Source organism: Nicotiana sylvestris, chromosome 2 (genome assembly GCF_000393655.2).
Source record: "Nicotiana sylvestris chromosome 2, ASM39365v2, whole genome shotgun sequence".
Taxonomy (NCBI): Eukaryota; Viridiplantae; Streptophyta; class Magnoliopsida; order Solanales; family Solanaceae; genus Nicotiana; species Nicotiana sylvestris.
Genome location: NC_091058.1, coordinates 51,824,882 through 51,969,060, shown reverse-complemented (window position 1 = coordinate 51,969,060; position 144,179 = coordinate 51,824,882).

The window sequence follows — 144,179 nt, the reverse complement described above, 5'->3', positions numbered from 1 at the left end:
ATTTATTAAAAGGCCCATTTGATAGTGACTACAATTTTCTATTGATCAAATGTCCCCAAAGGAAAAAAAAACTTAATTACATGAAAACTGAATAAAATTCAGTAGTCCAACCTCAACAATGAGCTGGACCGCTGATGGGCTTCAGAAACGGCCCAAAAATTCGGTCAGGCAGGAGAAAGGGAAGCCTAGGTAACAAATAACAGCACCTGGGATCGAATCCCCTAGGATGCACAAACTCATGAAGGTAGTCCGTGTGACAGCCTGAGATGGCTTATCGCTGAACCCAGCAAGGCCTTGATTTAGTTCAACCAAACGCCCCCTGAAATTACCTCTAAATTATTTTAAGTGTTCAATAATTATAGCAAAGGGGAAACAATACGCATCTACTCGAATTAGAAGGATATTAGTCAATTGAATTCCAGTTTTATGTACAGACTAATTTATCCACTGATATTCCGGTGAGTTCTTAGACAACATTAAGGTGAAAACCAAGCGGTAAACACGATCTCAACAGCATAAAGCAGACTAACTACTTCTGAATTAATTCACGCCAACATTACTATCAACCTATCATGTAATCAACTAACACTAGTGTTCACTTCATGAATCCGAAACATAATAGTTTATATAGTCCATTTAGCACAAAAGCAAGCAAAACCTAAACAATATCCATGAATTAAACACTGAATGTGTAGATATGGAAATTAGCTAAATCAGAACTCAATTCTGCAAGTAAATTCATTCTTTACATAATTCATTTCTGCACACTTTAGCTCACAGTCATCAGGGGTACAATTGTGTACCTGGATAAGGGAAAATATGAGAAGGAAAGAAGTCAGCTACTTTGAACAGCAACAACAACAGAACTCAACAATATATCATCACAGAACAAGCCAGGAACTGCTTTTGAGAAATCAAAAATATAAGCAGACTCAATAGATCAGTCCAACACACACTTGAAATGCACTTCTAGCCCTCACAGCTGAGCCTAGATGCTCTCAAATGCTGCTGGACCCAAATCTCCACTGAAGTCCAAACTAATAGGCCCCAAACTCACTTGAATCAGTCGTTAGTCACTCCCAAACACTTTTTAGGAATACAACCTCGAGCTGGAATGAAGAATGCCCAAGGAAGGACTGAGAATCACTAACCCTAGTGATGAACTAGTAAAACTGTTTTTGATTTTTCCATCTTTCGATGTTTCTTCTTAAGTATTGTAATTGAAATGCTAGCTGAAATTGAAAGCAAGGAGGAAAGCTTTTGGTGGGGATTTTTTGGGCTGAAAATTTTATATCCCCTTCCTCAAGGCACTTGATGCCCTTTTATAGGTGATACAAGAGGGTTCATCAGATTTTGGGTTTTATTTTTAGTCCCTCCCCTATTTTCAGTTTAGTCCTCTTATTTCTAACTTGTTATTCAAGTAAGCACCTCTATTGTGCTGAAATGTGCACTAAAATCCTATTCTAGAAGGCCCTAGGGTATTCTTCTACCCATGCAATACCTATACTGCCCTTTCATTACTTTGAAATTACTATTCCTATCAGAATTGCCCTTTTCCATGCCCAAACTACCCCTGAAAGCTTCTCAAAGTTACTGATTCTACCCACATTCTCAACAGCTATAACCAATCCCCTAAATTAATCCAAAACTAACTAGGACTGATTAATTAGAACTCAGAAATTAACTAATCGAACTAACCAATCCCAATTGTTCAATCACACCAACTCAATCAAACTAGGAAAACCAGAGACCAGGATCAATCAAAGCAAAGCTTATGCTACCGATCAACATTAAATGAAATTAAACTAACTCTTAACCAATAAGCTCACAATCGACCATTCAAACATCAAATTCAGAACTAAAAGAAATTGACAGAACTATACTAATACACAAAAATAAATTGTAAAATTAACAGAACACTTAATGAAATCAAGACTATAACTAAAACTTCAACCATGCAAGTAAAAAAAAACAGGAAAACTCACTGAAGCACGAGAAACTCCGTCCAGTCACTGACGTCCGAATCCTTTCAGATTTTTGACATGCAACATCCCTAACCATGTGTTCTTATAAGAGAACACATGGTTAAGGATATTACGGTTCGAAATCATAAAGATTTTGGTTTAGGGTTTTGGCCAGAAATTCTTAGATCTGAAATTCGAGCCGCTTCACAGAGATTTGAAGGAAAATAATCATGGATTTGGGTTGAGGGAAGTCTGGGGATTGTGTGGTGTGATTTTGGGCTGGTTTGGATAACCCTGCGATATGGCCGGTAACTTCAACCGGAGATTCGACGAGCTCCGGCAACATTCGAGGGAAACCAATAACAGGAATGGAAGGAGGGATTCATGGGGGATCTATGGTGTTAATTTGGGGGCGATTAGCATCGGCGCCGCCACCGGCGACCTAGGGGTTTCAGGGCGGCGCAGCTAGGGTTTGTGGGAGGTGAGGAAGACGATGGGGAATGGGGTGGGGGGATACCTTCGGACACTTATATACCAAACATCCTAGTTAGATCCGGACCGTTGGATTGATGAGATCCGACGGTCGTGAATGAAGGTTGAGGAAACGACGTCATTTGGACTTGTTAGGAACCGGACCGGGTTGGGGAATTTGGGCTGGACTGTATAGCTGTTTGGACCAACGGATTAAGTGCAAAAGTGGCCCAAATTTGGCCTTTAATAACCACTCCCTTTATATTCTTTTTAATAATAATTTTTCCATTTTTCATTTTGCAATCTTGTATTTTTTGTATTTATTTTTCTAATTTTTACAAAGATGCAAAATTAAACTAAAACCAATTAATGCCTAAAATTAACTTAATAACTATTTGCGACCGTTTCACAATTAAAATAATAAAAATGCTAAAGTGAACTATTTTTGTCATTTTCTTCATATCCTATTCTAAAACAAATTAATCCCTAATTAATACTAAAGTATGAAATTAAATCCTAAATGCATATTTATATTTTTGTATTTTATGTAAATTAACATGCGCAAATAAAATGCGATAATTATCAAAAAATGACACCAAAATGCACGAAAATTGTAAAAATAAAGAAAAATTATTTTGTTGGAATTCTTTGGGAATTATTCATATATAGGGCAAAAATCCGTGCTCACAGCTGCCCCTCTTTGCTCGGAAACACGAAAGGTTTTCGGGCAAAGATAAGTGAGAAAATACGAGCGATTTTTGCCCGTTCAAGTATTCCGTTGTGAAGCATTTTTGAAAAGTTTGACCGCATCCTACTTCAGAGGTTGCCTACATATCCTGGGCTAAACAGAAATTAGGTCAGTGTAGTTCGGGAATGACCGGTAGCTGGTACTACCGGGAGCTGTGATTTCACTGCGATTGCTGTTGCTACTGCTTGCTGACTTCCCTTATTACACCGTGTAAAAATAAAAGAAGTTAGACTGAGCTATGAACTATGAATTACAAAAGTCCTATCTAGATTCTTCAAACTTGCTCTTGTACTTCCTTGTTGTCTTGTGTTGCCTTGTTGCCTTATTGTCTTGTGTTTTCTCGCTAAAATTCCCTGTTGCTATTTCAACTGGTTAACTGAGATGTTATTACCTCTCTCCAAACTGCTGAACTTGAGTAATCTTGAACTCTAATGTATTCCTCTGTTATCCAGGCGGGCTCCTGACTGCTGAACTTTAAAATTTGAAACTACTCCTCTATTATCTAGGCGGGCTCCTGACTTCGACTGCTTAAAATATTTAACACCTCCATTCTCCAGGCGGGCTCCTGACTGCTGAACTTAAAATTGAAACTACTCCTCTATTATCCAGGCGGGCTCCTGACTTTGACTGCTTAAAATATTTGACACCCCCATTCTCCAGGCGGGCTCCTAACTCCTAATATTAAATTGTATGTCTCTGTTCTCCAGGCGGACTCCTGACTTCTAAAATTTAAACTGTATGTCTCCGTTCTTCAGGCAGACTCCTGACATCAAACTTGAAAAGTATGTCTCTGTTCTCCAGGCGGACTCCTGACTTCAAACTTGAAAAGTATGTCTCTGTTCTCCAGGCGGACTCCTGACAACTTGCATTTATCCTAAACATGCGAACTTTGCAACCAACTTATATTCCTCTATGCTATTCATGATTATCTTGTATTTTAACCATGCCACACTTGCGATTAAACTTGATTAATACCTGCTCTTCCCTCATGGCGAATTCCTCCTGACAAATAATTTTTCTGCCCCTGTTTCAATCACCGAAAATTTCGTTAGTTAACAAAAATGGTGGTTAGTTGATGGCATTCTTGCTGCATAGTCCTTCCATTGCCTTGCTTTGTATTGCCTGACATCCTCTGAACTGCCTGACTTTCCAACCGACTTCCACATTCCCCAATTTCTGACCACCTGAATGCTTTTATACCTATACTGTTGTCTCATATTTCTGGCCCTTTTGCCTAAACCTTCACATTTCCCATAACATTTCCCAAATATTCTGCCGATGCAACTTCCGGCGACTTCCCCTATTCCATTTTACATCATGTTGTTTTTGACATGCTCTGACCACGTTGTGCTTTACAATTCCGGAAGTTGGTAGTGAGCCTTGAAATCCCCCCTGCTTGCTTTGAACAAAACTGGCACTGAAACATCTCAGCTAGATAAAACCCTCAAAAGAAAATGAAATGCAATGTTTTTACGGGTTAAGGATAAGAAGAATCCAAAACCGGATGACTACTAAAACGAAGTAAAGAAAAGAAACTTATCTGACCAGAACAGCTAGCACCAATGGTCATGACATGCATTTCGTATTAATCGGCCCAACCAATCCGACTAAACAACTCTCAGTTGCCATACCTCATTGCCCAGAAATTCCATCAATTGTTTGAATAACCCAGACCTCAACCTTGTTTTCCTGTGGTTCCACAAAACGGTTTCCATCAGCAGACCTTTCTCAGTTTGCCATTTCTCAACTCACTTTCGCCCTGAGGTGCCCGTGAAGGTTTTCACCACTAAGACTCTCTCATTTTATTTTTCCTCAGCTCCCGTCGCCTTACGGTGATCGTGAGGGTTTTCACCCATAAGACTCTCTCATTTTTATCTTTTGTTCTTCTTTCTTGAACCAGAGTGTTGCCATTGCCACGAATTACCGCTACCTGCTCGACTTGGCATTTATCAAAAATTGATCAGAATGTCTTTCTTTGGACCGTAATGTATGATTTTGGATTGGGTTAGAAAGAAAGGTATGAAAGGCTCAAAACAATTCAACTGGGTTCAAATTACAACTTTCGGAATCCAACTTTCACAACAATCACAATTTCTGCCCCAGTTTTTGCTTGGGGATTTTTGGATTTCTATTTTGGTATGACTGAACCTCGGAGTAAGGCTGCCTACGTACCCTTTCGGGATCAAGTCAAATGTAGTTCACTGTATCATAATTAGCTTTTGTTGTTGTGTTTTTCTTTCTTTCCTTTTCTTTCTTTTTCCTTTCTTCTCTTTCTCTTTTCCTTCGCTTTCATTTTCCCTTTCTCTTCTTTTCTTCTTCTTTCTTTTTCTTTTCTTTTCTTTCTTTTTCTTTTCCTTTGTTTTTCTTTTCTTTCTTTTTCTTTGTCTTTTATTTCTTTTTCTTTTCCTTTGTTTTTCTCTTCTTTCTTTTATGTTCGGCACCTGTGTTCCCTGATAGTGCCATTGATTCCGAAAGAGGGGTATGAAAAATAAGTAAGGCTCAAAGGGGATGACAAGGGATAAGAGTGTTTGGATAGCAGGACAAAATGCCTTCATCATTTCAATATTTAAGACATGCCAAATACAAACAGATCCATTCAGAAATAAAGAAATCATACATAATATCTCTTGACCGCATCAGAATTGATGGCCATTTCTATACATTTCCCTTTTACATCTATCAAATACAATGCTCCATTAGACAATACTCTGGTTACTACAAATGGTCCCTGCAAGTTTGGGGCAAAATTTTCCTTTTGCTTCAGCCCAATGAGGCAAAATCCGCCTCAGTACTAACTGTCCGACTTCGAATTTCCTTGGACGCACTTTCTTGTTGTATGCTCTTGCCATTCTTCGTTGGTACAGTTGGCCATGACACACTGATGCCAATCTTTTCTCGTCAATCAAACTCAACTGCTCAAGACGGCTTTTTACCCATTCATCATCACCGATCTCAGCCTCTACAACGATTCGCAGAGACGGAATTTCCACCTCTGCGGGTATTACTGCCTCGGTGCCATACACCAATGAATAAGGAGTCGCCCCCACCGAGGTACGAACGGTGGTGCGATATCCTAACAATGCAAAAGGTAATTTCTCATGCCACTGTCTAGATCCTTCAACCATCTTCCGGAGTATTTTCTTTATATTCTTATTGGCTGCTTCAACCGCACCATTTGCCTTGGGACGGTATGGAGTAGAATGCCTATGGGTAATCTTAAACTGCTCACATGTCTCCTTCATCAAATGACTATTAAGATTAGCCCCATTATCTGTGATGATTACCTTTGGAATCCCAAACCGACAGATGATATTTGAATGCACGAAGTCGACTACAGCTTTCTTAGTCACAGACTTGAACGTCTTAGCTTCCACCCATTTGGTAAAATAGTCTATAGCTACCAGAATAAACCTGTGCCCATTTGACACTGCTGGATCAATTGGCCCAATAACATCCATGCCCCACGCAACAAAAGGCCATGGCGCGGACATCGTATGTAGTTTTGATGGTGGAGAATGAATCAAATCTCCATGCACTTGGCACTGATGACATTTACGCACAAAACTGATACAATCCCACTCCATAGTGAGCCAATAATAACTTGCTCGGAGAATCTTCTTTGCTAGAACGTACCCACTCATATGCTGTCCACAAACTCCAGAATGTACCTCAGTCATGATAGATGTAGCCTGTCTCGCGTCAATGCATCTTAACAACCCGAGATCCGGAGTTCATTTGTACAACACTCCTCCACTAAAGAAAAACCCGCTTGCCAATCACCGAATCGTTCTTTTCTGATCACCGGTGGCCTGTATCGGATATACTCCCACCCTAATGTACTCTTTGGTATCATGGAACCACGGCTCGCCGTCAATTTCCTCTTCTATCATATTACAGTAAGCATGCTGATCATGAACCTGAATCTGCAATAGATCAACATAAGCCCTATCTGGATGGTGCAACATCGACGCCAAAGTAGCCAAAGCGTCGACAACCTCATTATGAATCCTTGGAATGTGCTTGAATTCTATGGCCTGAAACCGTTGACAAAGCTCATGCAGACACTGCCGATACGGTATAAGCTTCAAATCCCGTGTTTCCCATTCTCCTTGAATCTGGTGTACCAGTAGGTCCGAGTCACCCATGACCAAGACTTCCCGTATACCCATATCCATAGCTAATTTCAATCCCAATATACACGCCTCATATTCTGCCATGTTGTTCGTACAGTAGAAATGAAGCCGAGCTGTAACAGGGTAATGCTGACCTGTTTTAGAAATAAGTACCGCTCCTATTCCCACGCCTTTCATATTTGCAGCCCCATCAAAGAAAAGTTTCCATCCCGGCTTCTCAGCTTGTTCCAATTCATCAATGTGCATCACCTCTTCATCAGGGAAATAAGTTTTCAAAGGTTCATAATCTTCATCGACGGGGTTCTCAGCCAAATGATCGGCTAGTGCCTGTGCTTTCATTGCAGTCCGTGTCACATAGATAATGTCGAACTCTGTAAGCAAGATCTGCCACTTTGCAAGCCTCCCTGTGGGCATGGGTTTCTGAAAAATATACTTCAACGGGTCCAAGCGAGATATAAGGTAAGTAGTGTAAGATGACAAATAATGTTTCAACTTCTGTGCCACCCAAGTTAGGGCGCAACATGTCCTTTCCATATGAGTATACTTAACCTCGTAAGATGTGAAATTCTTGATGAGATAGTAGATAGCCTGCTCCTTCTGCCCGTAACATCGTGCTGCCCCAGTACACACCCGAATGAATTATCTAAAACCATCAGATATAGAATTAAGGGCCTCCCTGGTTCTGGCGGGACCAACACGAGTGGGTTCGACAAATACCCCTTTATCTTATCAAAAGCCTCCTGACATTCATCAGTCCATTTGACCGTAGCGTCTTTTTCAACAATTTGAAAATTGGCTCACAAGTTGTCGTGAGCTGAGCAATGAACCTGCTGATATAGTTCAATCTTCCCAACAAACTCATCACCTTGGTTTTGTTTCTTGGAGGTGGCAGTTCCTGAATAGCTTTGATCTTCGACGGGTCTAATTCAATACCCCGCCGCCGACTGACTATAAACCCCAGCAACTTCCCAGATGGCACCCCGAAAGCACATTTTGCAGGATTGAGCTTAAGATTGTACCTGCGAAGCCTTTGAAAGAACTTTCTTAAATCTCTGACATGATCGGATTGCTGTCTAGATTTCACGATCACATCATCCACATATACCTCGATTTATTTGTGTATCATATCATTGAATATGGTTGTCATGGCCCTCATATAAGTTGCCCCGGCATTTTTCAAACCAAACGGCATGACCCGATAACAATATGTTCCCCACGACGTGATGAATGCCGTCTTTTCTGCATCTTCCTCGTCCATTAGAATCTGATGATAACCCGCGTAACAATCCACAAAAGAGACAATATCATGTTTGGCACAATTGTCAATTATGTTGGGTAGTGGGAAATTGTCTTTTGGACTTGCCTTGTTAAGATCTCGATAATCGACACACACCCTGGTCTTGACATCTTTCTCCGGCACAGGCACAACATTAGCTAACCAAGTGGGGTATCGTGTAACCTGAATTACCTTTGCCTCAAACTGCTTGGTAATCTCTTCTTTGATCTTCACACTTATGTCCGTTTTGAACTTTCTCAACTTCTGCTTGACAGGGAGGAGTGCCGGATCAGTGGGTAATTTATGAACCACCAAATCAGTGCTTAGACCTGGCATATCATCATATGACCATGCAAAAACATCTTTGTACTCATGCAATACTTTAATTATCTCCTCCTTGAGTTGTGGCTCCAGATGAACACTTACTTTAGTTTCCCGCACATTGTCTTGGTCCCCTAGATTAACTGCTTCTGTGTCATTTAGGTTAGGTTTGGGTTTTTCTTCAAAATGACTTAATTCTTTACTAATTTCCTCATAAGCTTCATCGTTGTTACAATCCACCCCATCATCACACTCGATTTCTTGTATTATTACTTCCGAGCTAGATTGGCTTTTAAAACTGGGCCGAAGATTCCTCATGCATGTCATATCATTGATATCAGCATAAAAAGAACTGTACAAAAGAAAAGAAAAATGGAAACAAAATTAGGAACAAAGAAAATTGCATTTTATTGAATGTAAAGATAACAAGGTTTTAACTCATCCAAACGGACGGAACATAGCAACTGGATTACAAGCCCTGGAATAATCCAGGTGACAAAAGGAAAACAAAACCCACTACCACGACTCCCTCCGAATTGGAAGAGGAGTAGCTTCCCAATTGTTGATGTTAGCATGTGGTCCGATGTACTGTATATCTGCTCCGCTTGACCCTTCCCTGGCCTCAACCATGTTCACTTCAGCAAATACTCTCTCGAACACCTTATCCAAGTTCCCCTCTGCCCCAATCAGTGAACCTGACAACTTTGCCAATGACTGTTTCTTGATACCCGGCCTGACGAAGGACCTGGACAGGCGTGGAATTGGTTTGGGAAGAACCCAAGCTTTTTTTTTTCAATTTATGGGCCCTTCTAACATCTGACGCTGTTGGTTTGAACCCCAATCCGAAGGTGTCCAGATTTTTGGGCAAAGAAACAGGTTGAATAATGCCCTGAAGTTTAGCCCCCAGACCTTTCCCCGGCACGAACCCGTTACTCAGCATTTCTGATACTACCATGACTGTCGCAGCTGCCATCCTGGGACATGGAATACTTTTACCCTCGGGCACTCTGCTCACCAGGACCGTGTCGAAGACCTGATAAACCCATGGTCCCTTATCATCTTCGGTTTCTATAAAGGGCACAATGGCATCACTCATGGCGCATGTGGGATCTTCTCCATATAACACAATTTCTTGTCTGTCCCACTCGAATTTGACCATTTGGTGCAGTGTGGAAGGCACTGCTTTGGCCGCGTGGATCCATGGTCGACCCAACAAAAGATTGTAGGACACTGCAGCATCCAACACCTGAAATTCCATAGTGAACTCGACTGGGCCAATAGTCAATTCGAGTACAATATCCCCTACTGTGTTTGTTCCCCCTCCGTCGAACCCTCGAACACAAATGCTATTTTTGCGGATTCTATCATCATCAATCTTCAACTTGTTCAATGTGGACAACGTGCAAATATTAGCACTCGACCCATTATCGATCAGTGCCCGAGTAACCATTGAACTTTCACACTTGACCGTCAAATAGAGAGCTTTATTGTGTTATGTGCCTTCCACATGCAATTCATCATCAGAAAATGCTATCCTGTTTACCTCGAAGATCTTGTTGGCAACTGTCTCCAGATGGTTCACTGAAATTTTCGGGCACATGAGCCTCATTCAATATCTTCATCAAAGCTCCGCAATGCTCGTTAGAATGAATCAATAACGACAACAACGAGATTTGGGCCGGTGTTTTTCTCAGTTGTTCAACAATGGAATAATCTTGCACTTTCATCTTTTTCAGAAACTCTTCTGCCTCTTCTTCCGTCACAGCTTTTTTGACTAGCACTGGACTGTCTTTAGCGCACTTAGCCTTTCTCAACTCTTCGGGGGAAAAACAACGTCCCGACCGAGTTAGTCCTTGTGCTTCACAACTCTCTTCCTCAATTTCCTTTCCTTTGTATGTCACCACTACCTTGTCATATTTCCACGGTACGACTTTGCTATCAACCACGGGTAACTGGACTACTGGTTTTATGACAACTGGTTCTACGTAGGCCCCTTTCATAACAACCACGGGTGCAGATGATGACCCTGGTACTACTAACTTGACTGGCTCTGGCTTTTTTGCAGCAACAAATGGTCCTTTTCCCATTACCAACACTGGCTTATCTTTTGTTGCTTTTAACTGAACCACTGGCCTTGCGCTCACTGTCTTTTCTTTGACCTGGGCTTCCGTAGAACAGATCACCATAACCACCTGCGAGGGTTTTTTAGGCTCTGTCCCCTTATGTATCAGTTCGATCATATTGGCTTCATAATGCGCTAGTAACGGATTTTGATTGATGTATGGGGCCTCTGGAGCCTGTACTTCAATACGGCGATTATCAATGAGCTCTTGTATCGCGTTTTTCAACTTCCAACATTTTTCAGTATCATGCCCCGGCATCCCTGAGCAATACTCGCATCTAACAGAATGGTCCAGGTTTCTAGGAAGGGGGTTTGGTGTTTTGGACTCAATTGGGGTCAACATTCCCAACTGTTTCAATCTATGGAAGAGAGCAGTGTAAGATTCTCCTAGCGGAGTAAATGTTTTTCTGTTTGGGGCCTTCTCACTTCTAAAAGCTTGGTTTGGGCGAAAACTGGTTCCCGGTCTGTTTTCCCTGAGAGGTGGATAGGTGTTTTGTGGGGGTGGATGTGTGTTTTGGGGATTTGGTGCACACCATTGCGAGTGCACCGGAGGCTGAGTGTAGGTCTGGGCGTGGTGGATAGAAAAGTGTGGTTCTGGTGGTGGATAGTAGTGTTTCGGTGGGCCGTATGGGGTATATTGGTAATTTGGGTGGTGGGGTCTGGGTTGGTTGCAGTAGAGTGGAGGGTTGTTGGGCCTGGACCAAGCACTAGCTTCAACCGTAGCAACTTCTTCATTCTTCTTCTTTCCAAGCACACCACCAGTACCACTTTTGATGGCCTGGGTGGTTGCTTTCAACGCCAAGTAGCTCAAGATCTTGTTAGATTTCAATCCTTCTTCAATCATGGCTCCCATCTTTACCACTTCACTAAACGACTTTCCGACAGATGTCACTAGATGACCAAAATAGGTAGGTTCCAATGTTTGCAAGAAGTAATCTACCATCTCACTCTCCCTCATCGGAGGATCAACTCTTGCTGCTTGTTCCCTCCAGCGGAAACCAAACTCTCTAAAACTTTCCCCAGGCTTCTTTTCCAGTTTCAACAATGACAGACGGTTGGGGACTATCTCAAGGTTATATTGAAAATGGCCAATGAATGCCTGTGCCAAGTCATCCCATGTATACCATCGGCCGGGGTCCTGTCTCGTGTACCATTCTAGTGCGGATCCGCTTAGGCTTTGACCGAAATATGCTATCAACAATTCATCCTTCCTCCCAACACCTTTCATTTTGCTACAAAAGCCACACAGATGGGCTACTGGGTCACCGTGACCCTCATACAAGTCAAACTTCGGCATTTTAAACCCCACAGGCAACTGAACATCAGGGAAAGGGCACAAATCCTTATATGCGACGCTGACTTGGTTACCTAAACCATACATGTTCCTGAAGGATTGCTCTAGGCTTTTGACTTTACGGATCACTTCCTCCTGTTCGGTATTCTTAACCGGTTTCTCAACCTTTCCCGGGATTTCAAAATAGGGAGAATAGGTATATGGCTTAGGAGCTTTGAAAGTGGGTTCGGGAGGGTAATATTGGGTGTCGTGAGCTTGGAGTAGCAGCTCACTGGACGATCTATGTAATGGGGCTGGGGGAGGTGCCACAAAGACTGGAACCATGGGTGGGGGAGGGTTCTGTTTGGGGGGTGGAGATGGGGGAGCGTATGAAGTGGTACCATAACCCTGGGCATGATAGGGGAAGGCTGAAGATGCGTGGGGAGTGGTGGGCCCCTGAGCTTGAGCCAGGGGTGGGATGTAAGATGGATTAGCGGGATATAGTGGTGCCGGATGTCCCTGAGACCATGCCCGATGCATTTCAACCATTTGTGCTTTTAATTTCCTCATCTCTTCTTTCATAGCACCCACATCTGTTACCTCAACTTCATTTGAAGGGTCTACGATGCTGATTTCCGAATCCTGCCCTGTCATTTTTACTTGATCTTTGGACCGGGTGTTGTACGGGTGAGTTTCCAGAATTGCCAATCAACTAACCACCTGCCTGAACTCACATATTTAGACAACCACTTTGTTAGCGATTAAGTTTTAACAGATTTAACAACCGCCCGTTGGCATGAATGCACTTGTACAGTTAATCATTTCTAGTATGCGTTTGCTCGATTGCATGCGTCATCCCGACACTTTGTTCCTTGTTTCTTTTTACCCTTCTTTCAAATTTCGTCACCTCATCCCTCTCTTGTGCTCTTCTCTTTCTTTTATTTCTTTCTCTTTTGTGTTCCCGCTCATTTCTCTTTTTGTTTTTCTGCTCTTTTCTTTCTTTCTCTCTTTCTTTGGTTTTTCTTTTCCCTTCTTTTTTCCTTATGATTACGGTCAAATCCTATGGAGATTGCCTACGTATCGTGACCCCGCACGAATCAGACCAAGCGTAGTTCATGAAAATAAATGCAAAAACAAAGGGCGGAAATAAGAATTTTTTTTGAAATTTTCAATTTTCATTACTAAAACAAACTATTACAAACTCAACACTTTTCGGAATGAAACTAATAGACGCAAATTAAAAGCAAATACAGACTCTAAGACTGCAGACGTACTTGACCTGGAAAGATAACAGACATACGAAAGACTGACTCAAAATGGTAGAAAATTACAGACACGGACTATGCATACTCTAGTGCTTCAAACTTAGGTATCCGCAGGGCGTTGTTCGGCCTCGCCGCGGGCCTAGGATCCAAATCTCTTTCAAGATGCTCTAATTCATTCATGGTTCGCTTCACATAGATCATTACTTTTGAGACAAAAGTAGTATAGGTCATGTCTTTACAAACCCGGCATCTCCTAAAAATGGCATGAGCAATGGCTCTAATCCTGTCTTTTGTTTGCTTCTTTTCTATAAGCAAACGTCTTATCTGATCGCTGCACGTCTTTAAAGCTCGAGAGTCCTGCAGGTGTTGATCTTGCAACTGCTGCACTTCTACCTCTATTTGGGCCAACAAGTCGTAACAGTGTCCACTTTTAATTTCAAAATCTCTAGCCTGCCTAACCGCTTTACCCTCAAGGGCAACCACTTTTCTCTTTAAATTGGCAACAATTTTCTCATGGTCCATTTTCAACTGATTCAAGTACTGGCGACGCTCCTCTGTTCTCGTAGCCCACTGCGCTTTAAGCTCTGCCATGACATTCTCATATTTTTCTAATTCATCCCGCCATTCCCTGACTTCGTTTTCCAATCTTTTTATCAATTGCTCATCAGATCGGCTCCTCGGCTGCTTATCGACGGTTATCTTCAATTGCCGGATTTGGGCCCTAAGTGCTTCATTTTCTCGAGCCAGTCTATTCTTTTCACCTTGATCCGCGACAACCTATACACTGTTCTCGAATTTCAGACTCTCAACTTGCTGCTTCAATTTACCAATCTCAACTCGATAGCCTTCTTCCTTTGCTAACCAGTCCCACTGCTCTTGGGATGACTTGGCGAAATCTTCGAGATGAGGTCGTTTAGACGGTCTCTCACATGCCACGTCACCTCTGAACCAATCATGATAACCTGGGGCAACTTCCCCTTTGACCCTATCAGACACACAAGTGTTCGCCATCAAATGTTGACACTCACTCCAGATTTGGCGAACCTCTTCCTCGGGGAACCGACCGTCAGGACTAATTTCGACCACTTGGGTACTCAGATCTTCATCTCTCGGTACTACTTGATACCTCCCGAGTTGCCTCAGAACCCGATATGGTGCATAGGGCTGGATGCTTTTAAGTCCCATCAACAAAAAATGCGGCCGGGCTGCTGGCATATATATGACTTCTTCGACAGGCAACCAGCCAAGCACCCACTGTATCTGGCTGGCAGTGAGGTTTCGAAATAATGATATCCAGGCTGTGACTCCTTCAGGTAGACTAGCCCCTTTGATTCTTGTGTAAAATTCACCTATACAAGTTTTCTCAACCGAACCATAACTCAATAGCTGAGAGCGAGGGCACAAATGCTCAGTCATCCACATTTGTAACAGCAAGTTACATCCCTCAAAAAATTTGCCCCCAGCTTTGCACGCAGTGAGAGCTCGGAAGATGTCAGCCATGATCATAGGTGCTAAAGTGCTTTTCCCCATGGTCTGCAAGGTACTGACGACCCCCGCTACTTTCAAATCAATATTACCATCTTTCCTTGGGAATATTATGAGGCCCAAAAAGGCCATCATAAAAGCCACCCGTCTGTGTTCCTCCCATTTTTGTCGGTTACTTCTACTGTATAGCTTAAAGTCTGGATTATTGAACCCGCCCACGTGGCCATATCTATCATATATGAAGCGGAAACTGCAGAAACCCTTTACAAAATCTGGATGATGAACTGTTGGGGGTATTTTCAAGGAATCCAAGAACCGGTGTATGGTAATGGCCCTAGGAGCAATTAAGTATTTGAACCTCAACGGAGCTTGATCACTTCCGATGTACCCCGCTATCTCTTCCAATGTCGGGGTGAGCTCAAAGTCTGAGAAATGGAATACATTATGTGCCGAATCCCAATAGGCGACCAATGCCCTAATAATATCCCCCCGAGGCTGAATGTTTAATAAATCCGGAAGGTCTTTCAAATATTTTTTCACTTCGTCTTGCCCCTCTTTGCCTAAGTCATTCCACCATAATTGCAGCTCAAAAGGGATTTTGGTCATTATTGAAAAGGGCTTATTTATCATTGTGCTCATCCTGCACATTTATTAAAGCGTTTAAGCAAAAAGAAAAACTTTTATTCGACTCAGAAAAAAACTATCTATATTACCTATATATTTTCAAATGAAGAACTCGATTCTCAAACGTGGCCTTTCAGCACTTTGGGAACAAAGATTTTAAGGCTGCGGAAGTCAACCGGTCACACATCAAAAAATTGACCCGGTATTGCAACATGGCCTTTCAACGCCTCGGGGACGAAAACTTAAGGCTGTGAGGGTCGAAGAAAATGCAAACATGACCAAAGGTGGCTATCTATACAAGGTTAGCCTTTCGGCGTTCCGTTTGGGAACATTTGACTATTTTTGACAAAACAGCATCACCCAATTTGTTATAACGAAAGATAAGAATTCTGACATGTTTTGGCTATTTTTGCAAAGGAAAGGTTGGACCCGATGAGGGTTGCCTACGTATCCCACATCTTGTGAGAATCAAACCGGCGTAGTTCGGGCAAATTAACCGAACCATTTTTTTTGAAGACAAGACTCTTTTCTTTTTCCTTTTCCATGGCACGACAAACTATTTTTCCTCTTCTGTTTTGAAAACAAGACAAAATAACGACTCTTTTTTTGTCTTTTTCATTTTCGACAAATAATGAAACAACTTATATTTTTCAAACTAAAACAAAGACCCTTTTTATCCTTTTCCTTTTCAATAACCAACTTTCCAAAAATAAAAGACTCTTTTCCTATTTTTATTTGCTTTTTTTAAGTAAAACAAAATAAAAATTTTTTCCTTTTTTTTTATTTTCTCAAAATTTTGGCAGAGTTTCGCCAGTAATTGGTCATTGAAAAATAATCAATTAACTCCCTAACTGATATTTCTTTTTTTCCTCTTTTCTTTTTTTTTTCAATTTTCCAACATTCCCGAGATTCAGAAACCGGTCAACATGCAGGTTCGAAACAAGTATATGTACAGAGCAAGTAGGATGCATCAGGATGGTCTTTTCATTTCCGGTTGCTAGTCCTAGACGGACCCAACCCCTATGTTGAGTCCCCTAAGTCAAATGCAATATGATGCAAATAAGCATTCCTACTAGGGATCCGGCATGAGGTCACGATATTCTATGTTCAAAACCTGATTCGGTGTTCTAGACTGTGTACCCGAGCGGACAATTCGAGTCGAGGAGGGGGCAACTTACCGGAACCAAAAGGCCATCCGACTTCGTAACTTGTCCGGCCTCTTTCTTATTTCAAGATATGACACTAACAGAATAGGGAGTCTCAACCAGTAAGCACAACCCCGGAGGTGAAGAGAGAAGGGTGTCGGCACAGTTTATATACAGTTCGGATAATATCAAACATGTAGGAAAATCAGATACAATTAAATACAGCAATTTATCTAAGCTCGAATTCTGAACCCTGAACCAGAGATTCTGGGTTCGTTCCCCAGCAGAGTCGCCAGAGCTGTCACACCTCCTTTTTAATCTACAACCGCAAGGGCGTAAAGGAGTTTTTCCATTTAAAGGACAATCAGAACGAGATTCAATTATTAATTATTTAGAGTCGCCACTTGGGAGATTAATGGTGTCCCAAGTCACCGGTTGAATCCCGAACCGAGGAAATTTATGACTCTGTTACAGTCCGCAAACCAGAAATCCGAGTAAGGAATTCTGTTAACCCGAGAGAAGGTGTTAGGCATTCCCGGGTTCCGTGGTTCTAGCACGGTCGCTCAACTGTTGTATTTGATTTTATTTGATTTCAGAACATGTTTTTGCTTATGTTTTTTTTTAATTTCAAACAGCTTTTATTATTATTATTATAAGAATTGCAACGTCGTGAAAACGGGTCTCGAACCACGTCACAATCAATGCACCCGTGGTCGTTGACACATTTCGACTCCGTTGAGATTTGGATTTGGGTCGCATCAATGCGCACCCGAGTTTAAGAAAGTAGATTATTAAATAGCACGCCTAAAGCAACTACGCGTTTTTAAATTTGCGAGGGCCATGGAAATTCAACCAAATGGCACGCTTCGAATTCTAAGGAGTCACATGTTAATTAAATGAAGGCCATGTATTCGAGATTTTGTTTGGCGAGATTCGTCTCAACATTTATTAAAAGGCCCATTTGAGAGTGACTACAATTTTCTATTGATCAAATGTCCCCAAAGGAAAAAAAACTTAATTACATGAAAACTGAATAAAATTCAGTAGTCCAACCTCAACAATGAGCTGGACCGCTGATGGGCTTCAGAAATGGCCCAAAAATTCGGTCAGGCAGGAGAAAGGGAAGCCCAGGTGACAGATAACAGCACCTGGGATCGAATCCCCTAGGATGCCCAAACTCATGAAGGCAGTTCGTGTGACAGCCTGAGATGGCTTATCGCTGAACCCAGCGAGGCCTTGATTTAGTTCAACCAAACGCCCCCTGAAATTACCTCTAAATTATTTTAAGTGTTCAATAATTATAGCAAAGGGGAAACAATACGCATCTACTCGAATTAGAAGGATATTAGTCAATTGAATTCCAGTTTTATGCACAGACTAATTTATCCACTGATATTCCGATGAGTTCTTAGACATCATTAAGGTGAAAACCAAGCTGTAAACATGATCTCAACAGCATAAAGCAGACTAACTACTTCTGGGTTAATTCACGCCAACATTACTATCAACCTATCATGTAATCAACTAACACTAGTGTTCACTTCATAGTAATCACATGAATCCGAAACATAACAGTTTATATAGTCCATTTAGCACAAAAAGCAAGCAAAACTTAAACAATATCCATGAATTATACACTGAATACGTAGATCTGGAAATTAGCTAAATCAGAACTCAATTCTGCAAGTAAATTCATTCTTCACATAATTCATTTCTGCACACTTTAGCTCACAGTCATCAGGGGTACAATTGTGTACCTGGATAAGGGAAAATATGAGAAGGAAAGAAGTCAGCTACTTTGAACAGCAACAACAACAAAACTCAACAATATATCATCACAGAACAGGCCAGGAACTGCTTTTGAGAAATCAGAAATATAAGCAGACTCAACAGATCAGTCCAACACACACTTGAAATGCACTTCTAGCCCTCACAGCTGAGCCTAGATGCTCTCAAATCCTGCTGGACCCAAATTTCCACTGAAGTCCAAACTAATAGGCCCCAAACTCACTTGAATCAGTCGTTAGTCACTCCCAAACACTTTTTAGGAATAGAACCTCGAGTTGGAATGAAGAATGCCCAAGGAAGGACTGAGAATCACTAACCCTAGTGATGAACTAGTAAAACTGTTTTTGATTTTTCCATCTTTCGATGTTTCTTCTTAAGTATTGGAATTGAAATGCTAGCTGAAATTGAAAGCAAGGAGGAAAGCTTTTGGTGGGGATTTTTTGGGCTGAAAATTTTATATCCCCTTCCTCAAGGCACTTGATGCCCTTTTATAGGTAATACAAGAGGGTTAATCAGATTTTGGGTTTTCTTTTTAGTCCCTCCCCTATTTTCAGTTTAGTCCTCTTATTTCTAACTTGTTACTCAAGTATGCACCTCTATTGTGCTGAAATGTGCACTAAAATCCTATTCTAGAAGGCCCTAGGGTATTCTTCTACCCATGCAATACCTATACTGCCCTTTCATTACTTTGAAATTACTATTCCTATCAGAATTGCCCTTTTCCATGCCCAAACTACCCCTGAAAGCTTCTCAAAGTTACCGATTCTACCTACATTCTCAACAGCTATAACCAATCCCCTAAATTAATCCAAAACTAACTAGGACTGATTAATTAGAACTCAGAAATTAACTAATCGAACTAACCAATCCCAATTGTTCAATCACACCAACTCAATCAAACTAGGAAAACCAGAGACCAGGATCAATCAAAGCAAAGCTTAAGCTACCGATCAATATTAAATGAAATTAAACTAACTCTTAACCAATAAGCTCACAATCGACCATTCAAACATCAAATTCAGAACTAAAAGAAATTGACAGAACTATACTAATACACAAAAATAAATCATAAAATTAACAAAACACTTAATGAAATCAAGACTATAACTAAAACTTCAACCATGCAAGTAAAAAGAAACAGGAAAACTCACTGAAGCACGAGAAACTCCGGCCAGTCACTGACGTCCGAATCCTTTCAGATTTTTGACACGCAACATCCCTAACCATGTGTTCTTACAAGAGAACACATGGTTAAGGATATTACGGTTCGAAATCATAAAGATTTTGGTTTAGGGTTTTGGCCAGAAATTCTTAGATCTGAAATTCGAGCCGCTTCACAGAGATTTGAAGGAAAATAATCATGGATTTGGGTTGAGGGAAGTCCGGGGATTGTGTGGTGTGATTTTGGGCTGGTTTGGATAAACCTGCGATCTGGCCGGAAACTTCAACCGGAGATTCGGCGAGCTCCGGCAACATTCGAGGGAAACCAATAACAGGAATGGAAGGAGGGATTCATGGGGGATCTATGGTGTTAATTTGGGGGCGATTAGCATCGGCGCCGCCAACGGCGACCTAGGGGTTTCAGGGCGGCGCAACTAGGGTTTGTGGGAGGTGAGGAAGACGATGGGGAATGGGGTGGGGGGATACCTTCGGACACTTATATACCAAACATCCTAGTTAGATCCGGACCGTTGGATTGATGAGATCCGACGGTCGTGAATGAAGGCTGAGGAAACGACGTCGTTTGGACTTGTTAGGAACCGGACCGGGTTGGGGAATTTGGGCTGGACTGTATAGCTGTTTGGACCAACAGATTAAGTGCAAAAGTGGCCCAAATTTGGCCTTTAATAACCACTCCCTTTATATTCTTTTTAATAATAATTTTTCCATTTTTCATTTTGCAATCTTGTATTTTTTGTATTTATTTTTCTAATTTTTACAAAGATGCAAAATTAAACTAAAACCAATTAATGCCTAAAATTAACTTAATAACTATTTGCGACCGTTTCACAATTAAAATAATAAAAATGCTAAAGTGAACTATTTTTGTCATTTTCTTCATATCCTATTCTAAAACAAATTAATCCCTAATTAATACTAAAGTATGAAATTAAATCCTAAATGCATATTTATATTTTTGTATTTTATGTAAATTAACATGCGCAAATAAAATGCGACAATTAAGAAAGTTTGATTCCAAGAGTTGTACTATTTTACCCCTAAAAATTATTTTTGAACTTTTGATACCCCCTTCTCCTTTCAGCCATACACAAAAATCCCTATTGATGTCCAAAAAAGACCTCCCGATCAGTATCTGAGAAGTGCTAAGTCAATGCAAATGGAAGTCGGGAATAACACTCTGATCCCCAGCAAAGAAGAAGATCATAAGCTGGAAATGAATTGATAGCCGAAAGAATCCCCAACAGAGAGAGTCATATCGGCAGCACTCCAATCCCCAGCTGAAAAATAAAATAAAATGAGAGAGTCTTATCGGTGAAAACCTTCACAGGCACCATAAGGCGACGAAAGATGAGAGAAATAAAACGAGAGAGTCTTATCGGTAAAAACCTTCACAGGCACCATAAGGCGACGGGAGCTGAGAGAAAGGAGAGAGTCTTATCTGTGAAAACCCCTCGAAGGGCACTATGAGGCAACAAGAGGAGATCGGCAGAAAGAATCCGCATATGGCAAAAGTTAGGCGTCGGGTTATTCCCGGCAAATGAGGCCATCAGGAAGATTGATTGATACAAATAGACCGGGTCGATTAATCCGTAATGCACGACATGATCGTTGGGACCAGTCATACCGTCCAAATAAGTTCTTTCCTTTTCTTCTCCCCCAGCATTTGTTCAGAAAGATTTTTCTCTTTTTCTATCTTTTCATTTCTTTGTCTAAAAGGACTTTTTCCAGAAATTTGTTTTGAGAAGGATTTTTCAGAGTTTACTACCAGTGGCCAAAATGGTACAAAGCAAAATGCGAAGGGGACAGGCCAAAGACAAGGCAATAAGACAAAAGGCGTTTGTTGCAAGACCAAATGACAAACTGGCCTAGAAAGTTAAGGGGAACATGGGGAAAAGCTGGAAAGCAACAGTTGAGGAACTTATGGACCATATTCCAAGAGGATCCTCAACAGAACTTCGATAGATCACTAACCAAGTTCCAAGGTGGTCAAACAACATAGAAAGGGAGAAGGAGAAAGAGAGGATTGATCCGCAGCAAAATAACCCCAACAGTCCTATCCTCAATAACGTTATCCCCTGATGATAACATTTTATCCCCTGCAGTACTGAGAGAAAATAAACTTTTAAGGGAGTAGTTTTGGAGTTGAAGAAGACTCCCCCAGCATGTTTTGAAACAAAAGAGCGGGGAAGGGATAAATGGAAAAACCATCCCTAGCAAAAATATCTTCCCCATCAAGCAACTTTATCCCCAACCAGTTTTGGGAGCGCAGAGAAAGGGAGAGGGAAAGAAAAAAAATCCCCCAGCAGGAGTGACACGATCACTCACCATGTTAAAACTAACAAGATTTTCTTTGATTTCTACAGGAAAATAAAGGTTGATGATGGCAGAAAGACACGCCACAAAGAAGGTCACCAAAACTGGGGCAGAAAATTTTTCTGCCGTTGTCAAATTTTCTCGGAGGAACAAGGAAACAAATTCAAATACTTTTTCATGTCTTAGATAAATAGGCGCCCACCTGTATAACGAGAGGAATATTTTCATGCTTTAGATAGATAGGCGCCCACCTGTATAACGAGAGGAATATTTTCATGCTTTAGATAGATAGGCGCCCACCTGTATAACGAGAGGAATATTTTCATGTCTTAGATAAATAGGCGCCCACCTGTATAAGGAGAGGAATATTTTCATGTCTTAGATAAATATGCGCCCACCTGTATAATGAGAGGAATAATTTTCATGTCTTAGATAAATAGGTGCCCACCTGTATAACGAGAGGAATATTTTCATGTCTTAGATAAATATGCGCCCACCTGTATAACGAGAGGAATACTTTTATGTTTTTAGATAGGCACCCACCTGTATAACGAGAGGAATACTTTTATGTTTTTAGATAGGCGCCCACCTGTATAACTAGAGGAATACTTTTCATGCTTTAGATAGATAGGCGCCCACCTGTATAACTAGAGGAATACTTTCATGTTTTAGATAGATAGGCACCCACCTGTATAATGAGAGGAATATTTTTATGTTTTAGATAAATAGGCACCCACCTGTATAACGAGAGGAATACTTTTCTTGTTTTTAAATAGGCGCCCACCTGTATCACAAGCGGAATATTTTTTAGTCCTTACATTTCAGGTCTTGAAACCAGCAACTCACCGGAAAGCGGAAGGTTGCAACAAGAGGTCCCAGCGCAAATTCAAGCGCATGAGTCAAAATGAAGAGAAGACGCATCTTGAAAGAAGAGGCATGTGAACATTAAATTATGCCCAGCATAACAAATCTGATGAAGAAAGCCGTATCCCCCAGAAGAACCACCGAAAAGCTTAATGAAGGAAGCCATACCCCTGGCGGACCGAACCAGACAGTGAGAGCTGGTATTCCAAGAAGCAAAAGGCCGGTGTCATCCCCGTCAGTTCTCGAAAGAAAGAAGCACTGGAATAGACACAAGCCGACAAGAAAGCAAGGCATCAAGAACGAATGGAAGATAGATGAGATCTTGTAATCCGTAGTCTAGCCTAGCTTCTTGATTTTTCTTTTAAGCACGGTGTAACAAGGAGATCGGTAAGCAGTAATAACAGCATGCAACAGCAGTAACATTGCAGTCCCATGGTAGTCCCAGCTACCAAAACTTCTCGAACTACATTAACCTGATTCCCTTCTAGCCAGGGATATGTAGGAAACCTTTGAAGCAAGGGTTCGGTTAAACCTTTTTCAAAAAAAAAAAAATGCTTCACACGGAGTACTCGGATGGGCAAAAATCGCTCGCTTTATCTTTGCACGAAAACCCTTCGTGTCTTCGGGCAAAGAGGGGCAGCTGTAAGCACGTGATTTTTGCCCTATATGAGAATTACTCCCAAAAAATTCAAAAATAAAATGATTTTTCTTTGTGTGCAATTTTGAGAATTTTCGTGGCATTTTTAGGATAATTATTTGTATCTGTCCATGCATGTTTATTTGTTAAATTAATAAAAATACAAAAATATGTCATATTTGCATTTAGAATTTAATTCTACAATTAGTAGTAATTAATTTTGTTTTACAAGAATGAAAATTACAAAAAATATGCATCGTTTGCATTTTTAGCATTCAATGTCAAATTGTGAAATTTTGTTTTAATTGGTGTTTAATTATGTATGATAAATGTTGCTAGGAGTTAGTTAGTATTTGTGATAAGTTAATTTAATTTATAACTTAATTTAGAATTTTAATTTTTTAGGAAGATTAAAAGAAGAGAGGAAGTAGGAGAAATGGAAAATTCGGATTGGACCCAAATAAATCAGGCCCAAAATCGATACATGGACCCGGTCCAAATCAACCTGGTCTCACAGGCGGTGAAACGACGCCGTATTGGTGTCCCCATTCCGAACCATTGATTGATTCAAATGAACGACCCAGATCAGACCACTCACTTACCCCAAACGACGTCGTATAGGGTTGTCTGATCTCAATCGTTAACCTAATCCCATCCAACGGCCTCAAAACCACCCCCAGATGCCCGACCCATTTGGCCCCGGACCAACCCGACCTCCTTTTAAGTGGAACGACACCGTTTTACACTAGCCAAGGGATCTTGGCCATCGATCACATTCTATCCAACGACCAGGATTGATTCTTCTAAACCGTATATAAGCCTCACCCCTTTACCCACGCCCCCAAACCAAACCCCCCCTCACCTACTGTGCACCATCGTCCCAGAGACGAACCAAACATCCCGTTCCAAACCCTAGCCACCACCCTGCACTCTCACCGTAAACCCAACAACCACGACGCCGGTGACCACCAAAATAACACCCCTGATGCACCCAACCACCCTGAACACGAATCCGTTAGCGTCTTGCCTTGAATCATTCCCCACCGTCTTGAATCTTCGTTGGAAGGTTCGAGCAAAACCCTGATCTACACCAACCCACCCCAGATTCACACCGGTCACTACCCTGGCCTCACTCGTGACCAAACCAAGTTTGGTTTGGTCCGAATCTACCCAGAAACCCTCAAGCCCCAAATCAGACTGTATAAACCCTAGAATACAAAAGCTTTGGGAATCCAACCAGTTTAAACGGAGGGTTGGGTTCTAATAGACCTTAATCGAGGTGTTCTCGGTTGAGAACACCTCGTTTAAAGTCCGTTCGACCTCAAATGGTCAAATCCAGTCAAAGCCTGGGTCGTTTGTTGTTGAGCTTCCAAAGTAAGTTTTCTTTTTCCTTTCTGTCCTTGTTTGAATGCGGTTTGTGTTTGTTAGCATGTTTAGTTAGTTTGTTGATTTTACTGATATTTTCTGTCAATTTTCTCCATCCTCGTAAGACCTTTTTATTTGGTCGACTATTCTTCTGTCTATTGTTAAATACGTATGGTGAGATACATACTCGATTTGATTAATATCGTTGAGTGTTTCATTTATGTTGTTCCCCTGTTTTGTGCAAAGCTGCTTGAAGTCATTTGGTGCCCTGTTCGTTTTATTTGTTTATCGACTGATTGTTCTGTGTTATAGCTAGTATAGTCGATTGGATAAATGTCGTCGATTAATTTTATAGGTTTGAATATTCTGATAGCCTCACATGATTGATCAAACCATTGTAGTTTAGCTGATTGTTTGAAATTATCTGTGAATGGTTTGTAGCTGCAGTGCAATTAGAGAAATAGCTAGAACTCAGTCTAGGGCAGTTGTTGAGTTTGAACTTCCATAAGTTCAAATTTCAGTTTGCTGAAGCTTAGGGTAAAACAGTAATACACAGGGGTTAAAAGGGTAGTTTGGGGATTGAAAAATTCACAAATTGGTTAGTTTAAAAGAGCTGACAGTAGGGTACTGAAATATGATTAAATTAATACAATAGTGGGGAACAAAACTTGATAGCATGGGATAATTGAATATTGTAGTCTCCCCATACTTTCTGGGTACAAAAACACATGAGAGGGCTGTCAGGAGGATGGGCATTTTGATTAGTTTAAGGGGGTATGGGCAGAGTGGGAAGGCAGCCTGGGGGCTTGCCATTTCTGGCCTATAAACAGACTCATTTAGAACAATAAAAGAGGACGAATTTTGAGAGGAGGAGGATTTGAAGATTAAGATTTGAGAGTAAGAAAAAGCAAAAATAGTGCTGGCTTTTAAATCTTGAAAGTCAGAGTATATTGAGTGTGAGACAGGCTTGATTTTTGAATCGAAAATGTCCAGAGTTAGAGATCTGTTGTTCTAGGCTGCTTTTCTTATAGTTATTTTCAGTAGTTTGAGAGATAGAAACTGAAAAGAGAGGTCTTTGCTTTGCTGTTGAATACAGTATTGTTACAGCTTCACTGGTCTGTTCATCATTTGATATTGCTGGTTGTTTTTCCAAACTGGTTTTGCTGGTCTGCACTTGGGTGACCTGTTGCTGTTTCATTGAGCGTCCTAGGTTTCTGTTTGGTTTTAAAAATCTGTCACTGGGTTTTTGTGGCTGTGTTGCTGTGTTGTTGCATACTGCTCTGTGATCATCACCCTCTTCCTCTTTTATTTCAATACCAGGTACACACATGAACTCACTGATGATGTAACTCCGAGATTAAGCATGAAACGAAATATTTGGGCAGTTGTTCGCTGAATGAGGAGTCTGTTGTTATTCCATTATAAATGATAGTTGTAATATGTTTTGAGATGATTAACACTCGATGAAATTTGAAGCTGTGGAATGTACTTAATAAGGACTGTATGGGATCAGTAATCTCACCTTATTTGATTATAGATTTGGTAGTTAAACACTGAATTCAGTAGCATAGACTTTCAGGTTAACTGTACACTCTAAATAGTCCAGTATGCTGTAATTTGGTAGTGAATAATGCTAGTTTCCAATCATTAATTGTTAGTGTTAGTTTAAATGAGTGTTGTTAAGCATGAATTTGTTTCCAGTAATCGTAAAGAAAAAAAAACAAGTTTAAAAGAGGTCTGTGTCTCGTTGATTCAATTCCGTAGTCCAGCTGGGGTGAAGTATAAATGTGTTTGAGTGTTAATCTAGTAGTAGTGATTTGAATAATACCTTATTTTGAATTGTGCCTTCTGTTGGCTTGCATGAATTGGTTATTCTGTTGTGAACTATTTGGGCCCATAATATCCAAACGACTGCCCATATACGCGTTCATGTTTCGGATTTTGCAAATCATATTCGGAACCCAACTATAACTAACTTGTAAGCACGTAAATAAAGTTGGACCATTTTTCTTTTTGCATTATTAGAGACAAACTTAATAGAAAACATAGCCACTATAGGACGACCTTTTAAAATAAAATGAGGCGCCCCTCGCCAAATAAATCACACATCGCTGGGGCCCTCAATAAATACATAACCATTGACTAGACTTTGAATTTGTCCGTTTAGTGAATTTTTCACGGCCTTTTTCTAAAAGAACAATACGTAGTTTCTTTAGGACGCGACTTAATTAATCTCACCTTCTTAAATACGGGTGTGCATTTATGTGACCCAAATCCATATCTCAACGGAGTCAAAATGTGTCTCTAATCACGGGTACATTTAGTGTGACGTGGCTCGAGATGCGTTTCCACAACATTGCAAATTCCCCAAAATAATAATAATAATAATAACAATAAATAACGAATGAGACGAGCCTCGACAAACAAGAATACCCAAAGTGCGGGGCCCTCAACGGATAGTTATTTCGAGTACTTAGATTTTGGGATGGGCCATTTAGCAAATTTCACGGCCCTACCCAAAATAATGATATGCTCATCGCTTTAGGCGCGTATTTAATAATGTTATCTTCTTAAACTCGAGTGCACATTTATGTGACCCAAATTCAAATCTCAACAGAGTTGAAATGTGCCAACAACCACGGGTGCATTGATGTGACGTGGTTCGAGATGTGTTTCCACGATGTTGCAATTCTTAATAAAAATAATAGTAATGATAAAGCGGTTAAAATTTAAAATTCGCACATAGGCTCAACATGCATTAAATAAGATAATCAAGCCAAATATGACAGTTGAGCGACCGTGCTAGAACCACAGAACTCGGGAATGGCTAACACCTTCTCCCAGGTTAACAGAATTCCTTATCCTGATTTCTGGTTCGCGGACTGTTAAACAGAGTCATTCTTTTCCTCGATTCGGAATTAAATCGATGACTTGGGACACCCTAAATCTCCCAAGTGGCGACTCTGAAATAAATAAACAAATCCCGTTTCAATTGTCCTTTAATTGGAAAAACTCCTTCACCCCTTCCGGAGACGGAAAAAGGAGGTGTAACAATAATGACCCGACCGGTTGTTTTGAGCTCTAGTGTGTTGTTCAACAGTTTGAGGCCATGAGCAGCTTCACTTCAGGTATTATGACTTGTGCACGTGGTCAGAATTGAATTTTGGGAAGTTCAGAGTCTATTTGGAAAGATAATTCTCATTTCGGAAGCTTTAAGTTGATAGAAGTGACTAAGATTGGATTTTTGAGTAAACGGTCTCAGAATCAGGATTTGAAGGTTCTTCAAACTTCAACATTCGATACCGAAACCTATCAAATCACATCCGATTGACCTCAAATTTTGCACACAAGTCATAATTGGTGTTGCGGACCTACTCTAACTTTTGGAATCAGAATCCGACCCCGATATCAAAAAAATCATTTCCGGTCAAACTTCTCAAATACTTTCAAATTTTCAACTTTAGCCAAATGACTCCAAAGTGACCCACGGACCTCTGAATTCACTTCCGATCGTTCTCCCAACAACAGAATCACCATACGGAGCTATTCTCAGACTCGAAATCCCAAACGGACATTGATAACACTGAAATGTACTACAACCCAAACTTATGAAATTCTTCTAAAATTGCTAACTTCTACAATATGTGCCGAAACATTCCCGAGTCTTCCAAAACCCGATACAGACATACGCCCAAGTACGAAATCATCCTATGAACCTGCTATTCTCAAGTTCATCAAGTTTGATTTGGGGTGTGATTCGTTATTTGTAGTTGTTTGATGTGATTTGAGACCTCGAGCAGGTTCGCATTATGTTTTGGGACTGGTTGTATGATTGATTGGGGTCCCGGAGGCCTCAGGTGGATTCCGGATGGTTAATGGATCAAAATTTAAATTTTAAGAAGAATTGAAGCAATTTGTATCTGGTGTAACTGCACCTGCGAGGTTTTGGCCGCAGGTGCGGAGCCACAGATGCGGCCCTGGTGTCGCAGAAGCGGTAATGGCTGGGTTTGGCTGGGGGTGCAGGTGCGCCGCAGCTTCCGCAGAAGCGAGACCACAGAAGCGGTTCTGGCCCCGCAGAAGCGGTCGTGGGAGAGTTAGCTGACACCACACTTGCGATGGAGATTTCCGCAGGTGCGGAGCCGTACAAACAGTAGGTGGATCGCAGGTGCAAGAAGCAGGCTGGGTAGTATGTTCTTTTAAGAGAGGGTGTGGCTCATTTTCACCATTTTTCCTCCATGAGAGACGATATTTGAGCAACTTGGGAGTGCCATTTTCATCACCAAGCATGAGGTAAGTGGTTTCTCCTAGTTTTGAGTTAATACTTGGATTATATACAGATTTGAGCATGAAATTTGGAAGAAATTTGTGGGTTTTTGGTAGGAGACCTAGATATTTATATTTTTTGGAATTTTACTACGATTTTGGACATGGAATTGAGAGAAAATCATATATTTGAGTTCGTGAGGTCATGGGTAAACTTCATAAATTGAATTGTTATGAATATTACGATGTATTTTCATCGGTTTGCCCGTTATTTGGATAGTTTTGGAGCATTGGGGCATCCGTTTTAGTCGTCAGAAGGGTTTGGAAGCCGGTGATTGGACTTCGAAGCGAGGTAAGTCTCCTTTCTAACCTAGTAAGAGGCAATTGTCCCCATAGGTGAAATAATGGGTTATGTGCTTCTATTTGTGGGGGCTACGTATGCATGAGGTGACGAGGGTCCATGCGTAGCTACTATTATGTTTAAGTCTGGGTAGTCTAAGACCCAAAATCATGCTATTCTTGGAATATTTGTAATCTTATTGACAGTTTGAATTGCTTAAATCACATCGAATTAGTAAATAAATTTCTAAAAAGATTAAACTTCATTTTGTTAAATTGTTAAAAGTGAATTGGCTTTCTTTGGATAATTGTTCCCTGATGACTTCTTGATTGACTGTCTGTGTGTGTTTAATTTTGGAATGGGCCGAACGCCTCGGCAGATTAAATAGATGCATCTATGGTTCACGTCATTCGCTCTGGCAGTGCACATTTTAAATATTTGTTGGATCGGGCCGTACGAGCATGACATGATTTGCACATTCCTGTAATTCTTGCTTGAGATTTGTAAATTGATATTGCCTCTCTGGTCTAAGATAAATTGATAAATAATGGATTATAAATTTGGAGACTCCTAAATGTAAAAGGGGATGTTTACTTGTTTTCTTGACTTACTTGAGTTTATTGCTGCTTTAATGAATCCATGATTATTTGCATTATTTATATATTATTATTGGACCACTAGTAAGTGTCGAAGTCGACCTCTCATCTCTACTTTTTCTAGGTTAGACGGGGAAACTTACTGGGTACACGTTATTTTTGTACTCATACTACACTTGTCTTGCATTTTGTTGCACAGGTTCATGTGTGGCTAGTGGCTTAGTGGTGTAGCGGCATGATTGATGCGGGGACTTAGGTGAGCTGCATCTTGCGAGATGATCCGCAACCAGCAGAGTAAATGTTCATGCACTTGTGACACCGGGTTCTGGGATGATTATGGGGTATTTATATTAATTCCTAAATGTTTCTATTTAATTTGAAACGGTTATCTTTTAGTAGTAAAATTGAAGAAAAAATCATAGTTTTCAAAATTATTAAAACAAGGCCTAAATTAAGTATTTATGATTGGCTTGCCTGACAGCGGTGTCCGGCGCCATCACGACCCTTAGTGGATTTTGGGTCGTGACAACATGGTATCATAGCACTAGGTTCCCTTAGGTCTCACGAGTCATAAGCGAGTCTAGTAGATTCTTGTGGATCGGTACGGAGACGTCTGTACTTATCTTCGAGAGGCTACATGGCTATTAGGAGTACTTCCCTTCTTTATTTCCTCATCGTGTGATTTGATTCAATTGAGGCTTATGCCCTTGTATCTTTCCTACTCGATCTTATGTGACGCGAACCTCTTATTATAAAGCGAGAATTGAAGAATCTTAATGGTATTACAGATGTGGTGCGTGATGTTTCTCCCGGCACAATTGGTTGGGCTATTGTTGTCACCTTGTGGAAGGATATCCTATCATTTCAGCTCTGTAGCTGTACTTTGGAGAGTTTTAAGGCTATGTACATGTTACTATGATGCTCATGAATGTTTATTGCACGATATTGATGTGATAATGGGATGATTATCCATGCGTGGAAGTAGTGTATGACTTGGAAGGGAGTTCTCTCAGTGCATGATTCAGAGATTCAATATTTTATTTTAGATGGAGGAAAGACAATCGGACTATATACGTGCAGGTTTGGGTTGATAGAGTAACGAGACTTGGTGTTTTCAAGTGTGGTGGAATTTTCATCTGCGACATGGTATCGTCGTCCTCGATTGAATATGTTAAGTTCGCCGATGTTATGGTTTTCTTCAATTCGCCTTGGGTCAGGATATTGTGAAATGATAATGGAGAGGCGGCTGTCAGACATCGCAGTGTGCGTTCAGGATTGAATCGGTGTTTCTAGTGTTGATGGCTCAAGAAAGATGACCTCGGGGAGATTTAAAGTTAGTGACGATCTGTTGGTTCCAATGTTGTGGAGAATGATATTGAATCAAGACAACAACCGGGCAATAAAATATGAGGAAGGACATGTGGGAAGTGTCAGGCAGTGGTTAAAATTACTAGAAGGCTAGGTATAAGAAGCGAAGGTCGAGTAGTTGATTAAAGGAGTGAGTTCCGTCAAAATGGGAGAGTGGCGGAGTTACATATGGGTTTTATTGTAGGATGACTACGCACCTTAAGGAAAATTTGGAATAATTCGGGGAATTTTAGTGGATGGTGATTGGGTCTGCGGGCTTAATTTGAAATATTGGCTAGTATACGGGGGGATATTGGATACGACAAAAAGGAGTTGTTTGATATGGAGAAGGATACAAATGACTTGTATAGGAAGATATTGTCGCACATTTTAGTTGATGTCCACGAGGAGTGAATGGACTTGTGCAGCTGGTGAACGAGCGTAGGCTCAGGTGGGTTATCTCCGGAGAGCAGGTCAGCGGCCGCATAGTTGGTGAAGCTTTTACAAAGGATTTTACTGGCCATCCAGTAAGAGGTCGAATATGTGGATGTTGCTAGAGAATTAGGAGTGAGAAATGCCAACAAAAGGATTTCGGGGGATCTGACGGTTTGATTGCGCAAGGTCATGTCAATGAGAGATAAAGAATCTTAGTAGGTTCCATAGTTGTGTAATAGTGGCTTCAAGCTAAGTGGGAGAGTCCCACCGCCCACGGTTGGATTGCATGGTCGTCTATTGGTGAGATTTCGGGTCATCGGTGTATTGGCGAGTTATTCAGCTAAGGGAAAAGAATATAACTAGTCATTTGAGGCAAGGAATCTAATGAAGATGTACTATAGTTGGCCTTATTAGATCATGATCAGGCTTTGAGAAGTTTCAGGATTTATGCTTCGTCCAGAGGTTATTTTCAGGGGAAGTGATTCAGTCGGGTGCTTCGTCGAGAGGGTGTTCATGCGTTAGAAAATTCTTGGAGTTGACTGTATTCGGGACCAAGTAATAGTAGGTAGCTCTCAACAATGGTCCTAGTAAATTCAAAGGTTAAAAATGCGGTGCCTAGGGATTTAAGCCCGCAGTATGGTTAGGAATCGAGCTTTTGTAGTAGATTACGATAAGAGGCTCGGAATGATCTATGATATTTTCGACTTGTAGTGTAGCATCAGGGGTAAAAAGAGGAAAGGACTACGGATTCGTAGAGGAATTGTCAGAATGGATGTACCAGTTAAGATGCGAATGTGCTCACAAGGAAGATATGAGGTGGTTCGTGGGGTTTGAGGCAACATGGTCTCGTGTTTCAAGGCCACTTGGGATGAGTGCGGGTTGAGTGCGTTATGTGTTGAATGAAGTTATTATTATTCTAAGGCAATTAAGGATAAATTGGAAAAGGGTAGGATTGGTTAGCCATAGTTGAATTGGCATACTGGTGGTAGTGATCAGTTCCTTCAATATGATTAAGTCATGCAAGTGATTTGGACGGTACGTGTGAGGCTTGTCGGCCGCCGTAATTGATTTTATTCTGAAGCATTCTGGTATTATGGCCTGTTATGTGTAGGCGGATTTCGGAAAGACTATGGTGGCTTAGGCCACTACTTGAAGATTTGCATATTCTACGGTTATAAGGATTCACTCGCGTGTTGCTATGGTTCTCCTGAAATGAGTAAGTGGAAGTTTCTCTATGATGAAGTATTGATCTATTAGTGGTTAGGAGTTATGATGAAAATCTTGAACTATCGCAAATCGACGTGCTATGTGTAGGGAGTGGTATGGGATTTGAAAGTGAGAACCAAGGTTGCGGTTCGGTGTTGGCAAGGATGTCACGAGCTCGGATGAGCAGGAAAGGAGCTTTGATGTTTAAAATAAGTTGGTATTGTCTTCAGCGTCACTTGAGGTCGGTGTTTTGTAAAAGAGGCTCTGCATCCTGGTTATGGATTCTTGAATTTCTTTACAGAGTTAGTGGTGTGGATGTGCAGACTTGTTATCTGGTGCATAAGGTCGTGGGAGCATGTCTCACGGGGAGGTTGTATAAGTGTGGCATGTAGTCACTTGATTGATTGGAAATTTAAACCAATTATGAAGGTCATGGTAATATCGCTAATGTGAGAATTTATGCCTGGAGGGCGCTTGGTTTATTGGGTTATGAATTGTGGAGGTTTACTCCGGTTATGATGATTGTCCTTGTAAGTTATAGGAAAAGGGATTATTATGGACCCGAGAAAGGTTATTAGCCTAGTTCGGTACGATCAGAATCGGTTTGAGACTTTTGGATGGATGTAAATATGAATGTGGGCTCTGTATCAGGCCAGATGTGTTCATTTCAGTAATGCGCTCCTTATGGAAGAGTATTCAGACATTGGGTGCTAGTTCATCGTCGGCTATTTCGTGTAACATTACATTCTGCCGTGTGAGTTATGAAATGGTTTAATAACTTTCTTATGCGTTGAGGATTCGCATAGCGATGGTGTCATATGATGGTTTTTGAGATTCAGATCATATATCTCACCTCAGTTATGCTTGGGTTTTGTATCTTATGGAGCTATATGTCTCTCCAGGGTTGGTATTATGCACTTAGCGTGCTTGTGACTGATATTCGGTATTTTGTTGTAATGAGCAATTTAGCTCGATGTATATCTCCTTATGTGAATTTTATGAGTGAATTGGGTGGCACACCACCATAGATATGTTATTTGGATCGGGTTGCACGCTGCAACAATGTGACATTGAATACAACTTTATATACCCTATTTTTATGTGTCTTGTTTCCCATTTTCTGAGGAAAGTTCGTATTAGTGCGTGAGTTGAGTAGTCCCCTCCAGAGTTCGTTTCCCTTTTGTATTACGTTCGAGTTGGTAGCCTATTGGCATATTGTGGCATCATATGAGACTTTTGATCATGTCCAGGGTGGATTATTGCCTAAGCAATTCGTACTGGGTGAGACGAGATCATTGGATTTAGGATCAGTGCAATCTGATTATACGAAGTATATTAAGGAGCAAAGACCATTATTTGGTTCAGAATGAGGTGATGGTTCTTGTCAGGAGTATAGACCCAACGATTTGTTGATTCGGCAGTTGGTAATGAATTTCTACACATCTTTTCCGTCGTGGCGGTATTGTAAGAGTTAGAGCAAGACCTATGTATGTCACGAGGTGCAATGGGAGCATCAGATTCATGAAATTTCGACTATTATGCTCAGAAAATGTTATTGTGGTCCTGTGAATAAAGCGGTGCAAGGTATGAATTCAGCAAAGGTATGCAGTAATGTTCTGGTACATCGTGTGGTGATTGATACGGTGTTCGTATGTTGGAAACAGGCCTGGCAGAGAATTCCGGATGTTGGAGTTGGGCTCTAAGGCTTATTTGCTTAAGTGAAAAAGGATATCTTCAGATTGTTCAAGCTAAGGTACCCAACCGAGTTGTGGTAGCACAGGTAGGTGCTCGAGGTGTTAAACAGTGATTTTGGACAACTCCAGTGCAGTTCTCGGCACGTTCGAGGACGAACATATGTTTAAGTGGGAGAGAATGTAAGGGCCCGACCGGTCGTTTTGAGCTCTAGTGCATCGTTCAGTAGTTTGAGGCCATGAGTAGCTTCACTTCAGGTTTTATGACTTGTGTGCGTGGTCGGAATTGAATTTCGGGAAGTTCAGAGTCGATTTGGAAAGAGAATTCTCATTTCGGAAGCTTTAAGTTGATAGAAGTGACTAAGATTAGATTTTTGAGTAAACGACCTCGGTATCGGGATTCAAAGGTTCCAGCAAGTTTGTAGGATGATTTTGGACTTGGGCGTATGTCTGGATCGGGCTTTGGAAGACCCGGGAATGTTTCAGCACCTATTGTGGAAGTTAGCATTTTTGGAAGAATTTCATAAGTTTGGGTTGTAGTGCATTTCATTGTTATCGATGTCCGTTTGGGATTACGAGTCTGGGAATAGCTCCTTATGGTGATTCTGGTGTTGGGAGCACGATCGGAAGTGAATTCAAAGGTCCGTGGTTCATTTTGAAGTCATTTGGCTAAAGTTGGAAATTTGAAAGTATTTGAGAAGTTTGATCGGAAGTGGACTTTTTGATATCGGGGTCGGATTCCGATTCTGGAAGTTGGACTAGGTTCGCAACGTCAATTATGACTTGTATGCAAAATTTGAGGTCAATCGGATGTGATTTGATAGGTTTCAGCATCGAATGATGAAGTTTGAATTTCTCAAGTTCATCAAGTTTGATTTGGGGTGTGATTCGTGATTTTAGCGTTGTTTGATGTGATTTGAGACCTTGAGCAGGTCTATATTATGTTTTGGTACTGGTTGGTATGATTGGTTGGGGTTTCGGAGGCCTCGGGTGGATTCCAGATGGTTAATGGATCAAAATTTGAATTTGAAGAAGAATTGAAGTAGTTGGTATCTGGTGTAATCGCACCTGTGAGGTTTTGGCCACAGGTGCGAAGCCGCAGAAGCGGAAATGGCTGGGGGTGTAGGTGCGACGCAGCTTCCGCAGAAGCGAGACCGCAAAAATGGTCCTGGCCCTGTAGAAGCGGTCGTGGGCGAGTTAGCTGAGACCGCACCTGCGATAGAGATTTCCTCAAGTGCGGAGCCGCAGAAGCGGCAGGTGGACCGCAGGTACGAGAAGCGGGTTGGGCAGTATGTTCTTTTACGCAAGGGTGTGGCTCATTTTCTCCATTTTTCCTCCATGGGAGCCGATTTTGGAGCAACTTGGGAGTGCCGTTTTTATTACCAAGCATGAGGTAAGTGGTTTCTACTAGTTTTGAGTTAATACTTGGATTATATACGGATTTGAGCATGAAATTTGGTAGAAATTTGTGGGTTTTTGGTAGGATACCTAGAAATTTATATTTTGTATTTTTACCACAATTTGGGCATGGAATTGAGAGAAAATCATATATTTGAGTTCGTGAGGTCATGGGTAAATTTCATCTTCGAAATTTTTTGGAATCCGGGCACGTGGGCCTGAGGGAGATTTTGTCAACTTTTCGAGCGGAGTTGGGATTTTATATAAATTGAATTGTTATAAATATTAGGGTGTATTTTCATCGGTTTGCCCGTTATTTGGCTAGTTTTGGAGTGTTGGGCATCAGTTTGAGTCATCGGAAGGTCTTGGAAGTCGGTCATTGGACTTCGGAGCGAGGTAAGTCTCCTTTCTAACCTTGTAAGAGGGAATTATCCCCATAGGTGAAATAATTAGTTATGTACTCCTATTTTTGGTGGGCTACGTACGCACGAGGTGATGAGGGTCCATGCGTAGCTACTATTATGTTTAAGTACGGGTAGTCTAGGACCCAAAAGCATGCTATACTTGGAATATTTGTAATCTTATGGACAATTTGAATTGCTTAAACACATTGAATTAGTAAATTAATTTCTTAAAAGATTAAACTTCATTTTCTTAAATTGTTAAAAGAGAATTGGCTTTCTTTGGATAATTGTTCCCTGACGACTTCTTGATTGACTGTTTGTGTGTGTTTAATTTTGGAACGGGCCGAACGCCTTGGCAGATTAAATAGATGCATCTATGGTTCTTGCCATTCGACCCTCTGACAGTGCATAGTTTAAATATTTGTTGGATCGGGCCGTATGACCTCGACATGATTTGCGCATGCTTGTAATGCTTGCTTGAGATTTGTAAATTGATATTACCTCCCTGGTCTGAGATAAATTGATAAATAATGGATTATAAATTTGGAGACTCCTAAATGTAAAAGGGGATGTTTACTTGTTTTCTTGACTTACTTGAGTTTATTGCTGCTTTAATGAATCCATGATTATTCGCATTATTTATATATTATTATTGGACCACTAGTAAGTGTCGAAGTCGATCTCTCGTCTCTACTTCTTCGAGGTTAGACGGGATATTTACTGGGTACACGTTGTTTTCGTACTCATACTACACTTGCTATGCATTTTGTTGCATAGGTTCATGTGTGGCTAGTGTCTTAATGGCGTAGCGGCATGGTTGATGCGGGGACTTAGGTGAGCTGCATCTTGCGAGACGATCCGCAACTAGCAGAGTCTCCTTTAGAGTATTGTACTATATCATTTCATTCCTGTCCAATTATGTTTCGGACAATTATTGTATTTTATTTCATTCCCTGGTATTGTGACACCGGGTTCTGAGATGATTATGGTGTATTTGTATTAATTCCTAAACGTTTCTATTTAATTTGAAATAGTTATATTTTACTAGTAAAATTGAAGGAAAAGTCATAGTTTTCAAAATTATTAAAAAAAGGCCTAAATTAAGTATTTATGATTGGCTTGTCTGACAGCGGTGTCTGGAGTAATTTCAGTCTTTAGTAGATTTTGGGTCGTGACAATTTTATAAAATTTGTACTATATCAATTTTTCGGTTATTTTATTATGTATAACCAAATTAGACTTCTTGAAACCGTATCAATCATGTCGGTTTCTCTTCGGTATTGGCATAATTCGGTTAATTTTTGGTATGCTTTTAAATGTTTTATAAAAGTCAGTAGTAGAAGTAGAATGCAATAACATACGTACTTTTATAAGACTTAGCAAAACTCTCTAGATATTTTTACTGTTTAATGTGTGATGAATTAAGAAAACACGAAAGATAGCCATAGTATAGATCCTATCAACTATTCTATAGCAGTGTCAAGAAACTAAGAAAAGAAAAAGAAAATATAAATCACACCAGTGGAAAGATATTCACCAAGTTTAGACTCAAGAATAAAGTCTATTGAAGATTAAATATTCAAAAAGATAAATCTAAATCATACGGAAAAAAATATATTCAATACATTGTAGTTTGCTACTCATAATCGCTAGAATACTTTGTGTCTTGATACTAAATATGCTGAAAATAATTTAAGTTAGGTAGGAGTAGCATAATAGGGTTGGATTAGGACATTCAATTTAATTACTTGTTGACTTGTAACAGTTTTCATAATTTCATGGCCTAAGAAAATTTTTTAATGCTTTATTATTTTTAAATTTAATATATAATTTATTTTTCATAAGTAAATTTATTCGGCACGGTTCGTTTTTTGGGTTTATTTTCATAAAATAAAAAACCTACCCTAATTATCAGTACATTTACAAATTTATATAAAACCTACATTTAGAAGCAGTTTTTGAAAGTTTGGTCAAACACTAATTTCTGCTCAGAAATATTTTTTAAATTAATTAGTCAAACACAAATTGCTTCTCACCAAAAGTACTTTTAAGAAAAAATATTTATTAAAATAAGCTAATTTACGGCTTGGCCAAACAAGCTATAAGATGAATTAAGATTTCAAAGTTGTTGCTTTTAATTCTACCATCGTTAAAAAACAGTCCTATCTCGTGGGGAAAAAGAAGTCATCCCTTTTAGTCCAGTGACGGACCCGCCCAAGTGGGGTCAATTAGACACTATATTATTATTGTAATGATAGTTAGTAGAGTGTTAATGTGTAACGACCTAACCGGTCGTTTCATGAGTTACCGCTCTGTTTCCTCCATCTGCTTCTTATTGCTTTGTTTATCGGTTCTATATGTGATCGGGTTGGTTGGCTCGGGTTCGGAAAGGTTTTGGTAAGTTTTGAGACACTTAGTCTTTTTTGAGGAAGCTTAAGTTGAAAAAGTCAACCGGATGTTGACTTATGTGTTAGAGGGCTCGGATGTGAGTTCCGATGGTTCGAATAGCTTCGGGAGGTGATTTGAGACTTAGGAGTGTGATCGAAATGTGTTTTGGAGGCCCCGAATTGATTTAGGCTTGAATTGGCGAAATTGAAATTTTGGCGTTTTCCGGTTGATAGGTGTGATTTTGATATAGTGGTCGGAATGGAATTCTGGGAGTTACAGTAGTTCCGTTGTGTCATTTGGGATGTGTGTACAAAATTTCATGTCATTCGGACGTCGTTTGATAGATTTTTTGATCAAAAGCAAAATTCGGAAGATTTTTGAACCTTAGACTTGAATTCGATGTGATTTGGTTGATTCGATGTTGTTTGAGGTATTTTGAGGATTGGCATAAGTTTGGTTAGTGGTATATGACTTGTTTGTGCTTTTGGTTGAGGTCCCAGGGGCATCGGGGTGATGTCGGATGATTGACGGAGAGTTTGGAGTTTTGGAGAGGGTGCAAAATTTTTCTGCTTCTGTTGTTTCCGCGCCTACGGATTGGGGACCGCATGTGCGATGCCGCAGATGCGAAGGAAGGACCACAGATGCGGTCAAGGATGCGACGGGCAAGAGCCGTAGATGCGCAGGCTGAGCGCACCTGCGATGGCGCAGGTGTGATTATTTGATCGCAGATGCGACTTTGGGTTTTTAAGTGGAAATCGCAGGTGCGATAGTCAAGATCGCAGAAGTGGGTCCGCAGAAGCGGTAAAAGGGCCGCATGTGCAAAAATCCTGGGCCAGAAGGTATAAAAGCATTCCTTTGCGATTTTTGAGTTGTTCTTCACCATTTCAAGTCGGTTTTGGAGCGTTTTGGGAGATTTTGAAGAGGGATTCAAGGGATAACTTTTGGAGGTAAGATTTTTGAACGTAATAATCGATCCTATGGCATTATTTCACGGATTAGGCTTGTAATTAGGGAAAATTAAGGGTTAAAGTTTGGAAAACTAGAGCTTGGTATTGGAGACCTTGACTTGAGGATTTGAGGGGCCATTTGTGGTTGCATTTTGAGACCTTTGATATGTATGAACTCGTGGGGAGATAAGGAATCTATTAATGTAAATTTAATCGAATTCTGAGACGTGGTCACGGGGTTCGGGTTTTGGTTAATTTCGGGACTTATGTTATAAGTTGATTACTTTTGCATGGGCTTAGTTCCCTTAGCATATTTTGACGTCGTGATTATGATTTTGGATAGATTCGAGACGAGTTGAGGCCGATTCGAGGGGAAAAGGCATCGCGGGCTAAAGTTTGGACCGGATTGAGGTGAGTAATGATTTTAAATGTTGTCCTGAGGGTATGAAACCCCGGATTACACATCGTTGTGCTATGTTGAGGTGATGCACTCGCTAGATGACGAGCGTGGGGTTGTGCACTGTTGGGGATCGAGACTTAGTCCATCCCGAATGACTGTTTTACTGCGTATCTATTTGAAAACTGTTTGCTATCATCATGTTTTGGGCTGAATGTCATATTTGGGCCTCGTGCCAACTATTTGGATTCTTAGGGAATTTTTAGTGATATTTTCTCACTACTTTGATTTTATACCTGTACTCAGTCATGTTATATTATACTGTTTTTATAACTCAGCCATGTTTACTTTATTTTAACACTTTAAATGAAATTTTGGGCTGTGCATCATGTTTTATCATTTTCCGAGTGGCTTATGAGATTCTGACTAAGTAAGGCTGAGGGCCTGTGTTGTGAGGATACTTTTTGGGTCGGGATGCACGCCGCAACAGTGGTACACTGATTATGATTATGAGGCCGAGGGCCTAAGATTGTACGCCACGAGGTGGCTTGTTGATAAGAGGCCGAGAGCCTATTGATTATGCCACGAGATGACTTGATATTGCGCTTGGGCCATAAGGGCCCCCTACCGGAGTCTGTACACACCCAGTGAGCGCGGGTACCCATTGTGATATGAGATATAGCCCGAGGGACTGGTGTTGTTCCATGTTGTTGCCCGAGGGGCTGATTCTATTGGTATTGTGCCCGGGGGCGGTTTTTATGTGTTTATCTTTTCTAGCTGCATGTCATTTATTTGTTTAATTGTTAAAAGGGTATTTTTAAAGAAGCTTAAACTGAGCTAAGGTGTTTTTATGAGATTTCACTGTTTTATTGCACTTTACGGGGTTTTACTCTGCCTCTTTATAGCATATTGATGTATTTTTACGTGATTTCTTATCGCTCAGTCTTCGTTTATTATTATTACTCACTGAGTTGGAGTTCTCACTTTACTCTCTACACCTTGTGTGCAGATTCAGGCGTTTCAGGTCCCACTAGCGAGTGTTGATTTCTTCCAACTCAGGCGGTTTTGGAGATTCACTTGGTAGCTGCTCGGCGTTCACATCCCAGTGCTTCTCCCCCTATCTTTGTCATGACCCAAAAATCCTCCGAAGGAGTCGTGATGGCACCTAGCGTCTAAACTAGGTAAGCCTAACATTAACTGAAATAACATTGAAAATAACCAACTTTAAATGAAATTTCTCTTAACAATTTACAATTCCCAAAACCGGTAGTACAAGTCATAAGCCTTTCTAGGAGTAGTCATACAACATAAATACATCACTATTCTGAAACAAGGGAACATATGGTAATAAGCTCAATTGAAGGTGACTCCAAGGACTTCGAACGCTGCAGCAGGTTTACCTTGAGTCTCCACCGCAACGAGCAGCTACCATCTATCAAATACCTGGATCTGTACACAAAAATATACAGAAGTGTAGTATCAGCACAACCGACCCCATGTGCTGGTAAGTCCCTAGATAACCTAGACGAAGTAGTGACGAGGCTAGGACTAGACTACCAAATAAACCTGTACAATATAGCGTACAAAAATAATAGGAAGCAGATAACAATGATGGCAACACTGATCAACCAGTGATATAATTAGCAGGCAACAAGAACACCATAAATGCTTCTCAACAAATAATAAATACAAGTGCAATCAATTAATCAAGTCCTTCAAATATAAATCTTTCGCCTATAATTCCTTCAAGTAATAATCTTTAAGATAATATGCTTTTCAATAAATATGTTTTGAATATATTTCCTTCAAATAAATATCTTTCAAATAAGCATCTTTCGAGTAAAGGTCACCTTGTGACGCCTCATTTCATAATCATAAATAATATAGGTCTCAACCCACTTTCATATTTTCACGACATCTCATGCCCATATTTATATCACAACCGCACGGACAACTCACGTGCTATTTAATAAAATCATAAAATTTTCCCCGGCACCTCGTGCCTATATCATAATCTGTCATTAATAAAATCATCATATTTTTCCCAGCACCTTGTGCCCACATGTTTCTGTCTCACATTTCGCAACAACCTTCTCATGTTACTCAATTCATAGGGTCCATAACCCAATACAATTAAGAATGTTCAAAGAGTCTCATTTACTTGATATAAAGTAGAGTACAACTTCTAACTCAATTAGGAAATCAACAAGAAAAGATGAAATTATTTTTAGAAATCATCCGATAAAGAAAATACCCATTTTCCATTAAAGTACAATATCGAATGAATCATTACCTCTAATACGAGAAATCAATAAACCAAAATATAGTAGAAATTCCTTTTTAAGTAAAGTACAACCTCAAACGGTTTAAGGGGATATAGTTGAGGAACTAATTGAATTAAGGGTGTAACAATTATTGAAGTTTGAAGTATTGGAATGTATATATATGTATAAATGCGGTGAGATATTGCAAACACTATAGGTTCTAACACAAAGGATCACAACAATAAAGGAATTCAAACAGTTTAAACACTTGAATTGATAACAACAAATAAACACAGCAATAGAAAGTGCACGACATCACCCTTCGTACTTTTACTCTCTCTCACCAAAATAATACACGGCATCACCCTTCGTGCTTTAACGCTCTTCTTCACCAAGACAATACATGACATCACCCTTCGTGCTTTAATGCTCTTCCTCACCAAAATAATGCACGACATCACCCTTCGTGCTTTACACTCTTCCTCACCCAAACAATAATCACAAGGCAGATAGGGTAAGGGAATCTATAACCTCGAAATAAAATCAAGTAACAACAGAAAATCAGTAAATAAACGTAAATGACAACATAACTCAATTATCAGCAAGAATCAGGGAAAATCAAGGACAAATGCACGACATCACCCTTCGTGCTTTTACTCTCGTCCTCACCACAAGAATCAATATAAACTGCACGACATCACCCTTCGTGCTTTTACTCTCATCCTCACCATAAAATCAATATAATCAGCACGAAATTGTACATCGTGCGGCACGACATCACCCTTCGTGTTTTAACACTCTTTCCTCACCATATGAATAATATAAATGTGCACGACATCACCCTTCGTGCTTTATCACTCTTCCTCACCCAAGCAACAATCACAAAGCAATTTGGGCAAGGGAAAATCAAAAATATCACAATAAAATCCCGGCAAGGGAAAAATAGTACAACAATCAAATCCCGGCAAGGGAGAAAATATCATGATTCTCTCTCTCCTTTCTTCTTTCACGTTTACTTCACAACTCAATTCACAACTTGAGCCAATGCTCTATAATGTCCAACAGTTCTATTCTCAACTTGAGCCAATGCTCTATAATGTCCAACAGTTCTATTCTCAACTTGAGCCAATGCTCTACAATGTTCAACAGTTAAATTCTCAACTTGAGCCAATGCTCTATAATGTTCAACAATTCAATTCTCAACTTGATCCAATGCTCTACAATGTTCAACAATTCAATTCTCAACTTGAGCCAATGCTCTACCATGTTCAAAAATTAAATTCTCAACTTGAGCCAATGCTCTACCATGTTCAATTAATAATAATACTTCCACAAGTCATATACCTCAATAAAAATTATCATATAGAGCATATACAATAAGAAACGGAGTCACATTAATCAAAGTATAAGACTCACGGGCATGCTTGACACCAATGTATAGATACTCGTCACCATGCCTATACGTCGTACTCAACAAATAACATATAACAAATAGGACACAACTCCTAATCCCTCAAGCTAAGGTTAGACCAAACACTTACCTCGCTTTGCAACCAATTCAAAATTCCAACAAGCCTTTGCCTCGCGAATTTGTGCTTGAAATTCTCAAATCTAGTCATAGATAATTTGATTTAGTCAATAAAAATTATAGGAATTAATTCCATATGAAATTCTACATTTTCCATTAAAAATCCGAAATTGCACTAAAAATTTGCCCGTGGGGACCACATCTCAAAACCCGACAAAAATTACGGAATATGAAACCTTATCCAACCACGAGTCCAACCATACCAATTTTACTAAAATCCGACATCAACTCGACCCTCAAATCTTCAAATTAAACCAAGAGGGTTTTCAAGATTTTCCCAACTAAAATTACCAATTAAATGCCAAAACTAGTAATAGATTCGGGTAATCTAATCAAAATTAAGTTAAGAACACTTACCCCGTTGTTTTCTTTGAAAATCTCCCAAAAATAGCCTCTTCCTGAGCTCTAATTCGACAAATAAAATGGGACAATTTTCAGAAATAAACGTTCTGTCCAGAATTCAGAGTTACTGTTCATGCGTTTTTACTGTTCACGACTATTCACGGGGTACTGTATACGGTATTGTTCATGGGATACTGTACACGGTATTGTTCACATGCTGTAAAAGAAAATTCAACAGCCTTTTTATATCCGTTAACCTTCCGAAATCCACCCGAGGACCCTCGGGACCTCAACAAAATACACCAACAAGTCCTAAAACATAATACAGACTTAGTCAAAATCTCAAATCACATCAAATAATGATAAAACCGTGAATCACACCCCATTCAAGCCTAATGAAACTAAGAACATTCAACTTCTATATTCGATGCAAAAACCTATCAAATCAAATCCGATTGACTTCAAATTTTGCACACAAGTCATAAATGACATAACGAAGCTATAAAAAATTTCAGAACTGGATTTTGACCCTGATATCATAAAGTCAAATCTCCGGTCGAACTTAAGAAATCTTTAGCCTTAGATTTCTAGATTCCGTTAAATGGCGATAATTTGATCTAGGGATCTCCGAATTCGATTTCGGGCATATAACCAAGTCCCAAATCACGATACGGAACTACCGGAATGGTCAAAACTTTTATCCGGGTTCGTTTGCTCAAAATATTGACCGAAGTCAACTCAGTTGAGTTTTAAAGCTCTAATTCACAATTTAATCCATTTTTTTCACATAAAAACCTCCTGAAAAATTATACGGACTGCGCACGCTAGTCTAGAAATTATTGATACTGCTTTTCAAGGTCTTAAAATACCAAGATGATTATTTAATTTAAAGATGACATTTTGGGTCATCACAATCTTATTTTCTCTTATTTTAGTTTTGTAATAGACTATGTGTCGCGACCCTTTTTTCTAAAAGCGAAATTGGGTTCATGACATTTGGGAGGACAACTCCTCCCCTCTTGGGAATTGGGTTTTTTGGGTTGAAGAGTCGCCACCTAATGATTAAAGTGAATTGGAACACTAAAGAAGAGTTCGAGTTGGAAAACCAGAGTTCGGGTAAGGGCTAGAAATTATCTCGAGGGGAAGGTGTTAGGCATCTCCCAAGATCCACTAGTGTGGTTCCCGGCCATGTTACAATTGTGACTTTAACTAACAAGTAAGCAAATAAAGGTCTCAAATAGAAGGGGATTTACACATAATGTTGCAAGTGAATTGAAAGTTTGAAGAAAGATAAAGAAAACAGAAATCTTAAGCAAATAGTCTGAACAGTTAAAAAAAGGGATAACAAGTAAAGGGGAAGGGGTCTTAGGTTTACAAACAATATGGATCACATCAATGCAATACCCAACAATCTCTCCTCAGAAGAGGGGTCGCACGTGGTATTAGCGCACTGGTCATCATGTGCATATCTACCCGTTCCCACCCCGTTAAGGTATTAAATGCAGAATAGTGTCGTTAGTTATTGCATGCTATTACCCGTCCCGATCCTATCAGTCCCAGAGGCATTTGGGACTACTAATCTTAAAGGGAGGGAGGTTGGGGCTTTTCAGAGTTTTAAAAGGACAAAATTCTAATGCGACAAACAAAACACCAAAGCAAGTAGGGGGAGACAAATAGCAATTTAAGGGCTCAAACATGCCTCCTCACTTAAAGGAGCAAATTATTTAGCATGACTTCAAATACTGGTTATAGTCTGAAAGCGTTAAGACATGCTGCTTCATCACATATTTCTCAGATGAGGAGTCTGAATTAGGCCTTGTCTGGTTGCAGTTTATTAAAACTGACACAGTTAAAAAATTACCTACTGCTTGCCTAGGCGGAAGTATACTAATTTTAAAGAAGGGTTATTGATTTTAGAACCAATTAAATTCTTCAGATATTAGACAAACATTACTACTGATTTTAGACTTATAGATAAAATAAACGAATCAGATTCAGACGGCTGCTCCTATAGGCATGATTTCTAAGCGTTATTGATTTTAAAATGATTATGTAAGTGCAGGATCCCTATAGGCATGGTATCTAGAATGAAGTTGATTATTATTAAACCTATGATTGTTTGCCTAACGACAGATGAATATGCAGAAATGCAGAAACAAAACTATACTCATGATTTCTATATACAGAAACTTATAGGCATGGTTTCTAATGCAGTAATGAAACAACTTATAGGCAAGATTTCTATGTGTAATGCATAACTTATAGGTAGGATTTCTAAATGCATAAGTGCAGAAAGTTATACATGATTTCTATATGCAGAAACTTATAGGCATGGTTTCTAATGCAATAATGAGACGACTTATAGGCAGGAGTACTATATGATATGCATAAATGCAGAATTTGTAAACAGTAATCCCTATGAGCATGTTTTCTTCCCATATGCATACATAAATGACCCTCCCCTTTTCACTAAAACCCCATAGTTATTACAAATTATTACAGACCCGAATGAATAAAAAAAAAGTACATCAGAACTTCCAGCTGCAACCAAACAACCTAATTCAGACTCAAGGTCTAGCAATATGAGATAAACCAACTTCCAGGATCCGTTTTCCAAAAAGCCTTTCTCTTATTTGGGATGTGTCAAAGTTTTCAAGAGTCTCAAAGGGACTTAGGGTAGTGCTTACACCCCAAACACATTGTAGAATTAGATTATAGTGCAGTGTGGAAGAGTCAGCCCTTAAATGTCCAAGTTCAGAGGGAACTCAGGGTCCCAAAGCATGGCTCATAAGAGGGGACATAACTTAGAATCTAAGAGTAAGTGTATGTGAATAGAGGGGTATTAGGGAAGGCCATGGCAGGCTGGTGGTCATGCCCAGCAATTTAAGAGTGCTGGCATACCCCTGACCAGCATGTCAGCCAAAATTCAGAGTTAGGATCCATTGAGTATCAGGTTTGGACCTGGGCAGTAATTTGGATACTGCCCGGCCATGAACCTTAACTCAAACACATAGAAGGGAATATGGGTAGGGATTCATAATAGAAAACATATGCAAGGAAAGAGCGCACATAGTTAACATTAATCATGAACAACAAAGTAAACATGATTGCAGAAAACTGTAAATAAACATATAGGGGTGAGGTAGGAAAGCTAAATTAGAACATACCAGTTTCAGGGAAAACAAACAAGTAAAAGTAGTCTTGAAAAAGCCAAGTTGCAATCAAAAATTCCAAAAGATCCCAGAAAAGAGCAGAATGTTGTAAGAGTATTGAACTCAAAGCAATGAAGTGTGTAAGTAAGTTGAAAGTATTGATCTAAAAGTTCGAGGTATTGAACTCGAAGTGGTCTTAAAAGTGCAGAAGGGTAGTCCCTTTTATAGTGTAGAGAAACAAGTAAGAAAGGCAAGGAAATATCATTGAAATCAATCTCCCTTTGGTTAAGGGATTCTGATTCCAACGGGTAAAAGCCAGTTAAGGAAATGAATTTTAATTAAAATATTTCAAAGTAGCACAAAAGGGGTAAATACATAGAAGTTATTTAAGGAAAACCATCAATGGTACACGGTTTGTGCCAAATATGGCAAGGGAATCAATCAAACAGCCATGAAACCAAAATTACAGAATCAATTCGAATGAACCAAGTCAAGAAAGGTAAAAGAAGTTCAATCGAAGAAAAATCAGTGACAATTCGTCAGCCTTATTAAAAGGATTTCAGAATCAATCAATCAGTTGGTAAAAACCTTTTGAAAGAGAAATTTCACATATATAAAGCATACCAATCAAACGAAAGGAATCGTCAGGTTCCTTAGAAAAAGAGTCTAACATTGAAAGCCTTAGAGTCATAAACAAAAGGGAATCGAGTTTAGTTACAGACTCATAGTGCGTCTGAAAGACTAGGGTCCCAAAGTGGAACCCTAATATCACTTGCCAAAGAAACCCCCAAATCCTAGGGTTTTGAAATGAGTCAGACATACAGGTGAGAGAGTAGGTCCATTGAAAGAAGCTCAGAAGTCTCTTCCAAAGACTTTATGAGAAACAAACATACATGATAGAAAGAACTGATTCAAGGTCATGAGAACATGTTTGAGAAAACTCAGAGTTTAAACAAGTTCAGAAGAAAGAGATGATACGAGCTTAAATAAAAGCAGGTGAAATATGCTTAGCAAGAACACAAACAGAGCTAAATAAAGTGAACAAAATCAAAGAACTCAACCATAAACACATATAGCAAACAATAAGGATTAACAACACGGATTAACATGTGAGTACTTGAGTAACGTGTATAGTAGAAAAAGGAAGTAGAAGAATAGTACATGCGTAGTAAAAGAAGTCATACGAGCATAACACAGACAAACACACATAAAGAAAGAACAAAAAGAATCAGAAATATGCTTTTGAAAAACCTTTCAGAAACCCTAAATCGAAATTAAACGATTTTGAAAAGAGAATTTGGGGAAAACCTTTAAAAAGTTCAATAGAACACATACATTTTCTAGATCTAAGAAAATAAGCAAGTAAATAACCTGGACAACTTAGGGTTTCAGAGAAAACCCTAGAAATGAGAAAGGTCTTGAGGAAAGTTAGATCCTGAGTCGATAAGGCTCATAATGCTTGAATATGCCGGAGTAATGGCCAGAGAAGCCATAGATCTACAGATCTGAGAAGGATCTGAAGGAGAACCATCGAGGTCAGGTCTCGAAGCTTCGAACAACCATGGTTTACTAATGGAGGGGAGTGAGTACCAACCATCCATGACCTGAGAAGCCATGGATTCCGGTGGAGTGGTGGTTGAAGAGGGGTAGAAGGAGGCTAGGGTTTCGGAGAGTTTGAGAGATGAGAGATTTAAAAGGAGGCTGAGAGATGGGAAATGAGGGATCAGGGTAGTCGTTTGGGGTTAAAAAAGGTAAGGGTGGTTTATCGTCGTTGATCAAAATGATCAACAGCCTGGATCAATAGTAGGAACCGGGCGGGTCATTTGGAATTGGGTCGTGGTTTGGGTCCAAATGGAATTGGGCTGGTTTAATTGAGTCAAATTAAGGGCTACAATTGAAATGTAATGGGGATGTTATTGAAATAAAAATGGGGATAAATATTAAATAGCCAATTTCCTTTTTTATTTTATAAAAAAAGTGAAGATGATTTTAAAAAGAAAATGAAAAGTACTGAAACAATTAATAGTATATAAATACTAATTTAAAAATACTGGACCCAATTTTACAATTATAAAATGCTATTAATCTTAAAGTAGGCTATAATTGCAATTATATGCAATTTAGTCTTTTAAATACCAAATAAATTTGTAAAAATATACAAAAATTACCTTAACTATATTTTAGTATAAATATGGGAATAAAATAAATTATACACCAATATTTATGATTTTGGAAGTAATTATTGTTTTTTATATTGCTAAAATAGACAATAAATTGATTTTAAAATCTTAAAAATTAGGAAAAAATACCAAAACTCTTGGGCATGCTTATATATTATGTACATGCTATTTTGAAAGTATTTTGTATATAAAAATATATAGGAAAAAATTGGGTATCAACACTATGTAGACTTTTCCTGTTTTAAATCGGTTAGTAGATGCTCATAACTGGTGACACCCCGATGTCAGGTTGTGTTTTTCGCAAACTGTACTAGTTCTCTTTTATTTTGAGACTATTTTCTTGTTAATGACTTAATTATGTTATTTCAATTGTTTAAAATGAATTGGGTGTTGTGTCGGCTGGCCTTGTCTTCACGAGAGGCGCCAACACGACCGGGTCTTGGTTTTAGGGTCGTGACATAATGGTTTGGTTAGGCTGGTTATTTTATAAAATTTGTACCATATCAATTTTTCGGTTATCTTATTATGTATAGCCAAATTAGACTTTTCAAAACCGTCTCAATCATGTCGGTTTCTCTTCAGTATTGGCACAGTTTGGTTAACTTTTGGTATGCTTTTAAGTGTTTTATAAAAGTCAGCAGTAGAAGTAGAATGCAAATAACATACGTATTTTTATAAGACTTAGCAAAACTCTCTAGATATTTTTACTGTTTAAAGTTTGATGAATTAAGAAAACATGAAAGATAGCCATAGTATAGATCCTATCAACTATTCTATAGCAGCTTAAAAGAAACTATGAAAAGAAAAAGAAAATATAAATCACACGAGTGGAAAGATATTCACCAAGTTGGGACTCAAGAATAAAGTGTATAGAAGATTAAATATTTAAAAAGATAAATCTAAATCATACGAAAGAAAACATATTCAATACATTGTAGTTTGCTACTCATAATCGCTAGAATACTTTGTGTCTTGCTACTAAATATGCTGAAAATAATTTAAGTTAGGTAGGAGTAGCATAATAGGCTTGTATTAGGACATTCAATTTAATTACTTGTTGACTTGTAACAGTTATCATAATTTCGTGGCCCAAAGAAACATTTAATGCTTTATTATTTTTAAATTTAATATTCAATGTTTTTTCATAAGTAAATTTATTCGGTACAGTTCCTTTTTTTTGATTTATATTCATAAAATAAAAAACCTACCCTAATTATCGTCGCACCCCTTTTTCTTGCGAAATCGGGTTTATGACATTTGGGAGGGCAACTCGTTCCCTTTTGGGAATTAGGTTTGAATAGAAGAGTCACCACCTAATGATTAAATTGCATTAGGACACTAACAAGGGTTTGATTTGAGTAACTAGAGATTGGGTAAGAGCTTGAAATTATCCCATGGGGAAGGTGTTAGGCACCCCTTAGGATCCACTAGTGTAGTTCCCGACCAGACTATGGCTGTGAACTTAAGTGCAAATAACACGTAGTCAAGTAAGGCTTTCAAATAAGAGGGGGTTTTCAAATAATGGTTGCAAATAGATGAAGTTAAAAGAAACGAAAGAAAAGTTGAAATTTTGAGAAAAATAGTTTGAAATTTGAAAGTAAACAAGTAAAGGGAAGAGGGTCATAGGTTTATAAATAATATGGATCACCCCACACAATGCCCGGTAATCGCTCCTCGATGAGGGGTTACACGTGACATTATCGCGTGGTCATAATATCCATATCCAATGAAATCGATCTCGTTTACTATTGCATGCTATTACCCGCCCCAATCCTATCAGCCCCGGAGGTACTTGGGACTACTATTCCTAAAAGGGAGGAGAAGTCGGGTTTATTTGTGGGTTCAAAGGTAAAAATACTAAGGCGACAAGCAAAAACATATATAACAAGTATGAGGAAGCACATAAACAAATAAGGCTCAAACAGACCTCCTTAAATCAAAGAAAAGCATATAGTTTAGCATGTCTTACACGTACTAATTAGGGTCTGATTAAAAGTTGGGGCAGACTGATTTATTGCATATTTCAGATAAGAAGTCCGAATCAGGCCTGCCTGCTGGTTGTAGTTGATAAAATCTGATTCAGTTTATAAACTGTCCTATGGCTTGCCTAAGTGTTAGATAAAAATCTATAGGCATGATATCTACCGATTTCAGAAAAAATGAAGTATACTGATTTTAGAAAAGGTTGTCAGTTATTTAGAAAAGATGAAGTATATGGGTGCAGAATTCCTTATAGGCATAGTATCTACATATGAAAGTGCAAAATTTCTTTAGGCAGGATATCTATGTGATATGCAGAAATCAAAAATTCCCTATGAGCAGGATATCTACCCCTTTTACATACATAGTAATTCCCCCTCTTTTTTCACTAGCCATCCCCAATAGTTTATTACAAAGTTATTACAGTCCAGAAAAATAAAGTAAAGAAAATACATCAGAAATTAAAAGTACAACCAAGGAGAGCCTGATTTAGACTTCATGTCTGAAATATGAGGTAAAACAACTCCAAAGATCATGATCCAAAGCCTTTCTCCCATTTGAGTGTGTCAAAGTTCCCTAAGAGCCACGAAAGGACCCCGGGCAATGCTCACACCCAAATGTATTATCAAATTAGGACAAGTGCAGTGTGGAAAGGCCAACCCTCAAATGTCCAAGTTCAAAGGGAGCTCAAAGGGTCCCAAGGCAAGGCTCACAAGAGAGGGGAAGAACTTAAGACTAAGGGAGAGTGCAAGTACAGAAGTGAAATTCTGAAAGGGGAAAGGGAAAAGGGAATAAATTAAAATCAGTGCACATAGGGACACAAAAAGAGCAGGCTGATGGGCATACCCAGCAATGGGATATGCTGGCACACCCTCCAGCCTGTTTAGAGGTTAAGACCCCATTGGTTACTCAGTTCATGGACAACAACTCATATTGCCATGCCCTAAGTCACCATTCACAAACACATAGGGGTAATGGGATAGGGAGCAAAGATTCACAACAGGAACAGGCAGTAGAACATAGGCATACTAAGCTAAATGTCGAACTCTACAGAAAATAATAAAGTAGACATGGATACAAAGACTGTAAGTAAACACATTGGTGATGCTGAAACTTAAATTAGGATGTACCAGTTTCAAAGAAATAAGTACAAAAAGCAGTAGTCTTGTAAAAGCCAAAGTGCAAACAGGAAGACAGAATACTATAAATGTGAGTTCAAAAGAGATTGTGAAATTGTGAAGTGTGAAGTGTGTGTTTGTGAAAAGGGTCGTGCCTTTTATAGTGTAGAAAGCAGGCAAAAATAAGGTAAGAAAATAGTTTGAAAATTGATTGTCAATCAATTACACAAGGCTTCCCTCAATTAAGGGATTCAGATTCAAAACTAGTAAAACCATTTAAGGAAAGGAATTGAATAAACACTTTGTGTAAAGCATGCAATTGAGGGCAAATACATAAAGGTTATTTAAGGACATGGTTTTAATAGCACACGGTTTGTGCAAATAAGGTAAGGGAGTCAATTAACAGCCAGTAAATCATAAGGTCTGAGATTTGGTATGAATGAACCAAGTCAGAAAAGATGAAGAAGGGTTTTACTTAAGTTGAGTCACAGAGGAAATCAGTAAAAGATGGAAAGAAATCAATCAAGCTATATTCAGAAGGAAGTTTGCACTAACTGCAAATTTGAAAACCATTTAGAGGAAAATTCATCATATATAAGGAGAATGTGAGCATGAAGGAGACTGTCGTGTAAATCAGTAGAAAAAATCCAGTGTAGAAGAGTTTAGCAAAAAGTTCAGAATTGTATGAAAACAAAGGTGTCCAAACTCAGTTTAGAGACTCAAAGTCAGTCTGAAAGAGTTAAGGGTTCTAAAATAAAACCCTAGTTCAATCAAAGCTTGACCAAATTCTAGGGTTTCCACCTTGAATCAAGTACAGAGATGAGGAGGCAAGTAGTCAAATTGAAACATGTTTAGAGGTTTCAGAAAAGAACTGAAACTTCTAACATGCTTCTTCCAGCAACAAAACTCATGAATAGCATGTCAATATAATAGATGGGTTCAAAGAAAATAGAGTAAAGAAACTAATTCGAAACATGATGAGAAAAGACTGATAAGAACAGTAGAAGAAAGCATGCTTAAGAAGATCCTTTTAAAAGAGACTTAAACAAAGTTCAATAGAAGAAAAATAGTAAGACCACTTAAGAACACGGTAGAAGAATACAGTAGGCGAAACATACCAGAACATGGTAGAAGAAAATAACGGGACATAGTAGAAAAGCATACAAGAACATAGTATAGAAAGCACAGTAGAAGGACATACAAGAACGGAATATAGAAAGCACAGTAGAAAAACATACATGGTAGAAGGAAAACATAGAACACAGTAGAGGCAAATACACACAAAAGAAAAGGAAAAGAAAGTCAGAGAAACACTTAATCATTTTCAGAAAACCCTAGATCGTAAAAGAAAGACTTTGAAAAGTAATTTTTTTTGAAAGAAAAGTTTAGGGAAATCGTTTGAAAACTAAAGTACAACATAGATAAACAATAGATCTAAAAGAAAAATCGGAGAGAACCTTGAAGGGTTAGGGTTTCGGAAGAACCCTAGAAATGAGAAAGGCTTTGAAAGGTCACCGATCTGAGTCGGAGAGATCAGAATCAGGCTCAAAACACCATGGTACACCGGAGCAAGGCCGGCGATGACTCTGGAACCTTGAATAGACAGAGGTCTAGGTGCAAACCTTCGAGGCCTGACCTCGAATCTTCAGGTATCAGGTGTGTAAGAGCAATGAGAGGTGAGTATAGGGCCCTCACAGCTTGGGAAACCATGGTTTCCGGTGGGTTTCGAGATGGAAGATGGTGAGAGGCGGCTAGGGTTAGGGAAGGTTCGAGAGAGTTTGAGAGAGGAGAGGGGTTTCAAAGGCGGCGGGTGAATGAAAATGATTTTAGGGTTGGGGTGTTTGTGAATTAAAAATGGAGAGGGGGAATTGTGGCCGTTGATCATTTCTAGATCAAGAGGGGAGCCGGGCGGGTTGAATTAAATGAGCCAGGGTTAGGGTAATTTAGAAATAGGGCCGGGTAATTTGAAATTGCAATTGGGTTCAATCGGGGGGTTGATTTGGGCTACAATTGAAATGAAATAGGGCTAGTATTTAAATAGCCACTTTTCTCCTTTTTATTTTATGTAAAATAGTAAATGATTTCTGGAAATAAATTAAAGGTACTAAATCAATTAACAACATATAGATATTAAATAAAAAATACAATAATCAATTTGTAATTATAAACGCAATTAAATCTTACAATAGGCTAAAATTGCAATTATATGCAATTGAGCTTTAAAAATACTAAATGAATTTGTAAAAATATGTAAAATTTACCTTAGCTATATTTTGGTATAATTATAAGAATAAAATAATTTGATCACCAAAATGATAATTTGAGGAATAATTATTGTTTTTTGTACTGCTAAAATAGGGCGATAAATTGACTAAAATATCTTTAAATTTTTTTTGGAAAAATACTAAAAAATTTGGACACACTTATATATGCATACATATGCTATAATGAAAGTATTTTGCATATTAAAAATATACAGGGAAAAATTGGGGATCAACAATTATCAGTACAGTTACATATTTCTATAAAACCTACATTTAGAAGTAGTTTTTGAAAGTTTGGTCAAACACTACTTGCTGCTCAGAAATGCATTTTAAATTAATGTAACGACTCGGCCGGTTGTTTCATGAGTTACCACTATGTTTCCCTCATTTCTGCTTCTTTATGTCTTGTTCAACTGTATATGTGGTATCAGGTTGGTTGGTTCTGGCTCAGAGTGGTTTTGTAGAGAAATGAGACACTTAGTCTCTTTTTAGTAAGCTTGAGTTGGAAAAGTTAACCGGACGTTGACTTATGTGAAAAAGGTCTCGGATGTGAATTCCGATGGTTTGGATAGCTTCGTTAGGTGATTTGGGACTTAGGAGCATGATCGGGATGTGTTTTGGAGGTCCGGAGTAGATTCAGTCTTGAATTGGCGAAATTGGAATTTCGGCGTTTTTCGGTTGGTAGTGAAAATTTTGATATAGGGGTAGGAATGGAATTCCTGATGTTGGAGTAGGTCTATTGTGTCATTTGGGACGTGGGTGCAAAATTTCTGGTCATTCGGACGAGGTTTGGTAGACGTTTTGATTGAAAGTGGAATTTGAAAGTTTTGGAATTTCTTAGTCTTGAATCTGATGATGATTTGATGTTGTTTTGAGCGTTCCGAAGGTTGGAACAAGTTTGAATGATGTTATGGGATGTGTTGGCATGTTTGGTTAAGGTTCCGAGGGCTTCGTGTGTGTTTCGGGGGGTTAACGGACCAAATCCTTATTTTGGAAAGTAGTAGATTTCTGATATTTTGTTGCAAAAAAAGTGTTCTTCGCGTTCGCGATGGGGGATCGCATTCAGGAAGGCATGGCCAGTCAAAGATACGTGAACGCGAGAAGTTGGACGCGTTCGCCGAAGAGTATAGTGGAGCAGTTGGGTCCCCTGGTAGTTGTTCATCGCATTCGCGTAGGAGATGTCGCGTTCGCGAAGGCTTGGAAGGCACGCGTTCGCATAGGTGAGGTCGCGTTCGCGAAAGAGGATTTTTGGTCAATAGAATTTTTGTGCTTCGTGAACGCAAGGCTTTGACCGCATTTACGAAGAAGGAATTTTTTCCTGGGCAGAAGGTTTAAATAGTGGTTTTCGCGATTTTTGGTCTATTTCCACCATTGTTGAGCGGTTTTGGAGCTTTTTGCAAGGGAATGAAGAGGGAATCGAAGGAAAACACTTGGAGGTAAGATTTTTGAACTCAATACTTGATTCTATGATGATTTCTACCCAATTAAACATGAAATTAAAATTGGGGAGTTAGGGCTTGAAATTGGAGACTTTGATTTGAGGATTTGAGGGGTCGTTTGTGGTCAGATTTTGATGTATTTGGTATGTATGAAATCGTGAGAATGTAAGAATTCTAGTTTTGTGATTTTTATCAGAAGTCGAGATGTGGTCCCGGTGGTCGAGTTTGGCCAATTTTGGGATTTTTGGTATAATTTGATTATTTTTGCATGAGCTTCGTTCCCTTAGCATATATTGATATTATGATTCTGATTTTGGATAAATTCGACATAAATTGAGGCCGAGTCGAGAGGCAAATGCATCGCAAAATAGTATTTCATCCGGTTTGAGGTAAGTAAACATCGTAAATCTAGACATGAGGGTATGAAACTCCGGAATTTCTTGCTGTTTTGATAAATGAGGTGATGCACATACTAGGTGATGAGTGTGTGGGCGTGCACCGATAGGGATTGTGACTTGGTCTGTCCCGTGGTGACTATATAGTTGCATATTTTAATATATATTAAATGATATTCATGTGTTTAGAAATTGGTTTGATAACTTGGGCTGAATGCCATGTTTGGGGCCTTTGTGCCGACCTGTTTAGACCCTTAGGGGTATTTTACTACTTTCCTCACTCTATTTGATTTGAAAGCATATTCTCAGTCATGTTTTACCTACTTATTGTTTAATCCAGTGTCATTACTCTACTTCTTAAATATGAAAACTATTTGGGCTGAGTTTCCCCGATTTTCACTAATATGCCCGAGTGGCCGTGAGGTTAATGACTGAGAGAAGTTGAATATATATATATATATATATATATATATATATATATATATATATATATATATATATATATATATATATATATATATATATATATATATATATATATATATATATATATATATATATATATATATATATATATATATATATATATATATATATATATATATATATATATATATATATATATATATATATATATATATATATATATATATATATATATATATATATATATATATATATATATATATATATATATATATATATATATATATATATATATATATATATATATATATATATATATATATATATATATATATATATATATATATATATAACAGTTATTATTATTATTATTATTATTATTATTTTGAGATATCTATTGAGCCGGAGTGCTAAGTGTGAGTACTGATTGATGAGATCTGAGTTACGAGTGACTGAGAGGCTTGCTCGAGAGGCTATACTTATGAGTGATACTTTGCTCGAGGGGCTTGATAATGACATTTTGCTGCTTTCACTCTTCTTTTATACTGAGCCTCTTTTTAAAGATGTTGAATAAATGTTTTCAAAGGATTTTGAATTGAAACTGGAGTTTTACGAGATAACTGGCTATTAAATTGCGGATTTTGACTTGATCTTTTGAGACTTCTTATGTGATTTTAAATGCTCGTCACTGCATTAAGACATTATTTACTTTAGTTATTTACTGAATTGGTCTACTCACATTACTCTCTGCACCTTGTGTGCAGATCCTAGTCCCAAGCATCAGAGTGAGAGCTTCCAACACTCTCTGAGTCTTATCCGGAGATCGTAAGGTAGTTGCATGGCATTGGCAGCCCTGTCCTTCTCCTTCCTATTTTAGTACTTTGTATTTTTAGACTCCTTATATATTATTTAGACAGTGTTGGGTTGTACTTAGAGGCTCATGACTAGTGACATCAGATTCGTGCTGTGCTAGTATATTTTGTACTTTTTTTTTGCATATTTCTTTTGATTTATATATATTACATATGAAGAATTTGAGACTTAATCAGTTTTAGAAAATGATTTTTATAAAAAGAATTCTATGTGGTAAATGTTGGATTGGCTTGCCTAGTACTGTGATAGGCGCCATCAGGACCGGGTTATTTGGGGTCGTGAAAAGTTGGTATTAGAGCCTAGGTTACATAGGTCTCATAGGTCATGAGCCGGTTTAGTAGAGTCTCGTGGATCAATACGGAGACGTCTATACTTATCCTCGGGAGGCTGCAGAACCTTTAGGAAAAACTTCACATTCTTGAAATTCCTGTCGTGCGAATCTGTTGGTTCTAGTACAAAACTTCTGTTATTCTATTCTCTCACAGATGGTGAGCACATGTGTTACCGGTCAGGACGGACGACCACCAGTTGGGGCCATTAGAGGTTGATGATGCGGTCGATGCCGTGGTAGGGGTAGGGGTGTAGCCCGCACAACAGCTAGGGCAGCACCTGCAGATCCACCAGCCGCTCTAATTCAGGATCAGGTCCCAGTAGTGGACGCTCCAGCAGCACCAGCTCAGGCACCGGCTGTGCCTATAGTGATTCCAAGCCTTCAATAGGCCCTAGCCCAGATTCTATTAGTGTGCAGTGGCCTAGCTCAGACGGTCTTAGTTACTACAGCCGCAACTACTTCTCAGGCCGAGGGAGGTACTCAGACTCCCGCTGCTCGCACACCTGAGGAGGTAGTGCAGGAAATTTAGACACCAGGGGAATCTCCAGCCCAGCCGGTTGCACCAGCTCAGGACTATGTGGTACCGGTTATGTCTGAGGATGAGCAGAGTCGATTGGAGAGGTTTGGTAGACTTCAGCCTCCGACTTTCAGTGGTACAGAGGGCGAAGATGCCCAGGGTGTCTTGGACAAGTGTCAGAGGATTCTTCGTACAATGGGTATTCTGGAGACCAGTGGGGTTGCATTTACTACTTTTCAGTTTTTTGGAGCTGCCTTTACTTGGTGGGATGCTTATGAGAAACATAGGAATATTGATGCAGCGCCCTTTACCCGGCAGTAGTTCTCCGTTCTCTTTTTGGAGAAGTATGTGCCACAGTTTCGCAGGGAGGAGCTACACAAGTAGTTCGAGCAATTGTGTTAGGGAGATATGACTGTAACACAGTATGAGATGAGGTTATCAGAGTTAGCTCGTCATGCTGTTTGGTTGGTTCCTACGGATAGAGAGAGGATCAGGAGGTTCGTTGATGGCCTCACATATTAGCATCAGATTCTTATGACCAGGGAAAGGGTGTCAGGTGTTACTTTTGAGGAGGTTGTTGATATTGCTCGCGTGATTGAGTCAGTTCGTCACCAGGAGCAAGATGAAAGGGAGGCTAAGAGGCCTCAGGGATCTGGTAGTTTTGGTGGTGCTCCTTCGAGAGGTCAGTATCAGCACGACAGAGGCCGTCCATTCAGACATGCTTAGTCAGCTCGCCCAGTTTATCATGGGGAATCATCGGGCCATGGTTCTCATAGCTCACAACAGGGCCATTCATCACTCAGTGCCCTACTAGCCCAGAGTTCGTCCATAATCCATCGGTTTAGGGTTCTTCCATACCAGGTCCTTCTACTGGTCATTCCGGTGCTAGGGGTTCCCTTTAGTCCCCATTTCTTGCACCAGGGAGTTGCTATGAGTGTGGAGAGTTTGGACATACGAGGAGGCAGTGTCCTCGTCTTCTTGAGGGTCCATCTCAGTAGAGAAGTCAACCCTCGACTTCAACTCCAGTTACTTCACCACCCACTGAGACAGTTAAGGGTGGAGGTCAGTCAGGTAGGGGTTTCCCCAGAGGGGGAGGTCATTCAGGTGGTGGTTAGGCCTGTTTCTATGCACTCCCAGCCAGACCAGATGTTATTGCTTCAAATGCTGTGATTACAGGCATTGTTTTAGTCTGCCACAGAGATGCCTCTATATTATTTGATCCTGGTTCCACTTTTTCATATGTGTCATCATATTTTGCTCGTTATTTGGATATGCCTCGTGAGTCCCTTGTTTTATCTGTTCGTGTATCTACTCCGGTAGGTGATACTATAGTTGTGGACCATGTATACCGGTCGTGTGTGGTGACTATTGAGGGTCTAGAGACCCGAGTGGACCTTTTGTTACTTTGTATGGTAGACTTTGATATGATATTAGTCATGGATTGGCTATCTCATTGTTGTGCTATATTGGACTGTCATGCTAAGACAGTAACGCTGGCTATGCCGCGTGTGCCACGGATTGAGTGGCAATGTTCGACTAATTTTGTCTGCAGTAGGGTGATTTCATTTCTAAAGGCCTAGTGGATGGTTGGAAAGGGTTGTCTTTCATACGTAGCCTTTGTAAGGGATGTCAGTGCAAAGACTCCTAGTATTGATTCTGTTCCTTTAGTGAGGGATTTTCCCAATATGTTTCCTGCAAACCTGTTGGGCATGCCACCGTACATAGATATTGACTTTTGTATTGATTTGGTACTGGGCACTCATCCCATTTCTATTCCACCGTATCGTATGGCACCGGTGGAGTTGAAAGAGTTGAAGGAGCAACTTTAGGAACTCTTTGATAAAGGGGTTTATTCGGCCTAGTGTGTCGCCTTAGGGTGCACCTGTTCTATTTGTGAAGAAGAAGGATGGCACGATGAGGATGTGCATTGATTACAGGCAGTTGAACAAAGTTACAATCAAGAACAAGTATCCTTTGCCTCGTATTGATGATTTATTTGACCAGCTTCAGGGAACGAGAGTATTCTCCAAGATTAATCTTTGTTCAGGGTATCACCAATTGAAGATCAGGGACTCGAATATGGATATTTTTAATACAACTTTAGGACCCGATATGGCCATTATGAGTTCCTTTTGATACATTTTGGGCTGACCAATGCCCCAGCAATGTTCATGCATTCGATGAACAACATTTTTCGGCCTTATCTCGACTCGTTCGTTATTGTATTCATTGATGATATTCTGGTGTACTCGCGTAGTCAGAAGGAGAACGCGGAGCATTTGAGAGTTGTGTTGCAGAGATTGAGGGAGGATAAACTTTATGCAAAGTTCTCCAAGTGTTAGTTTTGGCTTAGTTCAGTGGCTTTCTTAGGGCACGTAGTGTCAAGTGAAGGTATTCAGGTTGATCCGAAGAAGATAGAGGTGGTTCAGAGTTGGCCCAGGACGTCCTCAACCACATAGATTTGTAGTTTTTTTTAGTTTGGCAGGTTATTACCATCGATTCGTTCAAGGATTTTCATCTATTGCATCACCCTTGACCAAATTGACTTAGAGGGGTGCTTTATTCAGGTGGTCAAATGAGTGTGAGGCGAGCTTTCAGAAGCTCAAGACTGCCTTGACCACAGCTCCAGAGTTAGTTTTGCCATCACCTTTAGGTTCATATACCATGTATTGTGATGCTTCGAGAGTGGGTATTGGGTGTGTGTTGATGTAGGAGGGTAGAGTTATTGCTTATGCTTCTCGTCAGTTGAAGCCCCATGAAAAGAACTACCCTGTTCACGATTTGGAGTTGGCTGCCATTGTTCACACGTTGAAGATTTGGAGGCATTATCTATATGGGGTGTCTTGTGAGGTGTTTACTGATTATCGTAGCCTCCAGCACTTGTTTAAATAGAATAATCTCAATTTGACGCAGCGAAGATGGTTGGAGCTGCTAAAGGATTGTGATATTACTATCTTGTACCATGCAGGTAAGGCCAATGTAGTGGCTGATGCTTTGAGTAGGAAGACGGTGAGTAGAGGGAGTTTGGCATATATTCCTGTTGGGAGAGACCTCTTGCAGTTGATGTTCAGGCCTTGGCCAATCGGTTCGTGAGGTTGGATATTTCGGATCCTAGTCGGGTATTGGCTTGTGTGATTTCTTGGCCTTCCTTATTTGATCGCATCAGAGAGCGCCAGTATGATGATCTGTATTTGCTTGTCCTTAAGGATAAAGTTTAGCACGACGATGCCAAAGATGTAACTATTGGTGATGATGGAGTATTGAGGATGCATGGCCGGATATGTGTGCCCAATGTGGATGGGTTTCAAGAGTTGATTCTGGAAGAGGACCATAGCTCGCGGTATTCCATCCATCCGGGTGTTGCGAAGATGTATCAGGATTTGAGACAACACGATTGGTGGAGGAGAATGAAGAAGGATATTGTGAGATTTGTAGCTCGGTGTGTCAACTGTCAGCAGGTGAAATATAAGCATCAGAGGCCGGGTGGCTTGCTTCCGTAGATAGATATTCCAGAGTGGAAGTGAGAGCGGATCGTCTTGGACTTTGTAGTGGGACTCCCACAGACTTTGAAGAAGTTTGATGCTATTTGGGTGATTGTGGATCGGCTGACCAGGTCCGCTCACTTCATTCCTGTGTGTACTACCTATTCCTCCTAGAGGTTAGCAGAGATTTATATTCGAGAGGTTTTTTTGCCTTTATGGGGTTCCAGTCTCCATCATTTTAGATAGAGGTACTCAGTTTACTTCACAATTTTGGAGGGTCGTGCAACGAGAGTTGGGTACTTAGGTTGAGTTGAGCACGACTTTTCACCCTCAAATGAACGAGCAGTCTGCGCACTATTCAGATATTGGAGGACATGTTGCACGCTTGTGTCATTCATTTTGGAGGGTCCTGGGATCAGTTTCTACCGCTCGCAGAGTTTGCATATAACAACAATTATCAGTCGAATATTCAAATAGCTCCATATGAGGCTTTATATGGAAGACGATGTAGATCTCTAGTTGGTTGGTTTGAACCGGATGAGGATAGGCTTTTGGGTACAGACTTGGTGCAGGATGCTTTGGACAAGGTGAAGGTGATTTAGGAGCGGCTTCGTTCAGTGCAGTCGAAACAATAGATTAAGCCAACAGGAAGGTCCGTGATGTATCTTACATGGTTGAGGAGAAGGTTCTACTGAAGGTTTCACCCATGAAGGGTGTTATGAGATTTGGGAAGAAGGGTAAATTGACTCCTCGGTTCATTAGGCCTTTTGAGATACTTCAGAGGATTGGGGAGGTGACTAATGATCTTGCTTTGCCAGCCAGCCTATCGAGTGTGCATTCGATATTTCATGTGTCTATGCTCCGGAAGTATATTGGCGATCCATCTCATGTTTTGGACTTCAACACAGTTTAGTTAGATGGTGATTTGACCTATGCTGTGGAGCTAGTGGCTATTTTGGAGTGGCAGGTTCGAAAGTTGATATCAAAGGATGTAGCTTCAGTAAAAGTGTGGCGGAGAGGTCAGCCCATGGAAAAGGCTACCTAGGAGACTGAGCGGGAGATGCAGAGCAGATATCCTCACCGATTTGAGGCTTCAGGTATATTTCTTAACTCGTTCGAGGATAAACGTTTGTTTAAGAGGGGGAGGATGTAATGATCTGGCCGGTCGTTTCATGAGTTACCTCTCCGTTTCCCCTATTTCTGCTTCTTTATGTATTGCTCAGCTGTATTATGTGGTATCGGGTTAGTTGGTTCGGGCTCGGAGTGGTTTTGTAGAGAGATGAGACACTTAGTCTCTTTTAAATAAGCTGAAAAAGGTCTCGGATGTGAATTCTGATGGTTCAGATAACTTCGTTAGGTGATTAGGGACATAGGAGCGTGATCGGAATGTGTTTTGGAGGTCTAGAGTAGATTTAGGCTTGAATTGGCGAAATTAAAATTTCGGCGTTTTCCGGTTGGTAGTGGAAATTTTGATATAGGGGTCGAAATGGAATTTCGGAAACTAGAAAAGGTCAATTGTGTCAATTTGGGAGGTGTGTGGAAAATTTCAGGCCATTCAGACGAGGTTTGATAGACTTTTTGATCGAAAGTGGAATTTGGAAGTTTTAGAATTTCTTAGGCTTAAATCCGATGATGATCTGATGTTTTGATGTTGTTTTGAGCATTTCGAAGGTTTGAACAAGTTTGAATGATGTTATGGGATGTGTTGGCATGTTTAGTTGAGGTCCCGAGGGCCTCAGGTGAGTTTTGGGGGGTTAACGGACCAAATCCTTGTTTTGGAAAGTAGCAAATTTCTCGTATTTTGTTGCAGAAAAAGTGTTCATCGCATTTGCGATGGGGGATCACGTTCGCGAAGGTATGGACAGTCAAAGTTACGCGAACACAAGAAGTTGGATGCGTTTGCGAAGAGTATAGTTGAGCAGTTGGGTCCCCTGGTAGTTGTTCATCGCATTCGTGTAGGTGATGTCGCGTTCGCGAAGGCTTGGAAGGCGGAGGCTTTGCATTCGTGTAGGTGAGGTTGCGTTCGCGAAAGAGGATTTTTGGTCAATGGAATTTTTTTTCTTCACGAACGCGAGGCTTTGATCGCGTTCGCGAAGAATGAATTTTTTGCCTGGGCAGAAGGTTTAAATAGTTGCCTTCGAGATTTTTGGTCTATTTCCACCATTGTTGAGTGGTTTTGGATCTTTTTGAGAGGGATTGAAGAGGGAATTGAAGGAAAACACTTGGAGGTAAGATTTTTAAACTCAATACTCAATTCTATGATGATTTCTTCCCAATTAAACATGAAATTAGTGGGATTTAAAGCATAAAATTGGGGAGTTAGGGATTGAAATTGGAGACTTTGATTTGAGGATCTGAGGGGTCGTTTGTGGTAAGATTTTGATGTATTTGGTATGTATGAACTCGTATGAGTGTAAGGATTCTAGTTTTGTAATTTTTATTGGAATACGAGACGTGGGCCCTGGGTTCGCGTTTGGCCAATTTCGGGATTTTTGGTATAATATGATTATTTTTGCATGGGCATCGTTCCCTTAGCATATATTGACGTTATAATTCTGATTTTGGATAGATTCTATGCGAGTTGAGGCCGAGTCGAGAGGCAAGGGCATCGCAGAGTAGTATTTCAACCGGTTTGAGGTAAGTAACCATTATAAATCTAGACATGAGGGTATGAAACCCTGTAATTTCGTGCTGTTTTGATAAATGAGGTGATGCACATGCGGTGACGAGTGTGTGGGCATGCACCCGTAGGAATTGTGACTTGGTTCGTCCCGTGGCAACTATATAGTTGCTTATTTTTATATATTGTAAATGATATCCATGTATTTAGAAATTGGTTTGATAACTTGGGTTGAATGCCATGTTTGGGGCCTTTGTGCCGATCTATTTAGACCCTTAGGGGTATTTTACTACTTTCCTCACGATATTTGATTTGAAAGCATATCCTCAATTATGTTTTACCTGCTTATTGTTTAATCTAGTTTCATTACTCTACTTCTCAAATATGAAAACTGTTTGTGCTGAGTTTCCCCGATTTTCACTAATATGCCCGAGTGGCCGTGAGGTTAATGACTGAGAGAGGTTGAGGACCTAATGGTGAGGATTTCATATCCATTATGGATCGGGCTGCATGCCACATCGATATTTATATGGATTGAGCTGCACGCTACAGAGATATATATTCGGTCGGGCTGCACGCCACAACAATATGACGCTTGGGCTGTAGGAGCCCCTCCAGAGTCTGTACACCCCCAGTGAGCGTAGTCAACTATAAACTATGGATCGGACTACACGCCGCGACAGTTATTATTATTATTATTATGAGATATATATTGAGCCGGAGTGCTGAGTGTGAGTATTGATTGACGAGAGATGAGTCACGAGTGACTGAGAGGCTTGCCCGCGAGGCCATACTTATGAGTGATACTTTGCCCGAGGGGCTTGTTTATGACATTTTGTTTCTTTCACTCTTCTTTTATACTGAACCTGTTTTGAAAAATGTTGAATAAATTTTTTCAAAGGATTTTGAATTGAAACTGGAGTTTTACGAGATAACTGGCTATTAAATTGCAGATTTTGACTTGATATTTCTGTTGAGGCTTCTTTTGTGATTTTAAATGCTCGTCACTGCACTTAGACTTTATTTACTTTAGTTACTTACTGAGTTGGCGTACTAATGTTACTCGCTGCACCTTGTGTGCATATCCAAGTGCCCGACCATCAGAGTGGGAGCTTACAACACTCTTAGAGTCGTATCCAGAGATCGCAAGGTAGCTGCACGACGTTCGCAGCTCTCCTTCCTATTTTAGTACTTTGTATTTTCAAACTCCTTATGTATTATTTAGATAGTATTAGGTTGTACCTAGAGGCTCATGACTAGTGACACCAGATTCGGGCTGTGCTAGTATATTTTGTACTGGTTTTCCTTATATTTATGTTGATTTATACATATTACATATGAAGAATTTGAGACTTAATCGGTTTTAGAAAATGATTTTTGTAAAAAGAATTCGATATGGTAAATGTTGGATTGGCTTGCCTAGTACTGTGATAGGCGCCATCACGATCGGGGTATTTATTGTCGTGACAGTTAATTAGTCAAACACAAATTGCTTCTCACCAAAGTACTTTTAAGAAAAAATATTTATTAAAATAAGCTAATTTATGGCTTGACCAAACAAGCTATAAGTTGACTTAAGATTTCAAAGCTATTGTTTTTAATTCTACCATCATTAAAAATCAGTCCTATTTTGCGGGAAAAAATAAATCATCCCTTTTAGTCCAGTGGCGGACTCACCCAAGTGGGGTCAATTAGACACTATATTATTATTGTAATGATAGTAGAGTGTTAATGGTTTGGTTGGGCAGGTTATTTTATAAAATTTGTACCATATCAATTTTTCGGTTATTTTATTATGTATAACCAAATTAGACTTTTCGAAACCGTCTCAATCTGTCATGACCCAAGTTCTCCCTTCGTGAACTGTCATGATGACACCTAGTCTTTACGACTAGGTAAGCCTAACAATTTGCGGAATAAGGAAGTAAAGATACGAAACTAACAATTTACGGGTAATATAATAGAGAAGTTTAAAATGCTGCTCGACATATACAATAATAACACTCTCGACCAATAATAACACTCCCAAAACCCGAAATCTCATGAATCACAAACTAGAGGAAATACATAGTGTTCTAACTCCATAAGCCTAAACAAAAGTAATTACAGGAGGTCTATAGCTAAAGGGAGAATAGTGAGGGACTTCTCGGTTTGCGAACGCATCAGATATAACTCGAAGTCTCTGAAAATCGCCTCACCTGGCTGAGCAGAAGAACCTGGATCTGCACACAAAAAACATGTGTGGGAAAGGGCATGAGTACACCACATCGGTACCCAGGAAGTGCCAAGCCTAACCTCGGTCGAGTAGTGACGAGGAAGGTCAGGGGCCTACTAGTTATATATATAACAAGGTAAAATAATGTGCAAGGAGACAATATAATTAAATTCTAACAGTCAATAAAGGTGAAATCACATAAAGAAATAACTCAATACACATAGATAGCAACCGAGGATATCCCAGGATATCGTCCCGTAGTCCCAAACGTAAATGTACAGAGGATCTCCCGGGATATCGTCCCGTAGTCCAAAAGTAAATATCCAATATAGGGGGATCTCCCGGGCTATCATCCCGTATTCCCAATTATAAATGTGCAGGGGGATCTCCCGGAATACCGATCCGTAGTCCCAAAGTAAACATGCAAGGGGATCTCCCGAAATACCGATCCGTAGTCCCAAAATAAATACAATTAAATCACATAAGCATGCTTTTCTAAGCTAAACAAGAGGTTTCACAAATTAGTATTGTCCAATTAAAGGATAAAACATAGATAAGTATTTAATGAAAGACGGGTTTTTCAAGAATTAGCACGTGTACACACTCATCACCTCACGTACATGACATTCATATAACAATAGTACCAAAATCCTAAGGGGAGTTTCCCCCACACAAGGTTTAGACAAGCTACTTAGCTCGAACCAGCACAAAAATCAATTCGATATCATGCTCTTGCCATGAGTATCCAACTTCGAGTGGCCCAAATCTAATTAAATCAATATCATAACGTAAATACAACTACAAACAACTAATTTAGCTAATGAAATCGAAGCTAAGGCAAGAAAATAGAAAAATGCCCAAATATCCTCCCCGAGATCACATCTCGGAATCGGGTAAAATTCACAAATTATGAATACCCATTCACTCACGAGTCTACCCATACCAATTTCACTCAAATCCAACACCAAAATCTCGACCAAAATCCTAAAATTAGGCCTAAGAACTTTTCTCAACTTCTCCCTAATTTTTCACCCCAAATCCGAAATTAGATGATGAATTTATGTTTAGATTAATGAGATATAATCAAAAAGGAGTCAGGAATCATTACCCACAAACTTCCTCTGAAAATCTTTCCAAATTTCGCCTCTTACCGAGATCTCAATCCAATTTTAGAGTTATGAACTCAAACTCTCAATCCAATTCTTCTTCGCGAATGCGAGACCACTATCTTGAACGCGATGCACAAAAATCCTCTGGCCAAATTTCCACCTTCGCGAATGCGTGGGTCCACTCGCGAACACGCAGCTTCAGCTCCAGGACCTTCGTGAATGCGACCCCATACTCGCGAATACGTAGAGCAATTTCCTGGGGTCCCTAACTGCCCCGCCTTTCCTCTTCGCGAACGCGTTCCGCTCCTCGCGTTCGCGATGCTTCCATTGGTCAGCCTTTGTGAATGCAATCTCCCCTTTGCGAATGCGAAGGCCAAATGTCCGCAACAGAAAAACCAACAAATCTATTGTACTCCTAAGTCCAAAAGTGACCCGTTGAGCATCTGAAACACACTGGAGGCCCCCAGGACCTCAACCAAACTTACCAACAAATCCTAGAACACCATACGAACTTAATCCAACCCTCGGATCACATCAAACAATGCTAAAACAAAGATTCACCCTCCAATCGAAGCCTAATGAACTTGAAATCTCAAGAATTTTACAACCGATGTGGAAACCAACCAAACCATGTCCGATTGACCCCAAATTTTGCACATAAGTCACATTCAAGACTGCGAAGCTATTGCAACTTTCGAAATCAGATTCCGACCCCGATACCAGAATCTCACTATCGATCGTGAAACTTCAAAAATTCAACTTTTGACATTTTAAGCCTAAATTACTTCCAAAACACAATCTGAACACGCCCCTAAGCCCTAAATCACCCAATAAAGCTAATGGAATCGACATAATTCCATTCCGAGGCTGTATTCACACTATTTCAACTACGGTCTAAATTCTAAAGTTTATGCTCTCATTCAGGGACTAAGTGTCCCACAACACTCCAAAACTCAAAACGAATCCTCCCGACAACTCACAATAGTAGAAACAAACACGAGGACAGCAGTTAATAGAGGATCATGACATTAATTCTCAAAACGACCGAACAAGTCGTTATGTCCTCCCCCTCTTAAAACATTCGTTCGTCCTCGAACGAGCATAGAGACATACCTGAAGTGGTGAAAAGATGAGGGTAACGGCTGTGCATATCCTGCTCAGTCTCCCACATAGTCTCCTCGACCGGCTGACCCTCGACACTGAACTTTCACTGATGCAATGTTCCTTGACCTCAGCTTTTGAACCTGCTTGTCCAATATCACCACTGGCTCCTCAACATAAGATAGATCCTTGTCCAACTGGACAGAACTGAAATCCAACAAGTGCGACGGATCACCATGATACCTCCGGAGCATCGAAACATGAAATACCAGGTAGACTTCTGCCAAGCTGGGAGGTAAGGCAAGCTCATAAGCAACCTCCCCAATACATCGCATTACCTCAAAAGGACTAATAAACCTCGGACTCAATTTCTCCTTCTTCCCAAATCTCATAACGCCCTTCATAAGTGAAACCCAAAGCAAGACCTCTCCAACCATATAGGAAACATCACGAACCTTCCGATCCGCATAACTCTTCTATCTGGACTGGGCTGTGCGAAGTCTATCCTGAATCACCTTAACCTTCTCTAAAGCGTCCTCAACCAAGTCTGTGCCCAATAATATAGCCTCGCTCGGCTCGAATCAACCCATCGGGGATCTACACATCCTACCATATAAAGCCTCATACGGTACCATCTGAATGCTGGACTGATAACTGTTGTTGTAGGCAAACTCCGCTAGTGGCAAGAACTGATCCCAAGAACCTCCAAACTCCATCACATACGCACAGAGCATATCCTCAAGAAACCGAGTATTGCATTCAGACTGTTCGTTCATCTGGCGGTGAAATGCTGTGCTCAACTCACCCGAGTACCCAACTCATGTTGTACGACCCTCCAGAATCGTGATATGAACTGAGTACCTCTATCTGAAATGATGGAAACATAAATACCATGCAGATGAACAACCTCCCGAATATAAATCTCCACCAACCACTCCGAAGAATAGGTAGTACAGACAAGAATGAAATGTGAGGACTTAGTCAACCAATCCACGATCACCCAAATGGCATCGAACCTCCTCAAAGTCCGTAGCAGTCCAACTACGAAGTCCATGGTGATCCCCTCCCACTTCCACTCCAGAATCTCTATTTGCTGAAGTAAGCCACCCAATCTCTATTGCTCATACTTTACCTGCTGACAATTGAGGCACCAAGCTACAAACCAAACTATATCTTTCTTCATCCACCTCCACCAATAGTAATGTCTCAAATCCTGGTACATCTTCGCGGCACCCGGATGGATGGAATACCGCGAATTATGGGCCTCGTCTAGAATCAACTCCCGAAGCCCATCAACATTAGGTACACATACCCGACCCTACATCCTCAATACCCCATCATCACCAATGGTCACATCTCTAGCATCACCATGCAGAACCTTGTCCTTGAGGACAAGCAAATGAGGGTCATCGTACTGACGCTCTCGGATACGATCGAACAAGGAAGACCGAGAAATCACACAAGCTAGAATCTGACTGGGCTACGAAAGATCCAACCTCACAAATTGGCTGGCTAAGGCCTGAACATCTATCGTCATGGGCCTCTCCGCTGCTAGTAGATAAGCCAAACTCCACAAACTCTTCGCTGGACGACTCAACGCATCGCCACCACATTGGCCTTGCCTGGGTGATACAAGATAGTGATATCATAGTCCTTCAGCAACTCTAACCACCTTATCTGGCAAAAATTAAGGTCCTTCTGCTTGAACAAATGTTGTAAACTCCGGTGACCAATGTAAATCTCACAAGGAACACCGTACAAATAATGACGCCAGATCTTCAAGGCATGACAATAACATCTAACTCGAGATCATGGAAAGGATAATTCTTATCATGTACCTTCAACTATCTGGACGCGTAGGCAATCACACTATCGTCCTGCATCAATACCGCTCTAAGGCCAATCCTCGAAGCATCACAATAGACAGTATAAAACCCCAAACCTGTAGGCAATATCAATACTGGGGTTGTAGTCAAAGCTATATTGAGCTTCTGGAAGCTTTCCTCACACTCTTCCATCCACTTGAACTGAGCACCCTTCTGGATCAACCTAGTCATAGGCGCTGCAATAGATGAAAACCCCTCAACAAATTGATGGTAGTAACTCGCCAAGCCAAAAAAAACTACGGATCTCTATCGCTGAGGATGGTCTGGGCCAAATCTGCACTGCTTCCACTTTCTTCGGATCCACCTTGATCCCTTCACTCGATACTATGTGACCCAAGAATGCCACGGAATCCAACAAAAACTCACATTTCGAGAACTTTGCATATAATTTCTTTTCTCTCAAAGTCTAAAGCACTATCCTCAAGTGCTGCTCATGATCTTCCCGACTCCGAGAGTATACCAAAATATCTATCACGCCCCCTTTTTCTCCCTTCCAACGGAGAGGAGTTTCCGGGTTTCGATAGTCATGGGGTGTAAAGACTCATTTCATGTTGGGAATTGGGTATTTGAGAGTCGTCACCTAATGAATTAAGGTGCATTAGGACACCCATAGAGTTCTTTTGCAACTATGTTTGATAACCAGAGATTGGGTAAGGGCTTGAAATTATCCTAAGGGGAAGGTGTTAGGCACCCCTCAGGATCCACTAGTGTGGTTCCCGGCCAGATAGTTTTTTTGTGAATTTGTGCAATTAGCAAGTAATCAAATAAAAGGCTCAAGTAATAGGGGAATTAATTTTAAATACACAAATTCAAACAATTATTAAAAGGTAGGTTTTTGAAAAAAAAGAGTTATAAGCTAGACATGCTTGTAAAAATGAAAGGGGGTCCTAGGTTTGTTTATAATATGGATCACCTCAATGCAATACCTGGTATGACACTCCTCAGAAGAGTGGATACACGTGGTATTAGAACACCGGTCATCATATCCATATCTACTCTTCCCACCCCATTAAGGTATTAAAGCGCGGATTGGTCTCGACCTCTATTGGATGCTATTACCCGTCCTATTCCTATCAGTCTCAGAGGAATATTGGACTACTATTCCAATAAAAGGGAGGATTTTAGGCTGACTCTTAGGTTTAAATGTAAAAAGGCTAAGGCGACATACAAAATACGTAGGACTGCATTTTGAGGGGAATATATAAACAATTAGAGGGCTCATATATATACCTCCGCAAACAATGCATATAAATAGCATGACTTAAACACAGTTAAGGTCTGAATTTTAAAATCCTAAAGCAGAGTTTGAGTCAGAACTAGATTTTATAACTCAGAAAAGAAGTCTGAATCAGGCCTACCTACTGGTTGTAGTAGTTGGTAATTAACAAAGGCAATTCCAGTTTTTTTAAATAGTTACCTAAGGCTTGCCTAGGCGTAATAGTGATGTCCTATGAGCATGATATCTATATTGATTAAGAATGTAGTAGAGCAGTGGTTAATTTTAAACAAGCGATCTGGATCCTATAGGCATGCTTTCTAATGATATTGATTAACACAAAAAGAGTATATTATTTAAACTGATTCAGACATGCATGAGTCAACTGATTTTAAACTAAATTGGTTTTAGACCTTATAGGCATGATTTCTATTACAGTTGATTTTAAATCCTATAGGCATGATATCTAATTATTAAAAGCTGACTTTGGACTTATAGGCATGATCTCTAAGGGAAACAAATCTGGATACATGCTGTAATGAAACCAAAGTAGATCCTATAGGCATGTTATCTAACAGATCATATTTGAAATCAAAATAGACCCTATAGGCATGCTATCTACCCAATTTACCCACAAGATACAACTACCCACCCTTTTTTACTAATCACCCCATAATTGTTCACAAATTATTACAGACCAAATGATTAAATTACAAAAGAAGTCCAGAAATAAGAAATTACAACCAAAAGAAGCCTGATCTTAACTTCCTCTCTGAGTTATATAAGGAACCACTTCAATGCCAGAATTTCAAAGCCTTTTCTCATACCTGGGTGTGTCAGAGTTCCCTAAGGACCTCAAGGGATCCTGGGCAGTGCTCACACCCAGATGTACATAACCAAATAGAATGAGTGCAGTGTAGAAGGGCCAGCCCTTATGTGTCCAAGTTCATAGGGAGCAAAAGGGTCCCAAGGCAAGGCTCACACAAGAGGGGCAGAACCTAGATTCTAAGAATATAGTGGAAGTGCAAAACATAGTTTGAAAAAGAGATTTATTTTCTAAAAGCTGGATTGACAGTCCATTTTGAAAGCAATTAGTGACAAATGTGATTTAACTTAAAACTACACAGAATCAGTAGTCATTCAAAGGGGTCAAGGGATTTTGGGGATACATTTGCCTGTAAGCACATGAACCCAGCAGGGGTCTGGTTTGGTCATGCAAAACATTAGCTGATGCTGGCATGGCCACAAACCAGTCAAAGGAACACAAACACATAGAGGGGATATGGGGGTTCATAAGTCAGAGTATGCTTTAAAACACACATAGGGGAAACATTAATCTAAGGAAAAAGGGAACATATTACAGCATGCTAATAATGTAACTTGACTGTAGAAACATGAGCAGAAGTAGGCAAGAGTGAAAGAAACTGAAGCAACTAAAGAAACATGTTGTTGTTGAGGCTTAAAAAATTAACTACGGCATACCAGTAGAGAAGCAAAGTGCAGAAAGGTAAAGCAAACAAGATTCCACAGTCTAGCCTTGGCTCTCAGCCTGCTAGACAAAGAAATAACATAAGTAGTAGTAAAGAAGGAGATAGTTTTTGAGTGTAAGTGTGTGTTCTGAACTCAAATTGTTCGTGTCTTTGAAAGAAGAGGGGGTAGGGTATTTATAGTTTTGAAAATGAGTGAAGAATAAGGTAATAAGTAAAGTCTTGATACAAACATGAAATAATCACAATCAGAATTAATTAACACAAGTGATTCCCTTTAATTAAGGAATCACTGCCTAATGGATACTAGCAGGGTTAATTAAGGAAAGAAATCAGTTTGGGACAGATTGATTATTGCCATATAAGGGGGCAGTAAAAGTATAAAGTAAATAATTGAGTCTAAGTACAACTATGCTTAATTCTGGGAAAAGATTCAAGGTAAAACATCACAGTAAAGGAAATGAATCAATTAATTTTAAACAAACGAGTAAAAAATTAGGGTTCATAAGAAAACTTTTGCAATCAGTCGCAACATTTGAGGAAATCAGGATCAATCAAGAAAGAAACATGATTCTTCACTTCAACATATAAATAGAATGAACAGAGGTATCATACATGCAAGGCCAAATACAATGGCAAAAGAAACAACACAAACATATAGTAGTAGCAGGAATAAGCTAGGATCCAGTAGTCGACAGGATCGAATAGTCAAGGCTCATACGTAAAGCCAAAGTGAAGAAGAGAGTCAAAAATAAGTAAAGGTCTCACAGTAACAAGTGAGGAAAACTTTTTGAGAAATTAGGATTTCAACAATAGTCATGTTTAAGAGATGATAAGAACTCAGAATCAGATAAGTCACACAAAGAAAAGAGAGTCAGAAACAAAGAATTTAATCGAACAAGCATACATTCAAACAAACAAGGACAATTTAAGAAATCAGATAATACCAAAAATACCTAGGGTTTTCAACAATAGTTGAATTTAAAAGATGGTAAAAACTTGAAATCAAGTAAGTCAAACAGGGACAAGGAACTTAATCGAACAAGTATACACTCAAACAAACAAGGGCAGTTTCAGAAACCGGATAAGACCAAAAAAAGACCTAGGGTTTCCAACATGATGAATCAAGTAGAAGGAAAGCATAAAAAAGTTGTTTGAATGTAGTAAAATCATAAACAACATTAAAATTAGAGAAGAAATCTTTAAAAATATAAGAGAAAACCCTAATCGTTGAAAAATGAAGAGTCTTTTTTGAAAGAAAATCGAAGAACCTTCGAGAAAAAACTTAAGAAGTCCATAATATGCACAAATCTAAGATAGATCTGGAGAAAATTAAAAGATCTTAAAGGTTAGGGTTTCAAAGAACCCAGAAAAGTGAGAAAGACTTTGAAAAGTTACCGATCTAACCAGAAAAGTCAAGGATCTGACTTGAAAGGCTATGGATGGCCGGATAAAGGCCATGAACATAAGTTGAGCAAGGACTGGACCAGAACTCTTCGAGATCTGTCCATGAAATCACACAAACGGGCCACCAGAGGGTGTAAGAGGTTTGTATACATCTCGAACGAACATGGGAGACCATGGATTAGGTGGGGATTGAGGTGGATTAGGGTGGAATTGGGTGGTGGCGGCTAGGTTTCATGTGAGGCTGTAGAGAGAATTGAGAGGAGAGGGATTCAGGGGCAGCGAGTGGTGAGAAGTGAGTTAGGGTAAAGGGTCATTTGGGTTTAATTATGGAAGGGTGAATGGTGACCGTTGAACTGAATGATCAATGGCCTAGATTAAAAGGGTAGATGGGAAATCTGGGTTTGGGTTGGTTGAAATTGGATTGGGGTCAGGTTTAATTGAAATTGGGATGGGGAAATCATGTTTGATTTGGGGTTAAATTTAGGCTAAAAATTAAATACAAATGGGTTGTTATTTAAATAGCCAATTTCCCCCTTTTTAAATTATACAAAATAGTAAATAAATTTCTAAAAATAAATTGAAAGTGCTAAAATGATTTACAACAATTTAAAAATATAGGGCTTAATTTATACCTGATCTATAAGTAAGTCAGAATCTCCAATTACTAGCAGCTCTCAAACGTTCATGTCAATGGCCATTTTGAGTCTTAAGATGCAGCTTCGTACTTGGCCATATTGTTGGTACATGGGAACCTAAGTTTGGCAGACAACGGATAATGCTGACCCGTTTCTGATACTAGGAATTCTTCTATCGACTCTTTTGAAATTTGCTGCTCCATCGAAAAACATTCTCCAATCGTCATAGGATTCTGCAATGTCTTCTCCTATGAATGATACCTCTTCGTCAGGAAAATACATTTTCAGGGGTTTGTATTCTCTATCCACAGTATTCTCAGCAAGGTGGTCTACCAGTGCTTGTCCCTTGACCGCTTTCTGAATTACGTAAACTATGTCAAAGTAACTCAATAGGATTTGCCACTTTGCTAGCTTGCCAGTGGGCATGGGTTTATGAAAGATGTACTTTAAAGGATCCATCCTTGATATGAGATATGTAGTATAGGCACAAAAGTAATGCCACAACTTCTGAGCTACCCAGGTCAAAGCACAACAGGTGCATTCCAATAAAGAATACTGGGTCTCGTACGGGGTGAACTTCTTGCGGAGATAATAAATGTCCTGCTCCTTCCTCCCCGTTTCATCATGCTACCTAGAACGCAACCTAAAGCTCCATCTAACACTGCAAGGTAGAGTAGTAAGGGTCTACCTGGCTCGGGCGGGACTAAGACTGGTGGTGTTGACAGGTACTCCTTGATTCTGTCGAAGGCCTTTTGGCAGTCATAAGTCCATTTGGTAGCGGCGTCCTTCTTCAACATCTTAAAGATTGGTTCACAAATAATTGTAAATTGTGCTATGAACCGGCTGATGTAGTTAAGTCTTCCCAATAAACTCATTACATCCTTCTTGCTCTTTGGCGTTAACAATTCTTGAATGGCTTTGACTTTTGATGGATCCAGTTCTATTCCTCGGCGACTCACAATAAACCCAAGCAATTTCCCAGCAGAAACCCCAAATGCACACTTTGTGGGGTTTAGTTACAGTTTGTACCTCTGTAGTCTATTCAAGAACTTCCTCAGATCTTCCATGTGATCAGTGGCCTTCTTGGACTTGATAATAATATCATCTACATATACCTATATCTCCTTGTGATCATATCATGGAAAATGGTAGTCATGGCTCTCATATAGGTGGCCCCTGCATTCTTTAGGTCGAATGACATCATCTTGTAATAGTACATTCCCCACGGCGTAATGAAAGCCGTTTTCTCAGCATCTTCTTTATCCATCCAGATCTGATGATAACCAGCGAAGCAATCTACAAATGACTGCAGCTCATGCTTGGCGCAATTGTCAATCAGGATGTGTATATTCGACAAAGGGAAGTCATCTTTCGGACTGGCCCGGTTGAGATCCCGGTAGTCGACACAGACTCTGACCTTTCCATCCTTCTTTGGCACTGGTACGATATTGGCTAACCATGTCTTGTATTTTACTAGCCTGAGAACCTTAGTTTTGACCTGCTTGGTGACTTCTTCCTTGATTTTCAAATTCATACTAGGCTTGAACTTTCTGAGCTTTTGTCATCATAATCCTTTAGAAATTCTATGTATTCTTTCTTTTCTGATGGCGATAGGTGAACGCTGATTCGTGTTTCCTTGATGTTTTCTACATCTCCCAGGTTAACAATTTCGGTCTTGTCCAGGTTGGACTTAGATATGTTCTCAAAATTCTTAACTTCTTTAACAATCTTGTCAGGTATGTCATCTTCCTCTGAATCAATGTCCGTTTGTTATATTGTCTCATTGCATGTCACGGTCATTAGTTCATCAAGATAAGTAGTAGTAATGTTGTATAAGTATAGTAATGAGAGAAAACGATAATGAGTGTTGATTTATAAGAAAAGTCAAAAAGCTTTGATAAATTGCATAACTATTTTGAACATTGAAGATCTTATTTTGAGAATTAAAAATGCGAAAAGAAAATCATTTAGCAAAAACAATGGATAATGCTTGTTTTAGCCTTGCTACCCCGAGGCTCGTCGGGCTCTGGTTGTCCTGATGGTCTAGTTATTGAGGCGTGCCCCTCTGCTCACAGCCTGTATGGAAGGGCCTTCCTCCCCCTCCTCCTCGAGAATAACACAATAGTCCATATCATTGTCTTTTAGGATCATGTTCTTCACCGCTGCCAGTGCTTCTTCTTCAATTAACCCATGAACAATGTCGGCCCGCTGGAAATCTGCTCCAAATGTGGTATAGGTTGATCTAGTGGATAGTAAGGACTCCGCCATGGCGGCGACCAATTGTTGAATTCTTCCTAGGTATATTCATATCCCAGACCGAAAGTAGTGCCATGTTTCTTGAGTCTTATGGGCTTAGTGATTCCTTGAAGGTTCTTGCAGAGCCCCTTTCCAGGTTCGTACCCACTCCAATTCAGCATACTCTCGATTTTGTTATCCTACCATTTGTCATTTTCGATAGCATTGACTCGTTCGATGTGGTGGTAAGTCTCTCCTCCCAGCTTCTTTCTTCCCTCAATTGCTGGAATGGTCTGACAACTGTATATAGGGTTGCTACCATCGCCGTGAATGATCACTTCCTGGTGATTCTATTCAAACTTTACTGCCTGATGCGGTGTTGATGTACAACCCCAGAAACATGAATCCATGGCCGCCCTAGGATCAAGTTGTAAGATATTGGCTCATCTATCACATGGAAATCGACGTCGAACCACGTTGGTCCCATCTGTAGGCATAGGATAATCTCCCCAATGGTGGACCTCAAGGAACCGTCGAAGGCTTTCACATTGATAACTCCATCTTTTATCTCGTATAGTCCTTTACCCAAATTCTTGAGTGTTACTAGTGGACAAATGTTGAGACTGGAACCTCCGTTGATCAGGATTCTGGTGATGAAATAGTCCTAGCATTGCACGGTGATGTGCAGTGCTTTGTTGTGGCCCATCCCTTCTGGTGGCAGCTCGTCCTCATGAAAGGTGATCTTATGGCTTTCCAACACTTGCCCTACCATGTTAGCCATTTACCCACCAGTGATGTTGCTTGGTACGTATGCTTCACTCAGCACTTTTAACAGAGCATTCTTGTGCTCCTCGGAGTTTTGCAACAAGGAGAGGATGGATATTTGTGTTTTCGTCTTGTTTAACTGGTCGATGACCGAATACTCCTTGGCTTGTATTTTTCTCCAAAGGTCGTCTGGACCTGTCTCAATGATGGGTGGACGGTTGGAGGCCTGCTTGCTTGACTCAGCTAGATGTTTAGGCGTATAGACTCTACCAGTTCTTGTCGTACTCTGCACTGCAACAGTCTCTTCAAACCTGACCTTGCTTTTCCTTCTCGCTTCGGCTATATAGTCCCAGGGTAGAGCCTTTGTATGGAACGGTTTTATGGTTGACATTGCCACTGGGATCGGCGTGGCTATCCTTACTTCGAACAGAGCGTGTGCCTTGGGTATCAAAACTGCAACCTCAAATGGTGCGGGTGCATTTGCTGAAGATGTGAATTTGACCTCAATTGGTGCTGGTGTCTTTGCAGATGACGTTGCTTCAAACTCAAGTGGTACAAACATATTCACCTTAGCATCCTCAGATGGTAGAATCTGGACTATGATTGGATTGAGAGTAATTATTGTTTTTTGGGTCATCACCTTCTATGATCAACCTGATTGATCCCTTGGGATCCCAGTCATACTCTATTTCAATCATGTGGATACCTCCACCCTTATGGTCAGGAAGAGGGTTGTTATGGACATTTGGAGCGAGTTCCTTTGCTACAATAATCTTGCTATCAATCAAGGGCTGTATCTTGTCCTTCAAGGAGCGACATTCATTGATGTGTATCCTTTCATGCTGGAGTGGTATGCATAGGACTTGTTTGGGTTAACCCACTGAGAAGGGTTCTCAGAGGTTGCAGCAGATATGTGGGTGACATAACCAGCAGCTTTGAGTCTCTCATATAGCTGATCAATGGGTTCAGGGATGTTTTGGCATACAGGAGCTAAGTGATAATGGGATGGTTGAGCATTATAGGTTTGGTAGACATGAGCGGGTTGGAAGTATCTGGGTGAGGTAGGTTGATATGTAGGAGGTGGAGGTGACCGATAAGTTGGTGGTGGAGCTTGGTATGAGGGTGAAGGTGCTTGGTAATTTGGGGTTGGCTGATATATGAGTGAATATGTTGGGTAAGTTTGGTATTTGAGGGGAGACTTGGTCCTTTGTGTAACCATCACGGCCCCTACATCCCTCTTCTTGGACATACCACTAGATTGTAAGGCCTTATTTGTAGCTTGCAAGGCCTCGAAATTTGTAACCATACCGCTTTTGATACCTTCTTCGATTCTTTCACCTAGTTTGATAATGTCGGAAAACTTATGGTTCTCAATCATCATCAGCCGTTCATAATACTACGGGTCCTCAGCCTGGACAAAGAACTTGTTTATCTGTTCTTCTTCTAAAGCAGGTCTAACCTTAGCAGCTTCAGACCTCCAGCGAGTGGCATACTCGTGAAACGTCTCTGTGGGCTTCTTCTTTAGATTCTGAATATAGAACACGTCTGGTGCATTCTCTGTATTAAACCTGAACCTGTCCATAAAGTCGGACGCTATGCTTACCCAGGTTGACTACTTCTTTGGATCTTGGCTGATGTACCAAGACAACGTATCTCCTTTCAAACTCCTCATAAAGAGCTTCATGCAGATTCTCTCTTCTTTCCCTACTCCAACCATCTTGTAGCAGTATGTCCTCAGATGGACCCTTGGATCACCTGTACCATCAAACATTTCGAACTTAGGAGGTTTGTACCCCTCGGGCAGTTCGACATTCGGTTGTATGCAAAGATCCTCATAGTTCAGCCCATCGATTCCTTTACTTCACTCAACACCTTGAATCCGGCTGGTCCGTTTCTTAAGTTCCTCAGCCAGGTTCTTGGTAAGCAGATCCATTTCATCAAACTCAGGTGTGCTGTAGATAGGTTGGGTGGAGTGTGGCATAGTCTCCACGTATATAGGAGTGTTATGGTGGCCTGGTGTGTGGGGGTGGAAATGGTCATTTGTAGAGTTTTGAGGTTCTGGGATGAGTAGTGGAGTGTTGTTTGGGATATGGCAGGTGTTGCATTGGGTCTTTGATGGAACAATGTGATGGTGAGGAGTGGGATAATTTTGTGGCTTTGGGATATTTTGAGGAGGTGTAGGGTTTTGAGTGTTGGGGAAGTTGATATTTGGGGTGCTGAGGGAAAATGACAGGCTTGCCAGATTCCGACCCTGATTGAGCTTTTCTTGGAATTTCAGCAATTTTTGTTCAAGTTGTGACACATTTTCCTGAGTACCATGGCCATTAATGGCCTCAACCTGTTCAGTTGGGTTCTCTTTCCTGACGTTGTTCAAATTTTCCATCTTGCTTTTGTTCTTGTTTTTGACAGGACTAAGAGGAGGAGTGGGTGGAGGGCCCTTGGATCTCATGGAATAAAATGATGATGCCAGAGTGCACAAACTTAACCTTTGAGAAGGGGAATAACAAAAAAAAACAAAAAAACAAAAAGGTAATCAAGTTAGTGAGGATTATAAAAAGCATTGCAGTATATAAACACATAGTGCGGAATGAAAAATGTGTCCTAATTTGGGAACCTCTTTGTGCCCGAGGTAGGCCTAGCGAAAAATTGGTTTGGAGAACTTAGAATGCTAAATGCCTCATTTTATTGATAAAAACAAGACAAATCCCAAATTGACACTAAATAAACAGGAAATAAAAGTCACTAATGGCCATTGGTCTTATTACATTTATAAAGCGAAAAGATAAAGTCCTATCTACTTGGTCCCAGAAGGACCTTCCCCAGATTCAGCGTCCTTGGCTCCGTCGAACAACTTCCCCAGCTCGTAAAGTCCCAGCAACAGGTATGCTCTGGCTAGATGTCCGCCTTCGGTCCCTTCAGCATTTTGACAATCTTCGACCCTCTTGAGAAATTTTCTCTCCAGTTCCACTATGCCTCGCTCCAAGTACCCCAACCGCTTGTTGGCACTGACAGCCATGTCCTTCCACTCCTTAATCAGCTTCTGACTGGATTCTTGTATTTCGCGATGTTCACTTTCGTACTCACAGATCTTTTTGCCCAGCTGGTTGTACTTGACCTGCACCTCAGCCTTTTTATCTATAATCATGTGACCTTGAACAAACCCTGGCTGGCCCAAACCATCATGATTGTCTTCTAACCAACCTGAGTAGAAAGGAGCACAACCAGTATGATACATGTCTGGTTCGATGGTATCTCTCTCCATTATGATCTTGCAGTGCCACATATGCTGAGCTTGACACTTGTAAGGACTATCATCATTTTGGAAGTCAACTCGGAAATGACTCATCTTATCGACCCTAGGTATAACTTGCTTCCTACCAGCTTGCCTCATAACTCGGAGAGGGACGTAAGGGTATGTTCCTCTCAGACCAATTAGTATCAGAAAAGGTGCATCTCTGTATCGGACGATGAACTCCTCGGTCGGAAACCACTCGAACATCCATTGAACCTGTTCTTTAGTTAGATTGTCAAATAGCTCAGCCCATCCTTTGGCATTCTCAGGCTGAGCGAACATGTCAGGGATGTAATTCATTCTCTTTGGATGATGGAAAACGATGTGATCATCCCAGTCCCTTCATTGAATCTCTTGTCGGTATTCGCCCTTTTGGAGATGTTCCATGAGCTAGAGTTGGAGTAATAAATTGCAGCCTTCTAAGTATTTTGCTCCTCGTTGACACTTCTCCAAGGCTCGATATATGTCTGCAATGATCATGTGCACGATGCTGAATGGCTACCCACCAATCCCCTCCATTAGGGTCTTAGTTACTATAGCCAGCCTGGTATGGATTTTCCCTTTCTTTATCGGAAACATGATCAGCCCCAGAAAACAAAACATGAAGACAAAAACCCTTCGATGGATGTGCCTCAAGGATGTGATGGCAAACTCGTTAGCATAGGTATGGTAGGATTTTATGTGACCGTACCTTTCATATAAGTAGTCAAAAGGGATGTGTGACTCCTTGAGGCATGTCAATTCTGTGTTCTTCTTCAAACCCATCATTTTGAGGAAACCCCTGCCTTTGCGGTTCTCATGCATTAGCAAACCCAGAGTTTCCCATACTAGACCGGACAATCCTCCTATCTCCTCTAGCAAAGGCTTCATTTTAATGTCCCCAAAGTGGAACACGACCCTTTCACAATCCCAAAACAATGTGGCAGCTTCTGTGATCATGTTGTTAGGTTGGATCTCCAGGAGGGATGGTAGATTTCCCAGGTATTTCTGATGAGAGTTTGGTCACTAGAATGTAAATCTCTCTACCAGCTTAGCAGTCTTGGGTGGATGTTGGTTACCATGCCGAATCTGGGGACTTCGTGCCTCATATTTCTTCAAGACAGATAAGGTTAGGCCCTTACCCCTACCAGACTTGACTATTTAATACCAACAATTAGCATGAAGCATTTAGTTCTCCATATAAATGCACAAAACAAGGTGATGTCCGTTTGGGTTCAGGGAAACCCAGTGGACTTTGGACAAGGCTATCTTAAAGGATCATTATGTGGACAACATAACTGACCCGACTAGGTTCGACCATGATACATGCATAATTTAGACAGAGCAAGGTTTCTATGGGGTTTTAGACTGGTACCCTTGACCGGACAAATCAAGGGGGATGGCACGGAACTATCAACTGCACTGCTGATCGACTAGTTTTACCGAAAATATGCCTTTCCAAATTTAGGGAGTAATGATATAGGAAGAGCGCAACCACTCATTATAAGTGTTGCTATAGTATTTGTTTGGCACGAGTGGAGTATGATGTTGAGAATGATTATGCAATAATTAAAAACATGTTGACATATATTTGCACGTTAAGAAAGCGATAAATACAACAGTTTTATAATTTAAACCGGCAATAAGGGAAAGAAACATGGAAGACATGTCAATTTCGCATTTGAAAAAAAGAAATTAAATACTTAAAAAAATTTAAACAAGTAATTGCACATAAGGGATGTACAAATTCACAAGAACAGTCTGAAATGGTAAAAGCCTAAATATCCCCAGCGGAGTCGCGATGCTGTCACGCCCCTTTTATTCCCCCTTCCAACGGAGAGGAGTTTCCGGGTTTCGACATTCATGGGGTGTAATGACTCATTTCCTTTTGGGAGTTGGGTATTTGAAGAGTCGCCACCTAATGATTTAAGGCGCATTAGGACACCCATAGAGTTCTTTTGCAACAATGTTTGATAACCAGAGATTGGGTAAGGGCTTGAAATTATCCTAAGGGGAAGGTGTTAGGCACCCCTCAGGATCCACTAGTGTGGTTCCCGGCCAGATAGGTTTTTGTGAATTTGTGCAATTATCATGTAATCAAATAAAAGGCTCAAGTAATAAGGGAATTAAGTTTAAAAACACAAGTGCAAACAATTATTGAATGTCAGGGTTTTGAAAAAAATGAGTTATAAGCTAGACATGCTTGTAAAAATGAAAGGGGGTCCTAGGTTTGTTTATAATATGGATCACCTCAATGCAATACCCGGTATGAAACTTCTCAGAAGAGGGGATACACGTGGTATTAACGCACTGGTCATCATATCCATATCTACCCTTCCCACCCCGTTAAGGTATTAAAGCGCGGATTGGTCTCGACCTCTATTGGATACTATTACCCTTCCCATTCTTATCAGTCCCGGAGGAATTTAGGACTACTATTCCTATAAGAGGGAAGATTTTAGGCTGACTCTTAGGTTTAAAGGTAAAAAGGCTAAGGCAACATACAAAACACGTAGGATTGCATTTTGAGGGGAACATATAAACAATTAGATGGCTCATATATATACCTCCGCAAATAATGCATATAAATAGCATGACTTAAACACATTTAAGGTCTGAATTTTAAAATCCTAAAGCAGAGTTTGAGTCAGAACCAGATTCATTAAATAACTCAGAAAAGAAGTCCAAATCAGGCCTTCCTGCTGGTTGTAGCAGTTGGAATTAACAAAGGCAATTCCAGTTTTATTTAAACAATTACCTACGGCTTGCCTAGGTGTAATAGTGATGTCCTATGAGTATGATATCTATATTGATTAAGAATGCAGTGGAGCAGTGGTTGATTTTAAACAAGCGATCTGTATCCTATAGGCATGCTTTCTAATGATATTGATTAACATGAAAAGAGTATGTTATTTAATCTGATTCAGAAAGGCACGAGTCAAACTGATTTTAACTAAACTACTTTTAGACCTTACAGGCATGATTTCTATTATAGCTGATTTTAAATCCTATAGGCATGGTATCTAATTATTAAAAGCTGACTTTGGACTTATACGCATGATCTCTAAGGGAAACGAATCTGGATACATGCTGTAATGAAAAATTGGTCTTCAATTACTTTACATCCTATAGGCATGATATCTAATTATAATGCGGATTTTTAACCCTATAGGCATGATCTCTATTGTTAAAGCCATTTAGACCCTATAGACATGGTTTCTAATTGTGAAAAGTAAAGCATGCAGAATTTATTTTAAACCAAAGCAGATCCTATAGGCATGTTATCTAACAGACCATATTTGAAATCAAAATAGACCCTATAGGCATGCTATCTACCCAATTTACCCACAAGATACAACTACCCACCCTTTTTCACTAATCACCCCATAATTGTTCACAAATTATTACAGACCAAATGATTGAATTATAAAAGAAGTGCAGAAATAAGAAATTACAACCAAAGGAAGCCTGATCTTGACTTCCTCTCTGAGTTATGTAAGGAACCACTTCAATGCCAGAATTTTAAAGCCTTTTCTCATACCTGAGTGTGTCAGAGTTCTCTAAGGACCTCAAGGAATCCCGGGCAGTGCTCACACCCAGATTTACAAAACAAAATAGAATGAGTGCAGTGTGGAAGGGCCAACCTTTATGTGTCCAAGTTCAGAGGGAGATCAAGGGTGCCAAGGTAAGGCCCACACAAGAGGCGCAGAACCTAGATTCTAAGAATATAGAGGAAGTGTAGAACATAGTTTGAAAAAAGATTTATTTTTTAAAAGCTAGACTGACAGTCCATTTTGAAAGCAATTAGTGACAGAGGTGATTTAACTCAAAACTACACAGAATCAATAGTCATTCAAAGGGGTCAAGTGATTTTGGGGATACATTTGCCTGTAAGCACATGAACCCAGTAGGGGTCTGGTTTGGTCATGCACAACAATAGCTGATGCTGGCATGGCCACAAACCAATCAAAGGAACACAAACACATAGAGGGGATATGTGGGTTTGGGGGTTCATAAGACAGAGTATGCTTTAAAACACACATAGGGGAAGCATTAATCTAAGGGAAATGGGAACATATTACAGCATGCTAATAATGTAACTTAACTGCAGAAACATGAGCAGAAGTAGGAAAGAGTGAAAGAAACTGAAGCAACTAAAGAAGCATGTTGTTGTTGAGGCTTAAAAAATTAACTAGGTCATACCCGTAGAGAAGCAAAGTGCAGAAAGGTAAATCAAGTAAGATTCCACAGTCTAGCCTTGGCTTTCAGCCGACTAGACAAAGCAATAGCACAAGTAGTAGTAAAGAAGGAGAGAGTTTTTGAGTGTAAGTGTGTGTTCTGAACTCAAATTGTTCGTGTCTTTGAAAGAAGAGGGGGTGGGGTATTTATAGTTTTGAAAACGAGTGAAGAATAAGGTAATAAGTAAAGTCTTGATACAAACATGGAAATAATCACAATCAGAATCAATTAACAAAAGTGATTTCCTTTAATTAAGGAATCACTGCTTAACGGATACTAATAGAGTTAATTAAGGAAATAAATCAGTTTGGGACAGATTGATTATTACCATATAAGGGGGCAATAAAAGTATGAAGTAAATGATTGAGTCTAAGTACAAAAATATGCTTATTTTAGGAAAGGATTTAAGGTAAAACATCACAGTAAAGGAAAGGTATCAATTAATTTTAAACAAATGAGTAAAATATTAGGGTTCAAAAGAAAACTTTTGCAATCAGTCACAACATTTGAGGAAATCAGGATCAATCAAGAAAAAAACATGATTCTACACTTTAACATATAAAAAGAATGAACAGAGGTATCGGACGTGCAAGGCCAAACACATTGACAAAAGAAACAACACAAACATACAGTAGTAGCAACAATAAGCTAAGATCCAGTAGTCGACAAGATCGAATAGTCAGGGCTCACACATAGAGCCAAAGTGAAGAAGAGAGTCAAAAATAAGTAAAGGTCTCACAGTAACAAGTGAGGAAAACTTTTTGAGAAATTAGGGTTTCAACAATAGTCGAGTTTAAGAGATGATAAAACTCAGAATCAGATAAGTCACACAAAGAAAAGAGAGTCAGAAACAAAGAATTTAATCGAACAAGCATACATTCAAACAAACAAGGACAGTTTCAGAAATCGGATAAGACCAAAAGACCTAGGGTTTTCAAAAATAGTCGAGTTTAAAAGATGGTAAATACTTGGAATCACATAAGTCAAACAGGGACAAAGAACTTAATCGAACAAGTATACACTCAAACAAACAAGGACAATTTTAGAAACCGGATAAGACCAAAAAAAAGACCTAGGGTTTCCAACATGCTAAATCAAGTAGAATGAAAGCATAAACAAGTTGTTTGAACGTAGTAAAATCATAAACAACATTAAAATTAGAGAAGAAATCTTTAAAAATTTAAGAGAAAATCCTAATCGTTGAAAAAAGAAGAGTCATTTTGAAAGAAAATTGAAAAACCTTCGAGAAAACACTTAAGAAGTTCATAATATGCACAGATCTAAGATACATCTGAAGAAAATTGGAAGATCTTAAAGGTTAGGGGTTCAGAGAACCCGGAAAAGTGAGGAAGACTTTGAAAAGTTACCGATCTAGCCGGAGAAGTCAAGGATCTGACTTGAAAGGCGATGGATGGTCGGAGAAAGGCCATGAACATAAGTTGAGCAAGGACTAGACCAAATCTCTTTGAAATCTGTCCATGAAATCACACAAACAAGCCACCAAAGGGTGTAGGAGGCTGGTATACATCTCGAACGGTCGTGGGAGACCATGGATTAGGTGGGGATTGAGGTAGATTAGGGTGGAATTGGGCGGCGGCGGCTAGGAGTCATGTGAGGCTACAAAGAGAATTGAGATGAGAGGGATTCGGGGATGGCGGGTTGTGAGAAGTGAGTTAGGGTAAGGGGTCATTTAGGTTTAATTATGGAAGCGTGAATGGTGGCCGTTGATCTGAATGATCAACGACCTAGATTAAAATGGTTGGGGGGGAATCCAGGTTTGGGTTGGTTGAAATTGGGTTGGGGTCGGGTTTAATTAAAATTGGGCTGGGGAAATCGGGTTTGATTTGGGGTTAAATTTAGACTAAAAATTAAATACAAATGGGCTGTTATTTAAATAGCCAATTTTCCCCTTTTAAATTATAAAAATAGTAAATAAATTTCTAAAAATAAATTGAAAATACTGAAATGATTTATAACAATTTAAAAATATAGGGATTAATTTTATGAATATAAAACACAATTAAATCTTAAAAAGGCTAATATTGCAATTATATGCAATTAGCTTTTTAAAAAATACTAAATAAAATTGTAAAAAATATATAAAAACTACCTTATCCATATTTTGGCATAAATATAATGATCCAATAAATGAATCATCAGAAATAATAATTTTGGACATAATTATTAGGATTATATGGATAAAAGGGGACAATAAATCAATTTAAACCTTTGAAAATTATGGAAATATAATAAAACATTTAGACATGCTTATATATATGCATATATATGCTATTTGAATGTATTTTGCATATTGAAAAATATATTTGAAAAAATTGGGTATCAACAATATCATCAATAAAGACAATGACGAATGAGTCAAGATATGGCTGGAACACGCTGTGTATCAAATGTATAAATGTTGCTGAGGCATTGGTCAGCCCAAATGACATAACAAGAAACTTGTAATAACCATACCGAGTCCTGAAAGTAGTCTTAGAGATATCTGGCTCCCGAATCTTCAACTGATGATAACCTGAACGCTAGTCAATCTTAGAAAACACTCATGCACCCTGTAACTAGTCAAACAGACCATCAATACGAGGCAAAGGATACCGGTTCTTCACTGTAACTTTGTTCAACTGGCGATAATCAATGCACATACGCATAGAACCATCCTTTTTCTTCACAAACAAGACAGGAGCACCCTAAGGTGATACACTAGGTCGAATAAAACTCTTGACAAACAATTCCTGCAACTTCTCCTTCAACTCCTTCAACTCAGGCTGAGTCATACGATAAGGAGGAATAGAAATGGGCTAAGTGCTTGGCAACAAATCAATGTCGAAATCAATATCTCTATCGGGTGGCATACCCAGAGGATTAGTTGGAAACACATCAGGGAAATCCCGTATTACTGGGACTGAATCAACTATAGGGGTATCAATACTAACATCTCTCACATAAACTAGATACGTGTCACACCTCTTCTCAACCATCCGCTGAGCCTTAAAGAATGAAATAACTCTACTGGGAGTGTGATCTAAAGTACCCCTTCACTCTACTTACGGTACACCTGGCATAGCCAGCGTAACAATTTTGGCGTGACAATAAAGAATAGCATAATGGGGCGACAACTAGTACATGCCCAAGATAACATCAAAATCTACCATACTGAGTAATAACAAGTTGGCTCTAGTCTCAAAACCACTAATAGCAATCAAACACGACTGATAAATGCGGTCCACAATAAGAGAATCTCCAGAGGAGTAGAAATATAAACAGGGGAACTCAAAGAATCCCGAGATACACCTAAATGCGGGGTTAAATAAGAGGACACATAAGAATAAGTGGAGTCTGGATCGAATAGAACAGATGCATCTCTATGACAAACCAGGACAATACTTGTGATGACAGAATCGGAGGCCCTCAGTACGGGCAGGAAGGGCATAGTATCTTGCTTTGCCTCCCCCTCTAGGATGACCCTACCACCCCGACCTCTACCTCGGGCTGGCTGAGCGGGTGGGGTGGCAGCTGGCACTGTAATCATAGCCTGAGGACCTGGTGGAGCACGCTGTGGCTGAGAAGGTGCACCCCTCCTAAGTCTAGGGGAATCCTTCACCATATGGCATGTTTTTCCACACTCAAAACAAGCTTTGGGAGGGCGTGGCAGCCGTGATTGGCTCAGGCCAAGTCTGCTGGACTAACCACTGAAAGCACCCCGTGCAGGAGGCGCACTAGATACTGGAGGTGCATAATAAAGATCCTGAGGTCTAGGAGGATCTGGAATACCACTGGCTACTGGAAGAGCTGAATGAACGGGGAGACTTATATAACCCCTACCATGATGAACTGCAGCTGGAGCACGGGCTAATGGCCCGACTCTCGAGACCTCTTGGCCTCTCTCTCCTCTCTATCCTGAGCAAGCATGCCCTCTACTCTCGTAGAAATGCTCACCAACTACTGATAAGTAACATCCATCTCCAACTCTCGGGCCATGCTAGACCTGATGCTGGGAATGATTCCATTAATAAACCGACAAACTCTCTCACGAACTGTAGAAACCAAGGCCGGTGCATGTCTAGCCAAGTCGGTGAAGTGGATAGCATACTCCGAAATAGTCATGGTACCCTGGCACAAATGCTCAAACTCTGCACGCCATGCGTCCCTAAGGCTCTGAGGAACAAACTCCCTCAAGAACATATCTGAAAATTGGGTCCATGTAAGAAAAACTGCCTCAGCCGAACTGTTCAACTCAAAAGTACGCCACCACTGATAGGCTGCTCCTCGAAGCTGGAAGGCAGTGAAAGAAACCCCACTCGATCCTGATATACCCCTAGTGCGGAGGATTTGGTAGCACTCCTCCAGAAATCCTAGAGCATTATCTGATTCCAGACCACTGAATGGAGGAGGCTTGTACTTTTTGAACCTCTCAAGCCTCCACTGCTCATCTTCTGAAGCTGCTGCCCTGTCCTCGAGCTAAACTGGGGCTACAGGCAGTACCGGTATACGCTTTGGGATGGGGTACGAGCGGCAGGAGTCTGTGCTCCTCCTCTAACCTAGGATGTGGCTGCAACAAGGGGAATCAACCCTGCCTGAGCTAGAGTGGTGTACATGCTCACAAATTGTGCAATGGTCTCTTGAAGAGCTGGAGTAGTAGTAGCAGTAGGCATATCAGGTGCTTGGGATCCAGTTAGAGCTGCTGGTGGCTCCTTTGTGGCAGCTCACGCGGGTGTTCTAGCTGCACCACGTGTGCGTCTTCGGCCTCTACCCCGGCCTCGACCTCTAGCGGCTCTAGCAGGGGGCGCAGGTGCCTGGTCATCTACGATAGCACGCGTCCCCACCATCTGTGAGAAAATAGAAGACATAGGTTTAGAATTTTGATATAAAAAATCTCGCACGATAAGGAAATCAATTGATGTGGAATTTTCCTAACAGTTACATAACCTCTCATAGATAAGTACAGATGTCTCCGTACTGATACGCGAGACTCTAATAAATTGGCTTGTGATTCATGACTCTTATGAACTAGAGCTTTAATACCAAATTATCACGACCCAAGTTCTCCCTACTGAATTGTCGTGATGACACCTAGTCTCTACGACTAGGTAAGCCTAACAATTTGGGGAATAAGGAAGTAAAGATATGAAACTAACAATTTATGGGTAATATAATAGAGAAGTTTAAAATGTCGCTCGGCATATACAATAATAATACTCTCGACCAATAATAACTCTCCCAAAATCCGGAATCTCATGAATCACAAACTAGAGGAAATACATAGTGTTCTAACTCCAAAAGGTCTATAGCTAAAGGGAGAATAGTGAGGGACTTCTCGGTCTACGGACGCGGCAGATATACCTTGAAGTCTCTAAAAATAGCCTCTCCTCACTGATGGTATGGCTGAGCAGAAGAACCTGGATCTGCACACGAAAAAGATGTGCAGTAAAGGGCATGAGTACATCACAGCGGTACCTAGTAAGTGCCAAGCCTAACCTCGGTCGAGTAGTGACGAGGAAGGTTAGGGCCCTACTAGTTATATATATAACAAGGTAAAATAATGTGCAAAGAGACAGTATAACTAAATGCTAACAGTCAATAAAGGTGAAATCACAAAAAGAAATAACTCAATAAACAGAGATAGCAACCGGTGATCTCCCAAGATATCGTCCCGTAGTCCCAAACGTAAATGTACAGAGGATCTCCCGGGATATCGTCTCGTAGTCCCAATTATAAATGTGCAGGGGGATCTCCCGGAATACCAATCGTAGTCCCAAAGTAAACATGTAGGGGGATCTCCCGGAATACTGATCCGCAGTCCCAAAATAAATACACAACAGTTTTAAGAGAAAATCCTACAATTCTATTCAAGTTCGTATCAGGAAAATAGAAAATTTCTACTCTAAACATGCTGCACAAATTTCAGGTAAGCAGTTAAAGCAAGTAAGACAGTTAAATCACATAAGCATGCTTTCCTAAGCTAAACATGAGGTTTCACATATTAGTATTGTCCAATTAAAGGAGAAAACATAGATAAGTATTTAATAAAAGCTGGGTTTTTCAATAATTAGCACGTGTACTCACTCGTCACCTCACGTACACGACATTCATATAACAACAGTACCAAAATCCTAAGGGGAGTTTCCCCCCCACAAGGTTAGGCAAGACACTTACCTTGAACCAACTCAAAAATCAATTCGATATCACGCTCTTACCACGAGTATCCAACTCCGAGTGGCCCAAATCTAATCAAATCAATATCATAACGTAAATACAATTACAAACAACTAATTTAGCTAATGAAATCAAAGCTAAGGCAAGAAAATTAAAAAAAATGCCCAAAAATCCTCCACGGACCCACGTCTAGGAATCATGTAAAAGTCACAAATTATAAATACCCATTAACTCACGAGTCTACCCATACCAATTTCATTCAAATCCGATACCAAAATTTTGACCAAAATCCCAAAATTAGGCCTAAGAACTTTTCTCAACTTTTTCCCAATTTTTTTATCCCAAATCCGAAATTAGATGATGAATTCATGTTTAGATTAATGGGACATAATCAAAAAGGAGTTAGGAATTATTACCCACAAACTTCCTCCGAAAATATCTCCAAAATTCGCCTGCTACCAAGCTCTCAATCCAGTTTTTGAGTTATGAACTCAAACCCTCGATTTTGGAATTTAAATTCTGCCCCTACACGTTCTTCTTTGCAAACACGAGACAATTATCGCGAACGCGATGCATAAAAATCCTCTGGCCAAATTTCCTCCTTCCCGAACGCTAGGGTCCACTCGCGAACGCGTAGAGAAATTTCCTGGGGTCCTTCCACTGGCCAGCCTTCGCGAACGTGATCTCCCCTTCATGAACGCGAAGGCCAAATGCCTACAACAGAAAAACCAGCAAATCTGTTGTACTCCTAAGTCCAAAAGTGACCCATTGAGCATCCGAAACACACCCGAGGCCCCCGGGACCTCAACCAAACATACCAACCAATCATAAAACACCATACGACCTTAATCCAACCCTTGGATCACATCAAACAACGCTAAAGCCACAATTCACCCTCCAATCCAAGCCTAATAAACTTGAAATCTCAAGAATTCTACAACCAATGTCGAAACCAACCAAACCATGTCCAATTGACCCCAAATTTTACACACAACTCACATTCAACACTACGGAGCTATTACAACTTTCAGAATTAGATTCCTACCCCAATATTAAAATCTCACTATCGATCCGGAAACTTTAAAAATTCAACTTTTGGCATTTCAAGTCTAAATAAGCTGCGAACCTCCAAAACATAATCCGAACACGCCCCTAAGCCCGAAATCACCCAACTAAGCTAACCGAATAGACGAAATTCTATCTGGGGCCATCTTCACACTGTTCTAACTACGGTCCAAATTCTAAAGCTTAAGCTCTCATTCAAGGACTAAGTGTCCCAAAACACTCCGAAACTCAAAACGAATCCTCCTAGCAACTCACTAGCAGAAACAAACACGGGGAAAACAACTAATAGGGGATTGGGGAGTTAATTCTCAAAACGAACGACCGGGTCATTACACAATCATGTCGGTTTCTCTTCGATATTGGCACAGTTCGGTTAATTTTTTGTATGCTTTTAAATGTTTTATAAAAGTCGGTAGTAGAAGTAGAATGCAGTAACATATGCACTTTTATAAGACTTAGCAAAACTCTCTAGATATTTTTTCTATTTAAAATGTGATGAATTAAGAAAACATGATAGATAGCTATAGTATAGATCCTATCAACTATTCTATAGCAGCATAAAAGAAACTAAGAAAGAAAAAGAAAATATAAATCACACGAGTGGGAAGATATTCGTCAAGTTGGGACTCAAGAATAAAGTCTATAGAAGATTAAATATTCAAAAAGATAAATCTAAATCATACGAAAGAAAACATATTCAATACATTGTAGTTTGCTCCTCGTAATCGCTAGAATACTTTGTGTCTTGCTACTAAATATGCTGAAAATAATTTAAGTTAAGTAGGAGTAGCATAATAGGGTTGGATTAGGATATTCAATTTAATTACTTGTTGGCTTGTAACAGTTTTCATAATTTCATGGCCCAAGAAAAAATTTAATGCTTTATTATTTTTAAATTTAATATATAATATATTTTTCATAAGTAAATTTATTCGGTACGGTTCATTTTTTTTGGGTTTATTTTCATAAAATAAAAAACCTACTCTAATTATCGGTACATTTACAAATTTATATAAAACCTACATTTAGAAGCAGTTTTTGAAAGTTTGGTCAAACACTAATTACTGCACAGAAATGTTTTTTAAATTAGTTAGTCAAACACAAATTGCTTCTCAACAAAAGTACTTTTAAGAAAAAATATTTATTAAAAAAAGCTAATTTACGGCTTGGCCAAACAAGCTATAAGTTGACTTAAGATTTCAAAGCTATTGCTTTTAATTCTACTATCGTTAAAAAGCAGTCCTATTTTGCAGGGAAAAACATGTCATCCCTTTTAGTCCAGTGGTGGACCCACCCAAGTGGGGTCAATTAGACACTATATTATTAATGTAATGATAGGTAGTAGAGTGTTAATGGTTCGGTTGGGCCGGTTATTTTATAAAATTTGTGCTATATCATTTTTTAGGTTATTTTATTATGTATAACTAAATTAGACTTTTTGAAACTGTCTCAATCATGTTGGTTTCTCTTCGGTATTGGCACAATTCGGTTAATATTTGGTATGCTTTTAAATGTTTTATAAAAGTCATTATAGAATGCCACCCGGTCTCTGATGCTCGTATTTCACCTGTTGACAATTGAGTCACCGAGCTATAAATTCCACTATATCTTCCTTCATCCTCCTCCACCATTAGTGCTGTCTCAAATCCTGATACATCTTTGTGGCACCTAGATGGATGGAATACCGTGAGATATGGGCCTCCTCCAGAATCAACTCCCGAAGCCTATCTACATTGGGCACACATATCCGGTCCTACATCCTCAATACCCAATCATTACCAATAGTCACATCTCTGGCATCGTCGTGCTGAACTCTGTCCTTGAGGACAAGTAAATGAGGATCATCATACTGGTTCTCTCTGATGCGATCAAACAAGGAAGACCGATAAACCACACAAGCTAAGGCCCGACTGGGCTCCGAAATATCCAACCTCACAAACCGATTGGCCAAGGCCTGAACATAAACTACAAGAGGTCTCTCCCCAACAGGAATATATGCCAAACTACCCATACTCATAGCCTTCCTACTCAAGGCATCAGCCACCACATTGGCCTTCCCTCGGATGGTACAAGATAGTGATATCATAATACTTTAGCAATTCCAACCATCTCTGCTGCCTCAAATTGAGATCCTTCTGCTTGAACAAGTGCTGAAGGCTACGATGATCAGTAAATACCTTACATGACACACCATCGAGATAATGCCTCCAAATCTTCAACGCATGAACAATGGCAACCAACTACAAATCATGAACAAGGTAGTTCTTCTCATGGGACTTCAACTGACGAGAAGCATAAGCAATCACTCTACCCTCCTTCATCAACACACACCCAATAGCAACTTTAGAAGAATCATAATATACTGTATATGAACCTAAAGCTGATGGCAAAACTAATACTAGAGTTGTGATCAAGGCAGTCTTGAGCTTCTGGAAGCTTGCCTCACACTTATCCGACCACCTGAATGGAGCATATGTTTGAGTCAATTTGGTCAAGAGTGATGCAATAGATGAAAATCCCTAAACGAACCGATGGTAATAACCTGCCAAACTAAGAAAGCTGCGAATCTCTATTGTTGAGGACGATTTGGGACAACTCTGAACCGTCTCTATCTTCTTTGGATCAACTTGACTACCCTCACTGGACACCACGTTTCCCAAGAAAGCCACTGAACTGAGCCAAAAATCACACTTGTAGAACTTTTCATAAAGCTTCTCCTCCCTCAACCGCTTCAATACAACTCTTAAATGCTCAGCATGCTCCTGCTGACTATGCGAGTACACCAGAATATCATCAATGAATACAATAATGAACCAGTTGAGATAGGGTCGAAACACGCTATTCATCAAATGCATGAACGCAGCTGGGACATTGCTCATCGGAAAAGACATCACAAGGAACTCATAATGACCATATCGTGTCCTGAAAGCTATATTAAGAATATCCGAGTCCCTGATCTACAACTAGTGATACCATGACCTGAGATAAATATTGGAGAACACTCTCTCTCCCTGAAGCTGGTCAAATATATCATCAATACGAGGCAAAAGATACTTGTTCTTGATTGTGACTTTGTTCAACTGCATGCAATCAATGCACATCCGCATCGTTCCATCCTTATTCTTCACAAATAGCACAGGTGCACCCCAAGGCGAGACACTAGGCTGAATGAACCCCTTATCAAGGAGTTCTTGAAGCTGCTCCTTTAACTACTTTAGCTCGGCTGGTGCCATACGATACGGTGGAATAAAAATGGGCTGAGTGCATGGCACCAGATCAATACCGAAGTCAATATCCCTGTCCGGTGGCACGCCATGTAGGTCTGCATGAAACACATCCGGAAAGTCCCTAACTACCGGGACTGAATCATTAGTAGGAGTCTCTACACTGACATCCCTCACAAAGGCTAAGTAAGAAATAAAATCCTTCCCAACCATCCGTTGGACCTTCAAAAATGAAATCACCCTACTGGAAACAAATTCAGTCTAACCTCGCCACTCAATCCATGGAACAACCGGCATAGCCAACATCACTGCCTTAGCATGATAGTCCAACATAGCATGACATGGAGATAACTAATCCATGCCTAATATCACATCAAAATCTACCATACAAAACAATAGAAGGTCCACCCGGGTCTCCAAACCCCCAATAGTCACCACACACGACCGATATACGCGGTCCACAATAATAGTATTGCTCACTGGAGCAGATACATGAACTTATGAAACAAGAGACTCATGGGGCATATCCAAATAACAAGCAAAATATGATGAAACATATGAAAAGTGGAACCGGGATCAAATAACATAGAGGCATCTCCGTGGCAAACTGAGACAATACTTATAATCTCCGCATTTGAAGCAATAACATCCGGTCTGGATGAGAGTGCATAGAAATGGGCCTGACCACCACCTGATCGACCTCCCCCTCTAGGCGACCCCTAGCTGACTGTCCTCCACCTCTAGCTGACTGGGTGGGTGGTGAAGTAACTGGTGCTGAAGTCGATGGCTAACTCCTCTGCTAAGGCGGACCCCCATGACGATGAGGACACTGCCTCCACATATGCCCCAACTCTCCACACCCATAACAACCCCTAGCTCCGGGATGACTAGTAGAAGAACCTGGCATGGAAGAGCCCTGAATTGATGGAGCACGAGTCATACTTTGGGCTAGAAGGGCACTAAGTGATTAATGGCCCTGATGAAAACTATTAGAACATGGACCGATGATGCCCCACGATAAACTGGGCAAGCTGACTGAGCATTTCTGAATGGACGACCTCTGCTATGCTGAAACTGACCCCCCATGAGGAGTACCACTGAATCCATCCTGACCACGAGGCCTCTTAGACTTCCACTCAACCCTCTCCTAACCATGAACCATCTCAATCTGTCGAGCTATATCAACAACCTCATCGAAAGTAGCACCAGATACTCTCTCTCTGGTCATAAGCAACCGAAGCTGAAAATCGAGGCCATCTATAAACCTCTTGATATTCTCTCAGTCCGTGGGAACCAACCAGATCGCATGACGAGCCAACTCGGAGAATTGCATCTCATACTATGTAACAGACCTATCACCCTAACGAAGCTGCTCGAACTGTCTGAGATCCAAATTCTAAAGTTGAAGCTCTCATTTGGGGACTAAGTGTCCCAAAACACTCCAAAATGCAAAACAAATCCTCCCGAAAACTCACTAGCAGAAACAAACACGGGGAAAACAATTAATAGGGGATTGGGGCATTAATTCTCAAAACGACCGGTTGGGTCGTTACACAATCATGTCGATTTCTCTTCGGTATTGGCACAGTTCGATTAATTTTTGGTATGTTTTTAAATGTTTTATAAAAGTTTACAGTAGAAGTAGAATGCAATAACATGCGTACTTTTATAAAACTTAGCAAAACTCTCTAGATATTTTTTATGTAAAGTGTGATGAATTAAGAAAACATGAAAGATAGCCATAGTATAGATCCTATCAACTATTCTATAGTAGCATAAAAGAAACTAAGAAAAGAAAAAGAAAATATAAATCACACGAGAAAGATATTCGCCAAGTTGGGATTCAAGAATAAAGTCTATAGAATATTAAATATTCAAAAAGATAAATCTAAATCATACGAAAGAAAATATATTCAATACATTGTAGTTTGCTACTCATAATCGCTAGAATACTTTGTGTCTTGCTACTAAATATGCTGAAAATAATTTAATTTAGGTAGGAGTAGCATAATAGGCTTGGATTAGGACATTCAATTTAATTACTTGTTGACTCGTAACAGTCATCATAATTTCATGGCCCAAGAAAAAATTTAATGCTTTATTATTTTTTAATTTAATATATAATATATTTTTCATAAGTTAAATTATTCGGTAGGGTTCATTTTTTTCGGTTTATTTTCATAAAATAAAAAACCTACCCTAATTATCGGTACAGTTATAAATTTATATAAAAAGCTATGATTTTATTAAAAGAAACCTAAAAATCAGTTCGACATTGTCACGACCCAAAATTCCTCTGAAGGAGTCGTGATGGCACCTAGTCTCTAAACTAGGTAAGTCTAACAGTAACTGAAATAGCATTGATATCTACTAACTTTAAGTTAAATAACTCTGAACAATTACAATTCCCCAAAATCGGTAGTACAAGTCATAAGCTTTTCTAAGAGTAGTTATTCAAAATAAAACGTCACTATTCCAAAACAAAAGGAACAAATGGAAATAAGTACAAATGAAGGTGACTCCGAGGCCTGCTAACACAACAACAGGTTTACCTTGTGTAACGACCCGACCGGTCGTTTTGAACTTTTGCACTTTGATCGCCAGTCTTTGGGCATGACTTTCCCTGTGTGTACATTATGCCTTATGTAAATCGTTGGTTTTGGTTTTCAGGGTAATCAGAATGAATTTGGAAGAACAGTTCTCAGTCTGAAGCCTTAAATTTGAAAGGTTTGACCAAAATTTGACTTATGTGTATTTGATCTCGGATGGGAATTTTTATGATTTGGTTAGCTCCGTTAGGTGATTTGGGACTTAGGAGCATGATCGGAATGCATTTTGGATGTCCGTGGAAGGTTTAGGCTTGGATTGGCAAAATTGAGATTTCAGCGATTGTCGGTTGATAGGTGAGATTTTGATATAAAGGTCGGAATGAAATTCTGAGAGTTGCAGTAGCTTTATTATGTCATTTATGACTTGTGTGCAAAATTTGGGGTTAATCGGACCTGATTTGATATGTTTCGGCGTTGTTTGTGGAATTTGAAATTTCTAAGTTCTTAAGCTTGAATCCGAAGTTGATTTGGTGTTTTGATGTTGTTTTGAGTGATTCAAAAGCTTGACAAGGTGTTAATGATGTTATGGGAGGTATTGGTGTGTTTGGGTTGAGGTCTGATGGATTTGGGTGTGTTTCGGGTGAGTTTTGAGCGAGTACGGACATTTCGGAACTTAGAAAATGGATAGGGGGAGAATTTTTAGTGCTGACCGCGGTAGAATTAGCGCCGGGCACGCTGGCTTAGTGCTGGGCACGTAAAAGTGACCGCGGCCGCGGTCATGAAGATTCGCAGATCGTTGGTCCAACTTCGGAAGCTCATATCTTTTGGTACACAAGGAATTTTGAGATGATTCAAAAACAAAAGTTGTATCCCTTCGTGTCTTGTTTCCAGAAAGGTAAAGATATCGCAATTTAGACATATGTAGCAAACTATATGGCCAAATTACTAAAGCCTATCACTGCAGAGGAAGCCTTTGCGGCCGCAGTTGTGTTTGCGCGGACCGCGATTGTTTTGGTGCGGCCCGCGGAGGCTGGAACCTGAGGGATATCGTATAAATACGAGGTTTTGGGTTTTATTTAGTATTTTGACCTAGAGAGCTCGGATTTTGGCGATGTTTCGAAGGTTTTTCAAGAAATTCATCGGGGTAAGTGATTTTAACTCAGATTTGGCTAGAATACATGAATCTATCACTGAATTCATCATTTAATTCGTGATTTGGGATGGAATTTGGGAAGAAAATTGTGAAACCTTTCAAAAATGTAAAATGATGATTTGAAGGACCAAATGCTATCGGAATTGGGTAATTTTGGTATGTTTAGACGAGGGTATGAGGATTCTGAAAATGTGAATTTTACCCGATTCCAAGAGGTGGGCCCGAAGTTCGGGGTTTACTAATTTTGGAATTTTTGATATTTTTCGAATGTTTTCGCTTGGGCTTTGTTCCCTTAGCATATTGTGACGTATTCATTCTGATTTTGGATAGATTCGACGCGTGTGGAGGCCAATTCGAGGGGAAAAGGCATCGCGAGCTAGAGAATTAGCCAGTTTGAGGTGAGTAATGATTTTAAATGATGTCCTGAGGGTTTGAAACCCCGGATTTGCACGACGTAGTGCTATACTAAGTTGAGATACACGCTGTGTGACGAGCATGAGGTTCAATGCTATGAGGATTGTGACTTGGTCCATCCCGAATGATATTTTACTACATTTTTGATTGAGACATATACTTTATTATTGTGAATTGGGCTTGTTGCCTTGCTTGGTGCCTTGTGCCCGCCTGTAAAACCCTTAGGGGATTTTTGACTGGTTTTTCTCACTTACTTTGTTAAAGAATTTATATCCTCAGTCATGTTTCCAATTGTTTAAGAATGATATGAACCAGATTTTCGAAATGTTAATCATAACTAGAAAGAGATATGAGGGCTGAGATCCCGATCGTACATTATGCCTGAGAGGCTGTGATTTTTAAATGACTGAGAGGGGTCGAGGACCCAATAGAGAGGATATTTTATATGATATGGAACGGGCTGCGCGCCGCAGCAGATATATATATTTTATATGATATGGATCGTGCTGTGCGCCGTATCAGATATATATATTATACATATTATGGATCGGGCTGCACGCCGCAACAATTACTTATATGGATCGGGTTGCACGCCACAACAATTATATAGCGCTTGGGCTGAAGGAGCCCCTCCAGAGTTTGCACACCCCCAGTGAGTGTAGTCGAATATTATTATTATGGATCGGGCTGTATGCCACAACGATATACAGATCAGGCTGCACGCCGTAGCAGTATATATATTTATTGATTCGGTTATCGTGAGAAATATATGAATTGAGAACTAAGGATAAGAATGAATAAATGAACTGAAATGCTTGAGGAGCTGATTTATACTGATTATATCCGTTTTACCTAGTTTAAAGAATTTCACATGATTTCCTCATTCACTACTGCTTAAATGATTTTACTGTTTTGATGTAGAACTGCTTAGTGCCTTTACGTGATTTCTTACTGTCAGCCATTATTTATTGTTATTACTCACTGGGTCGGAGTACTCACATTACTCCCTGCACCATGTGTGCAGGTACAGGTATTCCTGAGGCATAGAGCGAGCTTTGCTGCCGTTCTGTTTTCATCGGAGTTATTGAGGTAGCTGCATGGCATTCGCAGACCCGCTTTCTCCTTCTATCTCCACTTATTATTCCGCATTTTAGACATATTTCTGTATTAGATTGTTGAAACCTTGTATTAGTGGCTCAAACTTGTGACATCAGATCAGTGGGTTATTTTATAGAGATTTTTCGTGATTATGGTTTCCGTACATTTCATCTGTTAAATTCATAATTCTATTTATATTAAATTGGTATTGAATTATAAAGAAAGAGATTGTGAGATGTTAATTGGTCGAACTTGCCTAGCATTGGGTTGGGCGCCATCACGACCAGGGTTGGGGTTGTGACACCTTGAGTCTCCATCACAACGACCCGCATAGCTACTCTCGATCAGATACCTGGATCTGTACACAAAAATGTACAGAAACGTAGTATGAACACACCACAGCGGTGCTCAATAAGTATCAAGACTAACCTCAGTGGAGTAGTGACGAAGAACAGTCAAGACACCTACTAGTCAAATAAATTGAACAAGATATGATAATAAACTATCAACATAAAGATAGTAAAGTAATATCAACGGTAGGGAGAAAACAATCTACAATCAGTAGAAACAATAAAGGGAAAGCACGGATGGTAACGAAAGATAACCAAATAAATCAACACTAACATAGCTGGGACACAGACAAGTAAAATGTACTCAAATAAGGAAAACAATGTCAAATCAATTAGTCATATCATTTCTGATGCACAATTGCAGCCATCTCAGAACTCGATGTCTCATATCATTAACTCAATTCCCAAACCTTTTGCACACTCATCACCTTGTGCCTGCGTGTTTCTATCTCACTTTGCACAATATCATTCTCACGTTACTGAGTACATAGGGTCCATAACCAATGCAATTAAGATGTTCAAGGAGTCTCATTTACATAACATAAAATAGAGTATAACTTCTAAACCAATTAGGAAATCAACAAGAAAAGATGAAGTTATTTTCAGAAATCATTTGAATAAAGAAAGTTCTCTTTTCAATTAAAATGCAACATCGAATGAATTATTACCTTTAATAAGTAGAAAAATATTACTTTTAGCTCAACAGGACAGGAGAAAAATATTGAGGGGAATATTAAATTCTGACAGTAAATAAGTAGAGAAGCAACGTAAATATCAACTTTGGAACTAACAAAAATGATAAAAACACTAACAAGCGCACGACATCACTCTTCGTGCTTTTACTCTCGTCCTCACCATAGAAATCAACAGAAATAGCACGACATCACCCTTCGTACCTTTAGTCTCATCCTCACCATAAGGAATAATAGAAACGGCACGGCATCACCCTTCGTGCTTTAACTCTCTCATAACATGGCACGACATCACCCTTTGTGCATTAACACTCACAGAATATGGGACGACATCACCCTTCATGCATTAACACTCATAGAATATGGCACGACATCACACTTCATGCATTAACACTCACAGAACACGACATCACCCTTCATGCATTAACACTCACATAATATGGCATGGCATCACTCTTCGTGCATTAACGCTCTCTCACAATATCGTGCACGGCATCACCCTTCGTGCTTTACACTCTTCCTCACCAAAACAATAGAATTAATAACATCCCAGCAAGGGAATCAACAATAACCATTCTTGTTTTAACAGCTAGCTTCGTAATATAGATCTCAACTTGAGTCAATACTCAACAATTATTTAATACAGGGAAACATAATAAGATTTGTCCAACATGAAGAATAACCAGTTTAAACATGAGCAATACGTAATAAGAGACATAACTGTCAGAAGTCTAAGACACACTTGCATGCTATGACCCACCAATAACAATCCAACAATCCAATCACAAGGATTTCCACCACCAAGAGTATGAATGCACGACAACAATAGAATCACGGAAAAACCAAGAAGCACAATAACCTTAACAAAAAAACAAGACATAATAAGCACGTGATAACTACATTGGTAACCTCAGATTCACAGACCTCATCTTATGAGACCAAACCCCAACCTTCACATCATATTAACACTAAGCTCCCAATTTCTTTAAGCACAGAAAAAGCAAGATTTACCACTAGTAAGGAATAATTTTCTTTATACAATATACACACCGAATGTTTTTCTCTTTTTCTAGATTTTGATTTTCTCTTCTTTTTTTCAACTCCCTACAAGTGACTCTCACAATAATTTTTCAAATAGTGCATATTTCGCCTTCTCTATAGTTCCGCTCAAAAACCCAACCATACCTCCACTTAACTTTTAACAAGGCCATAAATATATTAAGTGCTCAGGAGAGGTAAAAAGTTCAAACAGATAGTTAATTCAAACAAAGTGGATCAAGTTTGCAGTGTGGTTGCCAAAGAAATGGATCACAAGCTCAACAAGGTTAACTAGGATACACAATAACTAGGTGGGTCACATACATATAATTGGCTCAATAAAAAAATGCCTATATCACATCCTAGACTGAACAAGGCTGCAATTTCACTTTACAAATACACGGAGCAAGTTCTAGACATCACTGAAATGCCCAGAATATCAACAAAAACCTCACTCACACTTTGGCACATAACTCACTTAGGATCGGATCTTTCCTAACTCTCTAGTCAAATCAGTTAAGAAAAGTTACGAGCAGCCAATTTAAGTCACTTATCTGAAAGTCAAGAACTGAGCCTAGACATCACAACTAGGCACTCACTACTCTCAAGGACAACAAAGTCAAGAAAAATTACTTCAAATTAGCACTATGACTCAAGATTCTTTATTCCTATAAAACAAAAAACTAGCTACACTCGGTTCAAGTAAAACCCATGGAAAATAACCGCGACACAAAGAAAAATCAAGCGATAATTACTACACTACCTAAGAAAGTAAAAAATAAAATAAAATAGAAGACATATTTTTGGATTTCCAATTTTTATATTTTTTATTTTTCTTGTTCGACTTCAAATCCCTTAAGAACCTAGTCGACGAAATTCATCATTGGGCAAAGTCGAACTACTACTACATGAGTTACTAGCTATTACATGCCAAATAAATTTCAGAGTTACGATTACAGGCTACATTCTCTAATAAGCAAGAAAAAAAAACAAAACAAATACAAGCAAATAGGAAGACCTCACCCCATACTTAAGAGATGACATTGTCCCCAATGCAAAATAATAAACAAGGGTGGTAAAGGACTCCCTGAGGCCTAAGCCTAGTCATCGACACTATCAGTAGTGCCGAGAATAACACTCTCATCATCGTCCTCCGCAACAGAGTTGACATCTTTCATCAGGACGAGGTGCAGGACTACCATACAATCCCAGAAAACGCCTGGCAGGGACAACGAAATAGGACTGTTGCGCTAAAGCCTCAATATCAACCTCTCCACGAGCATCTCGAAGTTTCATGTCAGCAAACATGAACCGCATATTCCCCATCATGTCATGCCTCTGGTCTGAGTTCATAGCGACTATAGAAGGACCCGAATCCTGCACAGCAGTGATATCATAAATCTTGGTGACTGGGGGAAGCTGTCGATCAAACAGATCATCAACAGGCACACCATGTCATAGTAGCACCCTAGTCAACATGCTCGGATAGAGAAACTTCCACAATCCAACCATCCTCACCCTAGCTATGTTAACAATAATAATCTTGCCCATATTCAACGGCATCCGGGTCATCATAACATATATCAAACACACCCGGAGGTGCGAAATAGTGGAATCATCATTGCTTGGTAAAATTTTCTTATTGATAAACTATAACAACACTTTGGCTGGTAGCTAAAAATTGGCTCGAGTCATGGTGGAATGACGGTCATCCTTACCACTATTTCAAGCATCCAAAGAATTAGGTCTGCAGAGAAGTTCGCGGATGGCTTGGTAAGCAAGCCTCTTCATAAATGCCACGAACTAAGCATTAGACTCATTCCTAAACCCCCAACTCATCATTAATTATCTCAACACAAAACTTGACTCTCTTTTCACGAATTTTGACAGTGTACTCCCCGTCATATTGGAATCCGGGTACCAAGCTAGCATGGAACTCCTTCACTATTCCAAATTAGCTCATCCGATGGAATCATACATGCCATCCAATTTTATTGCGGTGATGTTTCCATATAGCTATGGATACTTCTTATGAAACTCCCGCCAATAAATCCCTACATCAGTAGTAGGATCCCTAGATAGGACAAAATCACGAAACCACTCGCGTGATTGGGGCATCACTGACAAAACTCCATATGTAGGCTCTGACATATCATTATCCGAGTATGGCACATTAGGGTCTGAGCCATCTGAGGAGTCCACAATTATCGGTGCCCGCGTAGTAGGCTGACAGCTACTGGAAGCACCTACAACAGCACCAGTATTCATATGTTTGCTAGCTAGACAAGGCATTATTCCTGCATAAGATGAACAACTTAGCTATGACACAACAAAAGCAGAAGTAATGTCAAAATAGGGGGAGAGACACCCCACACGTATATCATTAGCAGGCTCACATGCAAGAACCAGAGGAATCAGACTGCCCCATATTCGGCATAACACAACACCCATATCTCACCAATAGCAATACAGTGGCTCAATAACCACCACAATTGTAGCAACGTGTTTAGTCCGTGACTGCCCACCCCAAACTTCAAATCCCTGAACACTCTATGAATAAAATATGCATCACCTCAAGAATTAACAAAAGTGCATCATTCTTTTGTTCAAGCAATTAGGTATACACCTAGCATACTTAATTTTTTTATGGCAATGTCGAGAACAAAACACGCGCAAGTCACTTATTTTTTAAGTACAACAAAGTATCATCTAGGCGTTACATGCTCGGGCCGACGATCGATTAGCACTAGTGACCAATCCTACACACATTGCATTTATAGGCTATAACCAACCACCCTTGTGCACAGTTCCATAATTTCCATCACATTCTAGCCAACACAACCCAACATGACCAAAACTCCCATCGTTCCCATTTAAGCAATTAATCGAACACCTAGAATGAAAAAAAGGAGAAGCACAACTACAAACATTATCAAAGTACAATCTTGCCCAAAATCAACCAATCTAAGAGCAATCACACCCCAAACAATACCCACACCAACAATGCATTAGGGAAAATCATTACCCAACAAGAGAGTGGGTAACCAACTATAAAATTTTGAAGTTCATTTTTTTTCTTTGTTTTTTTAATTTTGTTTAATTTATATTTTCAAATTAAAATCTTCTAACAAGGACTATACAAAAATAACCCACAAGAGAGAGAAGAACTTATCTGGTTGCAAAAAGAGAGACAGAGGAGGGAGTTGAGGGAGATGGAGGGGAAACGAGAGAGAGAGAGAGAGAGAGCTTGGGGAAGGGGGGAAGGTTTTGGTTTTCCTTTCTTTTTGGGGATTTAGATATATATATATATATATATATATATATATATATATATATATATATATATATAGACAGAGAGAGCTTGGTGTGTTTGGGGTCGGGCAGGTGTGAGTGTATTAGGGGATATGGTATTTTTTTATTTCTCTTTATTTAAAAAAAAAACTTTCCTGGTGCGTCACTCAGTGTGACGCACTAGTGTATTTTTCCGTCTGCCAATTCTCTAATATTTGAGAATTTGTCTGATGAAAATATATGCTAATGTGATGCATGGAGCGTCACACCATGCAACACATTAGTAAATTTCGGGATCTGCCAACTCTCTGATTTATTCCGAACTCTGATAATGAATTGCAATAATGCGACACCTTATGCATAGAAATAGGCTACACAGAAAATGCAAAAACTTTGCATAGTTCTCATTTTCCTGCTTCTTGACTACTCCCTCGTGCTCGAGCTTCATTCTGCGTCAAATTCATTCTGTTAACTCCTAAAATACAATTAGTCCTAATCTATAATCAATTAAAATATTCTAAAAATAATTTTAAAAAGGGATAGAAGTAGATCTAAGTTATAGTTGTCAGCTTGATTCCGTCACTTAGACTCATTTGATCATGATGCTAGAGGATTTCTTGTCAAATCCTCCAACAGGGTACGGTTTTAACCTGTACGCATTCACTTTAAAGCTCTTACTCCCTCCACATATTGTATCTCAATTGCGTCATACTGTGAGATATGTTTTACCACATACGGACCTGTCCATCTTGATTTGAATTTTCTAGGAAATAAGCTAGTTATACTATTGTATAGTAAGACCTTGTCCCCTTCATGAAACTCTTTTGGCTTAATCAGGTGATCATGCCATCTCTTTGTCTTCTCCTTATAGATTCGTGCACCTTCATACGCGTCCAGTCTAAATTGCTCCAGTTCATTCATCTGCAACAAACTGTGTTCACCTGCAAGACTAAGATCAAGATTAAGCATCTTAATTGCCCAGTAAACTTTATGTTCTATTTCAACAGGTAGATGACACAATTTTCCATACATTAATTTGAATGGTGAAGTCCCTATGGTTGTTTTTGAATGCGGTTCTATATGCCCATAGAGCTTCAACCAACTTTACAGACCAATCCTTACGAGAAGCATTAATGGTCTTTTCAAGAATTCGTTTAAGTTTCACGATTAGCCACTTTAACTTGCCCACTAGTTTGGGTATGGTACGAGATTCCTGTTTTGTGTGCGACCCTATAATTAGATAACAATACAACGAACTGCATGTTCATAAAGTACTAGCCATTGTCACTGATAATCATTCGAGGTGTCCCAAAGCGGGTAAAAATGTTCTTCCGTAAGAACTCACATACCGCCCGAGCATCATTGGTCCTAGTAGGGATTGCTTCGATCCATTTAGAGACATAGTCAACGGCTACTAGGATATACTTATAAGAATGAGACGATGAGAACATGCCCATGAAGTCAATGCCCCAAACATAAAAAATTTCACATACTAGAATGGAGTTTAGTGGCATCTCTTCCCTCTTGCTAATGTTACATGCTCTTTGACACTTGTCACATGTAGCTACATATGCCCGTGCATCTTTATACAAAGTTGGCCAATAGAAACCGGCTTCCATGACCTTTGCTGCAGTACGATTTCCACCATAGTGTCCTTAAATTGCTCCATAATGACAATGAGAAAAAATGCTTGCCATCTCTCTTTCCTTGTATGCTTGTTTAATTTCTACTGCTATATAAACCTATCCTCATTCCCCTTTAAGAGAGACTTGAATAGCTATAATCTCAAAAAATTTAAAGCTCTATTATGTTATTCCTTCATTATTTCGCTCTATACTTTGGTTCTTAGCCGGCTGAAAGCCAAGGCCACCGAAATTCTAGGTTCTTGTTCTTCGTTGATATTCAGAATACTGTGGACTTATGTTCTTTCTTGTTTTTTCACTTAACTAGTGAGTTACTGGACTTTGTAGTTTCATTCCTATGCATCTGTGATTTGAATATGTTTTCTCTCCTGGAGTTTTGCTTAATGTGTTCTTGTGGGTTGTTTTTGTGTGCAATTGTGTTTGTTCTACTTCAATTTTTAGCCCTCCGTAACTTCATATTGATAGTTTAAAGCATGTCTAAACCTGATTTGAGTAAATTAGATTCTTTTCAAGCTTATCTAGCCTATGTGTCGCAACTTACTGATGTTTAGGACCTTTGCATCTCTTTGTTGTTTACTTTTGCTATCAATCATATTACTTGAACATGCTTTACTTACATGATTCATATCCTTTTAATAGACTAGTTAATTGTGTTCAAAGCATGAATATATATATATATATATTAACTATATAGCATAAGTCTGTTTCCTGTCCTATTCTGAATTTGTTGTGATGATATCCTGCTTATGTATCATGTTTGATCTTGTTCCTTATTAGTATGCTTCTAGCATATCTTGACTTCCCACTAGTTGCAATGATCTGTTCTCATCCTATCAAAATTCTGTTGCCAATTACTATAATTCCTTCTTGCAACACTAGTAGTTATACTTAGTATAATTTGAACCTTTTCTTTACTATGAGTCTGTGTATACCAATCATGCAAACCTGTTTTGTTAATGTGTGACTATTTATGCACTAGGTTTTGAACTTTTTTTCTGAATCTTTGCTAAGCATGTTCTTAAAACCTAAAGCCTATTCGATTATCTGCTCTATATGCCCAACTTGACTATGTTTGTATCCTTCAGTGTTGTCCCTCAACCTTAGTTTACTCTCTTTCACTTATTATCTGGGCTCTTTTGAGTTCTCATTCTTAGTCGGCTGAAAGTCAAGGTTATCTAGGTTCTATCATTGACCTTTCCAGTGTGAGCACTACTCGGGGTTCAATTGAGACCCTTGTTAACTCTGACACACTCGGACTTGGTCCTTAGTCATTCCCTGAATCTCCTCTATTAACCTCCCTAGTGTGAGCACTGCTCAAGGTCCAATTGAGACCCTTGTGAATTCTGACACACTAGGGTCTAAGGTTCCTTAGCACCCTATCCTAAATGCTCCATCCTACCCCTTTCTACCTACTGAATGAGCCAATGGGCTTGTGTACATGGCTATTTTCTGAATCTTTGCTGGCTAGTGGGTTTTGGATATTTTGTGACTATGACTTCTAGGCTATGGTGAAACCTGTATGGATACGGAATTGAAAGCCTGACTGAGCTGGATATACCTTGGGCCTGTATAAGGCCTGCTATAGTTTTTTTATAACTCTGTAATTTATTCCATTCATTGGGCCTGTAATAATGTTGTAATAACAATTGGGGTGTTAGTAAAATTAGTAAAATGGGTTCACTTTTTAATATTTGCATGAAACATGTAGAAATCCTACCTATATGTATTTAATTTGCTCGAATATATTCTGCTACTGTGTGTGTTAGATAAGCTTCCTATAGGTGTTTAATTCGTTTAACATATTCTGCTTCTACATGTTTGCTAGATATCATGCATATAGGAAATAAAATGACCAATCTTTCAATTGCAGCATACCATCATCATGTGATTATATTAGTTTATGTTCTATAAATCTGCATTTTAGAAATTATGACTATAGGGTTTTAATTGGTTAATGTGTTGTCATTATAATTACTCACTTAGGAGACATACCTATAGAAACTAAAACCAATTTCAATCACTAATTGTAGAAATCCTGCCAATAGGATAAATCCACTCGCTTTTAAGTGCTAATATTGAACATTCAAATATTGTTTTGTTGTTTAGCTATGCCATCATTAGAAAGCATGCCCATAGGATCAAATTAAGTAATTCTGAGTGTTTCCAATGGTTATCACTGCCAATTACTATGTAAATCACTTAGAAATCATGTCTATAGGTTTAATCACTTATAATCGGTAATTCCAATAATCAGCATGCAATATGAGATTCTCCAAACTATGTAGTTGTTAAGAAATCACGTCTATAAGATTGCACCTTGCATCTAAAATTGCATGCATTTTTGAATTCCAAGGTCACGTAGGAACCATGTCTATAGGACTTAGTGGCTTTAACTCATCTCAATTCAGAAACTGTCAAACGCCTAATCTATTTGTGTGCATTTAAGTGTGAAGGATAACCTTAGCCCTTAATTGCCTTTATATGAAGTCCAACTTATTTTGTATGACGCCTAGTTTTATCATTTTTGAGCAACCTAAGTTAAGTCTAGAACTATCCAAAATAGAATTCCAAATGTCTCCTGGACCATAGGCATGGGACGGATAGTGCACACATAATTTATAGCTTAGAATCAATTAGTACGCCTTAGGTAACAGCTTAAAGATAGTAATCGGGTAGCAGGGGATGATAGTTTGTGACTGCTAAATAATACGAGTAACACCCGATCTCGAGGGAGTTACGAATTATTATTTATGTTGCACGGGGTAATCCTTTAGGCTAAAAAAATTAGGACCCTCTACCTTGTCTTTAAATCAATTATTTGTATTTATTCAAAATCTTTTAATAATGAATTTTCCCAAACTTCTCGCTTTCTTTGTCTTTGTTTGTCTGACTAATTCATATAATTAGAGTTCGGATGGGACCCACTGTTGTGGACCTCGAAGAGTTCCTAACACCTTCTGTTCGAGGTAATTTGAGCCCTTACCCGATCTTGATGATGCAGACTGGTTAAACCAGAGTTATTTTCAAATAGGTGCCATAACGCACCTTAAACCCGTTAGGTGGAGACTCTCTCTTTTAACACCTTCCATAAAAAATTTGTTACATGTCAAACCCGATTTCGCGAGAAAAAGGGGCGCGACAAATATGAGCACTCACAAGCTTTTCCTTTATCAATTTGAATGCTCTTAAGCACTCCGCATTGAAAGCAAACTTGACATCTTTCTTAATATCTTCTGGGGAATGGGTATTTGATTGTAGCCAGAGTACCCCACCTAAGAAGCAGTAACATCCTTGTCCAGCTACTTTCTCGAGCATTTGATAAATAAAAGGGAGTGGGAAGTGGTCATTCCTTGTTGCATCATTCAACCTTCTATAATCAATGCACATTCTCCATCCAGTGACTGTTCTTGTAGGGATCAATTCATTGACTTCATTTTTCACAACTGTCATGCCCCTTCTTAAGTACAACTTGAACTGGACTAACCCACTGGCTATCAGAGCTGGGTGAAATCACTCCCGCATCTATCAATTTGATAATCTCTTTGAGCACTAACTCGTCCACATTTTTGTTCAACTTATGTTGGGGTTGCACCACTGGCTTGCTATTTTCCTCCAACAAAATTTTGTGCATGCAAATAGCTACACTGATTCCTTGAATATCAGCTATACTCCAACCATTGGCCTTCTTGTGCCATTTTAGCAGCTCCACCAACTTTTGCTCTTGTGTAGCGATCAAGTCAACAAAAATAATCACAGGAAAATTGTTAGTTTCAAGAAAAGCATATTTTACGTGAGTGGGGAGGACTTTAAATTCCATATTAGGCTTAGAAGCCTCCTCTTTTAGTTACTCCTCATCAACCACTTGATCCTCAGTTTCAAGAGCTTCGACCTCTTTCTTTATTTTAGGATCTTCATCCTCCATTGTGCTAGACTGAGTAATATACCTCTCTAGAGTATCCCCCACATGCTTGTCAAACTTGTATTTTTCAGCCAATTCCCCAACAACATCTAGCTTGAAGCACGAGTAGCCAGATGCCTCATCACTAGGGTATTTCATCATCCTCTTCATCTAGAACACCACGTTATCATTGCCCACTCTGAGAATAATTTTCCCTTGTATATATCAAGGATAAATCTGCCTGTACATAAAAATGGTCTCCCTAGAATTAGAGGTACCTCGTTGTTCATCTCCATATCCACCATAATAAAGTATATGGGGAACACAAACTTGTCCACCCGAACTAGAATATCCTCAATGATTCCCTCAGGTATAATGGTAGTCTATTCAGCCAGTTGTAGGGACACTGGTATTGATTTGATTACTTCAAGCTCACCTTCTAGTTTCCTGAATACAGACAAAGACATTAGATTTATAGATGTGCTAGAATCACAGAGGGCCTTGTCAAATTTCTCACTCCATAACGAGTATGGTATGGTGAAGCTTCCTGGGTCAACAAACTTTTGGGAAATTTTGTTTTGCTATATGGAACTGCAGTGGGCATTCAGCTTGACCACTGTTGTCTCCTCTAATTTTCTCTTTCTACACAAGATTTCCTTCAAGATATTTCCATAAGCAGGCATCTGAGTGAGTATCTTTGTGAAGGGAATGTTCACATAAAGTTGCTTAAGCATCTTCAAGAATTGCCCAAAACATTTGTCAAGTTTCTCCCACTTCATCTTTTGAGGGAATGGTAGAGCTGACATATGTCTACTTTCTTCAATCTTTTTTTGTACCCACTCCTCTGGCATTTTTGCTCTTCACTCTTTTTCTCTATTTGTAACGACCCGGCCGGTCACTATTAGAATTTATGCCCCGATCCCCTATTAACTGCTTTCCCCGTATTTTTTTCTGCTATTTTTATTCGCCAGGATGTTTGGTTTTGAGTTTCTGAGTGTTTAGGGATACTTAGCCCCTAAATGAGAGCTTAAGCTTTAGAATTTGGATCGTAGTCTGATCAGTGTTAAGACAACCTCGAAATGGAATTTTGTCAGTTCTGTTAGCTCAGTTGGGTGATTTTGGGCTTAGGGGCATGTTCGGATTATGTTTTGGATGTCCGTAGCTAATTTAGGCTTGAAATACCGAAAGTTGAATTTTTAAAGTTTAATGAGATTTTGATCTAAGGGTCGGAATGGAATTCCGGAAGTTGGAGTAGCTCTGTAGTGTTGAATGTGACATACTTGCAAAATTTCAGGTCATTCGGACGAGGTTTGATAGACCTTTTGATCGAAAGCGTAATTTGAGAGTTTTTGGAGTTCTTAGGCTTGAATCCGATGTTAATTTGGTGTTTTGATGTTGTTTGAGCGTTTAGAAGATTGGAACAAGTTTGAATGATGTTTTAGGATTTGTTGGAATGTTTGGTTGAGGTCCCGGAGGCCTCGGGTGTGTTTCGGATGCTCAACGGGTCATTTTGGAAATTAGAGAAATTGCAGAAAATTGCAGCAGCCCAGTTCTAGTTTCCTTCTTTGCGTTCGCGGAGAGGAGCAAAGGCTGGGGGACGTTTAATGCTTCGCGTTCGCGAAGCTGGGAGGTCTTATACCTACGCATTTGTGATGGTGTTCCCGCGTTCGCGTAGAAGGAGGAGATTGTGCACCACGTTCGCGACCAGGGCATCGTGTTCGCAACAAAGGAAAGCTGGACCAAGCAAAGTTGTGGTTTGCGAACGCGAGGGTCCTTCCGCGTTCGCGAAGAAGGAAATACCTGGGCAGAATGTTTATGTTCAAAATCGAGGGTTTATCTATTTTTGTGAAAACTAGAGCTTAGGAGCTCGGATTTGAGCGAGGTAGGGTGGGCATCGGTCGGTTCGGTTCGGTTCGGTTCGGTTTTGAACATTATCGGTTTTGCCTATCGGTTATCGGTTTACAAATATCATAACCCGATAATCAAACCGATAAGATATTGGTTATCGGTTATCGGTTATATATCATTAACGGTTCGATTATCGATTTACCCGATAACATAAAACAACTAAAAAATTTTGCAATATATAAAACAAAGAAATCAAACTGCCAGAACGTGTAAACTGCCAACTTTTGTTGTTTCTTAACAAAAGCACACTCCCACTTCTGTGCAGTATCTACTGATGTCTGGAGGAAAACTCGTGATGAGTCTTGCGTCTTGACTCTTGGGGGCTGCGACGGAAACAAGAATGAGAACTGATAGACAAACGACTGAAGACTGGAGAGGGAATTAGGAAAATAAATAACCCTAGAATATACTTAAGGGTAAATTTGTAAATTACATCATTCTTATTGGGTGATCGGTTTTTACCCAATAACAAAAATGCAAACCGAGCCCGAACCGATAACCCAATAAAATTTTTTTTAACCCGTTACCGAACCGTTAACCCAATAACCCAATACCGATAACCTAATAAAAAATTAACGGTTCGGGTTATCGGTTTTACCCGATATATGCCGACCCCTAGAGCGAGGTTTTGAGGGATTTTCAGAGATATCGATTGGGTAATGATTCTTAACTCCTTTTTTCTTGTAACCCATTTATCTAAATATGAATTCATCATTTAATTTCAGAATTTGTATGAAAATTGGGGGAAAGTTCTTAGACCAAACAATTCAAGTTTTGATTGGGAATTTGACATTGGATTTGAATAATTTTGGTATGGTTAGACTCGTGAGAGTATGAAGATTCTAAAAATATAAATTTTACCCGATTCCGAGACGTGAGCCCAAGGGGCATTTTGGTCATTTTACCTACTTTCGCGTATTAGCTTAAAATTTATTTGTAGAATCAGTTACTTGAAGTGTTACTTACATTATGCAATTGAATTGAATAGATTTGTGCCATTTGGAGTCGAGTACTCGTGGCAAGAACGTGGTTTCGGGTTGATTTTGTGCCGGTTCGAGGTAAGTGGCTTGCCTAACCTTGTGTGGAGGAACTCCCCTTAGGATTTGGTATAATTGATACTTGAAATGCCTTGTACGTGAGGTGACGAGTGCGTACTTGTGCTAATTGTTGAATAATCCGTTTTTTTTTTCTTTAAGTAATTTTAATTGTGTTTCTTTCCATGTTTATACCACTTGTAATTTAAGCTTGTTGTTAGCTTAGGGAAGCATGTCTAATTTATTTAATTGCTTTACTTGCTCAAATTGCCTTATTTGGACTACGTGCAGCATGCTAGGCTAGAAATACCTATTTTACCTCGGTATGGAATTTGAATTGAACTGTGTATTCTTCTTGCTGTTGTTGTATGTTTCCTTTGGGACTACAGGACGGTATCCTGGGAGATCCCCCATGTATGTTTACTTTGGGACTACGGAATGGTATTCTGGGAGATCCCCCTGCACATTTACATTGGAACTACGGGACTGCACCCGGTAGATTCCCCCTGTATTGAGTATTTATAATTGGGACTATGAATCGGTATTCCGGGAGATCCCCTTGCATTATGAGTTGGACTACGGGACGGTATCCCAGGAGATCCACTGGATATTTATATTTGGGACTACAAGATTGTATCTTGGGAGATCCCCGGTTGTTATTACTGTGTTGGACTGTATTTCTCTCTGTGTTTACTTTGCCTCTATAGTAGTTGGTGCTGTTCTTTCTATTCAGTGCTACTCCTTACTATTGCACTTATTATACTGTCTTATTTTTACACTATTATAACTTATATTTCAATTACTCTCAGTAGGGCCCTAACTTTCCTCATCACAACCTGACCGAGGTTAGGCTTGGCACTTACTGAGTACCGCTATGGTGTACTCATGCCCTTTCTGCGCATGTTTTTCATGTGCAGATCCAGGTACTTCCACTCAGTCTTATCATCCTTGAGGCGAGGCGCTTCTGTAGAGACTTTGAGGTATATCTTCCGCGTCCGCAGACCGAGGAGTCCCTTGCTATCTTTCTGTAATATTATAGACATTCAGTATTTTCCCTTTTTGTGAGGCATTTCTGGAGTTAGAGCTTATTATGTATCTCTTAGCTTGTGATTCATGGGGTTCCAGATTTTGGGAAGTGTTAGGTTGAGATTCTTGTATTGTTATATGTCAGGCGATATCTTAAACACTATTTCATTTTGTTATTTTAGTTTTATATTATTTTCTTTCTACAAATTATTTCTTTTCCGCATTTGTTAGGCTTACCTAGTCATAGAGACTAAGTGCCGTCACGATAGTTCACGGAGGGCGAACTGGGGTCGTGACAAGTTGGTATCAGAGCTCTAGGTTCATAGGAGTCATGAATCACAAGCCGATTTATTGCAGTCTTGCGGATCGGGGATGTATGTACTTATCTACGAGAGGCTATGTAACTGTTAGGAAAATTCCACTTCATTTGATTTCCTTATCGTGCAAGATTTTGTTGTCACAATATGTCTTTTATTCTCTCACAAATCGTGAGGACATGTGCTACCCGAGATGATCAGGCACTCGCACCCCTACTGGATCCGTTAGAGGCCGGGGCCGGGGTAGAGGCTGAGGACGCGCACGCGGTGCAGCTAGAGCACCCGCGTGAGCTACCACCAAAGAGCTGCCAATAGTTCTAGCCAAAGCCTAGGCACCTGATACGCTTACTGCTACTACTACTCCAGCACTTCAGGAGACTCTAGCGTAGTTCATGAGCATGTACACCACTTTGGCTCTGGTAGGGTTGCTTCCCCTTGCTACAACTACATCCCAGGCCGGGGGAGGAGCACAGACTCTCGCTGCCCACACTCTTGAGCAATGAGTGCATGTTGATGAGGTCCTAGAGATTATTCCTGTACCGCCTGTAGTCCCAGATCAGCCTGAGAACAGGGCAGCGACTTTAGAGGATGAGCAGCGGAGACCTGAGAGGTTCAAGAAGCACAATCCTTCTGTATTCAGTAGATTAGTATCAGATGTTGCCTTGGGATTTCTGGAGTAGTGTCACCGTATCCTCCGCATTATGGGTATATCAGGATCAAGTAGGGTTTCTTTCACTGCTTTCTAGCTTTGAGGAGCCGCTTATGAGTGGTGGCGCACCTATGACTTAGACAGTCCGGACGAGGCTGCTTCACTGACTTGGACTCAGTTTTCAGATATGTTCCTGAGAGAGTTTGTTCCTCAGAGCCTCAGGGACGCATGGCGCACAGATTTTAAGCATTTGTGCTAGGGTACTATGAATGTCTCGGAATATGTTGTACGTTACACCAGCTTGGCTAGGCATGCCCCAGCCTTGGTTTCTACTGTTCGCGAGGGGGTTCACTGGTTTATTGAGGGGCTTATTCCCAGCATCACGTCTAGCATGGATTGTGAGTTGGAGATAGATATTTCTTATCAATAGGTGGTGAGCATTTCTAGGAGGATAGAGGGTATGCATGCTAGGGAGAGAGAGGAGAGGGAGGCTAAGAGGTCTCGAGAGTTGGGCCATTATTCTAGTGCCCGTGCCCCAACTGCTGGTCTTCATGGTAGGGGTTATATGAGTCGCCCTATTTGTTCATCTCTTCCAGTAGCCAGTGGTATTCCAGCTCCTTCTAGGCCTCAAGAGCCTTATTATGCACCTCCAGTATCTAGTGCGCCTCCTTTCAGTAGTCAGTCCGGCAGACTTGGCCCGAGCCAGTCATAGCCGCCACATCCTTGCAGAGCTTGTTTTGAGTGTGGTGATACACGCCATATGGTGAGGGATTGCCCCAGACTTAGAAGGGGTGCACCTCCACAGACTTCTCAACGACAGCATGCCCGTAGAGTTCTCAAGCTATGGTTACAGCTCCAGTTGTTATCCCACCTGCTCAGCCAGCTAGAGGTGGAGGTCGAGGAGATAGAGGTTACCCTAGTGGGGGAGGCCTGACCAGATACTATGCCCTTCCTGCCCGTGCCGAGGCTGTTGCCTCCGATTCTATCATCACAGGTATTGTCCTAGTTTGTCACAGAGATGCATCGGTTCTATTCGATCCAAGCTCCACTTATTCTTATGTATCTTCTTATTTTGCTCCGCATTTGGGTGTACCTCAGGATTCTTTGAGTTCCCTTATTTATGTTTCTACTCTTGTAGGAGATTCTCTTGTTTTGGACAGCATTTATCGATTGTGTTTGTTTGATCTTAGTGGTTTTAAGACTAGAGCCAATTTATTGTTCCTTAGCATGGTAGATTTTGATATTATCTTGGGCATGGACTGGTTGTTGCCCCATTAGAGGTGGAGGTCGGGGAGGTAGAGGTTGCCCTAGTGGCAGAGGCCTAGACATATACAATGCCCTTCCTGCCTGTGTCGAGGCTGTTGCCTCCGATTCTGTCATCACAGGTATTGTCCTGGTTTGTCACAGAGATGCATCAGTTCTATTCGATCCAAGCTCCACTTATTCTTATGTGTCTTCTTATTTTGCTCCGCATTTGGGTGTACCTCAGGATTCTTTGAGTTTCCCTATTTATGTTTCTACTCCTGTAGGAGATTCTCTTGTTATGGACCGCATTTATCGGTGATGTTTGGTTTCTCTTAGTGGTTTTGAGACCAGAGCTGATTTATTGTTCCTCAGCATAGTAGATTTTGATATTATCTTAGACATCGACTGGTTGTTGCCCCATTATACTATTCTTGATTATCACGCCAAAATCATGACGTTGGCTATGCTGGTGTACCGCGTGTTGAGTGGAGGGGTGCTTTAGATCACACTCCCAGTAGAGTTATTTCTTTTCTTAAGGTTCAGTGTATGGTTAAGAAAGGGTGTGATGCGTATCTATCTTATGTGAGAGATGTCAATATTGATACCTCTTCAGTTGATTCAGTCCCAGTAGTACAGGATTTTTTTATGTGTTTCTAGCTGACCTTCCGGGCATGCTGCCCGACAGAGATATTGATTTTGGCATTGATCTGCTGCCAGGAGCCCATTTCTATTCCTCCATATCGTATGGCTCCTCCTGAGTTGAAGGATCAGTTACAGGAATTGCTTGATAAGGGTTTTATTAGGCCCAGTGTATCGCCTTGGGGGTGCTCCTCTCTTGTTTGTGAAGAAGAAGGATGGTTCTATGCGTATGTGCATTAATGATTGCTAGTTGAACAAAGTTACAGTGAAGAACCGTTATCATTTACCTCGTATTGATGATCTATTTGACCAGCTTCAGGGTGGACGAGTGTTTTCTAAGATTGACTTGCACTCAGGTTACCATCAGTTGAAGATTCGGGAGCCAGATATCCTGAAGACCGCTTTCAGGACTCGGTGTGGTCATTATGAGTTCCTTGTTATGCCTTTTGGGCGGACCAATGCCCCAGCAACCTTTATGCATTTGATGCATAGTGTGTTCCGCCGGGCATATCTTGACTCGTTCGTCATTGTCTTTATTGATGATATTCTGGTATATTCCTGGAGTCGGGAAGATCATGAGCAGCACTTGAGGACAGTGCTCCAAACTTTGAGGTAAAAGAAGTTATATGCAAAGTTCTCAAAATGTGAGTTTTGGTTGGATTCCGTGGAATTCTTAGGCCATATGGTATCGAGTGAGGGTATTCAGGTGGATCCGAAGAAAGTGGAAGCAATGCAGAGTTGGCCCAGACCATCTTCAGCTACAGAGATCTGTAGTTTTCTTGGCTTGGTGGGTTATTATCGTCATTTTGTTGAGGGGTTTTCATCGATTGCAACCCCTATGACCAGGCTGACCCAGAAAGGTGCTCCGTTCAAGTGGACGAAAGAGTGTGAGGCGAGCTTTCAGAAGCTCAAGACAGCCTTGACTACAGCCCCAATTTTGATATTGCCTACAGGTTTGGGGTCTTATACTGTCTATTATGATGCCTTGAGGATTGGCCTTGGAGCGGTATAGATGTAGGACGGTAGGGTGATTGCTTACACATCCAAATAGTTGAAGGTACATGAGAAGAATTACCATGTCCATGATCTCGAGTTAGCTGCCATTGTTCACGCCCTGAAGATCTGGCATCATTATTTGTATGGTGTTTCTTGTGATATTTATACTGATCATCCGAGCTTGTAGCACTTGTTCAAGCAAAAGGATCTTAATTTGTGCTAGAGAAGGTAGTTAGAGTTGATGAAGGACTATAATATCACTATTTTGTATCACCTGGGCAAGGCCAATATGGTGGTCGATGCTTTGAGTCACCGGGTAGAGAGTTTAGGGAGTTTGGCTTATTTACTAGCAATGGAGAGGCCCATGGCGATGGATGATTAGGCCTTGGCCATCCAGTTTGTAAGATTGTACCTTTCGGAGCCCAGTCGGGTTCTAGTTTGCATGGTTTCTCGGTCTTCCTTATTTGATCATATCAGGGAGCGTTAGTTTGATGACCCTTATTTTCTTGTCCTCAAGAACAAGGTTCAGCACGATGATGCCAGATACGTGACTATTGGTGATGATAGAGTATTGAGGATGCATGGTCGGATTTGTGTACCCAATGTTGATGGGCTTCGGGAGTTGATTCTAGAGGAGGCCTATAGTTCGCGATATTCCGTTCATCTGGATGCCGTGAAAATGTACCAGGATTTGAGGCAGGATTATTGGTGGAGGCGGATCAAGAAAGATATAGTTGGGTTTGTAGCTCGGTGCCTCAATTGTTAGCAGGTGAAGTATGAGCACCAGAGACCGGGTGGGTTGCTTCAGCAGATAGAGATTCCAGAGTGGAAGTGGGAGTGAATCACTATGGACTTTGTAGTTGGGCTCCCATATACTTTGAGGAAGTTCGATGCCATTTGGTGATTGTGGATCGGCTGACCAAGTCCGCGCATTTCATTCCTGTGTGTACTACCTATTCTCCGGAGCATCCATCGGAGATTTATATCCAGGAGATTGTTTGTCTGCATGGTATTCTAGTTTCCATCATTTCAGATAGAGGTACTCAGTTCACATCATGGTTCTAGAGGGTCGTACAACATGAGTTGGGTACTCGGGTGGATTTGAGTACAACATTTCACCCTCAGACGGACGGACAGTCCGAGCACACTATTCAGATTCTTAAGGATATGCTTTGTGCGTGTGTGATTGAGTTTGAAGGGTCTTGGGATCAGTTCTTGCCATTGGTAGAGTTTGCCTACAACAACAGCTATCACTCCAGCATTCAGATGGCACCCTATGAGGCTTTATATGGTAGGCGGTGTAGATCCCCAGTGGGTTGGTTTGAGACGGGTGAGGCTAGATTATTGGGCATAGACTTGGTTCATGATGCTTTGGAGAAGGTTAAGGTGATTCAGGATAGACTCCGCACAGCCCCGTCCAGATAAAAGAGTTACGCAGGCCTGAAGATCTGTGTTGGAGAGCGGGTCCTACTTAGGGTTTCGCCTATAAAGGGCATTATGAGATTTAGGAAGAAAGGGAAGTTGAGTCTGAGGTTTATTCTCCCTTTTGAGATATTGAGGCATGTTGGGGAGGTTGCTTATAAGCTCACCTTACCTCCCAACTTGGCAGGGGTTCATCTGGTATTTCATGTTTTGATGCTCCGGAGGTATCATGGTGATCCGTCGCACATGTTGGATTTCAATTTAGTTCAATTGGACAAGGATCTATCTTATGTTGAGGAGCCAATGGAAAATTGGACAGGCAGGTTCAAAAGCTGAGATCAAAGAACATTGCATTAGTGAAGGTTCAATGGCGGGGTCAGCCGGTTGAGGAGGCGACCTGGGAGACCGAGCAGGATATGTGCATCCGTTACCCTCATATTTTCACTACTTCAGGTATGTCTCTATGCTCGTTCGAGGATGAACAAATGTTTAAGTATGGGAGGATGTAACGACCCGGCTGGTCATTTTAAGAATTTACGCCCTGAACCCCTATTAACTATTTTCCCTGTGTTTGTTTCTGCTATTTTGATTTGTCGGGATGTTTGGTTTTGAGTTTCAGAGTGTTTTGGGACACTTAGTCTCTAAATGAGAGCTTAAGCTTTAGAATTTGGACCGTAGTCGGAGCAGTGTGAAAACAGGCACGAAATGGAATTTTGTCAGTCCTGTTAGCTCCGTTGGGTGATTTTGGGCTTAGGGGCATGTTCGGATTGTGTTTTGGATGTCCGTAGCTAATTTAGGCTTGAAATGCCGAAAGTTGAATTTTTAAAATTTCCGGTTCGATAATGAGATTTTGATCTAAGGGTCGGAATGGAATTCCGGAAGTTGGAGTAGCTCTATAGTGTTGAATGTGGCATACTTGCAAAATTTCAGGTCATTCCGACGAGATTTGATAGACTTTTTGATCGAAAACGTAATTTGAGAGCTTTTGGTGTTCTTAGGCTTGAATATGATGTTAGGATTGGTTGGCATGTTTGATTGAGGTCTCGGGGGCCTCAGGTGTGTTTCGGATGCTCAACGGGTCATTTTGGAACTTAGAGAAATTGCAGAAAATTGCAGTAGCCCAGTTTTGGTTTCCTTCTTCACGTTTGCGAGTAGGGTCTCGCATTCGCGAAGAGGAGCTGGGGCTGGGGGAGGTTTAATGCTTCGCGTTCGCGATGTTTCTCCCGCGTTCGCGAAGCTGGGAGGTCTTATACCTACGTATTCACAATAGTGTTCCCCGTTCGCGTAGGAAGAGGAGATTGTGCATCGCATTCACAACCAGGGCATCGCGTTCGCGATCAAGGAAAGCTGGACCAAGTAAAGTTTTGCTTCGCGAACGCGAGGGTCCTTCCGCGTTCGCGAAGAAGGAAATACCTCGGCAGAATGTTTAAGTTCAAAATCGAGGGTTTAGCCATTTTTTTGAAATCTAGAACTTGGGAACTTGGATTTGAGCGAGGTTTTGAGGGATTTTCAGATATATCGATTGGGTAATGATTCTTAACTCCTTTTTGTTTGTAACCCATTAATCTAAACATGAATTCATTATTTAATTTCGGAAATTGTATGAAAATTGGGGGAAAGTTCTTAGACCAAAAATTCGAGTCTTGATTGGGGATTTGACATTGGATTTGGATAATTTTGGTATGGTTAGACTCGTGAGAGTATGAGGATTCTGAAAATGTAAATTTTACCCGAGGGGTATTTTGGTCATTTTATCTAATTTTGCATATTAGCTTAGAATTTATTTGTAGAATCAGTTACTTGAAGTGTTATTTACATTATGTGATTGAATTGAATAGATTTGGGCCATTTGGAGTCGAGTACTCATGGCAAGAACGTGGTTTTAGGTTGATTTTTGTCGGTTCAAGGTAAGTTTTTTTCCTAACCTTGTGTGGGGGAACTCCCCTTAGGATTTGGTATAATTGATACTTGAAATGCCTTGTACGTGAGGTGACGAGTGCATACTTGTGCTAATTGTTGAAAAATCCGATTTTTTTTCTTTAAGTAATTTTAATTATGTTTCTTTCCATGTTTATACCACTTGCAATTTATGCTTGTTGTTAGCTTAGGGAAGCATGTCGAATTGACTTAATTGCTTTACTTGCTCAAACTACCTTATTTGGACTACGTGCAACATGCTAGGCTAGAAATACCTGTTTTACCTCAGTATGGAATTTGAACTGAACTGTGTATTCTTCTTGTTGTTGCTGTGTGTTTCCTTTGGGACTACAGGACGGTATCCCGGGAGATCCCCCCATGTATGTTTACTTTGGGACTACGGAATGGTATTTCGGGATATCCCCATGCACATCTACATTGGAACCATGGGACTGCACCCGGTGGATTCCCCCTATACTGAGTATTTACACTTGGGACTATGGATCGGTATTCCAAGAGATCCCCTCGCATTAAGAGTTGGACTACGGGATGGTATCCCGAGAGATCCACTGGATATTTTTATTTGGGACTACAAGATGGTATCTTGGGAGATCCTCGATTATTGTTTCTGTGTTAAGCTGTATTTCTCTCTGTGTTTACTTTGCCTATGTAGTAGTTGGTGCTGTTCTTTTTATTCTGTGCTACTCTTTACTGTTGCACTTATTATACTATCTTATTTTTAAACTATTATGCCTTGTATTTCATTTAACCTCTGTAGGGCCCTGACTTTCTTCGTCACTACCCGACCGAGGTTAGGCTTGACACTTACTGATTACCGATGTGGTGTACTCATGCCCTTTCTATGCATATTTTTCATCTGCAGATCCATGTACTTCTACTCAGTCTTATCAGATCCATGTACTTCTACTCAGTCTTATCATCCTTGAGTCGAGGCGCTTCTGTAGAGACTTCGAGGTATAACTATCGCATCCGCAGACTGAGGAGTCCCGTTCTATCTTTCTGTAATAGTGTAGCCCTTCCGTATTTTCCATTTTTATTAGATATTTCTAGAGTTAGAGCTTCTTATGTATCTCTTAGCTTGTGATTCATGGGGTTCCAGATTTTGGGAAGTGTTAGGTTGAGATTCTAGTAATTTTATGTGCCACGCGACATCTTAAACACTATTTCATTTTGTTATTTCTGTTTTATATTATTTTCTTTCCGCAAATTGTTCTTTTCCACATTTGTTAGGCTTACCTAGTCGTAGAGACTAGGTGCCATCACGATAGTTCATGGAGGGCGAATTGGGGTCGTGATACTGTTGGTGTCTCAGTCTGTTTGTTCATCACCTCAAGTCTAGCTTTCACCACTAGGTCAGTCAATGTTTTACCACTTCTCAGAGATACAACTGATTGTTTCCTTTGGGTTCTTTTCAGTGTCAGAAGGTAAAGTCCTAGGAGACCTCTCAGATAACAAATTTGCAATATGCCGTAATTGTCTTTCTAAATTCTGGATGGTCGTCCCCTACTCTCGAATGGTTGTGCCCTGCTCTCAGATGGATTTTCCCTGATTCTTAAATTTATCATCTGATTTGTTGATGAATGCTTTTCTGAGATCTTCCATACTAGGCTAATTTGACTTTTGTAGCTGGTATTACTGCCTCTGCCGGTTCTGAAAACCTGGTGGTCCGTGCTTGGGGTCTGAGATTATTTTGTTGCCATAAGTTTAAGCTCCCAATAGGTGAACTCCACAAAAAACCTAGGTGTCTTTAGCCCATAGCAGTATAGTTGTTCCCACCTTGTTATTCCTGTATTAATGTTCCCCACAACATTGACTTTCTCAGTTATAGCTTGACACTCATGTGTAGGGAGGGTATCCCAATCCAAAAAAATCACATGCTACTTGCGGCTCATACTGTACCTTGGCCAATATCAACATTCTTATCTCCTTGCCCATGGCGTCTACCGGGGCTTGGATGGATGTGTTAGAGTCCACCTAGTGAACCTCAACTGGTTTTCTTTTGTCATTACTCTCAGTCGGCCACTGATTAGCATCCTCAAATAATTCATCAAGGATTAAGACAACCTCGTTCGACATTTTCTTTATTAGTGGACCTCCACATGTAGTATTCGGAGTTCGTTGCGAGGATTGTGTCAGTCTATCCCAAAAATACTGGAGTTGCATCCACATATCAATTCCATTGTGCTGACACTTTCTGACTATCTCCTTGACTATTTTCCAAGCTACAAAACCCATTTTTTTCTCCTTCTGGAAGAAATTGTAGATTTTCTCTTCTGAACTTCCAAGTTTTTGCAGCTGAGAAGTATTTGTCGAGAAACTTCCTGGTCATATCTTTCCATGTCCTTCTCGAACATGTGGGTAAGCTACTAAGCCATTGCTTCGCGTCATCTTTTAATGAAAAGGGGAATGCCTTTAAGTAGACTGCATACTTTGATACTCCATTGTATTAGAAAGTGTTCATGATTTTTTCAAAGTCCAACAAGTGAGTGTTAGGATCATCGTTCATCGTCCCTCTGAAAATGCAGTTGTTTTGGATAGTTTCAAGCTAGCCTTGCTTTAATTTGAAGTTGTTTGCTGCTATGGGTGGAGGCCTGGCACTTGATAGACCTTGATTGTAGACTGGCCTAGCATAGTCACCCAATGATCTTCCAGGCCTAGGTGTTGCATTCTCGAACTGGTCTTCAACCAACGTTTAGTTTAGATTGAATATTCGACCCCATCATCGTTGACGGTCTCATCAACACTTCTTCGTGCAGTTCTTGTTGTGATGCCTCTCTTGTAGCTAAGTTTACTTTGTCATTCTCTTCGTTTTCCATGGTAACTTGAGTAAAAGTTTGACTTATGAAATTTTCTGTTAATTCTCTTTCTTTTCTCAGTTTTTGCAGGTGTTTCTCCAACTCTGGTTCGTAGGGTATCACTTCCTTTGAAGAGGATCAAGTCATACACCAGAGAAATCAACATGTATCCTATACACAAGTGAGAAACGTGAATACAATAAAGCAAAACTTGGTTCCTGAATTAGTACTAAAAACAATTTAAACATTATTTATTGTAAATCCCCGACAACGATGCCAAAATTTGACGAGTGCAAAATACAACACAAAATTATTGCTTGCTAATCAAAGATAGTACAGATTAATTATCATCTCCATAGGGATTAAATTTAAATAGTGTTTGAATAATCTCCAATTGATTACTATCCAGGAAAATTAATACTTGATTTGATGACTATTACTACGATTAACTACTAAAAATTAAGCATATAACAATTGATCACAAAAAGCAACAGATGAGCAACGAAGAAACATCAATTGGAGGGATAAGGGTAATTGACTAGACATGTGCAAGATAACTGACTCAAGACTCAATTCTTGAGTTAATTCACCCTATAATATGGTTGATTCTCACGAATTCAGTCGATAATCAGATTACACTTCAAGTTAATGTTCCTCTTTCGATTAAACGTTAATTGAAGCATGGTAAACAATTGCAACAATAAAATAATAGTTATGATCTAAAGGGTAACTTCTCACGAATATTTCCATATTTTCTAGTTCTATTAACAATTCAATAGGCTCTTTCGATTACCTATTTGAATCACGAATTTGAATTAGAACGTAAAATGTGAAGAAATTAAATATCAAACTCCTCTTTCGATTAAGCAAAATAATAAATAACACCATAATACAAATTATCAAGAATCGAATCCCTAATCAAGTTATTGATACATTGTATCTGTCAACACCCTAATAGAAATTTCTTCATACCAATGGAGTAAGACATCTCAATAAGGTTCAACAACAAAGAAAACATCAATTTCTATTGATTCGATACAAACTCTCATATTGCATCGATTGCAGGTTGAAATATTGATAAATTCTTGACTCTTCTTGCCTTGGTTGGTTCTCTAGTTTTTCCTATGTCAAAAATCCCTCAAAAAATGAGTTTTCAGTGTATTTATACCAAGTAAGAACGAACTCAGATCAAACTACCCTCTTTGAGCTGAAGTGGGAAAACCTGCAAACTTATTATGGCTGCATCCGCACAGCATGTCACAGGCTGCATCATAGCAGTGCACTTTACTCAGTTGCAAACTCTCTGAACTCCTGCGTGTCTGACAGAATGATACCTTAGTGCGTCGCAGCAGTTCCTTTTCTTGTCAGACCAAAGAAACCCTGTCTTTGAATTTGTCAAATGTCTGACACATATTTGCACTAATGTGTCGCATGCTGCTATGCTTGGTGCGATGCACTAGTGCATTTATTATACCCCTTCCACTTTCATATGCGATGCTTGTACAAGAGCCCCAGATGTGATCCCGATTTAATTTTATGGCTTTTATTCAGACTTCAAAGCTCCACTTATTTGATTTAGCTCCATTTTATCCTTTTAGTTCGAAATCATTTCCTTCAAGGCATAAAATACGTAATAAGTGCAAATCACCATTGTTTAAGCTCAAACTCCTATAAAATACAGTAATTCAGAGTGTAAACTATGGCTAAAATATGAATTTCTAGCCTACCATCACGTAATCCCACAAAAGAAGAAAAATGCAATTATATAATGTATAGAAGTATTAAATAGTATAATAAACAACATATACATAAGTTTGTTGTCATAAATAACTTTGAAAAGTTATTATACAAACAATATACTATATGCCATAAATTATTAAAACAATCAAAAACAAATTCAATATGATAGCAAATAATAAATTTGAAAGGGGTCAATCTAACAATGTTAATATATTATTAGATTGAACTAATTTAACACCAAATATAAAAAAGAAATCTATCCACAATTGTATCAACTATAAGGGTATCAAATTACTGAGTCAACCATGAAAGTTTGAGAGAGGGTGGTGGAAGTGAGGGTGAGGAGGACAGTGTCTATTTCAGACAAGCGGTTCGGGTTCATGCGGGGGCGTTATTCCAAGGAAGATATCTAACTTATTAGTAGGTTGGTGGAGCAGTAAAAGGATAGGAAGAAGGATATGCACATGATGTTTATTGATCTGGAGAAAGCGTATGATAAGGTTCCTAGGGAGGTGCTATGGAGATGCCCGGAGGCATAAGGTGTGTCGTTTGCTTACATTAGGGTGATTAAGGACATGTATGATGGAGCTAATACTCGGATTAGGACAATGAGAGGCGACTCAGAGCATTTTCCGATTATTATAGGGTTGCACCAAGGGTCAGCGCTCAGCCCATTCTAATTTGCCCTAGTTAAGGATGCACTAAAATACCATATTCAATGGGAGGTGCCATGGTGTATGTTATTTGCTAATGACATAATTGTGATTGATGAGATGCGATGCAGCATCAATGAGAGGCTGGAGGTTTGGAGACATGCCCTTGAGTCTAAGGGTTTCAAGTTGAGCACGACTAAGACGAAATACCTAGAGTGTAAGTTCAACGTCGAGCCGACGGAAACAGGATTGGACATGAGGCTTGACTCTTAGATAATACCCAAGATGGGTAGTTTCAACTACCTTGAGTCGACTATACAGGGGAATGTGAAAATTGACGAGGATGTTACACACCGCATAGGGGTAGGGTGGATGAAGTGGAGGTTAGCGTCTGGAGTCCTTTGTGATAAGAAAGTGCCACTGATATTCAAAGGTAATTTTTATAGAGTGGTGGTTAGACCGGCCATGTTGTATGGGGATGAGTGTTGGCCAGTTAAGAACTCTCATATCTAGAAGAGGAAAGTGGCAGAGATAAGGATGTTGAGGTGGATGTGTAGTCACACTAAGATGGATAAGAATAGGAATGAAGATGTACAGGAGAAGGTGGACGTGACCCCTATGATTGACAAGCTGCGGGAAGCTAGGCTCAGATGGTTTAGGCAAGTTCAGAGGAGAATCCCAACTACCCCGGTGAGGAGGTGTGAGCGGGTGGCTTTGGTGTGTATGAGGATAGGTAGAGTGCGGCCTAAGAAGTATTGGGGAGATATTATCAGGCAGTTGTCTTCAGATTATCGAGGACATGACCCTAGATAGGAAGTTGTGGAGATCGAGCATTAAGGTGGTAGGTTAGGACGTACTTGGGCATATTTCTACAGTACACCAGAGTGAGGCTAGTTTGTTAGGATTTAATCTTAGACTGCTAGTGGTTAGTGTTGAGTTCTCACTACTCTTTCGTTTCTCTTAGTGCAAGGCTTTATCTACAGGTTATTGTTTTCCCTTTCAGCTATTTCTAGGTTCTTGTGATGCTGTTATTTTTCTATGGTTTTTATTGATGGTACTGTTATATTACCTCTTTTCGTCTTCTTGAGTCGAGGGTCTTTTGAAACAGCCTCTATACCCCTCGGGTAGGGGTAAGGTCTGCGTATATACTACCCTCCCCAGACCCTACTAGTAGGATTTCACTGGTTGTTGTTGTTGTTGTAGTACTAGGAAGTAGGAGATGTTATGTGAGGAGCATGTTTTGTTGGCCATGACCATGAAATGTTCTAATGCACAAACTTGTGTTGCCCTCGTTATTTCAGAAAATTAAAAGTACATGAAAGGAGAACGTGTCAGGACCAAAATAATCAGGTGTCATGCGAAAGTTAGTAACACAAACCTTGAACGACGATAAATCAGACAATGAAAGAAAAATCTACCAAAAGAGACACAAACATTTAACGTGGTTCGGTCAATTGACCTACGTCCACGGCGGAGATGAGCAATCTATTATGTAAAAGAGAGTATAAAATATCGAGAGTACTACCTCACAAAAAGGCAAACACAAGTGATACACCAATACTTGTCCCGTAAAGATCTCCCCTTAAACACGTTTCTCAAACCCCATATAGCTATATTGTTGATGCTATTGAATGAGACAGAATGATCCTCAATTTATATAAATCCAAACTTTTTCCTATAAGAAAAGTGACTATCCAAATTTGATAGATTTATAATTTCTTTATAAGAAAAGGAAAACTCAATTATGGAAAATATGCTATCCTTTTTTTCTAGGTATAGAAAAGCCAAATATTACAAAATATCTGGACAAACACCTAACAGAATGCGCATAGCCGGCGTTGAACGTGCGTCCTCATCAAAAATATGATCCCGCTTAACCACTGAAGTGACATTCATTGTTTGCTTCAAGCGGATTCATTTTATTTATATATTCATTTTTCAATATAATTTACACATATATAACAGTATTTTTCGACGAAGCAGGTTCAGTTGAACCCAACGTGGGCCCGCCCCTATTTTAGTCCCTTCAACAGTTCAACTTAGGTGTGAAGATAACCTTTCCTATTTTTATTTTTACTTTTTAAATTTTTATTAGGAAAAAAGACATCTGATTTTGCTAATTTGTCCCTATATAGTCAAACACAATTTTTTAGGGGTCTCACTGATGTTATGACATTGTTGTTTGTCCTTTTTCTTCTTCTTTGTAGAATTGTTTACTACTCGTATCTTTCTTTTTTAAACAAGATATACGTGTATGGGTCGAAATCTGACACAACAAGAATTTTTTAAAGAGGAATGGCACAGTCACATGGGCCGAAGTCGTATTCGTACAACGCTATAGCGACAAGCACCTCGGCCACGACCGAGGTCATGTACTTAGAATGCTTGTTCTTTGAATTGGATGTCACGGCATTTCAGAGGGTCAGTGTAAAACAGTTAAATGACTTAGACACTATGGCTAATGACCATTGTATAAATGAGAATACTTAGTATATATACTAGGTGAGAGAACGAAAATGAGGGGGGCGATTTAGACAAATCACACACTTCTTCACTAATAGGGGATGTGAATAAGAGAATCTATCTAGAAGATGAGAGAAGGCTCAGAGCTTTGCTATTCATCCTCTGTAGCCATCATTATGGAATAAATAAAGATATACCCCGAGGTCATTAGTGGTGAATTCTTCCTTTCTTCTTTATTTTACATTGTAAATTAACGACCTCGAGAATGAATGCAAGCTCATCATGTACATTAGATTTTTTTCCATTATCTTAATGAGTTCATGAGCTTAACCTTACTCAACTCTTCTTACTTATTGTTCATTAATATATAGTTAATTATCTTTGGCTAGGATTTAATCCTTATCCATTCATCAAGTTGGTTTAACTAAAAAGGGCTTAGCGTTTTTTGGTCGAACAATTTGGCGCCGTCTGTGGGGACTTTCTAGCCAAAGCCTTAGTTCCCTCTAGATCCAACATATTGTCTTAGATCTATCTCCCATTCGGTGAAGTTTCACCCTTTCATTACGAATGTCGCTTATGAAACTGGTCGGTAAACCCCCGAAACTGCCAAACCAAAGTTATGCCTGGTTTACACACGAAAACTGTGTTGCGCCACAGCAGCAGCCCTGATGCATTGCGAACATGAGCCATCCTAGTGGGACGTTGCGCATACCAAACGCGTCAGTAATCCCATTCCCAGGTTAGTATCCAATGCCTCCTACATCCTGCTCATATCGCCTTCCCCATACTATATGAGACGATGCTTGTTGTGTAATTTACTGACTAAAATACTCCTCGTCTTTATGTTTGTGGTATGTCTTACATTTCTATCATCTTTGCCCGCCCGGGACTGATGAAATGAGACTCGAACTCAAGACCCTAATGGAGAGAGTGGATCGTCCACCCACGAGATGCCAAAGCTCAACCCGTGATGAGGTAGAGCATAAAGCCGAAGCCAACATCAGGCCAAAAACTAGTATCAGAAAATAGAACAAGGCGAGCCTCCCTGCGGCGCGGTCCCTAATTCATTTCCAAACGAGGGAACTCCCAGGTCCAAAGAGCGTAGTTGTCGAGGAAAACACGTCCAATCCCCCTTATTCATCAGCTAAACAGCCGACCAAGGTAACAGATTATTCTATGTACTTCTAACCCGCTATTCCTTTTTTGAAAAAATAAGAGAGAGTGAAACAGAGAACAGGGACGTCCTCCAAATACGCGAACGAAGACTAGCCGACATACAAGCTCTAAGTTCCTCCCTACAGCGAATGGCAAATCGGGAAAACACTCCATACCATACCATACGACGAATAATAGACAAATGGCTCAAAACAAGCCGGCATCATTAAGAAACAATCTCCAGAGCCTAGGGCTGGGCAGTGAGCCAATGGAACATACAATATCCCAATACATGCAGAACATGTACACAAAAAGCTTGCCCGTATGCTCACTATGGCGATGCTACGCCACTTCAGCCGACTAAATACTATGAGTAACGTTCGAACTTTGTTCAAATTAATCAAGCCCCAAGGTGCCTAGAAGCCCAAGCAATAAGTTTATTGCCTGTCCCGTTAACGGTCTCTCCGGGCTGAGAAATGAAGGGACTAGATAAACTGGGACTCACCCCGACGCATGCATAAACGATGCAGCAACAAGCAATATTCTCCAATAAAAGCAAGGCAGCATGCAACATTCTTGCTACTCCACCGAGCCCACACATCGCCAAGCGAAAGTAAAATTCGACCTCGTTCGAATCAACAAGCCAAAGTTCGACCTCGCTCGAATTCATAATGGGTTACAATTCAACCTTGCTCGAATTTATACCCCCGACCATCGCCAAGCGAAAGTAAAATTCGACCTTATTCGAATCATCAAGCCGAAGTTCGACCTCGCTTGAACTCATAATGGGTTATAACTCGACCTCGCTCAAATTTATACCCTTACGGCCCCTGACCATCGCAAGCGAAAGCAAATTCAACCTCATTCGAATTAACAAGCCAAAGTTTGACCTCGCTCGAACTCATAACGGGTTACAACTCGACCTCGCTCGAATTTATACCCTTACGGCCCCCGACCATCGCCAAGCAAAAGTAAAATTCAACCTCGTTCGAATCAACAAGCCAAAGTTTGACCTCGCTCGAACTTATAACGGGTTACAACTCGACCTCGCTCGAATTTATACCCTTATGCCCCCCGACCATCGCCAAGAGAAAGTAAAATTTGACCTTGTTCGAATCAACAAGCAAAATTTTAACCTCGCTCGAACTCATACCGGGTTACAACTCGACCTTGCTTGAATTTACACCCATACGGCTACCGCAAACCAAAAGTAAAATTCGACCCCGATCGAATTAACAAGACAAAGTTCGACCTCGCTTGGATTCATAATAGGTTACAACTCGACCTCGCTCAAATTTATACCCTTATGGCCCCCAGCCATCGCCAAAAAATTCGACTTTCATTCAAGCTAATAAATTTCAACCTCACTAGAACTAAGTAAAGTTCGACCTTGCTCGAACTAACAAAGTAAGGTTCGACTTTGCTCGAACTAATGAAGTAAGTTTCGACCTCGCTCGAACTAACGAAGTAAGTTTCGACCTCGCTCGAACTAACAAAGTAAGGTTTGACCCCGTTCGAACTAACGAGATTAGTTTTGACCTCGCTCGAATCAACGAGCTAAATTCGACCTCATTCGAATTCCCAACTAAAAATCAAGGACTCATCACGGGAAAATCCGAAAAGCTTTTTTAAATAAATGAATGAGAAAGAATGTCTGAGATATGCAACCAAAGGAAAACCAACTATCTTATTTAGAAGATATACATACGCAACAACATCTTACAAAAGTCCAAAAGTGGGCCCCCGTAAAAAGAAAAACAAGCAACAACAAAAGAACAAAAAAAAGAGCTAAGTGCAAAAAGCTACAAAAACTTCACCCGGGCTCATCTCCACCACCGTCCTCACCAGCGTTGTCATTATCAGAAGAAAACCCATCTTAAATCTCAGCACCCCCACCGGCCTCCGGTGTCACAGGGTCATAACCATAGGCAAGACGAGTGTCGCGTGCCTTAACCCGAGCATCTTCAAAAACGGCCTCAGGAACGCTCCCTCCGCCCACAAACCCTTGTATATATCTCGTTGGGCCTCAGCATGGACCCATAGCTCGTACAAATAGTGGGGGACAGCAACAACGACAGATTATTGAGGGGGGACTGAGCCAACAGTTGCACCTTCTTGGGCTCGAGAGCCACAACTTGGTCTCCCAGATTCGAGGCATCTCGCTCGAGCTCACTGATCCGCTCTTCGAGCCTTGCCTCCTTTATTGTGGTCGTCCCTCTTTCGGCTTCCCACTCAGACCTGAGGACGTGGATAGTGTCTTAAAACGCCACTGCCCTTACCAAAGCCACCACTCGGGCTCCCTTGGCCCTCTCCAACCTTCTTCGTCTATTCCGCCTTAGATTGGCGACTCTAGTGGCATTCTGTTCAAGCTCGGCTAGGAAGGATAACACATTCGCCTGAAAATCCTCGCATTTTGGTGCAACCCCTGCCCACCTCGAGCTCCTCAGCTTTGGCCCTAAGCAGCCCCTCGAGCTTGCTACATCTATGGATAGACCGCACCAGATCCTCGTCCTTCATCTCCAACTCCTCCTTGAGGGACTGAGCATTATTGCCCGCCCTAAGCTGCGCGTACATTTCACGGCACCTATTGCCATATCGGCGATACTTCATGGCAATTTTTAGGAAGACATCGGCCCGTGTCTCAGCCAGACGAGAACTCTCGATCTCCAGCATGTATGTCTGGGGAGGAAAAAAGGAAGAATCAGTGAAAGCAAATGGCACACTACAAAGAAAATAGCTAAAGAAAACTCACCCTCAAGGCCATCCCAGCCACACCGCATGACAAATTGGAATCACTGATCTCCCGAAGAGACCTGCTTTTGGTGGAGGAGCATAGAAGGTCAAATTGGGGCACCAAGTCCACTGTGTCCTCCAACAGGTTAAAGTTTGACGGAATTTTTAGCACACGGGAATGGCCTTTCACCCTCACATCAACCCTCGTAAAACCTTCCTCGAACATCCTCATGTCCTCAGGATCGATATCAGAATCAGAATCATAATCATCTACCATTACGCCCATCAACCTCTCATTAGCCGAAGAGGGGGTACGGGCCTGTCGAGATGTGATGGACTACTCGGAACAATCGCGGAAACCTCCAAACTCTGTCCCCCTGCCATGGCTGCCTCTTTCACGCCCGAAACGGGCATCGCCTCCACACCCAGGCCAACATCACCACCTGCTTCAGATACCGCCGAAACAAGGTCTCCCCTCGAGGGCATTTCAATCAAAGACGCTCACTCCGACATTAACCTCCACCTCCTTAACGGGTCCTCTTCACTACCACTATGAGAAGGTTCGTCCGCCGAATGGGCTGTGAGAATCGGAGTGTACGATCGAAGAGCAGCCTCCAAACAAACAGGTTCAGAAGCGGACGCGGTCCGAGGAATAACCAGACTTTGGACGCCCTCATCCACAATTACCATTGATACGGGAAGGGCAGAACAAGCCGACTGATGGAAAGCAAGGACAGGATCTCTCATCTTTCTTGCTCCTCTCCGACCTGCCAATGAGAGAAATTCGACCAAACAAAGATATAAGGTAAAAAAAAAGATGGAGCAAAGAACAAAGCAACTAAGGCCGAATCAAGCTGACTCGCCAGCGGAAGGTTTGCACCCAAACCTCTCGTGGAAAGGCGCCCATTCGCGAATCCCCATCTGTGGGGCAGAATCAAGCTCAAACGCTCGCGAATAGTATCAACTTATGCAGGAGGTACTCTCTCGGCTGCGAAAACAAGAAAAAACACTCAACAAAATCACTAAAGGGAGATGACCAACAACCATTTTTAAAAATATATATATAATAAAAGGAAAGGAAGAACTACGGGCAAAATTCCACGCCTCAGGAAACCCCGCGGGGTTCGATACCACATGCTCTGTTCGGACATAGAAGAAGTTCTCCCAAAAGTGGTGATTGACCTTGTCATCCATCTTCACCACCAAACCTTTGGTTCCTCGGTGACGAAGGTGAATCATCGTACCCCTATAAAAATGGGGGGCGAAGAGGTGAAGCATGTGTTGTAGAGAAATTCCCAATCGGCCATCTCCGCGTACTTGATAAGCATAAGGAAGAGTTTGTATACTTGATTCCGGACACTCCTCGTAGAAGCGGCAGAAGTCTACCACCAATGAAGGAAGGGGAAGCGTGTATCCTATGACAAATAGATATGCGTAAAAAGCACAGTATCCCAGACGGTGTATATACATTATGTCACGACCTGCCGGAACAAGTTAAATCTGATTAGGGATTCTCCATTTGGTTTTGAACGACGTGAGCGCCACGACGTCTATCGTAGAAGTAATATGTTCAAACTCATCCTCGGCAGGGATCTTGAAGTCAGTCCTTGCCTTTCCTGGGTGTGGAACTTCTCATCTTCCGTCGTATCCACGGTTGGAAACTTCTCATCTTCCGCCTTAACTATATCCTCTTCATGTGGAGGCATATCAATTTCCGGCGCAAGGGCACAAGCAACCCTCTCTAGGTCAAAGGATGCACTATCCATCTCTTCTTTGATGGCGAAAATCTAGAACGATAAAGGAAAAAGGTAGCGGCCACAAGAACTTTTAACAAAAAGGGAAATGTGAGAAACTAAGGGAGAAGAAGAAAAGCTGCGAAAGTCTCTCTTGAGCAATTGGGAAACACATTATTCAAATGTAAGAGCTACCCCATTTATAGGGATATAAATACCCTGAGCGGGAATAACAAGTGCCACTATTTTGAAAATGGAAGGGCACGAGAAACGATGTAACACACAGAGAACGTGTGCCATAACGACGTAGGACGAATTAATGACATTTCGAACTGACGCAACAGTTTGGTGCAGCTTTCGAAATGTCACACCATTATCTCTGTCACACCTCCTTTTTGCGCGCCCGGCCCCGAAGGGTTAAATGCGCGAGTGGAGTTTTTCCAATTTAAGTGACAATATTCGAAGTGGAATTATTTATTTAATTCAGAGTCGCCACTTGGGAAAGGTTTGGCTTTTGGTGTCCCAAGTCACCGGTTTATCTTGAATCCCAAATCGAGGAAATTTTCGACTTTTCCAAATGAAGTCTGCGAACCAGAAATTCTAAGTAAGGAATTCTGTTGACCCGAGGGAAGGTGTTAGGCATCCTCGAATCCCGTGGTTCTAGCACGGTCGCTTAAATTGTTATAATGGCTAAATATCTGATTTAAATACATGTTGTGACTTATGTGCTTCTTATTAGATTTAAACCGCTTTTATTATTACCATTTATTTTTATAGAATTGCAACGTCGCGAAAATGCATCTCAAACCATGTCACAATCAATGCACCCGTAGTTGTTAACACATTTTGACTTTGTTGAGATTTGGATTTGGGTCACATCAATGTGCACCCGAATTTAAGAATATAATTTACTTAAACCGTGCCTGAAGAGTCTAGCGCGTTATTATTTGGTGGAAGGCCGTGAGATTCACTAAACGGCCTAGCCTGAATTCTAAAATATTTATTATGGTTATTTATTGAGGGCCCCGCAATTTGCATTTTTATTTGGCGAGGCTCGTCTCATTATTTTAGAAGGGTATCCTACAGTGACTACATTTCTACTACGTTTGTCTCTAAAAAAAGAAAGATGATACCGAACTTACTTGTTTGAACAAATACAGACTGAATCTTTATTATGTTTGCCGAACCTAAATTTGTTTGATTACCTGATTGATTGTTTATGAGGTGAGAGTTACCTCATGCTTTGTCTTCATCGAGTGAATACTCTTATTAATTTGCTAAGTGAGATTTCAAGCAAACTAACAACATATACTGAGTTATATTTAACGACCTCCAAGTTTTATTTTTAAACTCTAACCTATTTGAACTTGATAAACGAAATTGGCTGTTTATTAGGAAAATTACTACTAATTGAATTCAAAACGACTATTAGTTTTCCTCAACAGTCATTGCATTATTTCGAAACAAGGAATCTATACCGAGACCCGATATCGAACCTATATCGGAACAAATAATCTGACAGGAGAGCTAGCATTCATAGCCAGACTCTTAATGTGACTGCATGAGAGTTTGTTTGGGATACATTTATCCAAGACCTAGTACCACAGATTTGTCAATTCAGTGGTCAGGGCAAAATACATACAAGTACTTGCCATGACTCTATGTTATACTGTCATAACTAAATCAAACAGAATGTTATACTGAACTGAATGTATAATCAAACATATTGTCTATGTCATACTGTCATTACTATTAAATAATGCTATCTAATAGTTCATCTCAAACAGAATGTATGTTAGTTTATACATAATGTTTGCAGTTTGCAGTTAAACAAATACAAGCTAAACTAGCATTCAACCTATTTTGAACACCAGTATTATAATATAAACAGATGTTCATTTCTTTATTTCTGCTTCAACTTCGAACTTTCAACAACACATGGTTTCAGGAGTTGTGTACCTGGAAATATTTGACAATTTGAAGAAGGGGGAAATCAGCAGAGTAAGAAACAGGACCAGCAATAGCAGCAGGACAGAATAGCAGCAAACAAAACAACCCAGCAGAACAGGCTCGAGTGCAGGAATGCAACTATAGCCGATAGAAGAAGTAGCCAAATGACAGCAACACAGTGGAGCAGAATCAGAACTCCAGGCAGACCAAAACCAGTAGTAGACCAATAAAAACACTCGACTAGTAGACACAATTAGAACTTCAAAGAATCAGAATTGATTTGAACAAGTCGAACAAATGAAACCCGAACAACAATAGGAAGAAACAGTTTCTGATTGTTGAATGTATACTTTCTATCTCTTAACCTCTCTCTATTTGTGTTTTCCTAAAATCAGTTCTATCCTTTTTCAATCCTCTCTGTATGTGTATATCTCTGTGCCCTCTTTCCTCTAATCTCTGTCTGTGTATCTCTATCAGCTCTCTCTTTTTCTCTTATATCCTCACAATGTGTATATTTCTCTCCTCTAATCCTTGTCTGTGTTTTTCCTCTTCCTTCCCCCCGATCCTTTTCTCTCATCCTCTCCTTCTTTTATAGGCCTTAACCTTACCCCTTTCAAAAGCCTGTTTAGGATATATCAACATACCCCTCCCATGTGCCTTCCATTTTCAGTTCCACTTTAGCTAATTAAGTATTAAACCCCATCAACATTCCCTGGAAGATTTAACCTTTAAAAGGTTTAATACTTCTTTAAACTAAAGCAAAGTATGGGCAGTAGAATATATCTGACAGCATATGCTGTCAAACCATTTTTAAATCCAAAGCCCTTTTATGCAGGAAACAGGCTGTGCATAATGCACATGCTGTGCACAAGTGCACATGCCATCAACTCATATTTCAATTACAGACCAAGCCTTAGGTTTTCTGAAATCATATTGACAACTATAAGTAACTGAACTTGGTTCTTAATTGATGCAGGCAATGTTCAGCAGAAGCAAATCGATTTATTTTTGTTCAGACAGTTGAAACTAATTGACGTCACATGTCGACTCGACTATATTAGTTATAACACATACAATCGTAGCCAAAAATCCGACATTTAACACTATCACACAAGGTTCGCATTATATTGACTAAGCAGAATTGCACTCGAGGAGTCAACTAGTCAGTCCAAATTTGAAAATCAGCTAATTGCACAACACTTACATACATATTATCAGAACAAATGGAAAGACTTAATCAAACAACAGAGGTTCAGGCAAAGTGGTCAAGGCACAGTTGATAAAAGTCAAGGACATAAACAGAACATGAACAGACCCTTACAACGATCAGATGAACCAAAACAAATAAGAAACGAAAGAACTCACCTTAAACCTTGAAAAATCAAAACCTTAAACTCGGGCTCGGTCAGGCCTTTCTTAAGGCTGAATGGACTTTAATCGAAGTGTTTCTCAGATGAGAAACACTTCGATTAAGGTCCATTAGACCTTAATCTCTTCGGTTTGGACAAGGTGGACCAGTGACGGAGAAACACAGAGTTCCAAAATCAGATCTGGGATTCATGCTTCCCTGGTCAGATTCGCACCAAACCAAGTATGGTTTGGTCACGAGGGGGGTCTGGGGAGTGTCTGGTATGAGTTTAGGGCAGATCGGTATAGATTAGGTTCCGACTCGAATCTTCAAATGAAGATTCGAGAAGGTGGGATAGGATTCGAGATATGTGGTTGGTAGATTTGGGTTCGGGACGGCAAGGGGGTTCTATGGTGTTAAGGGCGAGGTCACCGGCGTCCGTGCCGCCGGTTTTCATGGTGAATGATGCAGGGGCGGCTCTAGGGTTTGATGGGGAAGATGGTGAAGACGGGAGCTGGGGTATCAGATGGGGGGCAGGGTAAGGTTAAAGGACTTATATATGGAATGGGTGGGTTGATCCTGGCCGTTGGATGAGATGCGATGAAGGGCCAGGATCCTTCAGCTTGAAGGAAACGGTGTCGTTTCATCTTTTAGAGGGTTTGGGTCGGTCCGGGTGGAAACGGATCGGGGTCATTAGTGGGTTATGGGAAGGTGATCTCGGCCGTTGATCAATCTGAGATCAACGGCCCAGATCAGATGGGACTAAAACGGCGTCGTTCGGACACCCTGGGTATCAGCTGGACTGGACCGGGCAGGCCTGGTTTGGGTGCATTGCTTGTTTGGGCCAATTTTAATAAATTGGCCCAATCCGGAAGAAGAATGGGTCTTTTTTATTATTTTTATTTCTTTTTCTTTTTAAAAACAAAACTAAGCAAAAAATCAAATTAAAATTAAATACACACTCAATACAATTATTTGCACACACACTAAAATATTTCAAAACAGGTAAAATCAAACAAAATAAAATCACGGACGAAGATGCCTATTTATGATTTTCTATTTAACGACCGGATTACGGTTCGAATTATGCATGACACACACATTTTTTGTATTTTGTTTTAATAAAGTAAAAATGGGCAAAAATCGCAAATAACCAACAAAGTGCCATGTAAAAATCCAAAATTTGTACAGCGGGGCCAATTATTATTATTTTTTATTTCTTTTGGAGCGATTGTCGTGCGAAACAAAAATCACGTGCTCACAGCTGCCCCTCTTTGTTCGGAAACACGAAGAGTTTTCGTGCAAAGATAAAGTGAGCGTGTATGAGCGATTTTTGCCTATGGACCACTCCGTATGAAGCATGTTTTTGAAAGATCTGACCGAATCTTGCTTCAAAGATTTCCTACATATCCTGGGCTAAACAGGAATCAGGTCAATGTAGTTCGAGAAGTTTTGGTAGCTGGGACTACCATGGGATTGCAATGCTTGCTGCTACTGCTGTTGCTGTTGTCACTGCTGCGTCACTGACCGCCTTATTACAACCAAACGAAAATTGGAAACTGAACTAACTACTTATATGCATGTCAACTGCTAGTTACAAGATTCCTATCTATGATTCTTTTACGACTTGATCTTGGGTCTTAGCTGATTCTGCTTGTAGACTCCGATCTGAATCTTGATGCTTGCGAGTTGCGGCGACTTGTTTAATCTCTGGGATACTGAGTGAGACGCGATTGGCAGGGTTCAGGACCTTAATCAAATGTTGGAGTCAATCCGCCTTCCATTTACTCCGATATCTTGGGACATCTTCTTTTTTTTCTTTTTCTTCTTTGATTCCGAACTGGGACTCATCTCGTGGGTCATTTCGATCCATGTGGCTCGAGGTCAGACCTGCGGGAGAAAACAAACGAACGAAATTTTCTGCCCCAGTTTCACTAGGAAAATTTCGTTAATTATTCGCCAGGAAGTTCATAAAATTGATGAAAGAGGATATGCATGCTCAGTTCAGGGTTGGAGCCCTAATACCGACTAGCTGGGGAAAGGTTCAGTTTAGGGTTTAAAACCCTAACGCCGAACAAAGGAAGAATTCAGCTTAGGGTTTAAAACCCTAATGCTGACTGGAAGCAAAAGCTCAGTTTTGGGTTTAAAACCCTAATGCTGATTGCATGAAAAAACTCAGTTTAGGGTTTAAAACCCTGATGCTGGCTGAAAGGAAAAAGTTCAGTTTAGGGTTTAAAACCCTAATGCTGACTAAAAGGAAAATTCAGTTTAGGGTTTAAAATCCTAATGCTGATTGCATGAAAAAGCTCAGTTTAGGGTTTAAAACCCTAATGCTGGCTGAATGGAAAAGGTTCAGTTTAGGGTTTAAAACCCTAATGCTGACTAAAAGGAAAATTCAGTTTAGGGTTTAAAACCCTAATGCTGATTGCATGGAAAAGCTCAGTTTAGGGTTTAAAACCCTAATGCTGGCTGAAAGGAAAAGGTTCAGTTTAGGGTTTAAAACCCTAATGCTGACTAAAAGGAAAATTCAGTTTAGGGTTTAAAACCCTAATGCTGATTGCATGGAAAAGCTCAGTTTAGGGTTTAAAACCCTAATGCTGGCTGAATGGAAAAAGTTCAGTTTAGGGTTTAAAACCCTAATGCTGACTAAAAGGAAAATTCAGTTTAGGGTTTAAAACCCTAATGTTGATTGCATGGAAAAGCTCAGTTTAGGGTTTAAAACCCTAATGCTGGCTGAAAGGAAAAAGTTCAGTTTAGGGTTTAAAACCCTAATGCTAACTAAAAGGAAAATTCACTTTAGGGTTTAAAACCCTAATGCTGATTACATGGAAAGCTCAGTTTAGGGTTTAAAACCCTAATGCTGGCTGAATGGAAAAGGTTCAGTTTAGGGTTTAAAACCCTAATGCTGACTAAAAGGAAAATTC